We start from the raw sequence: 137,904 nt of genomic DNA, 5'->3' as shown, positions 1-137,904 counted from the left end.
TTTGGGCGTCACTGTAGGTCGAGGGGCTCAAATTGTCAACGGCTGTGTGAATAACCCTGTCGCCCTGATGTGTGAACAGGTAAGAATCTATGGCGCCACAATATTTGGCTATATATATTTTTTATTTCTAATATTTGTTGTAGATTGCCTTTTTAAGTGGGATCTAAAATGTATGCTCCTTTTCTTTCACTCTTCTATTGCAGATGGGCGTGAAGATGCACAAGCTGGGCGAGCGGTGTGACCTCTTTCAGGAGGGAGGACAGGTCACTGATCCGGCCATTGACAAGCGCATGGACTTCCACTTCAACGCCATCCTGGACGTGGTGTCCGAGTGGAGGAAAGACAAGTCGCAGAACCAGGACACGCCACTGGGAGGTGCTGAACCGCTAACACCAAACACATCATGAGTGTTTTACTATAATAGAAAAACTATGTCGGTGGAAATTAACTTAATTGTTATATGTAAGTCAGGAAATTAGGTCAGGGTGTAGAGAAATTTGTCATGTATTTGTGTTCATTTTATTATTCCCGCAGAAAAAGTCCAGGAGGTGAAGAAGAACTTTCTGCAGGAGTCTGGGATCCAGTTTAGTGAGTTGGAGGAGAAAGTGCTTCAGTTTCATCTCAGCAACCTGGAGTACGCCTGTGGAAGCACGTTAGACCAGGTCCGGAAAACTCTTCAACTTTAATATTTTGTCTGCCGAGTCAATCCTGTTGGTATAAACGGTATAAACACAGAAAGTCACCAGATTTATACATGTTTTGATGGACAGGAAGTTCAGGCAGGAAATTAGATTTGTGTTCCTCCGTGTTGTTTTTGAAATGTGAGGTTTTTTTTACTGGAAAATACATCAGTTTTGTTTCATTTGTTTGCTCGTCTGTGTGAAGGTATCGGCAAGATCCTGGGACCACAACGAGTTCTTTGCCCAATTCTCAGGAGACCACACTTTACTCACCAAGGGCTTCTCTGTTCTGCTACACAAATTGGCCGAAGGCCTCGACGTCCGCACAAAGTGTCCGGTTTGTTTCCCAAATTTAATTTTTATTAAATTCCACGCTTTTACTTTTCCTTTACCTACACTAATGAATATCACTGTGAAAAGATGTATGTACATTTTGTTAAAAAAAATTGTAATTTTAGGTTCAGGCCATTGATTACTCAGGTGACGTCGTCAGAGTTACCTCCTCCAACGGGTCCCAGTTGACGGCACAGAAGGTAAAAAAACCTGAGATTTTTTTATCCTAGATTTTAACCATTTAAAGAATGTTCAATCTTTTTTATTCTTATGTATTTAATTTTATTTTAACGTCCTTTCCTATTTTAGGTTCTCGTTACAGTCCCCTTGACTTTACTACAGAAGAACTTGATTCAGTTCAACCCTCCACTTCCTGAAAGGAAACTGAAAGCAATCCACAGTCTGGGAGCTGGTATCATAGAAAAGGTATAGAAAAAAACATTTTGCTAAATATATTCCTGCAAGTTTCCCTGCTGCTCTGTCGAAAGGTAAATATTAAAAAAACATCTGTATTTCGCTCTGCAGATTGCTCTCCAGTTCCCGTACAGATTCTGGGACAACAAAATCCAAGGGGCCGACTACTTTGGTCACATCCCACCAGGTCCGGACAAGAGAGGCATGTTCAGTGTTTTCTATGACATGGATCCACAGGTTGGTAAATCTCTCCCTTTCACTCACGAGACTGAGACACAAACAAAATTATTCCCTGCCGTAAGACTAGAAACATTATATTTATCATATTTATGTGTGATGATTATATTGAATAGGAGGAGATTTGCGTGCAAACAGCATCTTAGCAAGACACCGGCACATATAAAACACTTTTAAAGTTACACTTAGTAACTACTACTTACGCCATGTACTTTCAGGGGAAGCAGGCCGTCCTCATGTCAGTCATCTCTGGTGACGCCGTACCTGCTGTCCAGGACATGGACGACAAGGAGGTGGCCGACGAGTGCATGAAGGTTCTTCGCGAACTCTTCAAGGAACAGGTAATGTCGCATTATGCAGAGACCAGTCTCACGCTCACTGACACGTATGAGATGTTGCTGACACTTTAATTAAATTAGCTGATGAGTGCAACAATGCAGCTTGACAGAACTATATACATCTATATTCTTATTTTCCTCTTGTCATCCTTGATAGGACGTCCCAGAGCCACTGCATTTCTTCGTCACACATTGGAGCAAGGACGTGTGGTCCCAGATGTCTTACAGCTTTGTGAAGACGGGGGGCAGCGGAGAGGCCTACGACATCCTCGCCGAAGACGTACAGGGCAAAGTGTTCTTCGCTGGAGAGGTAACACAACTTTTCTCATTTTAAAGAAGTGTGATTGAATTTTCTGTTTGGATAAAGTGGAATTGTTCGGGTTTGACAACACTGTTGATGATGTACTGCTTGAGTTTCTCACAAAAAAGGTTACAATTTTTTTCCACTGTTCTAATGATGCCTGTCTGATGCCTCTTGTTTTTTTGTTGCTGCTCTTTGTCACCAGGCCACCAACAGACACTTCCCTCAGACTGTGACAGGAGCCTACCTCAGTGGGGTCCGAGAGGCCAGCAAGATGGCTGCCATGTAAAACTGTCGGTACCAGAGTGCTCAAAAAAAACAAAAAACACCAGCATGGACACACGGGTCACACTGAGACACAGACCGTTCATCAACTCAGTTACTCATGAAGTTCCACCACACTGTGATGTGTCTGATTTAAAAAGATGCTGTGAGTCACTGTCAGAAAGTGGAGCTTCTCCTGGACCTGGTTCCACATATTGAACACACTACAGTTTCAAAGTGAGTTTAATTTATATCACACACCAGCCGGTTTTAGTTTGCCGACAAGATGCAAAAAAACAAAACAAAAACATAATGGTGTTTGAAGGAAGAACGGTTTGTCCCTGTGTTGCTCCGGCCTCTTCCCCTGTGCTGGAAAACAGGATGATGTTGATCTTTGAGTTAGATGATGGATGTTCTTAGCACTTCTGTGATGAAATGGATGGGAATGTTTGGGGGGGGGGGTTTTGAGATTAGGCCGCATGAAACATTGGTTAACTCTCAGTTGTCTAATCATGAATACAAACAATAATATTCAATCTCTAGGGATCAAGTTTTAAGAGATGATATTTGAAAGTATCTTTTGAGAGTTCCATACCAATGTTTTATACAGCTTTGATGAATTTGCATTGTATTGCATGTGATGTTGGTACAGATGGTGTAGGGTAAGTTATGTACTATTAGCCCTTCTGCGATAGCACTTTTGATTTAGAGCAACTATTTGATTTAAAAAAAGAAAACACAAGTTGAATTGTTGTGGCTGAGAATGATCAGAAGACACCGGATCGTCCCCCTTACTCTCTCAGGGATGTGATCAGGATCAGGATTACACCACCACCATCACCTAGCAACTAATGACACAAGAAAATAATGTGATTGGACAATTTTTGAAGATCATGGTAAAAAAAAGAAAAAAAAAGAAGCTACACAACAAACCAAAGGAGAAACACAAAGAAAGTCTTCTTTATTCCTCCTTAGTTCTTGTGGTTTGGAAGCAACGTCCTCTCTTTTCTTTGATCAATGTTGACTAATTATTATGCTTTACATGTGGAGTCATATCTAAATGATCATGTCCTGTCTGTTTGACATCACAGTGCTCGAGTATTTATCTTATATATGTGTGTGTGTATGTGTGTGTGTGTGTGTGTGTAATAAACTGAGCTATCAACTGCCACTATATCAGCTGCTGATCGCTTTGACTTGTGGATGAACATGTGGATTATTTTCGGTTAATCAGATTAGAATTATCATATTTAAGGATAGGGAATTATGTCTCCCTAAAAGATGCAAACTATAATGGGCTTAACTTTCTGTGCCTAGGTACAGTTCTGTGATTTTTACTTGAGTATTTCAACTTTATATATCACACTTTAATGTTTCACAAGGAATTCATAATTATTCAGTGGTGGAATGTAATAATGTAAATTCCCTAAAGTACTGTACTTAAGTACAAATTATGCATACTTTTGTATATATTCATAGTTTATGAAATGTTTTAGCTGTTGTAAAAAACTGGGGGTTCGTTTATGTTTCTGTTTAAGATCAGTTGCTAGGTGGATTTCCCTCCTTCAATTTTGAACCAATGACGCTGCGAGGCGTCATCAACACTCGCCCGAGCGACTTCCTCCCAACCGAACGACACGGAAGTAAACAAACCAAACGTGAACTGGGACCGTATTAACTGCAGCAACTGGAGAAACTGGTTTTTCTTTTCTTTCTCTTTTAAACTTGTCGCAATGAGTCTCTGAGGCACCGTGACCGCATACGCAGGTTTGACAACAAACAGACAAGCCAGCGGGTAAAGCGCGAAGTTAGCTAACATTTACCCAGAAGAAGCTAACAACAGCAGGATCGTTTGGCGCCTTTTGGATGAAGAGCGTCGACAGCTTCAACTGATCGACAACAAAAAGAAAAGAAGAAAATGGATGTCAGCACGGACGACCTGCTGAGCTCCGCGGTCCACGACTCTCCAGGTAATGTTTGAATAAAAGATATATATATATTTTGGCTAAAGGAGGCGGACGTTCCTCCGCTGCTCTGCGTTGTAGCTAAGCTAAGTTAAATACATCAGTGATAATTGGGAGTTTGTCACTGATCGAAAACGAGTACATGTGAAAGGTGAATACGAGTTTTTAGCAGAGTTTAGGTGCAAAGTGGGTGATTGAATACAAACCACACCTGTAGTATCAGTTACAAACGGTGGAAAGTAGATTCGTGAATGCACATCAGATGGACGCATGTAGTGTGTTGATCCCAAACTGGCCAGTTCCGGTGTTACAGCTGCGCCTGCCACGATGATCACATTATCCACATGAATATGAACTCAATCAATTTTTAATTGACCTAGATAACAGCAATTGTGTCTTTGTGCGTGTTTGTTGACGTAAGAGTGAATGTCAACAACAGTCCAGCAAAGTCTCACTGCTTCTGTCCGCTCATCTGTTCTCGCCGTGTGATTAATAAATTACTGGTGTCTTCTATAAAATGTCAGCAAATATGGATTTCCTTGTATTATTTTTTTAAAGGCACCAAGTCTTTAAATTGCTTGTTTTGTCTCAACTTTGATGGAACACTTCTCTCAGCAGCAACGCAGCGACCAAGCTCACATGAGTCAGTATCAAATGACGATAATATTGTTTATCGCAATCATTTCTGAGACGATACATCGTGCAACGAATGTCGTCGTTATCGTGACAGGCCCCGTGACAGCAGCAGGTATCAGCCACACAACACACTTTACAAAATATACAAGAAATCCAAATGTGAAAATATAAAAGAATGAGGAATATAAATATAAAGAATCTACATGAATTAGTGCCAGTAAGTAAGAGCATGCTAACATTAATGTGCTCCACATGTATCTCAATTTTCAGTTTATTCCACTTTTATCTAATTTATTTTACTCATTAATCACGAGAGCAGCACTTTCCAGTGTTCGCTACAGGACGTGTGAGTGTTTGTGGAATGAGATATCACAGGTTTATACTCTCTCACCGTCATTAGAAAAGGGTCATAATTAGGGCTGCCACTAACAATCATTTTCAGTATCGATTAATCTGTTGATTATTGCAATTTGTTGTCTCGTCCTTGAAATGTCCTAAAATTGATCTTTTTCCAAACCCCCAAGATGATGTTTTGTTTTGTCCACACACCAAAGATATTTACTTTACTGTCACATTCACATTGAAGAAGCTAAAATCATAGAATTTTCATTTTCTTCATAAAAACTACTTGAACCGATTAATCGTTTATAAACATATTTGGCGTTTAACTTAGTAGTCGACTATTAATCGAATAATCGATAAACTGTAGCAGCTCTACATTTCACCAGCGCCAACTTGACATGTATTTATTAACATACTTCACATTGTATCTCTGACTGATCAGGAAACGGCAGCTCCAGCTCCGATGACTTTGTACCTCTTTCAAAACTCCTGTCAAGGCGACAAAGTGAGGAGAAACAGCTGAGCCAAACATAAGGAACACATTTTTTCAACTTGCATGTGAATGTTTATATGTTCTCCTGTTGTAGCCTCTGGGCACTCCTCCTCCTCCGACGACGACGAGCCGCTTGTCAAGAAGAAAACAAAGTCAGCGCCCGCCAAGAAACCAGGGAAAAAAGAAAACGCATCATCCAGATCTAATGGCACGAAGAAGAATGCAGGTGATCACATCTCACTTACTTACTTATTTAACTGTATTGCGGCTATTATCAGTTTGTGTGTTTGAAGTGAAGAGCTTCATTTTTTTTTGTGCTACTCACCGTTTTCAGATTTAAACACAGGCGGCAGCTCAGACGATGAGCCTCTGGTTAACATCGCTAAAGCTGCGAAGAAGCCTCCGAAAAGATCCATTGATACAAAGAAAAAAGGTGAGATCGTTTTCTCTACGTGCAACTGCATCAACATACGAAGAACAAGAAGTACTCTAAATACATCCCCGGCCTCCAGCAAACATTAAGAATGAGTCTTTCTTGAAAAGTTAATGTTACGTTTTTATTTCATTAACTTAAAAAAAAATTATGTTGACCTTTAAAAGTTTGGGAAAACCTGCAAAGTTGTTACTTGACAGCTTGCAAACACCTTTTTGTAGCAGCTAAGGGTCTTTTATGTTCTTGATTTATTTTCAGCCGTCTTCCTACACACAAAAATTTTCTATGTTCAGGTCAGGGGGTCTGTGAGAGGCCGCTTCGAAAAGCTTCAGCTTGTGTTTAATGAAGTAGTTGATGATTGATTATGTGGTCTGCTTTGGATCAGGCCAGCCTCTTATCTGTTTCACTTTTTTCTCTGACTACAGGACATTTACTTTGATATTTTTTTCAATTGGCTTTGTTTTCAGATTCAGGGGCTTGTTGAGTGAAACCACAAAGTTATCACCTCTTGAATTCTCCATCGCTAACAATTCCTTATGACAAGTAATCAACTTGACATTTTGTGGCCTTTTGAAAGTTAGGTTTGTATGTTTCTGTTGTAGCGTCTGATCACTCGTCCGACGACGAGCCGCTGATAAAGATGAAAACCTCCCTGAAATCTGCTAAGAAACCGGAGAAAAAAGAAAACTCTTCTTCCAGATCTAATTGCCCCAATAACAACAAGAACAAGAACAACAACAGCACAGGTGGTTACATCCCCACGTCACCACTAATTCAATTTTTCAGATTTGTAGTTTTTACATTTCTTTTTGCTCTATGTAACTGTTTTGAATGTTTGAACACAGACGACAGCTCCGACGATGAGCCTCTGATAAAGATCGCCAAAGTGTCAAAGAAGCAGTTCTCAGCGCCTCCAAAAAAACGTGTCAATACAAGGAAGAAAGGTGAGGTAGTTTTCTCTACGTGAAACTGCAGCGTCAATAGAAAACTGTTGTTCTCTGTAACGGACACTTGACACTTGATTTCACGTCATTACACAGATTCACCAGCTGACGATGACAGCGTGGACGACGAGCCTCTGAGTGAAATGGCGAAGAAACTTCGATCAAAACGTCAGACCAAATCTGTCAGAAAAGCGAGCCCACTTGTGAAATCCAAAAGGAATGCGGCGAGGATCGCGGGTGGGTGTTACAATGTGGAAGTCTGAAGATGTCTAAAATGCTTTATTCAAATTTTTTTTTCAGAGCATCTGAATTAAAAAGAAGTTTTATTTTGTCCCAGTGAAATATGCAGAGTCGTCCAGCGACAGCTCCGACGATGAACCACTGGCAACGATTAAGACAAAGGCTTCTGACGAGCGAAGGACTTCAGCGAACAACAAGAAGACAAAAACGAAACTTGCTGACAAATCACTGAAAGGTACGCAGCACTTTTATTAGACTGACCAGAATACATTTTTTTTTCTTTTTTTTTTTAATAAAAAAAACCTCTTCATCTTCAGACTGCAGCTCTGATGATGATGATGATGATGATGTTGATGATGATGATGATGATGATGACGATGAGCCCTTGGTGAACCTCGTTGCCAATAAAAAGAAGCCAGTGAAGAAAAACACAAAGAAGACAACCGAAGCACAAGGCGATGCGTCGAATAAGAGACGAGGTACAGTAGTAGTATTTATGACTAGACAAAAAAAAGGATGCTTTGCTAGTCATACATTGTATGTAAACATTATTAAATCATTTCTGCTGTGACTGTCGTTTGGCAGGACTGACGGACGAAAGCACAGACGACGAGCCCTTGATTCGCCTCGTGAAAAAGAACCACAAAGACAAACAAACCAAAACAAAGGCTTCGACTCTGAAAAAGAAGAACACAGCTCCCGAAAAGCCGAGGAAGAGGCTTGCGTCAGGCGAAGGTGACAAGAATTGACACACATTTACCTCTGTGCTTTTGGACAAACAAACTATGATACAACAACAACATCAGGGAGCGTCCCATTCTTGAGACAAACAAAGTTGTGTACATATTAACTTATGTGATTTTTTTTTTAATGTATTTCTACATCCACAACGTCACTCCACAAATTGAAATACTCTTGATGCGAGTTTAAGGTGTCCCGGAAAAACAGTTTCTTAGAAAAACTATTTTTTTGTTTGTGTTGTGTTCTGAAGAATTTGCATTACATCTTTGTTTAATTCATATGTTTTCTTCCAGGTTTGTCAAGTAACAGTTCTGACGACGAACTCTCAACCGAAGCAGCCAAACACCCACAGTTGACCAAAATCCTGAGAATAATCCTGGAGAGGTGTGACGGTGAAGACGACGCCGGGCCAACGGGGAGCCTTAACAAATCCACAACAGGTACAGCGATCACATGATGTAAGTGATTATTGATGCTGCAATAAAATCAGAAAAAACATTTTTTAAAGCAACATTATTTTCATTCTCCAAAGCAGAAAAAGTGGTGGCTGAAGAGCCCACGAAGAAAGAATCAGAGGCTTCAGAGAAATCATCATCAGAAGAAGAAGAATAAGCATAAATATCACCTAAAAAAAACCCATCAACCATAAATGTTCTACAGTATGAAGTTACTGTATGTTTTTTATATATAAATATGATTATATACATGTTAAATTAAGTGTTTTTACTCCAGATTTTTGGGGGTTTGGGACCAGCATTTGCCGGTTTCCTGAAAGATTAAATGCACAGTGTTTTAATGTTGTTTTACTATTCGTGCCTGTTGTTTTCACATTAGCTGTTTCCTCTGATTTTAATTTTTCTAAGAAAATTATTTGACACTCGTTTGATGTAAGGTACATTTCTGCTTTCACACTTAAGTGCACACTCGGCATGCGGCAGTGAAAAAAAAAAATCTGTTGTAGTTAATTAAAACCGTTTATCAGATGAGTCAAGTCTCTGTTTCAGTTTTCTTGCCAGCACACAGACAAAAAATATTTTTCCTCATCTGTTCATGTCAACTTAGTTCCTGTAGCATTGTGCGGTCAATCATCTCATTACATTATTTGTCTCGCAGGGATTTACAATGTTGCAACAGCAACAGTCCACTTCTGCCTTTTTTTTGGTTTTATAAAAATACATTTTCTCTTAAAAAAAAAATTGAAATTCTACTTTGGATCCAAAACTGAAACTTTCACAGGTTTTTTTTTAAAGTTTATCTTAAATCACAAGTATTCGTAATGAAGTTTGGTCGTCGCTTCTTTTCAGCGACATGGAACCTTAAGGAAGAAATGCTGATTTTTCAATGAAAATATTCATATAAAATAAAAAGACTCAGTAAAATCCAAGAAAAACAAATATGTCCTATGTGTACATGATAGTGCTTCAATTCGGTATGGGTTTGGGGACATTCAGTTACATGACATGGAAGCTATTGTAAAAAAGGCAGTTATCATCTTCCCATAAATTTATATGTTCATATTATGTCGTAATAATTTTTTTTTTAAATGTTATTTAAACGGAAATTTGTTGATGGTCCCTAAGTGTTCGAGGGCGGGAGCTCGGAGGTGAGCTACCCGCTCCCTGGCGCCTCTACACCGGGTGTAACTGGGAGGAAGCGCCGCTGGATGCGGAGCGGAACTAGAGTAATTTCACCGCGGTGCCACAGACAACTTCTTCCGGTCACAGCCGTCACAGCCCAGCTGCAACATCCAGTTCCCTCCCTCCTCCTGCAGCACACTCTACACACCAATGTTGATTATTTAGCGTCGTGTGAGAGAAAGTGCATCCCGGAGAAAAGAAGCTTCCGCCCGGCCCGTCATCGCCTCGCCTGCCCCGTCGGAGTGTTGGATGTGGGTTTAGTTAGACAGCTGCTTGTTAGCTTGTTAGCTAGCATGCTGCTGCCTCCGGGCTACTGCACATCACACAGCTGCTCTAAGGATTAGTTCAATCTCGTCATGGCTGAGTTCAAATGTCGCAAAGCGGAGACTGGAGGAGGAGGAGGAGCTGGAGGAGGAGGAGGAGGAGGAGAGGGGCGAGGAGCTGGAGGTGAAGGAGGAGGAGAGGGGCGAGGAGCTGGAGGAGGAGGAGGAGGAGGAGAGGGGCGAGGAGCTGGAGGAGGAGGAGGAGAGGGGCGAGGAGCTGGAGGTGAAGGAGGAGGAGGAGGAGGAGAGGGGCGAGGAGCTGGAGGTGAAGGAGGAGGAGAGGGGCGAGGAGCTGGAGGAGGAGGAGGAGGAGGAGAGGGGCGAGGAGCTGGAGGAGGAGGAGGAGAGGGGCGAGGAGCTGGAGGTGAAGGAGGAGGAGGAGGAGGAGAGGGGCGAGGAGCTGGAGGAGGAGGAGGAGGAGAGGGGCGAGGAGCTGGAGGTGAAGGAGGAGGAGGAGAGGGGCGAGGAGCTGGAGGTGAAGGAGGAGGAGGAGAGGGGCGAGGAGCTGGAGGAGGAGGAGGAGAGGGGCGAGGAGCTGGAGGAGGAGGAGGAGGAGGAGAGGGGCGAGGAGCTGGAGGAGGAGGAGGAGAGGGGCGAGGAGCTGGAGGTGAAGGAGGAGGAGGAGAGGGGCGAGGAGCTGGAGGTGAAGGAGGAGGAGGAGAGGGGCGAGGAGCTGGAGGAGGAGGAGGAGGAGGAGAGGGGCGAGGAGCTGGAGGTGAAGGTGAAGGAGGAGGAGGAGAGGGGCGAGGAGCTGGAGGAGGAGGAGGAGGAGGAGAGGGGCGAGGAGCTGGAGGAGGAGGAGGAGGAGAGGGGCGAGGAGCTGGAGGTGAAGGAGGAGGAGGAGAGGGGCGAGGAGCTGGAGGAGGAGGAGGAGGAGGAGAGGGGCGAGGAGCTGGAGGAGGAGGAGGAGGAGGAGAGGGGCGAGGAGCTGGAGGAGGAGGAGGAGGAGGAGGAGGAGGAGGAGAGGGGCGAGGAGCTGGAGGTGAAGGAGGAGGAGGAGAGGGGCGAGGAGCTGGAGGTGAAGGAGGAGGAGGAGAGGGGCGAGGAGCTGGAGGTGAAGGAGGAGGAGGAGGAGAGGGGCGAGGAGAGGGGCCAGGAGCTGGAGGAGGAGGAGGAGCTGGAGGAGGAGGAGGAGAGCCAGAGCTTGAGACTGAAGGTAAGTTTAAGCTAACTTAGCTTGTTGCTAACACCGGTTAGCTTCGTGTGTACACACATCCAGTGTGAGAGAGAGAGAGTGTGTGTGTGAGAGAGAGTGAGTGAGTGTGTGAGAGAGAGTGAGTGAGTGTGAGAGAGAGAGAGAGAGTTTGTGTGTGTGTGTGTGTGTGTGTGTGTGTGTCCTGATACTGTCACACAGCCCAGGTTGTCTGTCAGCAGATGCGAGTGTGTCCAGCGGTGCAGCAGGTGATGATGATGATGACCCGCAGCAGAAAGGTGATGGTGAAGATGATGATGATGATGATGGTGGTCGCCGAAAACAGGAGGACGGTGAACCAGGAGCATCTGTGAGAAGACCCAAGAGTTCTGCTACTTGTAAGTTTTTATTTTTCAACATTGTCAGTCAGTACATCTTTTATCACCACCACCACCACCAAATGTCACCTTCATAAAGCAATATCGATGTCAGTCAACTATAACTCCTGCTACTAAAGATATGGGGATATTTCTGTTGAGTCAAAAATAATCATTTTTAAGACACTTAAGATGCGTAGATTTCCTGAATTCAACACAGACATGCAAGTATCCCTGCAGGGAAGATACAGTTGTTTTACTCTATATTGGTTTCCATACTGTACATTAGAGCTTCAATAGTTAATCGATTAGTAATCGACTACTAAATGCATCGTCAACTATTTTTGAAATATTTTCAAGTAGTTTTTATGAAAAAAGTCAAAATTCCAGCTTCATAAATGTGTATATTTTCTGGTTTCTTTGCTCCTCTGTGACAGTAACATTTTTCACCATTTTATGACATTTTATTGACTAATAGATTATTGAAATAATCATTATGAAATAATGGTTAGGTGCAGCCCTACTGTACATTATGATGCACAAGTATTGTCTAAATTACAAAATTTAGGGTTTGTGAAGAAGTTGTAAATGCAGCTATAAATGTCAGCATTGGCCAACCAATATATCAATTGGGCTCTAGTTAAAACCTTTATTTGTCGGAGTCAGTTTCACGAAATCAAAAATTGCTGCTATTTATTAACAATTTTTGTAAAATAATAAAACAAAGAGGTTTTTTTTCTCTTCTTGAAAAACAGTCAACGTGTGTCTGAAGACACTTCATCATTACAACTTCCTATCAAAATGTTGCTGTGGTATGTGATGCTCTCTGTTGTGTTTCTGCCCCTCAGCGGCGTTTCTGCAGCGCGTGGTCAAAGTGTTCTTCGGGTGTGTGGCGGCAGTCGGCTGCGGCGTGCTCTACGCCGTGTATCTGTCCACGTACCACGACAGGACCTTCTGGTTTTCAACGAGACAGGTCGGTTGACTCACTTTGAGTTCGTTAACGAGGATTGCTTCCGTTACAATTTTGCCATATCTCATCAAATTTAAAATGTGTCTCAGGAGCTGGAGCGTGAAATCACCTTCCAAGCAGGAAGTGGCCTCTATTATTACTACTTTAAGCACATGCTGGCAGCCCCGTCCTTTGAAAGAGGTACTTTATGCTTTCTCATCGAGGGAAAGAGAATTATCACAAACTAATCATCGCTCTCTTCTCTTCTAATCAACTCTGTTCTTGTATTTTTCATTTCTTTTTGTTCTCCAGGCTTTTATGAGCTGATCATAGATAACAGGACGGTTTCAGGTCAAACCATCAACGCAGTGGAGCGTCTGTCTCTGTATCCAGAGCTCATCACAAGCTTCGTGTACAGAGTCACAGGGAGCCAGGTCAGTCATTTTTATTGTTTGATCAACTTGCTGAATTAAGTGACATATTATGCTCATTTTCTACACTTTACAATTTCAAAAGTCCGTGTGCTCGCACCACATCAAAGCAGATGTGTATTTCTGTATATGGAGTGAAACTGGAATTCTCTGGACAATGATTTAAAATGTTGCTCAAATATTTAGATTGATAATTAAGTTCTAATTCGATGATCTGATTGCTATTGATTAGTATAATTTGTATACAAGTATAACTGATTTAGTTTTGATTTGAAAAAAAAGAAAAGGGATTTATGTTATTCATATGAAAGGGGAAGGGGATATAAGATTTATCTTCTTCCTGCTCCTTTTTTTGTTCATTGTTTGTTTTGTAAAATTGTTTTAGTTTACACTGAAATGAATGAAATAAATTATTATGAAATCATTTTAATGTGGGTTTATCAATGCTAATGTCCGTGCGACGTCAGGATTTCGTGGAGCCGATCTACTTCTACGTCGGGGCGGTGTTCGGCCTCCAGGCGGTCTGCGTCACTGCTCTGTTTGTGTGCAGCTGGGTGATGAGCGGCACCTGGGTGGCTGGCATGTTGGCTGTGGCCTGGTACGTGATCAACAGGTAAGAGTCGCGCTGTTCCTCATACTCGAGTACGAGGTTTCTCGTCTTCACCCCCTTTTGCCTGCAGCTTCCCTGTGACTTGTCCACTGTACAACTCTCTCTCTCGCTGGTGTTTCCCACAGACCAGACACAACCAGGGTGGACCATGCCATCCCCCTGCGGGACAACTGGGCACTGCCTTACTTCTCCTGCCAGGTGGCAGCTTTGACCGGATTCCTGAGTAACAACATCTGCTCTGCCACCGAGGTAAGCCCCTCATAATTATACTTATAATACTTCTTTTTTATTTTTTAAATAATACAACCAGAACTCTGCATCTTCACACAGAAACACACGCACACTGATAAACTGTATCTCCCTGTAGATGTTCTGCTATCTCACCATGAGTGCCACCACCTTCACCTTCCTCCTGGTCTGGGAACACAGCCACTACGTGCTCTTCGTCCAAGGCCTCTGTCTCCTCCTGCTGGACTCGTTTGACCTGGTGCCATCGCGAAAGGTAACTCAGTCCTGAAATTTTTTATCAAGTCATTCAGTTTAGAGATCAATAAGTAAAATCTGTTTCTTTTCATTTATCATTCATTTATAAGTTATATTGTGCCTTGTTGGTCTGGAATGTCTGCTGGAATATAAAAAAAGAGTTCAGTGTTATATGAATATTTATAAATTGTAGAAAATCAAGACAAAAAAGGAAAAAGCACATTTAGGCTTTTTAATTGATGCAATGGTGAAAATAAATGAAAAACCAAAAAAAAGTAATAAATTCAAACGTCTCCAGTTTTTCATTATTTTCGGTTGCAGCCAACAAATTAAATTTTGGTGCATCCCTACATTTTACGCTGTAGTTTTGATGAAAATTAAACAATCTTGAGTAATGACTATGAGGTTCTGCTGGGGTGGTATTGGTTAGCGTAATTCTAAAAATGTTAAAGTATATCTTGGACCACAGGACAAGCGAGTGAATGACGTTTTTGTTTTTTAGCGTTTTTGTTTTCTATCTTTTGTTTGTTTCTCTTATCTCGCTGTCTTTCTTTTTCTCCATCATCCCCTTTGTCTCTGACGCCCACAGATGGCCGACATCCACAAAGTGTACCTCAGCTCCTTGTTCCTCGCCTACTTGTTCCAGTTTCAGAACCCGGCGCTGCTCAGCTCGCCGCTGCTCAGCCTCCTGATTGGCTCAGTGCTCGCGAGGTACTTCCAGGTAGAGTTAGCTGCTCCTCCCCCTCTCGCGCCAAGAGTCCACACACAACAAAAAAATTACAGGCATTTGTTGTGTGACTCTTCTTCGGTTACGCACCTTTCATATTTCAGTTCGTATATGTATCTAATTAAGAAATTCATGTTTCCTGCGTTTTCTATATCAGCAAAAGATGAAGATGGGTCCTCTCGTGGCCAGAGTGATGAAGCTCTTCCTACATTTCCACCTGGTCTTTACCACAGGGATCACCTTCAGTTATTTGGTCAAGGTGAAGTCACAAGAAGAAGAAGAAGAAGAAGTTAAGATGAATTCAATGGGAGCCTTCGAGGGTTTGGATTGTAACCAATGTTTTTCCATTTACAGAAACTTTTACCTGCAAGTGAAGGCGACTTCATACTGAAGTTCCTTGAAGTAAAATTTGGGCTCAACACAACGACGTGAGTCACAACATTGTCATTCAAAGTTACAGGCTGAACTTTGGACTTAAAATGATCAGTGGCATTGTCTTTTATCATTTGTGGTTTTGAACAGTATCCATTTTATTCAATACCCTGTTTTTAATCTAATAATGTAATCTAATAGCCACATATTTTTTTTTATTCCATTATGTCAGTGACTTTGTCACCAACCTCCTCCTGTGCCAAGAGAGTCTGCAGAGACCGAGTCAGGACCTATTTCTGCGGCTGACGCAGGCCTCGGTCCTTCCCTTCTACTTCCTGGTGCTCACCGTCTGCCTGCTGTCCACCCTGCAGACCATTTACAGAAGACTCAGGTCAGATGATGTCACAGTTACTATTTGGTGTAAATAATACTTGACGAACAACGTTCACTAAAGTTTCATCATGGCTGTGCCTTTGACTGTAGCCTTGTTGTCATTGTAATGGGGAAATAGCAAACATGTGCTTCTGGCTCCATAAGACTAATATGAAACGTTCCCTCTTAAACACATGAACAAGCAGGAAAGAACGTTCCCCAACAGTGATAACGCTGAAGTACTTTTCATCCCTTTTCAGTGGTCAGCCAATGAAAACCAACCTGCGACTGGAAGACGGACGAATAGGAGAGCAGCCTGAAGTCGTCTATCACGTTTTCCACACATTGCTTTTTGGAGGCCTGACTCTGCTCTTTGATGGGTAATAAAGTCCGTTGGCGTAAAAGTGAAAGAATTCAGATTTCAAACATGTTTTGATCTTTTTAGAAGTGGCACGTCTAGTAGTTCACTGTGCTCTGTCTTCACGCAGGATGAAGTATCTGTGGACGCCGTACGTCTGCATGTTCACAGCGTTCGGCGTGTGTTCTCCTGACCTGTGGATGACTGTGTTCAAGTGGCTCAGACTGAAGTCCATTCACCCTCTGGTGCTGGTGAGCGGCCTCTGACACTCTGAGAACAAACTCTGTGCTCTTTTTATCCTCGAAATATTACTGTCGTACTTTCTTCAGCTGTTAATTGTTCTTTTTTCCCCCTTTCTTTTTAAATCTGCAGTCTCTGGTCCTGAGCACAGCAATTCCCACCATCATTGGTTTCAGTTTATGGAGAGAGGTGAGATTTTCAGGTCTTTTTTTTATCTTTTAACAGTGAGACACCGAACAAGTCGTACATTTCATCTCCTGTCCGTCCCTCCCCTCTCTGCGTCGCAGTATTGCCCTCGTGTCTTGGCGGAGTTGTCCGATCTGCAGGAGTACTACAACCCAGACACCGTGGAGCTGATGAACTGGATCAGGTGAGGCATCACATTTGCTCAGATGTTCTCTTAAAGATGTGCAAAGATCTGTCGGGTTTTAAGCTGTTTGCGTCAAATGTCTTGTTACAGGTCGCAGGCTCCCTTGGCAGCGGTGTTCGCAGGAAGCCCTCAGCTCTTGGGAACGGTGAAGCTGTGTTCAGGCTCAGCTGTGACCAGTCTGCCGCTTTATTCCGACATCAACCTGCTGAGGAGGAGTGAAGACGTGAGTGACCGAAACGCAGCCAAGAAACTCGTGGCGACTGTGAAGAGAATGAGATTAATTTCAAAAAGACAGATCCCTCCTTCTTCTTTCCTTTTGACTAACATCTATTTCTTTTTGTAGACTTATCAGGTGTACGCAATGAGATCGGCAGAGGACATCTACAAGATCCTGACGTCTCAGAAGACGAACTATGTGATCATCGAGGAGTCAATTTGTACCGAGCTCAGTATTAATAAGGGCTGTCGCATTAAAGACCTGCTCGACATCGCCAATGGACACGTGAGTTCATTTGGCAATGTATGATCATGAGATGAGTTCAACGTCTTTGTCTTTAATCTTCTGTGTCCTCTTGTTCCGTTCAGGTCGTCTACGACAAAGGGGAGATATACTCCTTCTCCAAGCACGGGAGATTCTGCCACGAAATAAAGATGAACTACTCGCCGTACACAAACTACTTCACCAGAGTTTTCTGGAATCGCTCGTACCACGTGTACAAAGTGAACTCTGTCATCTCCTTTCAGTACTGACGGCAGCTGCTGAGACTCTCCTGAGCTGGAACTCCGCCCCTCCGACGGTGGTTTCACAATCACGTCCCACAGTCTAACACGGAGGACTTGAGCAGCTGTGCGCTCAGAACAAAACGTCTAATCACTGTTCGCAAATTCGGCCTGTGGACGGTGAAGGTGCACATTTGAACCAACGGGGGATCAGCTGTTGTTTGTTTTAAAGTCGACATTAATGGACTCTGTTGAAGTTTGAATCTGCCATTATTAAAGGGGCAGTAAGTGATTTTTGGAGAAAAGATTGTTTGTTGTAGACAGACGCGTTAACCACGAGGCCAAATCCCCAGAGTCGTAGAGTACATTGGATTAAAATCGCTTACTGCCCCTTTAATCACTGTTCCGTGGTCTTACAATTTCCCCATTACATACTGTTACTGATACTGCGATCGATTTGAACGAAGGTGGAAGTTTGTGTGTGTTGTTCACCTTGTATAGAGTCTGACAGCAGCTGTGGTTACTGAGATTTTTTTTTATCTAAGTGTGATGATGATGATGATTTATTATCTTGTTACAATAACTTTTTTATTTTTGAATCTTGTCTCAAATTTCTCAGATGATCATGTTCTGTCCAATCACTCATGAAGTTCATCTTGTTGCCTAAAAAAAAAAGGGTTGCAGCAAAATGGATCGACAGTACGCAAACTAATATTATTTACAACCACCTTTTTGTCATCGTGCAATAGCTGGATCTCAAATTATGTCGAACAGGTGAAGAACTAATTAAGATGTAAGTAAAATAACCGTCAATCTCCGCTGCTTTACGTCACTCTGCCTTTTGTTTCCTCTCAAAAAAAAAACAATACTCATGCTGGACATGTGTATATTCTGTGTCATTAACAGACGACTGCTTCTCATATCCTCAGTTTGGATAGGGAAGTTGTCTCCTTGTACGCTGGTTGTGGTTCGATGTGAGAGCAGATCTCCGCTGTCAGAGATTTCAGAGCTCATTATTCCTGGCATCTACTTTTCAGCCGGTGAATATATTTGAAATTAACGACCTCCATTAAAAGATGCAGAAAAGACCTGTAATATCAGCTCCATGCTAGTTACAACATTAATATCACATGGTGCCTGTTTGCGATGGGAGAGTTTTTATTTTCAAATATTGATTATTGTACTATAACCGGGACATTGGAAACATTATCTGGTTGTGAAGCTGCTCTACATGTTGATGCCTTATGTTCAGAGGCATGTTCCACTCTTAACACTGTTCCCACCTTCTTTGCTTTTAATTGATTGCTCTTTCAGCTTCGTCTGAGGCCGATCAGATCGTTTCCAACCCCCTGGTTGGTTGTTACTTGAAGTTTTCTGTTGAAGTTCCGCCTGTTGCTGTCATGCTAGTCTCACCAGTAACTGTCCCTTTTTCAGAAAGGCCATGTAGTGAATATTAGGTTTTATTGAATTGCTGATGGAAATTGTGTACGAGTTGATAAATACAAAATGTACCTGTCGAAAGCGTGGGCATTTTGTCTCCTGTTTGCATAAAAAAGGAGCCAACTGGAAAAAATCAATTGCAAAATGGAAATAATGGAAAATAAAAGAAAAGGATAACTTTGAATATTGCTGTTGCTGTTACCTTTATAATTTCAAATTGTATGGATATAAAACAAGTGAAAATGCAAATCTTAAACAAGTAACATTTCAAATTTTGTTTTTGACATGAGTTACAAAACATCAACATATTGTTAATGTATGCCTCATAGTATATTAAACTGACAGCCTAAGATATTAATTAATATGCTCATTTATAAAACAGCAGCACTGCCCACGAGGAGCATTTGTTATTGAAAATTAAGTGATGATGATTAGCTGATGGTGAGTTGGTGCTCATCATTTCCCCTGGAGCTTATTTCTAAGCACAATTCTGGATATGTGACATATATGATGGTATAAAAATAGTTCTACTCCATTAACTACATAATCCTCTGATGTCTTTTGAATTTCTTTTTCCAAATTTCCAATCCAACATGGAAAAAAAAGGAAAATTGGAAAAACGATTCCAAAATCTCAATGTACATTGATCTGACAAAAACAAAATTTGTCAATTTTTCCTTTTTTTGATATATAAAAACATTAACTGATGTGGAGTTGAGTTAAGAAGTGTTGGAATATTATTATTATTATGATTATTATTAATAATCATAATAATAATTAATTTTAATAAATTAAACCATAACTAGAAATCAAACTATATTTTCTCATTTTGAATGTGTTCATTTTAATTTAGTTTTTGAGGAAAACCATCCTCCATATAATCAAAGTGTCACGTTTGAATCGTATTATTTGATTTTAGTTTCCTCGAGTATAAATATGCGCAAATGCGGCGCAGTGTGTGTCTCCCTGGCGACGCGGAGGAACCGGAAGTGCGGCGCAGAGATGGCGAAGCGCCGAATGAATTATGTGAGAACCAAACAGTCCGCGTCGCTGTTCCAGCTCCTTACTTTGAGATTGTTTGTCGACATTTAGCACTTACACCCTCTGCTTGTTCATTTGGGCCTGTTCAGGTAAGATATTCCGTCCCTATGTGCGCGGGCCAGGCTACAGAGTTGCGCCAGTTAGCTAACAATTAGCCCTGAACTGTGTCAGCTTCAGACACAACAGAGAGTGAGTGGAGGGGTGCGCTTGTTTTCAAACACAAGGGCAGCCCGAACCGCCTTGAGTCAGTTATCTCCCCCCTGTTCTGTCGAGCAAAAACGGAATCCCCGCCCAGTCGGGAGGACACATAAATAACGTTAACTCTCCCCCAGGCCATAACAGAACATTAAACATCATTATGTCCCTAACGGATGTTTTCAATATCGATAAATCGTTCCACTGTGATACTGTGCGTGTACTAGTACTACTATGGTCTTTTTATTATACAATGCAGACATTTTTTGCATTTAGATAATTTTTATTATAATTTTTAAAGACTTATTTCAAGTTCTATATATTTGGTTTTATTTGTGTTTTCCTGTTTATAGTTAATTATGGTAAAGTTTATGGTTAAACCAAATTTCAAGCCTCTATTACATTACTTTGTCATAAAGGTTTCATAACGAAATCGAATTATTGACAGATCAAAGTATATGTGTGTGTATGTATATGTGTGTGTGTGTGTGTGTATATATATATATATATATATATATGTGTGTGTGTGTGTGTATATATATCGGCTGCCCATAATGAGTAAACTAACCTCCTGTTTAAATACATGTATTTTCCTTTGATTCACCTTTTTTTCCAGCAAGCTTATAATTCAAAGAGCTTCAATCTAGTCTAAATTCATCTTGAATCTGTATCCATTATCATGGAGATGTCTGTAAAAATAAAAACTAATTTTCACATCTTGTCTCATTGTTGACCAGGAGAGGATGAGTGCTGAAGCAGCAGACCGGGTGGCTGCTGTGACCAGCAGTCGGCCCGGCACGCCTCTCCAGACGTCCTGGTTTGAGTTCCTCCTGGATGGCAGTCTGCTGGAGCATCACCTGCAGAAGTCGAACCCAGGTCAGCTCACGCTTAACAGCACAATTGATAAATGTATGACTCTGAGGAAGAATCTTAGGTTGGATGTTGATCTATAATTGGCAAAGTAACTAGAGCGCATGGCCAAAAAGGGTTGTGTGCCTGTTTCTTCCTCTAACTAAGTAAATCTCTTTGCACAGACCCGTTACCGGTGCAGCTGATCATCCAGTTCCTGGAGCAGGCGTCCAAGCCCTCGGTGAACGAGCAGAACCAAGTGCAGCCTCCGGCAGACAACCGCAGGAATCGCACGCTGAAGCTGCTGGCTCTGAAAGTAGCCGCCCACATGAAGTGGGATCTGGAAGTACTCGAGAAAGGGTGAGTGTGTGTGTGGTGCAGTATATCATATCAATACAGTGTATCATATTAAAACTAGTGTTTATCAAAAAATGATCTTCTCCTTTTACTGCCAGTTTGACCATTCCAGTGTTGAATATGTTGCTGAACGAGCTCCTGTGTGTGAGCAAAGTGCCACCGGGGGTAAAACATGTGGACCTGGACCTCTCCACTCTGCCTCCCACCACCGCCATGGCTGTCATCATCTACAACCGCTGGTGAGTGGGAAGAGACGCCTCTGGGATCAGAGGCACCGGCCGAACTAATGAGCCCACTGTCACCTGAAATTCTTGCTGTTTTCTCATGTCCAAATATTTTTGAACCTGTTTCCAAAGGGCCATCAGAACCATTGTGTTGAGCAGCTTTCCAGAGAAACAGACCAAACCTGGACCTCATCAGATGAACATGCAAGTTCTGCTTCTTCCTCCTAATAAGTTGTAAAAAAACCCAAACCCAGGCTCTGTTACTGTTTACGCTCAACATGTCCGAATAGATTCTGCCTTGAAATTTTAAAGTTATATCAAGACATAAGTGACTTTTTTTTTCTTTCCTTCTGGTTTGTCCCAGGTTGAGTATTGTGCAGCAGGAGAAAGAAATGACCGAAAACATCCTCACTGTGGTGAGTTCAAACATTTTTTGGATGTATTCATTGCTGATATCAATACATGTTCACATTTTTAGACACATTTGAATAGTTTAGATTGTGTTTATCTGTTGTCTCTTCCCCACTGTTTAAGAAAGTCTTATACCGTTCTCGCCCTCAGCTGAAAGAGCAGGCGACCGACTCGATCAGCGTCCTGGAGGGAGCTCTGCGGCTGAAGAAAGACTTCTACGTTCACACCCTGCGGACTCTGGACCTGTTGGCCGCTGACGCTGCCGCCAACGGTGAGACGGAGTCCTCGACCGCCGGGCTTTGCATCAGCGCCGATGAGCTGCACTGTCAGGTTGGAGGAACCCGCAGGGTTTTGTCTTGCTGGAATATATTTTTTATGTGTCTGCATTAGAATTGAAAGCATACGTCATCTAGGATTTTGCGCCTTGGTTCCTCCAGTCTGGTGTAGCTTGTATTTTGTTTTTTCAGGTGCATTACGATCTTGGAGGTATTTTCTTCCAGCAAGGCTGCACAGACCAACCAGCCTTTGAGAAAGCCAGGGATCACTTCAGACAGACAAAGGAACTGTTAAAGAAGGTAGGTGTACTTGTTTTTTTGTGACATGATGGTTAGGAGACAAAATTCTGTCACGAGAACAACAAAGCAAAACTTTCTCAATCATGAAAGTGTGAAAACAGTTTGTAGATGTCAGTAAGGTATTTTATTTTTTTTTTCAGCTGGACTTGACTGTTCATGTTCACCTGGATGAGAAGCGTCTGGCGGGCTACTGGAACGCCTGCAAGGCTTTGACTGGAGACTGCGACCCCTCCGACTCCCACACCTCCCCCTACGATCAGATCAACAGCCTGATCAGGGCGCACAACTACCAGGTCAGAGCAGACTCGTGTCACGTCATGTCATCATGTATATTTTAACGGCGGCCAGTCAGTCAAGTGCTGGGCAGTGTTTGTAAACCTCACTCCCGGACACCTTAAGAGACCTGCTAGCTCCCATGGGTGTTGGCCTCCTTGCTAGAGCGTGCGTCTCCCATGTCGGAGGTCGGGGGATCGAGGCCTGTTCAGGACTGTTTATCATGTGTCGTTACTTCCTCTTCCACTGTCACAGGCCGTCATTGAAGCCTTCATCAGAGACAACGTGACGCGCAGTTTGCCAAACCACTTCAGACGCTCTGTTCTCCGGGAGTTCCTGTACAACGTCCAACAAGGGTGAGGAGCGAGACCAAAGTTCAACCCAAAATTAAAATACTTAAAACAGGTAGCAGATTCTGTAAATGTGGGATTGTCCGGATTGAAACAAGGAGCAGTGTACATTGTAGTCTTATGCTGTTTTCAGACACGAGTTTTCCGGACATTTTCCGTAGCTTGACTTTCACATAGGACGAACACAGCAGGAGATTGTCCGAGGCAGACACGTTCAGAACGGGAGAAAAATGTTGTGGAACATTCGGTGGTGTCTGCGTAGAGCAGCAGGAGGCGGGACATGGCGATAAGTCCGCCACAGAAAGCACTTGCTGTACTTTCACATTGGCTCACTCTGACATTATCTGGAAAATTTTACTTGCGAGCTCCCAGGGAAAAGTTCCAGACTCTCTCAGTACTTCTTTTCCCCCTGATGTCTATGATAAGAAAATATTATCTTTCTGAATTACAAAAATTCAGTTTATAATCCGTTAAGGGGTGAAATTTTGAGCCAAATATGTAAATAAGGGACAAAAAAAAACATGTAGGTGACTGAAGGTGTAATTAAAAGTACCCAAGCAGTTTGCAAACATTGTGCAACTGGTCCACTCGTTCTGAATTTTGAATATTTAAAATCTACAAACAAACTTCCACTCACAACTGTGCAGGGAGACTGGACTCGATGAAGTTTGCCACAAGCTTTGTGTGTGCAATGCTGTCCGAGACGCTCTGGAGGGAGAAGTCCTCGGGGTGCGTTTCCAGCAGCTGCTCCTCAAGCCCAGCAAGAGAATGGTGGACTTCATTTTAGAGGTAATCAAAAAACCCTTAAATAATATAAAGAAGTCTGGACTGTTTTTTATTTTCCCATCTTACATGTAATGAAGAACTGCATTAGGGGACGTTCAAAGCCTTTTTTATCGCAATAATACAATTATTACAACAGACATGCTCTGTAGAAAATACATTTCAAGTGGTATATGTTGTGTCGACGTTTTGAGCAAGTCAAACGTGTAACTGGGACCGACCTGATCTGTTCTTGTGGAGGTTGAAATCGGAAACTATTGAACATTTTAAATCCAGTTTTCTTCATCCTGCAGGTTTGCACACGTTCGCTGGAGAAGGACCGACCGTCCGAGACGTCCAGAAGAAACATGGCTGGTTTCATGAAGTGAGCGACGCACAAATTACCATCTTCTTTAATTAATATGAGACCCTTTTTTTAACGATTCCTTTCTAAAAACTAAACCCTTCCTGTTTGTGCAGGACTCTGTGCGAAAGCTTGGAGGAGCTGCCTCTGGTGTTCGTGGTGTCGTCCCACAAGCTCTTCATGGAGCTGCTGCGTGAGGACGAGAGGAAGGTCCTCGTGGAGCAGATGAGGAAGAGGTCGGCCACCATCAATCTCAGCGCCAAACCCCTGCCGTCCTTCTACGACATCCCAGGTTCTTCTGCACATCCAAATACACGTCCCTTTGTTTCCTGTCTTGTGTCTCGGCGATGTGATTTATTTTTATAATTTGGTTGGACAGCTTCGGCCAGCGTGAGCATCGGGCAGCTGGAGCAGCAGCTCATCCTCTGTCTGGAGCCGCGCAGGATTCGGCAAATTCTCATCGAACTCCACGGCATCGCTGAACGACCCTTCTGGAGGGTCAACAGCAAGGTCAGACGTCAAAATATATATAAAGATATTAAGGATTTTCTTTGTCTCTGAACAAAAAGAGAGAATGTATACAAACAATATGATAAAGAGCAATGTAAGGATTCCTGAAAACTATCTGTACTTTCAATCATCAAACTATGAAAAATAACTTATGTAATTAATAATAAAAAAAAATTGTGTGCGTGCAGTGGGAGGTTCCTCCAGACTACATCAACGTGATCCTCTGTATTAAAGACAACCTGACCAAGGACCTCTTGTACATCCTAATGGCCAAAGGACTCCACTGCATCTCAATAAAGGTGCGATTATGTCATCAGTGCCCAGAATTGTTAATGTTTTGTGATGTGATTTTTGGCTGAAGGAGATTTTGAAACAAAATCTAAGCAGCAAGTGTTTTCCCCGTGGTCTCAGGATTTCGCCCATGCGCGGCAGCTCTTCTCCGCCTGCCTGGAGCTGGTCACCGAGTTCTCCCCGAAGCTAAGGCAGGTGATGCTGAACGAGATGCTGCTGCTGGAGGTGAGAGCGCACGAGTCGCTGGCGGCCGAGGGCAGCAAGGAGCGACCGCCGCCTGACCTGGTCAGTAGGGTCAGAGGTTACCTGGAGATGAGGATTCACGGTGAGTGGATGATGTTTGACTCGTGACCTGATCTGTTCCTGCAACAGTCGATTAGAGGAACATTGACAGATGTACTATGTTCTTGTTTTTATCTCCAGATCTGCCTCTGCGTCAGGTAGTGGGCGAGGAGTGCGTCGCCTTCATGTTGAACTGGAGGGAGAACGACTACCTGACCCTGCAGGTGCCACCGTCTCTGGTCATGAACAACCCGTACATCAAGGTACAAAGTGTCCTCCTCACGACATTCACATCCACCGCTGCCTCTTCAGAGCAGTTAGATGAATGCCGAGAAGACAGTAAAATTCGTTGACCCTCGTTTCCCTTCCCGCTAGCTCGGCCAGCTCCTGGCATCCACGTGTAAAGAGCTCCCAGGTCCCAAAGAGAGTCGACGCACGGCCAAGGAGCTGTGGGACGTGGTAGTTCAGATCTGCAGTGTGTCCGTCCAGCACAAGAGGAACAGTGACGGCCGAGTGGGCCTCATCAAACAGAGGGAGTCGTCCATGGGCATCTTGCACAGGTACACACATGCTTACATATAACTGATTTACAGAGGGTTTAAAACAAAACATATGGCTGATTCTGGTCTGTTTACATTGTTTAGGAGCAAATTCATCACTTTCATCAAGAAGCTTCGAGTAAGTATTAAGATAAGACAAACTTTAACGGTGGAAATATCACATTTTAGTTGTGTGATTGCACAGGTAACGTGTTTTGTCTCATTTCACAGGAGCCGCTGGTTCTCACAACCCTCATTTCACTGTTCGTGAGGCTCCACAGCATCGTACGGGTACGAGAGATGATTGATTGTCTTCCTCACACTGCAGAATCTAAAATACGCTTTTCTCTTAACTCGTTTTTTCTTCCTCTTCAGGACGACATTGTGAACGAAGTGACAGCAGAACACCTCTCCATCTGGCCGTCCTCTCTTCCAAAGTAAGTCATTCATTTCTGTTTTCTTCCAATAAAATCCTCGCTGCACAAAAAAACGCTAATTAGGACGACTTGTGTGTTTGAACAGCATCCAGGCCGTGGACGTGGAGGCGGTGGCGGTGACGGTCAAAGAGCTGGTGTCCTACGCTCTCACCCTGAACCACAACAACCAGTCGTGGCTCATCACGCAGGCCGACATCTACTTCGGTGAGAAGAAGAAACGTGCTGCCGATGTCATAAATGAGAGATTTTAAATACAAGATCTAATCGTATATATTATATTTTTATCAGTTTAAGGAATTGGTTGGTTGTTAAGTTAAAGATAGTTTTTAAAAAGTCACCTTTTTGCTTTCACTTGTCCCTGTCTCCATAGTGACCAATCAATACTCTGCCGCGCTGAACATCTACCTCCAGACCGGAGCCGTGTGCTCCGACTTCTTCACCAAAGCTGTGCCCCCGGACGTCTACACGGACCAGGTACGTCGCTCGCCATTTATGTTAACGGATAAAACAATATTTCAACAGACATCAGTTCCCCGATTAACTCCCTGACGTTTCTCTGCAGGTTCTGAAGAGGATGATCAAGTGCTGCTCCATGATGAACTGTCACACACAGGTGGGAGGTCGACACAGACACTTCAGATCAGTTCAAAGTATCTGACAGTTGACCAGCATCAAGGTCACAATATCAAACTTTTTTTAATGTGCATTTTGAAGTATCGCATTAGAAAAAGATTGATGGAAACTGCAAAATTTAAAAAAACTTTTGCAAAAAGACTCAACATTTGCTTGAGGTGGATTTATATACAGTATATTATATATATCTGTACATGCCGCCCTCAGGTTGCCGTCCTGTGCCAGTTTCTGAGAGAGGTTGACTACATGACAGCGTTCAAAGCTCTCCAAGAACAGAACAGGTACGACACAGACACACACGTTAAAACACCGACAACCAGCAGAGCTCGTCTCCTAACGTCTGGAATGTTTCCTCGTATATCACCACAGTCACGACGCCATGGACTCATTCTACGACTACATCTGGGACGTCACCATCCTGGAATATCTCACGCGTATCCTTTTTTTGGTTATTGATGCAGTTTCCAGACAAAGAAAAGCAGTTAAGAGGTTCTGTACACATCATCTGCTGTTCACTATGGTTCTTCTCTTAACGTGCGTTCAGATATTCACCACAAGCGAGGCGAGGCGGAGAAGAGACAAATAGCGGTAAGTCGTTCAAACGATCAGTGAATAAAAAGATGTTGCTGGTGAGAAGTGTTTCATGTGCACACAAGTGTCTGAGCAGTTAAGTCCGTTCACGCTGTGTTTAGACTGATTTGTAAAGAGTATAAATATAGAATGTACATTTTTAATCAATGAGCTGTTTCCAAAACATCTTTGTAAAATCTTTAATGGGGAAACGAGACAGGGATTGGTTCAGAGACCAAATCAAAACAACAGCTTGAACGATGAAAGGACGTTTTATTTCTTCCTCTTTCCTCACACGAGCTGTTTTCAGACATGCACCGACGCCCGGACATTTTCTTGAACTTTGGACTTGGATGCAGTTTAACTGAACTGGGATGTATCCGAGGTTATCCCTGAGCCTTTTTGCTTTTCACCCTTAGATAAAAGCGATCGGCCAGACAGAGCTGAACACCAGTAACCCGGAGGAAGTGCTGCAGCTTGCTGCTCAGAAGAGGAAGAAGAGATTCCTGCAAGCGATGGCTAAACTGTACTTCTAGTAGACCACGGTGTGAACCAGGGTAAAAGGGAGGGAGGGATAGAATGTGTATTTTTTATTTTGTGGTAGAAAATAAATACAGTTCATTTTGTACACTTTAAAATGAATTATTTAAAAAAAAAAAAAGAGTTTCTGACTATCTAATGCCCTGAGTTATACAAAGCATGGTCAAAAATAACTATCTAGAACTCAACTGGTTCTAAACAGAATCGCACATTTAAAAACAGACCCTGAAGTTTTCTTTTTATAAAAGATTTTACCTTTTGGCTATGAACATATTTAATATGCTACAAAACAACAATTTCAACAATTGCACATTCAGTATTAAAATCTCATCATCTAGAAATGACACAACTTGCAGCAAACAACCCCTTTTTTAAAAAACCTGTTCCTGAATCAAAACAGCAAAAAGACCAGAAAAAAAAGCTTTGACCAAGATTCTGTCGCATGTCGTCCTGGATAAAGTTCACTGACAGATTTCATCATCCTCTGTATTCTGTTAAGTTTTTTTTTTTGATAATCACTTGCTACGTTAGGAGACATATGCAGGAAACGAGACTCTTGTGTTTGTTTGTTGGACATTAAACCTGCATCCTCTTTGTTTAAACTCACTTCAGAGTCTCTCTCTCTCGTCAGTTCAGTGTGCGTCGGTTTTCTCGGTGCTGCTGGGAGGAGTGGGGAACTGGCTGTCGGCCTCGTTTTTACAGGCGTCCTTCTGAAATTAAAAAAACGTTCAGAAAGGTCTGGTTAAACCTTGGCTTTGTTGTTTGGTGATTACAGTTTAGATTTAATCGGGAGTGTGCACATGCAAATTGTGCATCTCATAAATATCATAACCTATCTGTTTTCAGCAAGCTGAGAATCGTGGGACAGGCTCGTCTCAACTTTTTTTTTTTTTTTTTAAATATCGGAAGAAGAAGACTCACCAGCATGGTCATGTAGTCTGTGTGCGTCTGGATGTTGTGTCCGTCGTCTTTCACACTGGCAAAATCCCTCGTCGCCACTCGGCCGCACCGGCCCACTGATTCAACAAAGGGAGCCATCCAGTTGAGGCAGGGCTGGAGGACATCCTTCGACAGACCTGCATACAAGAAAAATTATAAAAACACTTGTTCACAGGTGGGATTGAACCGCCGACCTTCAGGTTAGTGGACGAGCGACTGTAATTACCAATTTAAAATTCCAACCAATAACAGTTCTTCAGCTGATGTTCATCCAGTCATTGGGCTCCAGATCTATGTTTTTACTATGGATGTAACTAATCCCCAATTTTTTTACCTGAGAGCTTTTCAACTGCTTCCTGCTGAAGGAAGTGGCAGAGCACCGACGCAGCCAACACTCGATACTGAAAGTCCAGGGAGTTTATGCTCAGGATACAAAGATCTAATAGCTGCAAGAGACACAGACACAAAGACGTGAAGCAGTGAAATACAGTCTGTCATTAGCTCCTGGAGCTGAGGGACATCAACAAGTTACGATTATTCCCAAATGGGAAAGACGGAGGAATCATGATGTCGGTCTTACAGCAGAACAGAAATTCAACATGATGCTTCTGTGTTCGATCACCTACCCGTGTCATTTGGATGTACGCGTCCTGAGGAAACTGCGGCTCCAGCAGGTCGGAGTCGACGCTCATCGACGCCATCTGGAAGTAAAGCTGCAGCCACGACACGGCTGTTTCTGGACAGAGGTTCCACCGCAGCGCCTGGGTAAAAAAAAAAAACATTCAAAAAACAGTACTATGATACAAATTAAAGCTCTGTTGATTATATGTAATAGTATTACTTTCAGAATGATTAACTCCATTTTAAGAATCTCTTCCTTGTAGTAGGTCCCTGCAGTGATGTACGCCATCTGCCAGAGCTTTGGAGGACATGCTTCCTACAGAGACAGAAAATACATTACTACTTTGTTTTTAAGTAGGATGTTATTTTGATTTCTAATAAACAACATATACTAGTCACATCAACAAAACAAAAACCCACAATCTTATTTGCAAGGGGGAAAAAAGACAACAAGAAAACAAAACAACAAAGCTATTTTTTCCTGAGCTGTTTTGGATGACGGTTGTTTGACGATGTTCAAAAAAAAAATTAGTCTCAAGATGCATTTTGAAAAAAAATAAACCCCAGCCCTGATCCCTCCCCCTGTTCTTCCTCACCTCCATCTTTGACGCTACAAACAGACAGGTGATCCCGATGAGCTGCAGCATGCTCTTCTCTACGTCGTTCTGGGTCGACATGAACCGGTCGAAGTAGTCCTGCGCCAGGTAGAACGTCTGCCGGTGCAGCGTGTACTCGTCACTCACCTGGTGAAACCAGCAAACACATTGGTTGGTGATCGCTGTCTTATGAATCATAATAATAATATTTAACTGCAGATCAAACTCTAAAACATTTGATTCGAGTTTTTATAAAGTAGATGAGGATGAATAATCTTGCCTCTATTAACCAGTCGAGGAGCATCGATCTCATTCTGGGTTGTAGCGTGGGGTGCTTCTGCATGAAGCTCTTGCTGTGTCTGTAACTCTGCTCCCTGCTGACCATCTTCACCCACACGTCATCAGAGGAGCCCCATCTGTAAACATGAAGAAAAAAAAATTTGATGACACTGTCCAGCGGGAGAAATCAGTCAATCCATGGCCACAATAGCGGGCAATGATTATTACCCAAGATGAGGCAGAGGGGAAGGCCGGACCAAAGAGCCTCCGTCGCCATCGATCCTGACTCCTTTCATCGGAGTATCCACGAGAACACACGGCCTGGTGATGCCTTCAAGTACCAGCTGGTTCTGAAATGGTAAAGAACAATTCACTGCTAGTTTGTGGCTACGCCTGTGCAAAACCAATAAAAATATATCTAAATATAAAATAAGGGTAAATACCTTCTCACAATGCAGCTTTGACAGGGGCTGAACCCTTTTCCTGTTGCTTTGCTGTAAAGAAAAGTTGTTAATATTTAGAAAACGTTTGTCTGTATAATCAACATTTAAAGATTATTATATACTTATTTTTTTATACTAACCTTTGCAACTTTGCTTTTCTGCCCTGGAGCGTTTTCAGATCTTTTGTGCAGGCGACCACTGTGAAGAGACATGAAAACTGAAAGTCAACATGGAGCTGGATATTTGACAAACATACAGTTGAGTAACAACCATAATAACGAGACCCCGAAAATATAACATTTTACACCGATTCTGATGCGGGTGCAGATTCCTACAACTTTTCGAGCACGTTTAGGCCGATTCATTGGAGAATAATAATAGATTACTCGCTGACTTTGTCAGTAGCTCGGGCCCTAATAATAATAATAAAAATAATTCATAAAGCAATAATAGGGAGTTGATTACCTTCGTCTAGTCATGGTTGCTTCTGTCTGGGGGAAAAAAAGAGGAAATAATTTAGAAGTTTAAAATGTCATAAAATGGTGAAAAATGCTGATTGTGTTTCCCAAAACCCCCAAGATGCCAACGATATTCAGTTTACTGTCACAGAGAAGCAAAGAAACCAGAACAAATCCACATTTAAGAAGCTGAAATCAGAGAATTTAGACTCTATTTTCCCCAGTAAAAACTACTTGAACCGATTCTCAAAATAGTTGGCGATTAATTTAGTCGTTGATTACTAATCAATGAATCGATTAACTGTTGCAGCTCTTATTATATCCTATATTTATTATTAAGCTACATTTATATAATAATGAATTAGTCAGTTACATGACTACAGCTTCAACGGTTAATTGATTCATCCATTAGTAATTTGCTTCCTCTATGACAGTAAATATAATAGTTGGTGATTAATTTAGTAATCGATTACTAATCAATGAACTGTGGCAGCTCTCGAACACACTCCTTTCCAGAGGAGCAGACGTCAACACAGAGGGACCAGGGGGAGGGAGGACATTTTGTCCTGAGTTACCTCGGTTTTTACTTGACCGCTTTGAATGTAACACCAACCTACTTCCGGGTGATCAAAACCAATTCCTCTCATATCGATTAATTGTCATTTCTGTGTCACGACAAGTGAGTTTACAAACAATTCATTCGAAACCAAACCAGCAGCAGCAGACTGCTGCGGGTCCAACCCGCAGAACAACCGCTTCCGCCTTTACCTCCTGAGTAACTTTATTAATACTAGCATTAAGCAACTTTAAGCTAATGTTAGCTAACGTCAACACAAGCCGAACGCGCCCGCCAGCTCGACAACAAACTCCCGAGTTCACCCGAGTCACCGCCGACCGCTACGAGCATCAGAGCCTCGCGCACATTATGTCAAATGTATTTATTTATAATTTACTGAGGTTAAAAAAAAAGAGACGATATAAAGTCTGATATATTAAAAACAACTTTACCCTCCGAGGTTCAGTCCCGAGTCAAACCTGCCTCCAAGTTGCCGCTGGCGCCAACAAGTGTTCGTCTGCGGCACAATGCGCATGTGTGTGTGTGTCTGTGTGTGCGTGTGTCTGTGTGTGTGCGTGTGTGTCTGTATGTGTCTGTGTTTGTGTGTGTGTGTGTTTGTGTTTGTGTGTGTGTCTGTGTGTGTAAAGATCGAATCTGCTGTGGATGCGATTACGTAACATTTTATTATTTTTTCATTAAATTCATAACCCTTCAGTTTCCACTGCCATAAGTATGACCTACTTACATCTTCTTATTGTATTTATAGCTTTCTTCTTCTTCTTCTTCTTCTTCTTCTTCTTCTTATTAATAATAATAATAATAATATATTGTTGTAATTACTACCATATAGCTCTATTTAATGTTTTATTTCCATTTTATTTTATTCCTCAATCTCATTTTCCCCAATTCTGAAACTCTAATCATGTGTTAACTACATACAACAGAAGAGCGGTGTTTCAAAAAGTGCTGCATGAATAGAATTTATTATTTTTAATATTATTATCAGCATCATCATTATTATTATTATTATTATTATTTTATTCACCACCCAAACTAGTAACTTAACATAGAAACTGGCGTTTTATGAAGGTGACATTGGTTTATTTAAGTTGTTTATTATTTCAATATTAAAAATATTTCGTTTTCGTTGTTAGAAAAAGTGTGTAAATATAATATAAACGTTACGGCAACTTAATCGTTTGGCAGCGGGCTTTTATTTTGTTGGATTCCGCGTGAGGGTGCTGGTGGGCGGGGGCTACGGTACGGGACAGCCAATGGGAGGGGGAGTTGAGCTGAGCGCGTGCTCCCGCAGCTGCATGTAAACAAAGCAGGAAGAGAGAGAGAGAGAAAGAGAGACACTCATAGAGAGAGAGAGAGATACACTCATAGTTAAATGTAAAACTCTCTTTTCATGTAAACGTAATAAAAATTGTATCATTTATAGTTATATTTATATACAGATCATATATTATTTATGTATAAAACGTGGTGTAAAAGACACAATATTTTTAAACAGTAGAATGCCATATACACGTACACATGTACACATGATATTCTGACCAAATTCAACTGCCCCAAGTCTTTAACTTTATATCCGTCTTATTGATTCCTTTAGTGGCAAATAAAACAAACTTTTAAACAATAGACAATTTCCTGAAACTATTTTGGTTAAAAGCTGCTACATGGGGTCAGGTCGCCCTCTGCTGGTTAATGGTAGAATCACTGATTCACATGTGTTAAGTTTCAATATGATTACAAACTCACATGACATCATGTGTTATGACAAAAATAAAACCCAAACCTTTTGCAATTATTAGATTTTACAATTAAGATAATTAATTCAACCAATTTAAAAACATTGCAATGCTTCACAGCATAAATTATTTCACAAACTGAATTAATACATTTACACTTTCAGTTTCTGAATTTAAAGTACTGATTAAAGGCAAAATGAGTTAAACAGTCAACACAGTCTCATTCTGAAATGAAAGGACGAATGATCTGAGTGGACGGTGACATGGTAACGAGGGAAGGTATCTGCATCATGGATGTTTGATTGTGTTCTGATGATTGTTTTTTATCATTGACAGAAGCCGCTAGGCTTCACTTCCTGTCCTGAAACATGCTGATGAATGGGAAGATGTGTCAGAAGAGGGGAGCAGAAGAGGAAGCCGCGGTTGTCAGAGGTTCAGGTCTGAGCAGAGACAATAGGGTCGAACTCTGACTCTCCCTGAGAACAGCAACATGAAGCCGGTGAAATATATTCTGATTGCTCAACTCTGCTGTCTCTGTCAAGGTAACGTGAACAGTATTATTATATTGTGTTTAACAGTATTAATGAATTAACAGTTATTCAGATAAACAGTCATAATATTTAGCTTTATTGATAAGGGGCCGTTAATGAGATATGTTATGTAATCATGTGATTACATGAAGTTTCTTATATATTTAAAATTTTTGCAAATGTATTATCACAATTAGTGGTTGTTACGTAAAATGAAGTCATGTAGTAGTGTTAGATTATGAATACTGGTATTGTCGTCTGTTTTCCTTTAAAAAAACACCTATTTAATTGCAAGAAAAGTAAGTAATAAAACAAACTTAACATTTGTTCACAAGAATTATTTTCTATGCAAAAAATTATGGCAATGTTTTTTTCAATAAATACATCAGTAGCTTCCTCAGGAAGTATCCTGTGGTTGAGTTCTAACGGCTCCTATTCTTCTTATTTTTTCTTCGGTTTTAAGTATAGTATATAAGTGAATCATTTTCATTTAGAAAATGTTGGAGCTTAAAAGTAATTTGATAGTTACGTTAACAGATTACCTGACATAGAAATTTAACCCTTTAACATGAATTCATAGTTTGAAATCTTGATCTATTGTCCTTTATATTGAATTTTTAATACTGGTCTTTCACCGCAACCTTATGGATGCAACCACACTGCATCTCACAAGTGGTGACAGATAAACTTTAAAATCCTTCTGAATAATTCTAATCCTTTGGTTGTGGGTGTTAAAGATTCATTCACATGGGGGAGGAAAATATATAAAGTTGGGTTTAAAGGCAGACGAGGAACAAACGTATGTGTTATTAAAATAACATGTGGTCTCTCATCACCCACATAACAAAATTAGATTTCAGGATTTCAAACTATGAATTTATGCTAAAGGGTTAAATTTCTATGTCAGGTCATCTGTTAACATAACTGTCATGTTAACCGTATAGACACAAAATGTGCTGGGAGAGAAAAAGCCAGAGAGAGAGAATTATGACAAGCAGGGATTTTGTTGTTTTTATGCCACCCTGAAATATTATAAATTGAGATTTCTGAAAATTTCATATAATCATTAATGACACAGGGGACAAAGACACACAAGGGAGTAAAACATGATCAATACAGCCACGGCCTAACACACAAAAACCAGACTGCAGGTCAAGATGTTACCCTTCAAAGGTCCTGCGGTACAGTCCAGCGGTTACATGTGGTGACGCTGGGGAGGAGCCTGCACCGGCCTCTTCAGGCCGACTGGCCCACATCGGCTTGACGCTGACACTGTAAATTGACATTATCCCCTTCTTCACTTCAGCTTTTCAAAACTCCTCCACGCCAACGGACCCAACTGACGTCCAAGTGCAAGCAGAGGGAAATGGCACAGAAGGAATACTGCCGGAGGAATTCAGCAGTAAGTTTATATACATATATATATACAAACACAATTTGATTTGTGTGTGTTTAGAACGCAGGATGAAAACTCTACGCAGAGGCGTGTGTGTGTATTCTTGCTCTTGCTGTGACAGGATGTGGGCTGAGATGACTTTGATACACATCTCGATGAATTCTGCAGCTGCAAATCGAACTTTTGAGGTGTTGCAGAGCGACTCTCCCACGTGCTCTGCAAACGACCTTGTTGATGGGGATGTTTGTTTCTGTGTTGCTTCACTGACTACATCCTCAACAACATGTCCCCCCCCCACCAATTCATTTAGGATCAGAGTTGTAGAAATGTGATTTCTTTTGCAAAAAGTAACAATAACACAGTTGGAGGTGATACAGTTAATCAGAGCAAAGAAATCTAAAGATTACAATAAAAATCAAGTTACCAAAAATATGGCAAAGATAGGAGTAGAATATTTTTTGTCATGTTAACTGTATAAAAATGTGCTGGGAGAGAAAAAGCGCGAGAGATATGACTAGCACGGATTTTTTTTGTTCTTATGCCATCCTGAAATATTATAAATGGAGATTTCTGAAAATGTCATATAATCATTTATGACACAGGGGATAAAGACTCACAAGTAATTACTTTTCAAGGGAGTAATACCTGATCAATACATGTGGTTAGATGTGTCCGATGCAGTGTGCAGAGTATATGCTATAAGTAGAACCCGCACAAATAAACAACAACATAGGAGATACAATAAACAATCACCACATGTATTCATCTTTAAAATGGCTTCAGAATGAGAGAAGTACACTCCCTCCATCCTCAGGTGACCCTTACGTCCACCTCCATGCTGGCGGATGCAAGTGGACCCTCAGGTTGCCCGGCAACAGGAGCAGCGACGAGGTGCCGCTCTCGTCCGACTCTGCGGACCCCCTGGCCCAACGGATCTGCCAGGGTCTCGGCTGCGGCGGCGTCTACCACGTGGACAAAACCGGCCCCGCGGCTCCCAACGCCACCTGCTTCCACGACTGCTCGTACAAAGACCACCGACTCCAGAACTGCTCGCGGACGGCGGGAAGCGACTGCACGGTGATCACTGAGGCGGTTTGCGGTGAGGTCGTCTCTTAAAGTGTCTGTTGTTTTTTGTGAAAAGCAAAGTGCAGCTGAACTTGGGAAGTTTGTACAGAATGGCAATGAGAAGAAACTGAGACGTTTAATCTTGATGACAGTGGACGAAGCGCTAACTCTAAACTGTTTCTCCCTAGTTAGATTTTTATTGAAACACAATTATAATTGAATCTTTTGTAAATGCCCTTCCAGTTTCGATATAGTTCGTTGTTATGGACGATTTTTAGTGCCTCTTTTTTGTTGTCCAATTAAATATCACCTAATAATTCAATATCTATAATTACAGTTTCACTAACAGGACCACACCTCCAACTTATGACTATTGAAGTTTATTGAGTATAGTGTATATTTCAATGATAAGAAAAATTGGAGGGTAGAGGGATGGAGGGACGAGGGGTCGAAGAGATGAAGGGACAAGGAGTCGAAAGGATGAAGTGATGAGGGGTATAAAGGATGAAGGGTGAAGGGGTGGAAGGGATGAAGGGACAAGGGGTATAAAGGATGAAGGGATGAGGGGTGGAAGGGATGAAGGGATGAGGGGTGGAAGGGACGAAGGGATGGAGGGATGAGGGATGAATGGATGAGGGGTCGAAGGGATGAAGGGATGGAGGGGTGAATGGATGAAGGGATGGAGGGATGAGGGATGAATGGATGAGAGGATGAGAGGATGGAGGGACGACTTCATATATAACTATCTATGGTGATGTTGTCCTCAGGCCACCAGGCTCTGCGGCTGGTCGGCGGGCCGGACCGCTGTGCCGGACGCGTGGAGTTGTGGAGAAATGGCATGTGGGGAACGGTGTGCGACGACCGGTGGGACCTGAGGGACGCGGGCGTGGCGTGCGCCCAGCTCGGCTGCGGCTACGCCCTCAGCGTGACGGGACAGGGGGACGGCTCCTTCGCCCCGGGCAGAGGTCCCGTCCACCTGGACGAGCTGAACTGCACGGGCCAGGAGGGGAACCTGTGGGCCTGTCCGGCTGCGCAGGAGGAGCCCGACTGCGGACACAAAGAGGACGCCGGGGTCATATGCTCAGGTCACAGTTACAGTTAATACGAAACATTATTCATAGTATTTCGTACAGAAAAAAACCCAATCATTCTTTTTTGACCAACAAAGTCAATTTACGAGATGTCTGGATTTGTTGACAGCTTGAGAAAAAGATAGCCAGTGGGCCATGTGTTGAGATTTGTAAAAGACAAAAACAAACGAACAAAACAAGCTTTATTTCCATGGAAATATTAGAAATACAAGGCAAAATCATAAGAAATATGATCAATTTTTACAGAAATGTGCCTATAAAATATACATCTAGTTATAAATATAATCTGCAAAAAACAAAAACACTCAAAAAATCCCCAAAGAAAAAAAAATAAATCGAGGACATGACCTCTGTGTCATCAAGGGTGATACAATAAACAACTTCTACAGTTTACTCGACATCACTTCATTGCAGAAAAACCTGGATTATGTTTCTCCCCTTCTTCCCACTGGGATCTTCACAGTTTGTACTGTCCTGTGTGTCTCTGTGCAGAGATGAGAGCCATCCGGCTGACTGGAGGTCTGGACCGCTGCTCCGGCAAACTGGAGGTCCACCGCAACGGCAGCTGGGGCACGGTGTGCGACAACTGCTGGAACGAAGGCCTGGCGTCCGTGGTGTGCTCCATGCTGCGCTGTGGTGCCACGCCGTTAAAGGTCAGCCAGTTTGTTCCCGCGCTCGCCCACAACGGCGGGACGCTGTGGTACTACCAGTGCGGCCCGGCGGAGCGGAGTCTGTGGCAGTGCAGGGAGTTCGCCAACAGGACGCACCTGTGCGCCCACTCGAAGGCGTCCGGCGTCATCTGCGGCGGTGAGATGTAGATTTTGTCCACCAGCGGTGGGTTATAGTGTCATGGTGCATGCGAGTAAAGCCCCATGGTGATTTTTTGTTTTTAAACAGAGGGAACAGCATGTGGATATTCCAGGTTCGGCTTAGATTGTATTTATTTAATTTAATTTTCATGAAATGACAGAAATCGAAGGTCGCTACAAACAAGTGATTTAATAGTTTGATTACAGTCAGATGTATTATGTATAAGCAGGCAGGTAGCTCTTTATAAAAGTATAAATTAATTGATCTCAAAGTATTTTCATACTTATGAATTAAACTGAATTAGATGAAACTTTCACTGACAAATGTTTTCATTTTCAAAGTGATATTGTTGCCTTTCCATAACCTGATTTTTGGATATTTGTATTCATGTCCTAAATGATTATGTAAAATTAGATTTTGCAGGAAGCTTTTTTAAAGACTAACTTCCTTTTAAAGTTTGAGATTATTGCAGTCAAGATTAGATAATTGTCAGAGAAACATTTCCTTCCATGCTTAGACAGCTTTTTTTTTTAAAGAAAAAAAACAATTCATGAGGATTTGAATAACTTAAATTACTTTATTTGCTCCCTCTGAAAGTTTCCATACTTTCCTACTTTTTGTTCTGCATTTACTAAATCAAAGAATTTAGGTACATGGATTTAACAAAGTTAATTCTGTTTATAACTCTACATTCGTCCGCTCCCATCATCTCTGTCATATATATATTTGAAGTATATATAAATACATTTTTAATCCTCCAGGTTCCCTCGGGTTCCTCACAGCCACCACCACAGCCAATGCAACGGTGATGACCAGTTGGACAACAGGTGAACATTAAAGGATTTATTTCATGCAATCTTTTTTTTTTGAGTGCATCCATTTGTTAATGTTATTTGGTCGATTTAAGAGCAAAACTGCTCAACAGAATATTCCCCACTTTGTTTTAGGAGTCACGGGAGAGTTCAAACAAACGCTCAGCAGCATAACCAACTTCCCGTCGGTCTTGAATCGAGTCTTACGAGAAGTACGAGTTGTTTCTTTGTGAACTGTGCGCCCCGGCAGGTACGACCACAGCTGCTGCTGCTGCTGCAGGCGTCTTCATCTCGGCGTCTCCGGAGCTTCTCAGCGCCGTCACCGTGTGTCTCCTGCTCCTCCTGCTGCTGATCATAAACACGGTGCTCTGCTGCCACTACAGGAGGAGACACGGTTCGTTCCACATCACCCTTTTTTTTTCTTCTTTTTTCGTTGTAATCCTCAGTTTTCTGATAAATTGTGCTGCTCCAGTTCTCATAGTCTGTGCACGTGAAGAACACAAATTATACCAGTAAAAAATGCTTTTTTAAATAAAGGTTTATTAATTCATTGCACATAATACTGCATGTAATTGTGTGTATTTTTATACACACATAATGAACAATTCCTGAAATGATTAATCTTCCAAACCCACGACAGTCAGATGGCGACGTGACCTGAAACTCCATGTTCTTTTCTACTGAAGAAGCTTTTTCCCCCTCTTCTCAGTCCTGACTTGGGGGAAACTGGAGGACAACATGAGAATGCAGACCATATTGATTTTGATTGAGACATTTCATTAAACAGTTTATATGAATCCTTTATATTTTCTTTCTATACGCTCCGCAGCTTTCCTATTCCAGCAGACCCGCAGCGGCCCTCGACCTCGCTCTGGCCATAGTGACAACGACTACCAGGGCGCCGTCGACCTCGTCAAGGTCACCGCCGCCGTCCAGCCGCAGACGGATGGTCAGTGGTCGTAACATTTCCGAGTATACGACGAATAAAAAAACTGAATCCATGTGATGAACTTATTGACTTTGATCCTACTATTAGACGGCTTTCTGTTTCCTCACACCCTACATATATTCAGCATATGTATATTTATACATGCACAGTGGTGGGAAAGTTGCAGCTTCTACAAGACTTGGAGAAATCTCATCACGTTGTTTTGTTTTTTTTCTCTGTGTTTGTCTCAGTGCCCCCCAATCCCAGGTATCTCTGGACCCAGCTTAGTAGTGTTGACAGCACCTCAGTAGATACAGACTATGAGCAGTTTGACCCGAGCAATGAACCGTCTGTCGCTTTATCGACCTTTCGGAGTGAGCCACTTTCTTTCATTCCCCCTCCTTCCATTTGTGTTGATCTGCGTGTGTTCCTTAATCGTTGTCCTCTGAAGATCTGAAACCGTCTTGCAGTGTTGTTATTTCCTTTTTTGCGGTTGAAGCTGCTCTGCCGTGTGTGTGTGTGTGGTGTGTGGTGTGTGTGTGCTCTGAATGTTTGCAGGGGGGCGTCGTGATTAAAATTGTGCGTGTCGTCGTGTGCGTCCTTCTGAATCCAGATTCTCAGCGGTACAGAACCGACACGAACCCTTTGACGAGGCCTTCGGCTCTCGACAGCCTCTGTGAGGAAGGTGAGTGTGTCGTGTTGGTTTGCAAAGAGATAAAGACACTGCTTACACTTCAACACACACACACACACACACACACACACACAAACACGCAGGATAATATTCTTTGTCATCTTCCAGTCCCTGAACCATCGAATAGAGAGACGGGGGCCTTTCCGGACCACAGCCGTGGCCCCCACGACGCTCAGTGCGCCAGAGTGTCGAAGATCTCGGTGGACTCGTTCGAAACCACCAGCACCTCATCCGGGGAATGCTACGAGAACATCAACAACAGCGGCCACATCATGGTCACTCCTGGTCAGTGGAATTCATTCACTCTACAGTCATGACATTTAAATTACAACCCACCATCTTAAATGTCTATGGCAGTAATATTATATTGGTTAAAGTATACGGTATATTATATTAGTTATATTATCTGGTGAAATGAGCTGCACTAACAGGTTTATAGAGAGATAGATGCACTTTATTGATCCCAAACTGGGAAATACCTTTGATATAATTGTAACCAATTGGGGGGGAACGTTCTTTCAAAATAATGCTGGGGATAGTCTGGTTAAAAAAAAGAAAAAAACATTGTATGATTCATTCCTGCTCAAACCTCAGTGGTATTTGTGCAGTCACTAAACCAAATCTGTGGGATGTTTGTGGCTAAGAGTCTGAAGAAAACACAACTGAAAGCCCCATGTTTCACTTTTTCAGGTTGGATTATGTGACAGATGAAAGCCAAGGTGCAAGTGTCTCAAAAATACTTTCATAAAGTTATACAAATCTTGAATTACAGATCCAGAACAGGGCCAGTCGTCTGCTGCCAATGGTGCTTTGGCTCCTTTGAGGCTTCTTGACAACAATAATCAACTTTACTACAGACAAACGACGGACCTGAGTTCAAGTGAGTGTCGCAGCAACAGATGTCAACATGAAAGGTTGGTAACACGTTTGCTGATCACTGCCATTGTCCGATCATTAGGTGATGACGATGACGGCCCCCTCTACTCCCCAGTGAGCCCTGACTGAGGGAGGAAGGGTTTGACCTTGGCGCACGGTGGGGGTCAAACGGGTTCAGTGACGAGAAGGGACTTTTGTTTTTGGTGGAAAACTGATCTTATGAGGGGGTTTTTGTTGAATATCCGGCATCTGATGATCAGATGCTTTGATCAAAAGCACTGCATTCATGATTTTAGTTGAGTCTGAAAATCCAACCATTTGCTTACTAAAGCAAATAAATAAAGGGACTAGAAAAACCCCCGAAAAGAAATGCATGGATTACGTATCTGTAAGTAAGTTTTAAGTCACTGCAAGTTATGATGAAGTTAAGTTAAGTCAAGGTATGTTTAGGTGTTCTGTGAATGTGGTAGGAGCAATTATGATTATGTTTAGATTCTTAATGTTTAGCTTATCGGTTTGCATAGCGGTTAACCATGTATGCACTTGTATGTCCCTGTGGATTCAAGTACAATCAGACTATTGCGTTGTTATTATTACAAAACAATAAAGAAACTACACTGTCAAAAGTGTGTGGACACGACCACACGTATGACTCAGCTTGCCAAAAAGATTTGGTTGCAGAGATCTGGGTGACGAATATGATATAAAACCAAAAAGTATATGTCCGCATATATTTGGCCACATATTGGACTCAAATCACGTTCTAGTATTTGCAATGCAGAACTATTCAGTTCGACCACAAGGTGGCACTACAAGCCTCTTAGTCACCAAAAGTACCTGACTGGAGTGAAAAAACTTTTTTATGTAAAGTTCAGAGAAAAGAAAAAACATAGCCCATCTGACGCCATAAGATGTGATGCCACCGCAGTGGTTCACAGGCGATAACACGTTGTCACTCATACTTGTGTGTGCTGAGCGAGGGAGAAGTCAACACCATGGCACCGTGAACATGTTTCAGACGGGGGAACTCTGGATCCTGATCGGGCGCCAACGTAAACCATCGGGCCTGAAACCAGACCTGGCACGACTCCCCCTGCTCCGTTACATCTGCAGCAGCTGCAGAGCATCAACACTCTCCTCCTGATCCGGAGTAATGCCCCGAATCAAAGTCACGTCTTGTTTTGTAGATGTAAATATGACGGAGTGCTTCAAAGCACCTATAAAACTTTTATATGGGGGGGGGTGAGTACACGGATAAACACGGATTATCTTCAGCCCAGTTAACATAAGAGGTGGGAGCGATGATGCATTGGACTGATAACCAGCAGAAGAGGGTGTTTTTTTTTATTTCTTTTGAATGGAAACCATTTGGCAAGGAAGAGGATAAGAGTGTGTGTGTGTGTGTGTGTGTGTGTGTGTGTCGGGTTGAGGCTGCAGAGAAAGAGAGGAGGTGGACGGAGAGGTCGGCAAAGATAAAACATGTCTGAGAGAATCATATATTACGCTCGAATTCAGTCCAGAGCTCTGCGTCGAGATAAACAGGCGAATTAACGACCAGATCTCCTTATGAAACTCAATCTCTTTCACATGCCAGGGAATTCAGCACACACACACACACACACACACACACACACACACACACACACACACACACACACACACACACCACTTAACAGAGATTCCATCTCAAAGTATGCGGCATGATATATCGCAGGTCCTCCTCGAACAGTTTCTCCGCCCTTTGTTTCATTCCGCTCGGAGAGATTGATAAGTCCGAATCTGGAGATCTGTGGACTCACGGTCCCGATCAACATCAAGGGGAGAAGCACTGCAGTACACCAGTATTTCAAGTAGCTTGTAGTATTTGAGGGATTAGAAGATCAAGCCTCTGTTTTCACTTTGTTCATTAAATCAGTTACACACGAAGGATTACGGCTCCATAAGTCCGTAAGTTGCTTAAAGCGTCCCGACAACAGACCCCGGCCTAGTTTAAACTTTTGAACTCTGGCACAGGAGGCCTGGAGACCACTGTACCCGCCTGCGAACGAGGCATCTAGAACACACTGGAACCTTGAGACAATAACCAACCAACAGCTATTTTGGCTTCTTTTTTTTATATAATCATCCAGTAAAGATATATGAAGAATAGGACGAGAAAGAGTTTGGCCAACTACTCTTTAGGCCTTTCAGCATGAGTAGAATGCAAAATACACTCAATGCTGTTGGAGTTGCTTCAGTATTGTATATATTGTATTGCATGTTCTTAAGTCCCTTTTACAGTCACGTGCACCATTTTCTGACTTTGCCTGTTGGTGATGAATAGTATAGTGATACATCGCTGAAAGCTCCGCATGTTGCATCTACAGGGCCTAAGGTTTTTTCTCAGGAAACCCCTAGGTACTCAAAATAAATGCCAATGTATCTTCACGTGTGCTGAATGTATCAATAGGCAGCAGTTTGTTTGTAACGTTTGCCATATGAATCACCTTGAAGCTGGAAATATGTCAGTGTTGTGCTTAGCTTGTTTTTGCTGCCCCCAAGTGGCCAAAAAGTCAGTTAATGCAGATTAAAGACAGTTTTTTAAAAACTTCTTTTCACTTCCAGCCACAGACAGAAAACAAAACATATATATATATATCACATTATTATGATACTGCACCTCACTAGCACCAAACAGACAGAGTTAGACATGAGATCTTGAAGAAAACAAGGAGCTGAAGGCAGATATCACCCCCGGATTTATTGGAGGCAAAATTAGACAGAAGAAAAAGATTAAAAAAATATTTGATTCCCAATCGTCACTGATTCTAAAACAAATATTGTGTCTGTCACTTAATTTTTTGTGTGAGGCTTACTTGGAGCAAAACTCACATTTTGAGAACGTGGCACTTTAAAGTATCTGTGTTTTTTTTTCATATCACGAAAGACATCTTTGCCCCCCCCCCCCAAAAAAGGGGGTCTCTCCATTGTGTAAGTTTTTGTCACAACCTTTCCCAACGTATGACTAATGTCTAATTAGTGCCTTACTTCACTGTGACCTTGACGTTCTTCACTCCGCCCTTGGTGCTGGCGATGCTCTTTGACACGTCGCTGGATGGACGGCAGCCAGGGAAATGCAGTGAGGTCATCAGTTTAGGTAGAGCCCCCCCCCCCCCGGATGATTAGAGACCTGCGCGAAAACCCCCCACTCCAGCTCATTAATCAAAGCCTTTTTTTCCTTTTCCTCTCCTCTGGTCAAAGCAAGCGGCAGAGAGTTATACTGACGCCGTTCAATTCCTCAGTTTTCCCCTCCCCAGAGCGATCCAGCCTGTGTTCTGCCTGCAGACGCCGCCGCGGCCTGACGCGGGTCAAGCCTGGGCGCGCTGGCGAGGCCCTGCAATAGTGTTGATTACTCGTCACTCATTAGGTCGCTCTCCCCGCCGCCGCTAAGCCCTCATCAGGAGGTTCTTTTGGCTGAGCGGCCGGGCAGGGGCCCTGATCCAATTCACCTTTAAAGTTCAGTGGAGCTGTCTGGTTGTCACGGGTCAGTGCGTCGCTCCGCATGCCGTGCAACTCCCAGAGAGGCCCCTCGTTACCTCATTTCCTGCCACTACTGTACCGGACGAGCGTTTGAATCTGTGCTCCGTGCAAAAGTTTAGGGGGGGGGGGGGGGGGGTCGTCGCAGATGGTGCGTCAAAGCTCTGGAGTAACACACTTGTTGAATTTTTATCTTTGGAAGGATCATGGGTGAATAATTAATGAATGGCATTTGTCTGTGGGGGCGCTGAGGTGCAAAACACGACAAAGTAGGAAAAAAAAAAACATAAACCAGGTCAGAAAAACCTTTTTTTTTGATAAAAAAACATGAACAAGTCAAAAAAAATGCAACAATCATATATATTCTTAAAAATCTTTTTGTCACAAAATAATTTAAGACTCAAAAAGGTTCATCTCGGCGTGATGGATTCTTCTTTTTTTTAATATCCTAAGTACATCTTGCAGATAATATCATATTTAGTTCTTACATAAGTATCATTTTTAATTGAATATGTTCACATTGTGGTTCTTTAAGTAACGGATCTGAAAACTTGCACCACTGAACGGAGCCCAGGTTGAAGCAGATTTCTTTCTGTGCACCATCACAGGGTCAAACCCAGATTTTCTCAGAAGCATTTTCGGTTTTGTTCATTTTTTTGTGTGCATGTTGTTGTGTGTTGCATCTTGGGGGGGGGGGGGGGGGGGACCGCATGTTCCACACAAGACACATTTATTAGTCTGTACAGAGAAATGAATCCCGACTTGAAAGCCGGCCCTGGCAGCGCGGCGTTTAGCTCATTAACCTTTTTCTTTTTTTCCCCTCTCCCCCTCCCTTCTTAGCACCTCGCCGCAGTTAACAGTCTGTGGCCTCTTCCCCACCAAGACACATTCATGTAGCTGCCAATCAGGTCAACGCCGCAATTAAGCTGCTTTAAACTTGTTCAGTGGTGCTTGGAGGCCGTAAAAATACTTCCGTTTGAGTGTCAATGGGAGCCCGCGGTGGTTAGCGCTGCATTCACGGGAGAATACATTGTGTCTAGTTAATGTAAGTAGTCTGGTCAGCGGGTCAAAAGGTCAGCGTCACTGAAGGACGCGAGGAGCCACAGTGGGTCCCAGTTATATGAGTCAAACAGCACCAGTGTGATCCTCCAGACTGGGATGACAACAGTGTGGGTTCTTTCTTTTTTAAATGTATTTCTTCACTTGCTCAGCTTTCTCAAGCGACTAAGAATTTATGGACACGTTTCCTTGTTTGCCTCCGACCAGATGGACGGAGGTTTATGAGTGTGTGTGTGGTGCATGTCGGACGGCGGCATTTCTCCAGCGAGGAACCAGTCAGTCAGGACAGGCGTCATCAATCTTGGTCTCCGGGTGAATGGCAGATTGGCTGCCATAAACCAGGCCTGATTGCAGTGTGCTGTTCCCAGCGGAAGAGGTTTTCGGTCCAAGGGAGGCATGGAAACAAAACCCTGCACGTACAAACAGTGTGTGTGTGTGTGTGTGTGTGTGTCTGTGTGTGGGAGGGACATTTTGAACTGTGCCACATTGTGAGATATGTATGCATGTTTGCCCCCCTGCATTGCACAGAAGAAAAAGATTTTTTTTAATTTTTAATTCTTGTCGTCCAATATGATGCCATAACCATTTGTGATGGACTTAACAATAACGCTTTAACACAGATGGATAAAGATAGAGAATAATCAAAGAAAAAAAAACCTGAAGTATATTCTATCTCTTTATCAGGGACATGGCTACGATTTAGGACACTGAGGACTCGTCCTCTGTATTTATTTGACAATTTTTAATTGGACCTCTGCATTTTCTAGCAGTGTGAAGAAAGTGCCTGAAATCTTAATGCAGGAAAATTGACATTACAGAAAGATATAACTGCATATTAACAGAATAAGCCGAATATGAAGATGATATTAATAAATGCAATGGAAGTATTTTGGATCTACGTTCATATTTATCCCATACAAAATGATGCAATGCATTTTTTTAAAACATATTATTTTTTAAGGATTAATATGAAACCCTCCGACCAGGAACTCTGGACATGGTCTCGTTGATGGTTTGCAGGTCGTCCTCCACGGCACCAGTTCCCTAATTAACAAGATTTAAACTTCTTTTTAAAAGCACTTGGATCCATTTGCCCGGGAAACAACGAGCTGATGTCATTTGTTACTGGATGAAAACCGCAGCGTCCCGTCCAAAAACTTCCTCGAGCGTGTAAACTGGAAACCAGAAGACTGTCAATTGGCCTAGTGCGGTTCCAGCTGAGAAATTAAAACACGGAGTAGACCTTCGTATCACACATCCACTACTCAGAACACCGAGCACTGATATTTTTGCTCTGAAAAACAATGAATTGACATCGTTTGAAACTTCCAATAAGCAAATAAAAGTTGTGCAGCGTCATAAACTACTACTAAAATACAGTTGAAAAATGTCCAACTTGAACATCCGAGCTACCACAGCTGAGCCTGCATTAACCTATCAGGTCAAAAAATGATATCCGGTATGGCTGCAACAAATGATTATTGCTGATTTATGCCTGATTTATTTTGTTAAGATTGCTTATTTTATCTGATTTACTGGCCGAGATTTAAAAAATGGTAAATAAACCAGCATCCTTTTGGCGTTCTTGCCCTAACCAGTCATTAAGGTATATTTGAAATTAATTGTCTTTCGTATGAATGATCACTAAATCAATAAATCGTCGCAGCTCTTGTATTTAGCCATGGAAGTCAGTGCATCTGTTTAATGTCCACGGTTACGGGTGGTGTTGTTTTTCCAGAATGACCAAACGAGAGGGAGCTGCAAGATTGAGAGCATGGCACTGCTGGTGACAGTGGGTGAGTGAGCTCAGACAGCTTCAGATCGAGCAACTGCGTGTGTGTGTGTGTGTGTGTGTGTGTGTGCGGTCAGCCGCTCCATGCCACCAGCTTAACCCCTGGATTCCCCACATTCCAGCCCAAAGTCAGGCACAAGTCTCGCCGCTCGTCTGTTTGGGGTGATTGACATTATTTGCTACCATTAGGCACTACTATGTAATTGACCTCTGACCCCTCACAAGCGACCCGTTGAAACAGCTTCAAACCAGATCGTCTAATCTCCATGGGAAAAGCCCTCAATCTAGACTTGAGGCTCTAAAAGCAATCAACACCTAAAGGTGAAAGAGGGGAGCCGGGGTCACTGCCGCCGGGTCGCTCCGGTCCAGTCCGCCTGCCACACAAACACACTTTATCAGAAAAACAGCCCAGCGCCCCGCGTCCGTCTCTGGGGTCAAAATACTTTGCTTGACCTTCATTTATTCGTGCCATCAAATATGATTCCGTCATATTTTGTGTGGGGCGTCTTATTTTTTGTATTTGAGAAATGTTTAAATTGACATTACAAGTTGTGTCCACTTCACCAAACGTCGTTGACGAATTTAATGTAAACTCAACAAGCGGACTCAAAAGTAAACATAACTTTTTTAACGGTGAGATTGTTGTTTGCAGCACGATGATTTTCAACAATGATATTCATGTTTCTCGATTTGTATTTCCTAAAGCAGGCAACTAAGCAAGTAAGATGAATATTACATATTTTGAACATGGACATATAACTATTCCCGACTACTATCTTTGTTTTTGATTTGGAAGAAAAGGTGCAGCGTGGGGAATAAGTAAAAACATTATTATTACAATATTAGTGTGCTGCCGAATCCAGCACAGAAAGAAGAAAAAAAAGTTACCGTGATGAAAATATATAAAATGATGAATTCATTTTGTTTTTGCTGAGTCTGTCTGTGTCAAAGCACCTGAGTGAAGTTGTGGATGACAGCGGTGGAAAAAGTGACTCGTTTTTTTCGCCTCATTGGTCCTCATGATGATTCATTCTTTTTCAACAACGAATGATCGAGTCCGACAACACGATACGAATGAGGTCATTCATTGGTTCCCCGCTTGCGCTTGGCGTATCGCCACGTCTCCTAGAATTCCAAAGATGGCCGACAACGACGTAGCACCTCACGTGTCAAAGAAAGGCTTCACCTGGCCAATAAGAAACACCTGTCAGTCTCAGTGGTCGTGCTGGCTGGACATTTAGAGGAGAACGTGAGGAAATACAAGGTGAAATTCTGAACTTTTGTCTCATATTCACAGTTTAATTTTGAATCAAAAACAAAGGACTTGGCCACGCTCTTCCAATAATCCAGCACATGGGGAAAAAATACCTCCAATATCACAGATTGCGCCCTAAGTCCATTCCACAATCTTCCACGAGAACAACTCTTGTTTGGAGAGAAAGCTAAGTCTCATTTCTTCCGGCGTTGGCACAGCCACGGTGAATATTTCCCAAACACCTCGGTGCGTCGCAGAAAATGTTTTTTGGGGCCGCGGAGCCTCAGCGTGTGACTCCAGGCCACCTCTCAACTCCAGCGCTCGGCCGACGTGATCCACACTGACAGCTTTGGGGCGGATTAGCGGAGGTTTGACAACAAGACATTGTTTCAAATGATACTGATCAAAGTTCACTTCAATCCTGTTAATTAAAGCAAAGAATAACACGGAGCAAACCCGCGACTTAAAAGCGAGGCTGGATGAAAGGACTTCATAAAAAAGGGATTTTTTTTGATCTTTGAGCTTTCTCTCCTAATGCTTTAATTTCTGATTCCCTGATCTGCCGTCAGAAACGCCGCCGCCGCTGGCTCGCCTGCCAGAAATGTGCCACGGGCTGACAACCTTACCGGGGCCCGGAGGGCGAAGGAACCCGAGCAAACCGCCTTTATTAGATGAATGCACGCATGGTGGGAGGTCCGTCGGACTCGGCGTTAGCGGCCCACAAATGTTGACCTCTCCCATGCCATGTGCCTCCCAAATCCACGTATGAAAAGTGGGCTTACACATCAAAATATGCTTTCATCGCGGCGCTCACAGAGACAGAGGCGAGAGCGAGGGGCGGGACGAAAAAGTCATTTCATCGGCGATCAGGGAAATCACCATCACAATGAGAATTGTGTAAACTACAGTCACCGGCGTACAGTGGCCGAGGAGAAGAAACCTCCCCCATTCACTTTGATGAGGTTTTTCTTTCTTTGCGCGGCAGTCTGCTGGTCATTGCACAAGGAGCAGATTAATTGCTTCATCAAAGACATATGAAAGTAAAATGTGAAGAATGAATTTTTCACCATACGACAAATTACATGTTTGGACGGAAGTAGGAAGAAACGTACATGGCTGCACGTAAGGAATGAGACTGTGGGCAAGTAGTGTAGTAGTAGTAGTGGTGACGTTATAAATGTATTTACCTGTAATTGTATTTTCTACTTATTCCGTTATTTGTTGGACAATTCATTTAGTTTCATCGAATTAATCAAAAATCACCTAATCATTAGGAGTATAAAATACTCACCCTGTTCAGGTATATAAGGTATAAATAAAATTGATAACGCTTATGAAAACCTGCAGATTTGGAGACAATATGTCAACACACATATGTAACACATGTACATGAACAGGATGTTCGACCGAGAATTTCCACTTCTTTTCCAAATAAGAACAAATTAAGTTTTTACCCCCCAATATTTGAAAAAGGAATTGTCAAAATCGAACAAAATCCAATATGGTAGATTTAAGAATTTAAGATTTTTACGTTAGGTTTTATGTTTTATGTTTTATGGTGCAGAGATGATTGTAACCTCAAAAAGAAAGAAAAAAACTTTAGCCGGTAAAATGGCTCAGTCGGGGAGTTGACAAATATAAGGTCAGTGTCTATATAAAACTCTCAGGTTTTTTAAATTTAACAGTAAGAAGGATCCACAGTTTTACCAAATTCAATGTCACAGGGACGATATGTGGACAAACAGGATATTTTAAAAGTAAAAAAAAAAATCCAACGAGAGATAGAAGATATATTTGTTATGTTGAAATCTTTTCTAGTGAATATTTTGAAGAAAGTCTATAACCTGTCTGCTCATTATATGTTTTATGTTTGTTATGTCTCGGTTGAGACTATGACCTTTGACCTGGCCACTGCCTTTGATGCTCACTTCTCAATGGATTTGTTAGATACGACAAACAAGTAACAATGACGGAGAAACAAGCAAACACTGATTTACTTTTTTTTTTTTTTACATATTCATCACATATAATTCAGCCTCTGCTTATTGTCCCGTCAACGCCTTCTCCACGTTCACAACCCCCCGCATTTTCACCGGCGTGTCTCACTGTGCGCGGATGAAACCCAGACACCCGACAGTTTACACACACGGCACAACGCTCCTCTATCACATCATGTAAAATAGTTCCTCTTCAAGTTACCACGCATTTCCCTCAAATAACTCCAACGCCTTAATTGGAACCAGGCAGGCGTTTGTGTTTGAGTCACAGTAGCCTGAAATATGTTTTAAACCTTTTATTGTGTTCCTCTCGGGCGGCGACGGGCATTTTAGACTCTAATCAAACTGCTCTGGGGGGAAGGAAGAAAAAAAAGCAACATTTGTTTGAATGTTGATTGCAGGGATCCGTCACTCGCTCCGCTCAGACTCCGAGCTCCGGCTTAAACCCAATGTTTGTGTGTGTGTTTCTCTTGAAGCAGGCACGGGACAGTGCCCCCGCTGCCAGGGAACGCTCCCTGTGAATAAACTCATGAATTTATGGCTGCGTGTGTGTGTGTGCGTGCGTGTGTGTGCGTGCGTGTGTGTGTGTGTGTGTGTGTGTGTGTGTGTGTGTGTGTGGCATAGCAGCAGGGCTTTTCCCTTCTTGTCAATGGAAAACATTAGTGTCATGGCCCCACACACCCACCCCGCCGCCCCCTCAGCCCCGTCTCCACCCCCCACCCCCCCCTTGTTTAATTCAGTCCATCAACACTTCCTCCTTTAGCCTGTTAGTGTCACACTGCATTTCCTCTCCGGCCTCAACCAGACCCGCTCGCCACAATCGGCCCGGTTTTGGGTTTCCCTCAAACGGCAGAGGGCTTCAAAGTCAATAACTGCTTTTTTGATTTTTATTGACCCATAGACCCCTCCCCTCTCTGCCCGAATCCCCCCCCAACATTTCTTTGAGGGGGAATAAATTACAGTAAGGAGGGGAGGGGATTTGGCCGAGGTCTGAAAGTGGCGTTGTCTGGCTGATTGCACCTGCAACTCATTTAACAAGGTGTACAGAAGAATGTCCAGCCTTCAGCACCTCCGGGGATCCGCGATCCTCACAGAGGAGGAAGGAGAGGAGGAGGAGGTGGATTCTCCAATTTTAATGGTTTGTTGAAAAAAATCAATATTTCTATAAATCACGTTTTTCATCAATGCAGCTACTCACAAAGAAAAGGAAGTAACAGAAGCTGCTACATCAACTGACGTTGGTGCATTTTTCTTTTTGAGATGCGGTATGTGAGGACGCAAACATCTGCAGATGTTGCTCGTGTTACGGAAATATGTCGGTGTGACTTGGACACATCTCCTGCTGCGTTCATCAGATGTGAAAGGCAAAGTCCGGACGCAGTTTCCCTATGTTGCTAGTCTTTGTGCTAAGCTAAGCTAACTGGCAGCTGTAGTGTGGTGTTTAACGGACGTATAGGAGAGCGTTATGAGTCTTTGCTCTTTTGCTTTAAAGCCCTGGTGTGTAATTTTTGTAATTTTTCTAGCGGCATCTGGTGGTAAAGTTGCAAACCGCAACCAACTGAGCACCCGACAGGGGACACTTTATGGGCGGCGCACCGCTGATTCCATCTCAAAATTTAACACGAATGCGAAGAATTCTGGACCGTTTTGTTTTGTTCAACCATATTCAACACGGCATAGCACCTCATGTAACTAGGGTATATTTAACTCATTCGGAGTTGATGATTATACATATATGAACACATAGTTATGGACAATACATTCAATTTCTTTGAATAAGTTTTCCTAAATATGACACACTGCAGCTTGAAGAGAATCTCGCGCAAATGTACGCGCAAATGAAAATCCTGAAATTACGACGTGCGGCCACAGGGTGCGCTGTTTCGGCAAAAGCGCCTCACTCTGGCCGAGACCGACACACAATAATATATGGGCCGAATGTGAGATGGGTTGATGCACCGGATCACATCGCTGCGCCGTCACATCGTTCACCTCCACAAAAATTTTATCACGGGGGGGGGGGGGGGTTGATTTTTGTAGAAATAAGATTATGTTTCAGTGTCTCATCCCCTGAGAAAGAGCAGACAATCTGTCGGTAATAAAGCGCCCAATGGCCGCCTGTGATCTTTTTTTGGGGGGGGGAATGGACTCACTAATGGCTCACCTTGTGTCCTGTGTCATTTCCTTTTGATGTGATCGGCGCGGTGATGATCAGTGATCTGGCTGCGTGTAGTAAAGAGCTCTCGGCAGGCACTTTTAATTACCGGGGGGACAGATTTTGGCCGCGGAGCCCGCCGCGTCTGGTTCTTATTTCCAAACTGCAGACTGACTGTAAAACAACACTACCAGCGCTGTCACCCAAAACCAGAGCGGCTCATGTACAAACGCGGCCCGGGCCCTGATTATCATTCTGTGTCAGGAATGTGAGCGACAGTTTCTCTGTTTTTACTTACACTCCCCCCCCACCACCTTCCCTCCCTCCCTCCCTCCCTCCCTTTCCTTTAAGTATCTTTCTGCACACATAAAAACCGATGTCAAGTGCACACGCTACATGCTCTATCTCAGACAAACCAGAGCCAGGTGTGTCCGGATGGGAGAGTTCATATTAGAGAGAGAGATATTGCAAACATCTGTGCGTTCTGCGTGTCCTCATCATTTAGATCCCCGTGTGACAGTAAAAAAAAAAAGAAAAGAAAAGAGGCTTGTGGAGAGGAGAGGAGGGGAACACCCGGTTTGTTCTGCTGCCAACAGGCCTGACAGACGGGGCACAGGGACACGTGTTCCGACCCGCCAACGGAGGGAAGTCGCACCACGACACAACGTGTGGACCACTGTTTCTTTGAAAGGAATGTGCAAAATACTAAACGGCTTTGGAAAAAGTATTTGCAACCCTGAAAGGTGTTTTCCCACCGAGGTGGGGACAACTGTCTGAGTTGAACAAACGGACACACGGACGCACACAAATGTTAATGTGTCATTTAATTTGTTAAACTTTAGCAGCACTTTGTTGTTTTCAAGAGTCATATTGCAAAAAGTGGAGTCAAAGTTAAGAAAGTTTGTAATTGATAACTGTATTTCATAGTGTATAGTGGATGTGGACTGGCTGTTTTAGTTCTTGTGTTTTGTGAGAGCAACATTTCTAACAAACACAATTTCACATTTGATGAGATTGTGCAAGTCGTGTCGTGTGTATTGATGCTGCCACCATCTTGTCGGCCACCATCTTGAATGCAAACTCCAGGAGATCAGCAACATTGACTGAAGCTGCCCTGCCGCCACATGATTGGTTGATTGGAAAAACGGCATTGCCCGACTCTTTTTTTCAGAAACAGAAGGCAAAATTTTTTTTAAAAAACCTGATATGTTTATTGGGTGTTGACTGTTGACGGACGCAATTATGACAGAAATGCATTTGTAGCGGGGGAGTGGGTCCATTCTCGCAGCTGATGCACGTTGACAACAAACAGAGGCTGCGAGCGGCTGCGGGGAAGTTTCCTCGGGGAAAAAAATTACATTTCTACTTGATGTTCGTGGAGTTTTTAATATTCCAAAATAAGGCGGGGATTTTCCAGCATCTGACTTTCACTGTGGTCCACTTGCACAACATGTGCTGAGATTTCCAGCCAAAAGAGAAGAAACAGCCAGGGTGGAGCTCTGTGTGCGCACCGTAGCTTGCACAGCGATGGAAAGGTGACCTGCGACACCACAACACAAGTCGTGTGCATTGGAATTGAAAGTCGTCAATTCATAAATTCATAAATTCAATCCTTGACTGGCCTTTTGTTGTCAGACACCATTTACCAGCCGCACTGACCCACAGAGAACACACGTGTCTACTCAGCATCCACCATCTTCTCCTCCTTCACCTCCTCCATGTCATCCCTCTCTTCCAAGTCTCTTATCAGTTCGCACACGACCGGACAGATGTTCGGTAAAAGTGAACGGAAGTAAAGAGGATTTTACTAAAAGTGCTGTATCCTTATTAATTTATTTGATGGAAAAATGTTTGGCACTGTGATTGAAAGCTTTCTCAATTCCGTGGACATCGGAGTGAGATGTCCCATCTTTACGCCTCTCATCAAACTCTCTCTCTGAGAAAGCGAGTGAGCACATTTTTCCCCAAACGTTGAACTATTTCCTCTTTTTTTTTGGATTATTGTTCCGAAACATTCCCCACTGAATTCGACGAATGACTTGTAAATATCTTAGTGGATCGTTGACAGCGAAGGGTTTCATCCGAGCTGTTGGATCCAAGGTCACCATCATGAACAGCAGATGTCTCTGCACTGTCCTTAATGTTTAATTCTGAATTTTGAATCGTTAAAAAAAAACTACCAGCTCAAAATTTGGCCCAACTTTGATTGGATTTATATTTTCTTCTAGTGCAAATTTCTGGCCTATTTTACATTCAAACCAGTGTTTCTATTACATTTTCCACCATGTTTATATCACTCATGATAGCAGGAATAACATAAACGACTTCATAATGCATTACAGTTACAATAGCACAGCAGATTACAGCCTCCAAAATTATCGTTAGGTTGAATTAGCACCTCTGGAAAAGCAGTTTTAACAATAACTGAACATTAAAACGGAGCAGTTCCGTCAGATTGCATCAGTTTTAGCTCGGTGTAACTAATAAACTACCACCTGAGCGTATTATTTACTTTTATTGTCCCGAGTGCAGAGCTTTAAAGTAGTTAATAAGTTCCACCCGAGCCTGCTACGACATAAAAATACTGCTTACGTGTTCAATGAGTATTGATTGAATGATTTGGGACGACATATTGTAAAGTCGGACCATATAATTATTGTTTCCATAGCATTTCAATGACTTTATTCAACCATGTGGCGAGGACCTACGTCGCGCTCCAACAAAGTCATTTAATCACTGTTGAAGTCACGATCGTATACAAAAGGTTTACGTTTTTTTAAACCATATTTTGCCAATTTTTAAACCGAGGGGAGGGATTCAAATGTGGAATGAGAGACAAGTTAGACTTGAAAAAGAGAAAACAACTCTGCAGCAAAGGGACGTTTACTTAACTAATCTTCCCTCATGTGTCCGGGGCGGCTCTGCTGTCACAGGGAGGGTTTCCCCTCTCTAGCCTCAGAGGTTGTGTTTTACCAGAGCAAACACAGGGGTCAAGATGACAGGACGCGGACACGTGTCTGGATTACATCGTGTAAGTACTTCGGGGGGAAAGTTTAATATTTATTTGACCTTTTTTTCTGTGCTCAAATTAATCAAATCTTAATTCTAGGTCCAAGTTGCCGCCATCGCTCCTCAACCCTGAACATCTAACGCAGAAAAACTGAGGCAGCGAGCTCCCAGTTAAACCCCCCCCCCCCCCCCCCCGACAAGATCTGCATCCAGCTCTGGATTTACACCCGTCTTTTGTTTCCCTGGCAAATACTTTTCCTCCACCTCGCAGCAAATCTGCCACGGTGCAGAAACGCCTCCGTGCGCCGCTATAGAGACATCACATTCCACTCCTTTGTCCTCGGCTGGCTGCTGCGAGCAGCTGCTCTCCGAGCCCGCCGCCCCTTTTTTATATCTCACCTTGTTGTTTGGGGAGCGAGAGCATCACACACACATTCCTTCCCCCCCCTCCCCTCTTGATTGCTGCCCCCTTTTTTCCTAAAAAAAAAAGGACGTGCACGTTGTTTAATGTCCACAGCCCCCGGAGACAATGGGCCACTTGGCCTTTGACCCCGGTGAGGAAAAGACAGGTTTAATCTGATGTTGGGATCCTTCTGCTGCCCATTGTCTGCGGAACAGGGGACCCAATGTGGCCCTAGACTAAAGAGACGGGACGGGACAGGGGGGGTTGTCAGTCACTACATCTGCCCACCAATTTGAGAAGCCGTGGCCCACCCAGGGAAGATGGCGCTCTTTCCCCCTTGTCTGCTGACCCTGTTCTCACCCTGCACACGGCCGCTCACCTCACTCACTCCTTTCAACGCCGCAGAGAAGAAACTAATGAGCCCATAACTTCCTGGCCACTTGTTTATATTGATCAGTAGCGAGTACAGTTCCGCCTCCCACCCAGTCTGCGCTGCGACAGTTGAGACGCACTGTACCTTTAAATAATTGTTATTCATAGGGATACATGGATTATTGACCATTAACCCTGGAACACTCAAAGCCAATTGCTAATTGCTACTACAACTACAATTTTATTGTACATTATATATCCAATATAAAACTGATTTATTGAAATGGCTTTTTTAAACTGTACTAAACAAAAGTGTAAAAACAGCGTCTCCAATTCTGCCGCTCACTCTGCTTTACGGGGCTCAATGGTGCTATATGTGTTTGCTATCGCTACATAGCCAACGTTAGCATTAACCACACTTTACTTACCAATCTAGAAGAAACATTGTGTTTACCATTCAAATAAATTTCAATCATTCATAGTCAATCACCATGTCAAGTTTTGTTTTATAACTGCCCAACGTGGTTTTTCGCCCACTGTGCGGCGCTAATTTATTGGGGCTAACTGGTTAGCATGCTAACTTCTAGAGATACTCATTCGCAGATGTCGTTATTTCTTCACACTGATGATAATTTTTGTCAAGTTTTGATTGTTTTAAACTAAAATACTCAAGTATAGCAACATCACTAGTGACTTTCAGCACATTGTTCTCAACTTTTTGGACCAAACGTTTACTTCTTTGGTAAAGATGCTAACTCTAACACAGTTAGCGTTATGGCTAAGGTTGCCTACTTGATTTGATTTTTACTTGATTTTAACGCTTATTGATTTATCGATATTGTGTGTTACTTTTCTTGCTCATCATCTTTCTTTACATCTAATTCCCCACATGGGACAATTAACCAAACTGAACAGAACTTTCCCCAAATTTCACCAAACTTATAAAAGATGGTAATACGTGACTGATAACTAAATGGCATGCAGGTAGGACCAAGCAATTCTATGTTACTATTATGACACTATGTTTATTATAAAATACACGAGGATAAAACTAAAAACAAATATCCCACAATATGCACTGTTGATTGAAAATGAATAAAACTAAATGCATCATCAGCAAATTTGACGCTGCAAGCAGCAAATATAGCTCGAGACATTTTTTAATATCATTATATATATATATCTTACAATTCATACAGTTTACAAGAATACATTATTTTGGTTAAACAATTTTTAAAAAAGGATAATTTTACTCTGTAAAAATGTTACTAATTCACTTTTCTGCTGTAAAAATTTGTTGCGGCGGTTTGACACTAGATAGCAAAGAGACGATCATATAAAATCTAAACACACTGGGGCGTAATTATTATTATTATTATTATTATTATTATTATCCGTCTTTCTGTATCAATCAGTATAATATATTATTTTCAGATTCCAGTAAATAATGCAAAACACACAAAAGAGGCTACAATGTGCTACTGATCTTTAAAACCAACAGCACAGCCTAAAAAAAAAAGGTTCACCAATCAAAAGCAATGTTTTTCTTTGGTGGTTAATTATTTCCTATATACACATACATCAAAAACACTGATAACACTTTAATATTTCACAGTCTGTGAGCAGAGCGCCGCTGTCACGTTTGGTTACAAAAACATTACCCATATGTGTTTATTTGAACCTGAACATCCAGATGTGTGACTCATGCCATCTGGAAGTTGTAACGGAACAAAAGCGGACAATAAAAAAGCAATAACTTATTCATAGAACATAAATTATTTTTTTTCTTCCATATCAAATATTTACACATGGTACCTTTTTGAACATCAGTGCATTTACAGACAAAATTATGTAGCTCCTCCAAAAACAAACAAAAAGGAATTAAACTGGTGAGAAACCTGCTGAGGTTGAGGAGGAAATGGCCCGATGGTGGTTTTAATCCAGGACGTTCCCTGAGTCATAGGCCACGTCAGGTGCGCGAAATCTGCTCTTAAATCTGGCCAGAGATGTCACTCAAGACGTCCATTGGGGGCCAATATTATGAATTATGAGTATTATTACGTTTATATAACAAATTTGGCTGCAAAAGTGTAATCGGTCAATTTGGTTTAGGAAAGGAGACGTCATATTTATAAGGTTTTAGATATATTGACTTTACATATTCTGCCACATACTGTGCCTAGATATTTTCAATCCCACGAGGCATGAAAATCATCTCCGGCACAACTGACGTCTAATTAATCTATTCATATATTGTGTGTTTTTCCTTGAAAGTTTAACAGTGCTAGTATCCCAAGTTTGAGTTTTTTTTTGCACTGCTAAAAATGCTTTTTCAAATAATTATTTAAAAGAAATACTTCCTTACTATTCCCGTCTTGCCATTAGTCAGATGAGAAGATTGATACCACTCACTGATCTGCATTGTGAATATCTGACCGTACATTTCTACCATGAGGTTGCAGCCCATCACTGCAGAGTTTGAGGCGACCACGTGAACTTCCCCAAGGCGGGAACATACGGGGGGGAAAAAGCAAGAAAAACAACAACACACGTTTGAGGTACTGAGCTTGACAATGGTTTTGAAATGCATCACGAGTCGGATTACATCGCTAAAGAAACCGAGCACGTTCTGCTTATTGCAGGTGCGGCCTCGCCACCACGCGGACCACGCGACGCCGTCTGATTCCCACCGAAGTGGAGAAGCGGACGGACGAGAAGGCGTCGGCCCCACTACCTGCAGCCACACGACTCCACCACCATGTCCTCGTACTGCTTGTACACCACGTTGTTTCCTGAGTCGATGTAGAGGATGCTGATGGGGCTGAGCTTGGACGGGGCGCAGCAGCTCGGCGGCATGTTGCTGGGGTTCATGGAATTCATCAGCGTCTGGATGATGGCGTGGTTGGTGGGCTCCAGGTGGGAGCGCAGCGGGAAGTCGCACACGCCCTCGCAGTGGTACGCCTCGTAATCCAGCGGGGCGATGATCCAGTCGTCCCAGCCCAGGTCTCTGAAGTTGACGTGCAGCGGCTTCTTGCTGCACCTGGACTTGGACTTTTTGCCGTGTCTCTTCCCGTGGCGCGTTTTGGATGCGGCCGTCCTCCGCCTCCGGCCGGCCTTGATGACGCCGGGGCCCCTCTCCGTGGCCTTCTTCCTCTCCAGGCCCAGCAGTGCCCTCCCCTCCCGCCTCTCGCTGAAGAGCGTCTGCCTCTTCTTGGACCTGGTGAAGACCACCAAGATGGCTTTCTTCTGTTGAGGCCTGCCGTGTCGGTGCAGGCCCAGCAGGTGCAGGTCCAGCTCCCTCTCGGGGTTGTCCAGCATGGCCCTGAGCTCCAGGCAGAAGGGCTTCCCCTGGCTCAGGTGCTGCCGCTCCTTGAAAATCTCCCACACGTCCAACACCTCCCACTTCGGCCGGTGGGAATCCTGCAGGTCCAGCGTTCTGGAGACGAGCAGCTGCTGGTCGTGGCAGGAGAGGAGCTGGACGTCGACGGGGTCCGTCTCGGATATCCTGAAATTCCCAGACACCTTGGTGTATATCCTGAGCTCGGCTCCGAGCACCTCCGCTTTCTCGGAGAGCGTTGAGACATCGAACAGATACCGCTGTCTCCTCAGAGGGGAGAGTGGGAGGTCATCTGTGGAAAGCATTAAAAACAAAAACGGCGGCGGGGTCAGATGCATTTCTCACGGAGATGATGTGCATACCGCAGAGATGTGGAATCTGACAGGAAAAGGGGGGGAAAAAAATCCCACTATTGTCTGCACTGAATTAATCTGGGAGGAAAACTGTGAGTCATGGGTGTTCAGTCTATCCTGCCAGCACGCGCGCACACACACACGTATATATATATATATATGTATATATATATATATATATGTACAGTAGAGCTCCACATACCTTGTCCACTGTCCACAAAACTTGCAATGGTGTTTGCAGCTTTTGAAGAGCGAAAGAAGCTGGCGTTGAGTCCCAGTCTCTCGGCCGTGGAGAAGGTCTTGTAGATGGACAACATGTAGTCGTGAGGCTCCACCGACTCTTTGGACGTCGCCTTGTTGTGTCTGTCGATGGATGGCGGCGGCGGCGGCGGCGGCGGCGCGTAAAACTCCTTGAAATACCTGGACGCCTCCTGTCCGTCGAAGATCTTCGCCACCTTGTTGCCCTTGGCGGCGGCCGCGGGGGAAATGGCCAGGGCCTGGAGGCCCGGGGGGTCCCAGGCGAGCACGACGACGAGGGCCCCGCAGAGAAGAGCGAAGTGGGGCAGCTCCATCCTCCGCTTCTCCTCTGTCCTGCAATCAGAGACCGGGGGCGGGCGGGCGGGACGGGGGGGGGGGGCCGGAGCTCAACTCTGCATCCAGGCTGCTGCGCAAAGTGCGCACAGCTCCGCGAGGACGGGCGGTGCAAAAGTTAAAGAAAAGAAAAAAAGAGAAAAAAGAAAGAAAAAGGGGGGCGAGAACACGCCCACATTGTCCTGTTATCGTAAGGGCTAAATGGAGGGACGCAAATTAAGGCTGTAAAACTAATTGTCCCTCTGTCACCTCCTCCTCCGCCTCCTCCTCCTCCTCCTGCGCGCAAAAGGGCAGATGCGCGTCCACTTGTTGTGCATTTTGCGTCCACTTGTCTTTTTCTGAATCTGAAACAAAACCTGCTTTTACGACAAAAACAAAAGGGTTCTTCGCCTTGGTCTTTTTTTTTTCAGACCCTGTGAGTTTGGACAAGTTCCTTCTCTGAGTTTGAAGAAAGTCACGTCGCACAACGCGCAGATGAGGGTTCGCGGCGGTGTCTGGCGCCCTCTGGTGGAACTAACACGCAGTGCGACAAGAGGTGAACGGACGCGCAGCCAATCAGCTTCCTTCAGCACCATGGACAGAGTCACCACTCGGCATTAAATATAATAATTTAAACTAATTGATCAAGAAAACACACGGAGGCAGCGAAAGGATGTGTTTAACAACGACAAAATAGAATTTATTTGAAAAGAGAGAAATAGTTTTCATATAGACTTCGTGGCTCTTCCTTCGGCTGGTTGGAGATTCAAGATCGGCACAGTTGCTGATATATATCTGATATGTAGTCATATTGAACAGACATTTACACATAATAAGAGGAAAGTCCACCATGAAAATATATTTTTAAAGGAAGTAGAGTTGTTACAGTATAAAAAAGAACAGAAGATGCCTTCATTTTAGTCCCCCCCTAATAAAAAAGTGAGTTTTTTATTAAACAAAAAACACCATTTTTTTATGGTGCTTGACTTGTAAAATATCTAGAGCTGCAACAGTTAATCGATGAGTAATCCACTACTCGAAATCAATCGCAAACTATTTTGTTAGTCGTTTAATCGGTTTACCTGGTTTTGATGAAAAAAAAAGAGTCAAGATCCTCTGATTTCAGCTTCTTAAAAGGATATTTAATTAGAATATCTTCTGGTTTCTTTGCTCCTCTATGACAGTAAACAAAATATCTTTGGTTGGTGGAAAAAAACAAAAACATCATCTCATGTTTTGGAAAACAAGATTTGACATTTTTCATCATTTTATGGACCAAACAACTCATCGATAATGAGAATAATCGTTAGTTGCAGCTCTAAAAAAACCATCACTCACTGATTTCCTATGTGGCCCATTACCTTTGTTTAAATCAAAAAAATCAAAAGCTGTCCAGACGTGTTAGTGTTAAAGTGAATAGAAGTTTAGGTATCCTTCATAAAAACCCTCCCAGCTGAGCAGCGGTCAGCGCCTCTAACAGATGGGCGTGCCCTCCGAGCAGCACGCCACGGCGTAGATCACGCTGACCAGACACAGGCTGCCGGCGGACACGGTGGTGCTGGAGCCGAAGATGCTGTCGTCGTCGGTGGTGGACGGCGGCGCGCTCGTGGTCCAGGGGGACGTGGCGTTGCCGCTGGTCGCAGGCGGCTCGGTGGTCGGGACGCTCCTCACGGAGAAGGTCCGAGACTGAGCACCCCACTCCTTCAGAGTGAAGACCATCGTCAGGTTCTCGCCTGCAGAGACGAGGAGCAGTAATCATGATGATGCATTGAAAGTTTGAAATTGTCATGACACAAGACGAGACTATGCAGAAAATACATTTGCTTTATCTACCCAAAAAATATTAGAGAACCTTAAATAGAACATAAAACTGGAGTAATGATCAGCTGCATATGTTCATAAATTATCTTTTCTGATTATTAAAGTTTAGATTTTCTTTGCTGTGTAAACGTGTAAAATATGCCTAAGAAGATTTTTACAATTTTCTTTCAACTAGATTTCTATAATCTGCCTGTTCTTTGCCAACAACTAAAAATAATTCTTTTATCACCGGCTAATCTCACCGATTTTGGACTATGAAATATTAAAAAGAAACGGTGAAAAAAAAGCTTATCACACTTCTTCACATTTGCTTGTTTTCCAAACCCAAAGACATTATAATTCAAAATGATGCGAAACTGAGATAAACAACAAATTGTCTGATAAAAATAGAGATATTTGACAGTTTTCTTAATATTCCAACTCGTTTTGCTCTAAAACCCGATTTCCTCAAAGGAAAGGATGAAGTTTATCTCAGGGGGCACTGCCTGTTTATGTATCTGAACTATTTATGCTGTTGCTAATGTAATAAATTGAATTTTTGTATTATTCCAAATGAGGATGTGAACGCACCACTGTTGAGAATGGCCAGGTTGGTGAAGTTGGCCCAGCAGGTGCTGAACAGGATGGTGGTGTTTCCTTGGAGTCCGCCGGCGGCGTCTCCACTCGCGTCCTTCAGGCTGGCCGTGACGGTGAGAGTCGTCACTCCCACAGAGATACAGTTCCCCTGCAGACAACAACAACAACAACAACACGGATCAGTGCTACAAAATATTCCACCTGAGGTCGGGGGCATCTGCTCGGTGGCCGGGCCGAAGTTGTCGCCCGCCCCAGTTCCTCACCTTCTCGTCCACGGCCATCAGACTGGGCTGCTGGTGCAGCGGACCCACGAACTCGCCGGCGATCGGCTCCCGGATCAGCAGCAGGCTGGACACGCTGGACACGTAACTGGTCTCGGGCTCTGCCCTCGTCGCTTCTTTGGCCTCCTGAGATTTAAAAGCAGGAATACGCCGTCGTTAAATCCCACAGAGATTCATTTCATTGCAGCTTCGGCCCTGAGCAGATTTGAATTGTGATGATGATTCGGCCTGGGGCCTTCACCTCTTTCCAGTCGGGGTCAGATGACGGGGGAGGAGGCGCGACGACGCCCATGGAGGAGACGTTAAAGCCGATGGAGCTACTGAGGTTTCCGGAAACTGCTGCCTGACCGAGATCATCGGCGATGTTCTTCAACAGCCTAAAGTCGTCATCATCTGAGAAGACACGAGGGCGCAGATATTCAGTTTTATTCGAGCGGTGGGTTCTGAATCTACAGCCACGTATTACACATTGTACACTCACTGGTGGTGTTGTTGGTGGTCTGCTGGACCGGGGGTTTCTTGATCTCCACCTCCACCTTCAGGCCCGCCGACCTCTTCCTGCGCCGCGAGCCTCCTCCGTCCTCTCGGATTATCTTTGTGATCCGGATCATATTCGCTGGGACCTTGAGGAACGTGGCCAGGTTCTGGACGAGGCTATCTCCGAAGAAGTCATCCTCGGTCATGAAGGGCAGCTCGAAGGAGAGGAAGAGGACCGGGGAGGTCCGGATCTCCGCCGGTTTGGAGCCTCTCAGGACGACCTTCAGCATCTTGTAGTCCTGGTCGAAGAAGTTGGAGCCCGCGGTGGCGTTCAGCGGCGGGACGTATTGACCTGAAGAGACCAAATACGGGAAAAACGTTTATATCTTGAAGTTTTCTACATGGATGATTAGATTATGCATGTGTACGAATTTTTTTTCAACGGTGAGGTTCATAAGCTGCGTGTGAACCGTTCGCACCGGCATAGATGGGCTTCTTCAGGGTGTAGTCGGAGTTGTCCGTGTTCCACTTGGCGTTAGTCGGAGCCACCAGCTCGTCGTCGACGTACACGTCCAACCGCTGGGGCTTGGAGAAGAAGACCGACACCATGATGCTCTGCGCAAATGAAAGAGCAAAAAGTCGGCTTTTGTTGTCACTGCTAAATTTAGTTCTTCAGAGTGGTACACTAAAGAGCAGCGCTGACCTCAGACGGGTCGGCGTCGAGCATCATGAGGCGGAGCTTCTGAGGGCTGACGCTGGAGAAGAAGACTTCAAAGCGGTGGCCGACGGCCACGATGCTGTGGAAGAGCGACACCCTCTTCTGGCACGTGTAGCCGGAGCACCAGCCCTGGTCCTGAGGGCCTGGACACACACACACACACACACACACAAAAAGAGACATTCTGGTTCCCGTTTCTATTTTCAACTGATTTCAGAAAAAAGCTGCGGGACCCGTGGTACCGTTGAGGAGATCCACGAAGCCGCCCGACAGCACGGCGACGGGGGACAGGCGCCTGGTCTCCGTGTCGGAGTCCAGACTCTCGATCGCCAACATCTTGTAGTTCAGCCCGAAGCACTTGTAGCTCTGCCAGGCACTCATGTACGTGCAGTTGTCCCTGATTACACCTGAGCACAAATGAGGCAACACAGCAATTTTGGAATCTTTGTTTATTCTCCGACATATTTTCTCGTCCGAGCCGCCGTCGAGTCCCCCCGTGTACCTTTGTGTGGAGCGATCTGGTCCACAGGGATGCGGCTGCCGTTGGGGAAAGTGAGCATGACCTTGGGGATGCGGTCGTCGCCCAGCCCTCTCCTGGGGTCGCCCCCCCACGCGTACTCAGACTGAGGCACCACAGCTCCCGCCGACCCCAGGAACGACCCGTCCAGGTCCGTCAGCATGGTCTTCTTCTTGGCGTCGCACTCCATGTCCACGCAGTCGGACGGGTTCACTTTACTGAGAGCGCAGACACACATTCTCTGTCGCACACTGTATATAAACAGGTCGCACACTTAAACGGGCTACACTAGTTGATTTTATTTGGAAGAACTTGAGTGCCCCCTAGTGGTTCCAGGTGGCACATTGGCGATAACAGAGCAGAAGACAGAAGTTTGTTCACTGAAGCTCCTACTTGGTGTTCTGGCTGCCAGCGTTAACTATCGGCAGCTTTAGCATCAAGGCTAACTCCAGCCTGGCTACTGTCCAAAGCAGAAAACAACTGTACAAATGCGAACAAATAACCTTGAGTTAAATGTCCGGTAGTTTTAATGAATAGAGGCGATTGTGTCACTTACTGATCTAGTAAAAAAGAGAACAAACTGCACGTCATTTTTGCAGCCTCTCAAATCTCCCTCCACTCTCGTTTTATCTCTTTTATTTTATCACTCTTCTTCCTCGCCTTCTTTTGTTCCTCTGCCATTTCCATCACTGGGGATAGAGAACGCTATCACATCCTTGTTTAGGCCACGCGATGGGTGACTCAGTTCCCAAAGTGTCCCTTTAAATCAAATACTCTTTTCTAAGATTCTCTGGAATCTTTTGCTGTTGTTGCTGTTATTTTAGATTAATTCAAATCCGCCTTTCTTGGCACATTGAAGCCTCATCGTCTGATTTTACAAGCCTGACATCTGGTCACGCACTTACCCGAGGTCAGCCCTGTGAATGAACACCTTAGCGCTCTCCGTGCTGTCAACCATCCGTAGGCCTGAAACCTGCACAGGATGCTGCAGGTCCTCGCTGAGCGGGTTGGTGATGAACATGATGTTCGCCTCGCTGGAGCAGACGTTCTTGAAATTGACAAACATCGTGTCTGGCAAACAACAGAGAAATGTGTCAGGGATGCGCAGGCAAGTTGACGGATGGGAAGAGATGGCACGACGCAGGACCCGCGCTCACCCTTGACTGTCATCAGCCCTTTGATGGCGTTGTAGTTGTTGTTCAGATGATGGGGCTTCACGGGAGCACTGTTGTGTCCAGATCCAAACGTTGGCCAGCAGATTCCAGATCTTCCACCTGTCCGGAGAGTTATCAGTTATCAGTTCACACGTGAAGTACAGCGAAGTCTAAGGCCTTGGATGATCAATGAAGGACCTTGTCTTTCTTCAAAAGCCGGTAGCAACCTTGCGTAAGATTGTTTTCCAGGCTAACACCAACATATTGTTAAATTAAAACATGGAAATCATCAAAATCTGTCTGCTGTATACAGTGAAGTGTGTTGGCAGTGTGAGGGTACCATTGAGAGGTCTGGGCCCCCGATGGGAAGCACTGTTGACAACGTTGTAGTCACTGCTGGGCAAAGTGTCTGAGCAGTTGAAGTTCGGGCTGCTGCCAACGATCAGCGCATTCTGGGGGGGAAAAGGAGGGAACATTTTAATTTTGTGACAACCCCCTTAAAGTGATGCTCAGGAAAACAAAATAAACCCCCCCCCCTCACCTGGATTTGTGCCTTTTTATCGGCGTACATGTGGGAGACAGAGGCAGGAGCGAAGATGAGCGGCATGACGCCCATCCCGTTGTCCACCAGCGTCACGTTGGAAATGACGACGTCCATGATGGTCTGTGAGGAAGAGGAGAGAGATGAGGATCAGATGAAATTTTCTTATTTACATATTCTACAGAGTTTCGGAATAATGTTACTTCACATATAGGTTTTCAACGATCACACACACACACACACACACACACACACACACACACACACACACACACACACACACACACACACACACACACACACACACACACACACACACACACACACACACACACACACACACACACACACACACACACACACACACACACATAGCCTAGTTGCTTCATTTGATTCAGATTCAGTTGTCAGAGAAGAATTAGTCATAAAGTTTTATGACAAACTAAACTAAAGTATATGAAAATGATTTAAATGGATAAATTAAAAATATTTCTCATGTAGCAAACTTTTCCAAAATAATCCCAATTTCATAGATTTAGCCTTTGATCGTCAACATTTTAACATCTGATATAAAAGCAGTAAATTAACAACTTAAAACAATTTTACAGTTGATCCATATCTCTCGTTAGATATAAGTAAAAGCACAGATTTAACTCCTTTACCTGTTTTACTTGTCACACACAACTCCACAATTTTCTCTTGATGCGGTGAACTTCAGTCAGAAAATGATAAGTCAAGTTTAAGTTTCAGATTTCAAAAACAAATTCAAACCTGGAAGTAGATGCCGTAGTCAAAGTTCCTCCAGACGAAGAAGCCCTGGATCAGGCTGCAGCCGGGCAGACCGTCTCTGTTCAGATAAACTCCGTACAGGCCGCCGTGAGCCTCGTTGTGAATCCACTTCTCGTTGTCGTTCAAATAACCTGCGCGGGCGGGGGAGAAAAACGTCAAGCGTGTCAGTTTCCGCGGCGTCTTCTCTTTCTTCTCACAAACTGCTGAGACACAAGCGGAAAACATCCGCGCGGCGTCACCTGCGCACGGTTCACCGTCGACGCGATAGGCCACGCGCTCGTAACCCGCCACGACGTTGTGCTGCAGCACCACATTCGTCCCCATGTTGACCTGGTGTTGCGGGTAAATAAAATCTGTGGTCAGAAAATCCATGATTTTGTTTCGAGCGTTTAAAAAATCGATATATTTTGAAAAGACGGACCTCGATGGCGGCGTTCCAGTCGTAGTTGAAGGGCTCCTCTCGGTCCTGGTACGATCCGGGCCACAGCGACATCGCCACCAGGTTCCTCCTCGCCGTTATCTTGTCGCCCCAGATTCTGATTCCTGCAAACACACACACACACACACACACACACACACACGTGTTAGAGCATGTTCCCCCTGGCGAGTGCTGAGGAAAGTTAGAAAAAAGCCAATCAGACGTTCACCTTCTCCGACGGTGCGATGGACGATGTTATCGTCAACGCTCAGCTCCTCTGTCCCAAAGACGCCGATGGCCGGAGAGAAGCCGTCGTGGAAGGCACAACCCTGAATGTACGTGTCTTTCCCCGAAACCTTTGAACGCGGAAAGAAACGATATGATTGGTTTTGCGTGAACTTGCTCTGTAGTTGACTTTACACTACTACTCTGTGTGTGTGTGTGTGTGTGTGTGTGTGTGTTGCTGTACCTTCCCCAGGTTGAGGAAGGCCACAGAGTAGCGGGGGTCGGAGTAGTCGGTCCAACCTTCCTGACCAGAGCGGAAAAACTCCACGTTCCTGATCTGAGCTTTGCCTTTAGAAGGGAAAATATCAATGATGTTAATATGCCGAAGAAAAATGCCCTGAACACACACACAGTCGTACGTTCTACCCACCTTTGTAGTCGATTCCATCCCAGGAGTAGGCGCCGACCAACAGCCGGGCGCCGAACGACTCCTTGGTCATGTGCGGGTACTCCTGACCGACGATCTTGATGTTTCTGGTCAGGAGGCCGACGTCCGCGGCCAGAGTGTAGGAGCGGGACGTTCCGGAGACCGAGTGAGTCTCACCTGGGCAGAGACGGAGGGACAGAGGTCAGTGTCTGGTGTTTGTTGTCCTGATTGAATTGTTAAGATATATTTGTTGGCAACTGCAAACGTGGATAAGTTGTTGATGTATTTTTTTTTAACATCCATTTGCGTAGCTGCTGGTGGAGAGAGATGCTGAGCTCACCGATGTGGGTGTGGGTCAAAGGCTGGTTCAGGGTCAGGACGCGGCCGTCTGTCGTCACGGCGCTGATCTCACGTTTCTCCGTCTCCCAGGCGCTGTAGCTGGTGGTGGAGATGAGGACTTCGCCTCCAACCTGCGCCCACGAAACGACAAAACACCCGTAAGGAAAATGGCTCTCGAGTAGAAATAATAGTGGAAAGTGAAATTAACCCTGCACGGACCTGCCAGTCGACGGACTGCGCCAGGGTCAGCGTGTTGGACCCGGCCGCAGCGGTGGCGGCGAGTTTGGTGTGGTAAACGTTGTGAGGTTGTCCGTACAGCTCCAGCGTACCAAACACACCTGTTGTAAGACAAGACAGAAAAAAAATGAACTGTCAGCTCTGAAACTAAGACACCATCAATCTCTCTCTTATCTATTGGATGGCATCATTATTTATAATTCATGTTAATTCTGGTGTAATAAAGAAAACACTATGCAACCAATAAACGTATAAAATTATCTAAAAATTGGGTACGGGTCCACGTATACGTAATATTATATCATATTATTATATTTGCAGCACAACAGAGCTCCACCAGAGAGTCTCTGTTACAGCGGACGAGAGCGTTCCCTCACCCAGGACTTTGGATCCCTGGTTGGGTCCGTTTGGCAGAGGCCAGTCCGGAGTGCGGTGGTTCCCCCTCAGTTTGATGTGCAGCTCGCCCCTGAACGGCTCGTCGTCCCGTCCAGCAATCAGCCTTCCTCCCTGCGGCGACAGCAAGACGTCACCTCACTGAACCATTCACTGATCATCTACTGACTTTGTTGGATTCTCTCTCGATGGCACTCGATCGATCGATCACACTGACCTGGATGGAGATGTACACGGCGTCTATCGCCACCGTACTGTACACCGGGGCGGACCGAGCCGCTCTGCTGGACGAGCTGTTCGCGTCGCCGGGGATCTCGAGAACCCCGACGACCGTCAGCTTGTTGAGCGGAGCGGTGTCGCTGTCCAGGACGACCCACTTGCCTGTGGCGGGGAGAGTCAGAGCGAATGATTTTTTATTTATATGAATTATTGCTGACATTTCCAAAGTCACTGGCTCTTCAAATAAACAAAATGTGATCTATTTTGTGATCAAGTTACATCCTCAGACAAGACTGAGAGATTGTTTTAAATGTCAATCATCCATCAAATGCACGTAATAAAAACAACACTGTCTTCTTACAGAAATATTTCTATATGAGGTTTCCCTCCGGATGTTACCTGACGGGATGACCACATCAGCGCCCTCTGCTGGCACAGTGAAGTTATTTTCAGCCGAACTCTTCCAGAAAGAGGCGTTAGACCAGCGACTGGAGGGAAACACACACACACACACACACACACACACACACACACACACACACACACACACACACACACACACACACACACACACACACACATGGGGACATTGTAGCACGAGGGAAACCGAAACCACAGTCAACATAATAACTGGTTTCATATTTGGAAAAATTAAATTATTCTGTTCTTCCAGTTACAGGGATTTTTTTGGCTGAAATTGAAACATTTTTAACCCCTTGAATCTGAAGGTTAGATCAAGGAAGTACTTAACTGCATCAAGGTAACTAGGCAACGAGGATACTTCATGACTGTCATGTATTCTTTTGTTGCGTGTGTGTCGAACATACATGAAGTCGGCAGGCCGGTCGGTGGGCAAAGGGGCCAGTGTGGCTGGAGGCGGCGGAGGCGGAGGGATGCAGTTGGGGAAGAAGCAGCGGTAGACAGCGAAGTTGACCGGGACATCGCGCATGGAGGGGTCGACGCTGGAACGCCGCCGGCGCTGGCTTGTCTTCCCGGACACTGAGGGAACAGAACGTCGTCAGTGAATCACTGAATGTGATATGTAAAATAATGGACAAACGTATAAACTCCAGTTATTTTGATCAACATGAGACATTTGGGGCCAATAACAATAACTATGACACTGCAAATTAAAAAATATGATAATATTACAGGTTAAATTGGAGTTAATGCTAGTTTCAAGTGTTTTATATTGCATGAGGTTGCAATCTACAAAATGTCAAAAGTTCAAATTTCAGATAGCGGAGGACGACTGCATGTTTTGCAGTAAAACCCCAAAATATAAAACTTCATATAAAAATGGCAATCGCTCACATTTGAGAAGCTGTTATGTAGTGAACGTTTGCCCAACGTCTTAAATGATTAATTCATCAGCAAAACTAGCACTGCAATCAATAGATCCACATGAGAAGTGTGTCTGACCGATGTAGTAGAGGTTGTTGGAGCCGTCGTCCAAGTACCAGTCTCCGTTGCTGTTATTGTTGAAGTTCAGCGGCGTCGATGAGCCGTTCCTCCGGTCGATTATGTGGAAGCTGTCCGGACTCTGGGTTAAGTTGTGGTTGATGATCACATATTGATCCGCCTGCAGGGAGAACACGTGAGAAGAAGAAACCTCAGTGTAAACCAGGAAATCAGATGTATGTTTACAGTGCTGTCACGTCATTTTACTTATATTATCACGGGAGAGGATGTTTCACTACCTTGAAGCCGTAGAACTTGGCGGTGTACGTGATGTTGGTGATGTGGTCCATATCTTTGAAGAACCAGTTGTACGTGTCTCCAGACGGCAGCACGGCCATCCAGCCAAACTTATGGGTCATTCTCTTCTTCAGATAGGGGACCGCACTGGTGCCTGAAAAAATTACAGTTTATTAATGCACAACATAAATTCTCCTATAAAGACATACATAATTATTACTACTATGTTTTGTCACAGAGTCATTCTTTATGTTTATACATTAATGTTTATCTACTGCATATAAATGCAAACCAGATGTGAAAGTCATTTTTAATAGGGGAACGAAAAGAAGAGAGGTGCATGAAGTTGATGTCGTTTTTATTTTGGTAAAAATGTACTTGACGGAATTTAAAAGCAGCCTGTGTGTTTTTAGTACCATGCGAGTTGGACAAGATGATATCCTTGGCCTTCAGGGAGGCCGGTGTGGGATTGTTGAGCGACAAGCGGTGGAAGTTGACGGTGTTGTCGCACACGAACCCGGGGAAGCCGGCGCTCCACTCGGCGCTCTGCGAGCAGTGAGCGGGGTCCAGCAGGAGGCTCTTAGGCACCACCTTGTAGTCGACGTTTCCTGTGCGCAACACAGAGTGTTTAGTCAAACTGCACTATTGAGAAAATATGAAATGGGCCTGAAACGACAGGTGCGTTACCTGTGAGGGAGCCGTCCGTGTCCACCAGCACCACCTCGTGCTCCCACCTGAAGCCGGCCTTGTTGGGCGAGTTGAAGTACTCGACGCCGCTGAACCTGACGGCCCAGCCACCGCACCGATCCCCACACGTCCCGTCGATTTTGGTCACCCCGATGGCTGCGCAGGAGCTGCGGTCAAAGTTCAGGAACTTGGTGTCGAGGACGCTCATGCCGTCGTCAAAGGGCGTGATGACACCCCGGTGCGTGCAGTAGCTGCTTCCCAGCGCGAGCTCGTCCACGTGGCCCACGATCGTGCCGTTGGTCACCGCCGCCCCCCCGTCCCTTCCGAACTCGGACACTCTGTTCGCGATGATTCGCTTGCCTTCAATGCCGGCTTTCTCGTTGTTGACCATGACGAAGCCCTCGAACTGCACGGCGCCCACGTTGACCCACTCCGCCCCTTTCTCACAGTTCCAGGTGGTGAGGGCGCGGAAGACGGCGGGTTCAGGGGTGCTCGAGCGGCAGCCTCCACTCTTCATGGGGAAGTAGTCCACGAAGATCCACAGGCCGAACCAGCCCTGCGAGTGCACGGTGTTGTTGAAGAACTCGCCGAGGGGAACCTTCTTCTGGCAGATGTTTGAGTCGTAGGACGGCCCGTCCGGATGCTCGTGCATGCGGTACCAGAAACCAAAGTGGGTGCCGCCCGCGGCGGCGTTGTGGCGGATGATGTTGTTGGGATTGGTGACCCAGTAGGCGGCGGGCGTGACGTCGTCGTTCAGCAGGCTGGTGCTCTGTTTGACAAACACAGCCAGGTTGTACTGCAGGATGTTCTCCGTCTCGATGCCGTCCTCGATGAAGAAGGCCCCGCCCATGATGTTGTAGATGACGTTGTGCTCCACCAGCAGCCGGTGGGTGTTGTGGATGGTTACGGCCCTGTTGAAGGTCTGATGGATGGCGCAGCCCCTCACGTACGACTTGTAGTCGACGTTTCCCATCAAGTGCCAGTGGATGGGATAACGTCCCAGCCTAAAGGCCTGTCCCGCGTGGAAGACCTGTGGCACGAGGGCATTAAGACTTTAAAGGTAATTCCAAGTACAAAAACAAAAGGAAGAGGAGTGACAGTTAGATGCCTGCCAGACGTTTCTGCTGAAAAAGATCTGAGCATTTCACCTCGACATATTCCAGTCTGCCAACCGCCAGGTTCTCATTCGGCCTGGGCGCGTGGAACATGATGCAGGCTCCAAACTGATCGCTGCCGACCTCCTCTCCAAACCTTCCGCTGAAACAGGTTTGGGTGGCAAATTCGCCTACCGGACAAAGAGAGGAAGGCTTAAATGCTATATACTTTCTACAATTTCACAGCTTAGGATCAATAAACTATCTATCTATCTCTCTATCTGTCTGTCTGTCTGTCTACCTATCATATCTATTAAGAACATGGTGTTGTACTTATTTTTTTTAAAGTAAAATGTAATATCTTTTCTGGTTCAATAATGATGATACAGTAATGAGTATGATAATCAATGAGGATGATAATAACCTAAAGACATGGTAGCAACACCATTCCAGGCTTTGTGACAAAAGAAAGTTTCCATGTTTTAAGGATCGAAATTAATCCAATAAAACTTTTTCTAAACCCTCTGGAGAGTATCCAGAATATATGCTGGTGAATCTGAAGTTGCTGAATTTTATTCGACAGCGAAAAATATCAGCATAGTACCGGTGTTGAAGCCTTCGGGGCATGCTTCGATCTTGTCGTCCCACTCCATGTGTTGGGCGCCTCGCACCACAATGTTCCTGGTGAGGAGACCCACCTCGGCCCGGCCCTCGAACCGCGTCCCGTCCGGCAGCCTGACGCTCACCCCGAGGTGGGTGTGGTCGAGCGGTTCGGTCAGGGTGAGGGTCTTTCCGTCGGCCGACACCGAGGCGATCGTCCTCACCTCATTCTCCCTCTGACTGTGCCTGAAAAAAAAATTAAATTAAATTAAATTAAAAAAAAAGAAAATAAGAAAATAAAAAATAAGAAAATAAAAAATAAGAAAAATAAATAAATAAATAAATAAATAAATGAATAAGAAAATTAAAAAATAAGAAAATTAAAAAATAAGAAAAAATAAGAAAAAATAAATAGATAAATATTTAAATAGATAAATAGTGCCGCAAATTTCAAAAGCAGCCCCCTAAACTTTTGGATAGCCCCGCCCAAAGCTAAAAAAAATGTATCCTTATAAATCATTAACCGTGAAAAGCCATCAATACACATTTAACCGGTGTGAGAGTTACATATTAATTTGACACCGTAAAGCAGTCGAATATGTGCAACATTAATTCTTCCCCACGAGATTTATTTAAACTTTGCAGGATTTAAAATAAATGACTAAGATGATAAGAGCATGAAATGCAAATACAGTAAAACAGATAAAAATAGTTCTGGTTGATGGGATAATTATAACTTTCATATGGAGTAAAATGTCAAACTGTCATATTTGTGTCTTAACTCTTTTGACCAAAAACATAATCAGTGCATTTTGGCTTTGTACGGCAGAAGTAATAACTGTATTTCTTTTAGTTGGAGACTCGACTCTACCTGTGGCCGGTTGAAGCGATGACGATCTCTCCTCCGGCTTTCCAGGTCACCGCCTTCATCAGGGTCAGCGTGGTGGAGCCGTTGGTCGCAGTCTGGGCCAAGTGGGTCCAGGGAACGGGAACAGGAATACCTGGAGAAACAGGTTGTCAACAATGACTTGAACCTGAGGGGGGTGGGCAGGTGAGGTGTCACCTAATAATAACAATCCCTGCAGGACACACGACTCCAGTTACTCAGACATCCTAACGTGACATGTATCCTTTATTTTCACCAGGAAGGCCCCATTGAGATACAATGTCCCTTCTTCCAGGGAGTTCTGAATGAAATGACATAGTGACATGTAATCTGGGGTTTTGAAACCACTGGGACACAACGGAGTTGTTGGTTATTATTCATTTGTGGATCTCCAGGAGACGGTGACTGTAATTGGAGGTAGTTGCAGTAGGATCATTATCACTGATGCATTGACTGAATGTGGAAGCAGACTTTTCGTTGTAGTAGGCTGACAACCATCATCATTTGGCAATCATCTAATCTAAAGTTCGAGCTGCATTATTTTTTCAATTTCAAACATTGAGCGTCTGAATACAAATGAGTTTGTTGTGTGTTCACACCGTGGAGGTCCAGCGTTCCCTCTCTGACAGCGAGCGTTTTGGCTCCGTAGACGGGAAGTTCCGGAGAGCGCAGGTTGCCGTGCAGCGTGATGATGGCTTTGTGCTGGAACGGCGCCCCCTCCTTTCCGATCTGGAGCAGGCCGCCGTCCGTGATCAGGATGTTCTCAGCCTGCAGCTCGATGTCGGCTTCATCAAACACCAACGTCCCTCCTGGCAACAAAGAAAGGGCACGTGAAAAATCTAGTTAATACTACGGGTTACTTAGTATTATGTGAAGTTTTGTGTTTTCAATACATTATCCCATGCCCCCCAAGAAATCAAATATAAAATGTATTTCATCACACAAAACAAGAAGAAGAGAAAAGAAGGAGAGAAAAGAAGAACAACAGTATAAGATAAAAAAAAACTTCTTTGTATTATTAATAGAAAACACAGTGTCTAACAGTATATAAAACCACAGAGTACCTTGAATAAGAAGCATTTTCAGCACAGGGGTGCTGGTGTCCAGGAGGATGGTCTGGCCTCGAGTGATGATGGCGAACGAGCCCTTCTCCGGTGGGGGCAGACCCGCCCACGTGAACCTGGACGACCACACGTCGACGTAGAAGAAATCAGCATTGTCCTGAAAAAAAGAGAGACAAAATTCGATGAAAAAATACCATTTTAAAATCAACATATAAAGGTGAAAGAGGCGTGACACGCCATGTCGTGTCCTGCCTCACCATCTTGGCGATGCCTCGGTCCCCGATGCTGACTCTGACTTTGGTCTCCTGCGACTGACTCTGGGCGTTTGTCACACAGACGATGTGCGTGTTGTTGGTGGACTGGACGTCGCACACCGACCCTGCGATCGTCACGTTGACCTCGTTCATGTTTGTGCTGTGAAAGTGTGATTAGAGATCAATATATCAACGGATTCATTGATGGGTCAATAGATATTTTGTGATGAAATATTATACTGTACTATACTATAATATATTGTATTGTATTATAATAAACATGTTCCAATAACATCATAATAACAATTTCGATATTTATAGCAACGGTCACAATGACACTAATAACAATAATATAATAGCACAGTAGTTAATATACTATTCTATATAATACCTCACAATATTTAACTGCAAAGTACCAATTTATCATTAAACCTTATATAACATAATATCGTTTAATATCTGCATATATATATATATAAATACATAAAACTGTACATTGTTTGTTTGTTATGTGTCCAATTATGTTAATAATTACTTTTATTTATTGTTCCAAGCTTGTACGCCTTAAATAATTACAGGTCCTCACATTAATCCCAATGAAAGGAAGACACCCATGTGAAGCAAGAGGAATTGCGTGATTGTGTAAATTGAGAAGTTAATTCTCGGACCATAATCTGGGTGTGTGCGTGTGTGCGTGTCTCTATTGTGTCGTCGTAGGTGCACCGCGGGGAACAGCTCCCCCCACCGCACCTGAAACCGGAGCCGGCGATTGTGAGCCGGGTGCCTCCGGCGGTGCCTCCCCTGCGAGGAGACACCTCGGCGATCACCGGAGTCAGCTGAGAGTTGTACGTGAAGCCACTCAACACGTTGGCGGCATCCAGCCGGTTGGCGACGGCGACCGCGCAGCTCAGCACCGACAGAGTGCCTGACAGGAGACGAGACGCCCACACGCAATCGGTCACAGGGCAGACACAACAAAAGCAGTTAAGCGATAACAACCCCGCCTGAGCCTCCTGTCACTGTCGTCAGCTGTGGTGAAACATTCCTGCGAGACACGATCTGTCTCCATCAGAGCACGCAGAGTTCAGCAGGAGGGAGTGTGTCATCACGAGTTGCATGGAAACCAAAAAATATCATAAACCAGAAGGAACACATTCTTTCTGAACCTGCCCAATGCAATACATTTTATCAGCAGATTACAGAGTGTATTACAATTAAGGGTATCGGATCACAGATGAATATGCAGGAATAGGGGCGTAATATTACAAGAGAAAAGTCATAATATTTTGAGAAAAAGTCAGAATAGACGCAGTTTCATGCACAATTTTTCAAAGCCTGAATACTTATGATACCGTGGTGCTAATGTGCCAAAAGATTATGTATTTTCGTTATCTTTACTCAAGCATAATTTTACAAGATGCTCCACATTCCTCATTTTAACACAAGGCGATATGATATTATCACTCAAATCTCTGATTTCATTTTTCCTTGACGTGGCACTAGTACTCCGATCATAGCAGACTGTACAAACTGTTTGATATGTTCAATTTACTGTTCGTCTTACTGTTTGTCTGTCTGTGTGAGTCTGATCATCTGGATGATATGAGGAAGACTGAACTCACTGTTGTTGGACGGAGACTGGCAGTACAGTCGGGTCGACGTGGACACGTCTCTGTGAACGTCACACTCCGCTCCGCAGATCGTCACGGTGGAGTTGCGCGGGTCAAAGCCTGAACCCTGGACGGTCAGAAGAGCTCCGCCGCCAAAGCTGCCTGAATCACGGATAAGAGGTTGGATTAGAGAAATTCATCAGTGTTTACAACCAACCCTCCGCAACAATATGGTTTCTGTTTCGTATTAAGAAAATATTATGTACAATTTTGGAAAATTCCCTTTGTAGTTTGTAACATTTGCGGCCCTGAAAAAAAGACCGAATGCAGCTGCTGGTTAAAAAAACAATATTGAAGGGATCTTCAATAGAGCAATACCGCTCACCCTGGTTGGGATTCACGCCGCTGAGACTCAGCTCGTACGTGAACATGACCTCCGACCGGGCGTGACCTCTGATCCGGTGATGCAGCACCACTCGGTACGCCCCCCCGGGGTTGTCTCCGGCGGTGCACTGAACCTGTGCGTCGGAGAGCGCGGACACGTTGCACGGCACGTTGTTCACGGTGACCGAGATGAGCCGGGAGTCGTTGCCAAATCCCGAACCCGTCAGTGTGACGACGGAGCCGCTCGGCCCTGTGGGGAATGAACAGAGTAGAGGAAGAGGGAAATGAGAGCAAGGCAGATGGATGTGCACAGGACGTACCGTACTGAATCGGAGAGACATAATTACCGGTGGTGGGGCTGATGGAGCTGATGTTGGGGGTGTGGGCTGCAGAGTAAGTGAAGTTGAGAGGAGGATACTCCACAGAGAAGACCTTGACCCTGACAGTGACCTCCCCCCCGCTGTGGGGAGGCGTCAGACAGCGAAGAAGACCCGGCGTCACCTCCTGAATCTTGCAGTGTTGGCCACCGACCAGCACGCTGGTGTTCCCCGGGGCGAAGCCGTTTCCGGTGAGCACGAGAGGGGTCCCCCCCGCCAGGCTGCCCGCACTGGGGCTCAGGGCGGCTTGGGCGCGGCTGCTCAGGGCGGCGGCGCCGGATGCGAGGCCTCTGCTCCTCACAATCACTGTGACCGGGTGGTCGCCTGCGGGCAGAGCGTCCACCCTGACAGAAATGTCGCCGTCGGCCACGGCGGCGACCTCCAGCGCGACGCTGCCGGCGAAAACTGCCACGTCGCCCGCGCTGCTGCCAAACCCGGAGCCAGAGATGGTGACAGTGGCGGCGTCATCGATGCCGTCGGGGGAAACGCCGGTGACGGCGGGAGTGACGGCGGAGGAGTACTCGAAGGAGCAGTTTGAGTGACAGGTGCTTTGGATCCTGCCCGCCTGGAAGACGACGTCGCCGGCGTGCGACAGAGAGGGAGATGTGTCGCAGACCACGCCGGTGTAATTGACTGACACGAGGGCGCAGGGCTCGCCCGCCGCAGTCACTTGTCCCGCAGAGAAGCCGGAGCCGCGGACGTGGAGTCTCGTGAGGCCCGTGGTGCTGCCGACAGCTGGCGAGACGGAGTCGACCACGGGCAGCACAACGAAGCGCCGGCCGAGCTCGCTCGGCACGGCCACGACGGCGCTGCCCAGGTTGTTGACTCTGACGGCCACGGGGTGGGCGACGCCGACGGAAAGGCCGCTGCCGGGGCCGAGCCGGCAGAAGATCTCCGAGTCGGAGCTGTTGGTCACCTGACACGGCTGATCTCCCACCGTCACCTAGGGGACACAGACGAGGGCGGAGTTGAGCCACGGCGACCTCTGCACGAGCATCACACGGGGGCGAACAGACTCCGGGCTGAGACCCGAAGTTTGACAGACAACCGGTCATTTTTTGGACGGCAGAAGAAAAAGTACAGTTTTCGCTGAGAAGAAAATTGAGCACATTGGACATCGTAAATGATGACAGAGGAAGTTGTGTAGGTGTGCTCGTGTGGTTTGATTACAAATACTTTAGATTTTTTTTTTCTCAGCATGAATGAAATATTTGAGCCTAAATATCCTGTAATTTTGTCAAGTAAGACTGTTAATCAGGCTATTTGATCAGTTTTCTTTCCTTTTTTTTAATAAGATTTACTTAAAAACGTACTCTTAATTAAAAACGTACTTTTTAAAACTGTTGCTGTTTATCGAAAAGATTATTTAAAAAAAAAATACTATCCACATTATTATTGTACAAACTGAAGAATCTTTGTTGTTTACAGATTGGAAATAAACATTTCAATCAATCAATCAAAGAAATCCATCAAGAATTGGTGTAAAAATCCTGTAAATATAAATTGACATCCTGAATCTATATTCATAGATAATCTCGCTCATGCTCTGACTCGATACCGACAAAACACCATTTGACATTTGGGTGCCATCAATACTTCATAACAGTCATACGTCGCTGCTGACCTCATTAGCACAGGCGGTGTCGCTGAAGCCTTTGCCCTGGATGTGGATGACCTGGTGGTACGTGCCCTGGTTGGGGGAGATGGAGTTGACCGTCGGGGTGGAGCAGGCGGAGGAGCTAAAAGACAGACCAGTCTTGTTGGTGTCCTGGCACCGCGGGGTGGCGACGCACTGCGGCGCTTCCCTGGCAGCTCGGCGGGAGCCTGAAGGGGGTGAGACGTTTCAGTCGTCAGTCGCAAAACTCGGAGTTGTTCGCCAGCTGTGAGAATTTCATCCACGTCCACACGTCTACCTCCTGTCACGCGTGCGGCTTCCATTCCCGCCACGCTGACGGAGACCTGGCCGCTCTTCTGCTGCCGGGCCTCGACCTTCACGACGCCCTGCAGCAGCTTGGCGCTGGCGTCGTCGATGTAGCCGCTGCTGTAGTAATAAGCCCCGGGCACGGTGAAGCGGTGGCCAAAATGCCCTGAGGGAAGCCCGAGAGAGAGAGAGAGAGAGACAGAGAAGGAGACTAATCATCTCACATCAAGTCATCGAGGCATGGTGTGAATTTGCACTCAAGAGTGAAAATCCACCTTGCGGTTAAGTAGTTTTATAACGAATGGACCTCGGCTCGGTATTCTACCTTTGCTGGTTTGGGTCTCTCCGCTGGTGAACGGTCCCCCTTCGTAATTGGTGCCACTTGGGCTGGAGACACTGAAGACCCGGTAGCCCACTTTCTGGAAGGCCGGCGCCTCCCAACGCCACGCCACCGTGTCTCCAACGGACACGGTCACTGAGGCAGGACTCCATGCATATCCCCGCCCATACTCTGGACGACCAAGACACACGTAACGTTACCGACAGACAGAATAACACCGATCTGAAGCAGCGTGTCATTTCAAATACTCGTAAGTCCTTCTCTGAAATGTGGCTAGTGACGGCAGAGCGGGCGTACTTTGGTGGGATCCCTGATTGGTGACGACGTGGGTTTTCTCCTCGGACTGCATGACACACTGCAGCTCGTTCACCGAGGCGGCGTCCACTTCGCACGCAGATCCTCCTGTCACACCACAAACCAGCACCGAAACACGCGTGAGCTTTTATACAAAACTCGATGCCACTCGTTTCCCCCGTCAAACAGAGCTCCGTTGTCTATCGGGGGATGATTCGCGCATTGTAAATTGCTCGAACCAGCGTTGCTCACCGACAGACACTTGGTTGTCGGAGGTGTCGCTGCTGAAGCCGGAGCCGGACACCGTCAGCCTGGTTCCGCCCATCAAGGAGCCAAACAGCGGGGAGACGCTGTGGACTTCCAGGACGTAGTCCACGGTGGCATTCACGCCGTCGCTGGGAAACAAAAAAAACAGACAAGAGACCGGTACAGACCATGTGTGTACAGTAAGTTGGAACATTTCAATATGAATAACTATCAGTGGACATTTTTCAATTCTAACTTGTCATATATACTTTTGTCTTATGGGGCATTTATCATACACTATAATTTCACAATACAATACTGTTTACATAACCTATATTACAGGGTAATATTGAATAAATGATATTACTATTATTACTATTATTATCTTTTACATTGTGGTATTGGCATGTTCACTAGGACTTCTTCCATCACTGGAGAAAGGCCAGTGATGGAAGGATTTGTTTGTATTAGATGTGCGTCATTGTTTTTTATTCTGGATTTGAAAAAAACCCTGGGACATTCTCAAAAATATCTCTCTGTATATTAACATTTCTGTCTCAGTAGCTTTACCTTATCTGGGAGTAGCCATTGTTTCCGACCTGTACGTTCACCTTGTGCCGACCCGGCGGCAGCGCGGGGAGACGACAGGTGATGTTTGTTGGCGTCCAGCGCGCGGTGACGCACTCCTTTCCGCCCACGTACACGGCGCTGCCATTACCTCGGCCTCCCAGGTTCGAACCCTGGATGGTGAGAACGCGGTGTCCTACAAAAAAGGTGTCGTAAAAGTCAACACAACAACACAAAGTGAGACGATTCTGTAACTCCAGTGGCAAGATAATTAGAGCTTGTCACTCGGCTAAATCTCCTCTTTATTCTTTAAAAAAATGTGCAAATCGTTGCCCTGCATGGAATCTTGTCGCCTGGAGGCATCTGTATTGTTTATCATAATTACATGCAGTGGCATGCTAAGTCTCCTTTGCTCAGATTCTCGAGGTTTAACGTGAGCCAGGGGACAAAAGACTGAGAGAACCTGCGAGTCAAAATTACACAACGCGAGAACAAAGGTGTGAGTTATGACAAAAGATTTTTGACACGTCGCTTCAAGATCCTGGTGACACGCAAACAGTTTTTCAGGTATAATATGTTCCTCAGCAACTAAAGAGGAATTTCACGTGCAGCCTAATCCCAAGTCCACATGTCTTTCAACTCAGTTACACTATTAGTTGGGAGTGTCCTTGATTTGACTTCTAGCAAAACAACAGGATCATTTCACAAATAAAAAAAATACTCTTTTTAACACTTTTATTTTGAACTATTAAATAATTACGGACAAACTTATTTACTTACCTATAGATATATAAAGACTGCGTGGTTTGTCTTTTCAAAAACAAAGTAGACAGATGGGATTTCCATTGCCCTTTAAGGACAAAACCCATTCTTCGCATTAAACTCGACCTTTCTTTTAAATGAATCAAAGGAGATCACCTCCCCTCTTCTGCGTGCACCCGTCCCATTTACTGTGCAATGATCCCCTAACTCGCTGGAAAGGTCACGCAAAGTTTGGCTGGTTTGAAAAAGAAGAAAAGAGAAGAAGGAGAGACCCACCGAACACCGTGGTGGTGGGAGGACTCAGGCCTGAGATCTGGGCCGTGAGGTTCGCAGCGTAGGTGAAGGAGCTGCTGACGGTCTCGCTCACGTTTCCCACCGTCACCGCCACTGCCTGTGATCCTGCAGCTCCCTGAAATAAGCAAAGTAAAAATGTATTCGTCATTTTAAAAAAGCGACCATAGTGTCTTTTGGTGCACTAGAGTCGGAAGTCGCAACTGGAACTGGACCTGCAGCCTTGACGTACGTACAATATAACATTTGCACATATTCGTGTTTCAGCAAGTGTCCTGTACTCTTGTCGCTCTTTGAGTCGTTGAGATGACGCAGGATTGCTAAGAGGCCAGTGGTTTGCAGTGTGCACACTTACCGCCGGCGTTCTGCATTTCAGCACAGTGTCGCTGGCGTGAACCACTGTGCACTCGCCACCGCCAACGGTGACTGTGCTGTTCTGGCCGAAGCCGAAGCCGTCCACTGTCAGCAGTGTGCCTCCTGAGGAAGAAAAGACATCAGTCACATTCAGTATTCAATTATTTAGAGTCACTATTTGCTAAGACTATGTGTTTTTCTCATTTCAACCAATCGGTAGAATAACGTTTAATAAAGACAGGGATTTAGCCTTTGACCTTTTAGTAAAATAAAAAGACAAATCGGATGATTTAGGTGTTTGTTTTTTTGGTTTTTTAACGTACCTGCCACACTTCCGGCCAGCGGGGAGAAAGACGACACAATGAGCCGGTAGGTGAAGAGGGTGATGTTGCCGTCGGCGTAGCGTGAATTGCCCAGAGAGGGGAAGCTGACCGACACAGGGTAGGCACCAGCGCCGGCACTGCCCAGCCTGCACACCTGAGAGGTTGCTGGGGGAAAAAAAAAAACAATCCACACAATCCCCCCATTCAATTCCTCATTTAAAAAACAACAGCCCACAGCGTTCGCCTCTCAAACACCTCTCTCACTGACCCGTGGTCTGCTCAACGTGGCACCTGGCCGGTCCCACCATGATGGAGGCGTTGTCACCGCTGAAGCCAGTTCCGGTCACAGTCAACAGAGTGCCCAGGCCGTTCGACCCTGGAACGTGGAGGTAGATTTGCACGATAACACACAGCGTGAACGGGAGGCCTAGAATATTTTTCTTTCTGGGCAGACGAAATTATTTCTCTTCAATGATTCAATATTCAAAAGTTGGCCATTTGGACAATTGAATTTTAATCCTGTCGAGAGCGATTGTTTGAATTACAGATGGAAAATGAGTTGCGTGTAGTGTATACCTTAAATGATCAACCGTTCCCCAATAATGCGTGATGCTGAATGAAACGACTACTATTTTAGAAGCTTCACCTTGCGATGGGCTGATTCCAGTCACGACCGGAGTGGTCTCCTCGGACCATTCGAATCCACAGTCACCAGAACAATGTGAGGGAATCTCATTGATGAAAACCACCACCTGCCAAGAACACGACAAGACGCCGCATTAAAAATAATCAGTGGCATGTGAAGCTGCTATTAGAGTCACGACATTTGCACAATGGAAGACTGCAGCTTGTCAGTCACTTCAACACAAAGACAAATGAATTTCTGCCTGGAGGCACAAAATAAAAACAACTGCACTGTACGGAGAGAAAAAGGAAAGAACCCATAGGACTTGCTCTGCAGGATTCAGAGGACGCAACCGCATGAAGGTGATCTGCACGGTTGACAGGTAAACAATGGTGAAACTACAATCCAAATGTGCCGGGGGCTTTGTGAATCATGGTTGTACCTGTGGTTTGGTTTCACAGACTCTGAAGAAATCTCCTCTCAGGCTCCGTATCAACAGTCCCCCCTTTTTCTTCTCATCGGCGACAACGTACGCATTTCTGCCCACAACCGATGAGCTGTTGACCTGTAACGAGAATAAGTCACAGTCAGGACTCTGGACCGAAGCTGTGGCTGAAGATTATCGTTCATTATGAGAGTGAGGACGGAAAGGAGAGTGAACCGGGATGGGGATGGACATTTCAAGAACAGATCATCGTATTTTACGCCGGAAAAGAAAAAGACGGATACACGATAGAAGTGGAGTCTGACCTGCATCAGAGTCTGGTCTCCAGGCTTTGTGAGGAACTCAACTCTCCACTTGGGCCGTCGGCAGCTTCCCTGCTTTGTGACGCTGACCTGTCCCATCCCCGAGATTCCCTCCAGAGCATACTTCAGGTCTCCCTCGCCGATGTCCACCGACAGCCCTGAGAACGAGCAGCGGTTGTGTTAAGACGCGTCCCTGTAGAAGCGGCTCTTACGCCGGTCGCACTGCATGAAGGTCTCTGGGGTGATACGCGTGACTTAGCATCTTTGCTGCGTCTGAAGTGCAAAGGTGATTCTCCAAAAATAGGCATTTTCTGGAGTTTGCCGTTCACAGAGACTGTCCAAGTCAAACGTGTTCCCGACAGTGGGACATAGTCCCAGAACATTCGGGTGAGGGCCGGCGATCAGGACATGTACAGTTGCCACAGAGCAAATACCGCCCATGGCCAGTGTCCCCAGTTACCTTCAGCTCTTCCTCCGAAGATCTCCACGTCGAAGGTGCCGTTCAGAGGCGGGGTGGCTCTGTGAGGGCGAGTGACGGTGACGGTGGCGGCTCCCTCCCTGAACTCGGCCACGTCCTCGCTGCTGTTGGACAGCTGTGAGGATTGGAAGTGGAGAAAGAAGAGAATTAGAAAAGACACTGCTACTAATTTTCTAATACTGTCACAAACAATTACAAACCCAAACTGTGTCTAGATTCCTCCCTCTTATCAGAGGATCAGGTGTACTTTGTGTATTTGTTTAAAGGCCTATTTAGGGATGGGCATTGGAAACTACTTTAGGATATCAAATCTGTGGAACGTGCTACTGGTTCTCACTTCTCGACACATTTCTTAATGAGGAAGAGAGCAGAATGCTTTTAAAACCATTACCAATACTGCCAGAATGATGTAATGATGATTTAGCTTCTGCTGTAATCTGTTGAGGAAATGATGACTGTATGGCATGTTGAAGCCTGACACACACACACACACACACACACACACACACACACAGGATCACTGTGGCGCCTCTCTTTACTGTAAGTTATATCACATGGCTGCGGGTTACTGAGCATTTGCCCTGTTTCTATGAGTCACGCTGCCGAGGCAACACTCTTCCTTCAAATCTGTTTTTTTTTACTTGTGCAGACGTCGTGGGCCGTTTCTAAGAATATCCGGTTAAAACTCAGCATATGCTCGCATTCTTCAACTTTTCGCAAAGATGATTTCAACGGAAAACAATCGATACTCTGGGTCGAACACACTCGGAGTTAAGTGACGCCGCAGGTTTTGATTCCTGACCCCCGGCCCGTCCTTTGTGTGGATTTCATTTCCCAAGACGCACAAAGCAGCAGGCGGATTAGAGACTTCACATTGTCGCCATCACCAAACTCCGACTGCACTGGAGGGAATGGAAAAGACCCATCTTCTCTCTCGTCTACTTGTACTTACACTTTCATATACTTTAAGAGATTTCAACAGCCAAAACACAATTTCAAATATTTATTGCATAGATATATAAAAAATATTGAGCCATAAGGAGGGGGCTTAATGTTTGAGGGAGCGTCTGATTGACTAACAGGCGGATTCCACGTGCTTGCGTAACTTCAGCTTCACCCTGGGCTTTCAGGCCTTCCACCAAATATGGGTTTCCTGGCCCTGAACCTAAACTAGACAGACACTCTGAATCTGTGTTTTCCTGCAGTCTACTGTACTGCACTATACCTCCATTTCGATATGACGCTGTTACGCTACATACAAAATCAATTAAGCAGTTACCTGCAGGAAGCCAACTTCCAGCATCGGGAACCCGAAGGCACATTCTACCGGTGTGGCTTCAATCTCGTAGCTGATCTGCGACGCAGAGGAGTCGCCTCTGGTCACAGAGATCACCTCGAAGGAACGGCCGGAGCCCTCGAAGGGCGGCGGCCTCCTCCTGAGGGGAACATCTGAAGGAGAGACAGCACCGATCCGTGAGAAATAGACCGTCGAAACATTTAGGTCTTGGCAGTAGTGAGAGACATGTGCGCTCAGTCCTACTTTTAGGCCAAAACAAAGATACTAAAAATAAAATGGCAGAAATTATGTGGGATTGTGCTGAATGATGCCAAATGCGTGTGAAGCTGGATCACTATTTTGTCTGTCGCATTGAGTAGATTAATTCAACAATGGTAAAAATGTTAATTTAAAAAAGTTATTTTGTTATGTTACTCGAGCTGCGTACCATTTTCATCCCTTGTGGTCGGACTCTTCCCAATGTGAACAGCGTCCACGTAGAAATCTCCACCAGAGGCGTCTTTGTGCAGGTACAACTCCAGCAGACTATATTTGCTTCCAAGGAACTGTGTCTGCACAGAACTCAGCAGGTCCATGCATTTATAACTCCACCTGTGAAGAAGAAGAGGGAGAAAAAATCACACTTGTTGTATATGCCACATATTTTGTTATATCAGTGTTTGCACATACTGTTTCTGACAAATCAAGTAAATCATTTGATGTTTTTCTTTTTGACTGACTTGTGGCCTTTAGCAAAGACTGTGTTGATCGTTGCAAACTCTGTCTCGGTTCGGCCTTCGCTGTTGCGGTAAGAAAATTTCATTCTGACGTCATCCTTCAACATTCCTTTGTAGGCAAAGCAAAGCTGGAAGGAGACGGAACACAATTCAATAACACAATTCAGTAGGGGCAACAATTCAGTTACAGACAGCGTTCAAACCAGCCGGGTTAAACCCACGCGTCGATAAACCAGATGTACGAATTCAACAGCAATAAATAAAGCTGTTGTGCATTTTACCGTGGAGTGTTGGTCCAGTGAAACCGGACCATAACTGCCACCGGACTCTTTGGTGAAGGTGTCCTTGAAAAGAACCTCGGCGTTCTTCAGTGACCACAGGCCACAGAAACCAGCGTTCTTCACACGAGCACTGTCAAACTGGTGAGGAAACAATAATCCCAAAAATCACATCCTGGTCCGGTCAAGCGCGTGTTTAAAAAAATAATAAAATGCTTTTATTTGTCAGTATTTAAAGGAATTTACACATACAAGTTTGTTCTCTCAGATTGCTCTGCACCGCACTGACCTGAGAGTTGTCACCTTCAAAATCTTTGAAGTATTTCACACTGGTGCCTTCAGTGGCCAGGATCTCCGCGGGACACTCGGCTTTCATCATGTCCTCCAGAGCCGACTGCACCTGTTCACAGTCACACAAAGGCGGCATTTAGCATTGTGTTTTCTGCAGCTTGCACACTGAATACACCGCATGTTCACCTGGGAAGTCCATATTTTAAATATTCACAGTTTATTAGAAAACTGTTTAAGTTTGAGGAGTTTGTTTGGACTGATTTTGGGGCAATCCTGAAATTCAGAATCTCAGAGGGACACTTTTCGACTACAGACCTGAACCTCAGTTGCGTTGAAGGCGATGGGCTTGGTGGGGACTCCCCCCCAGAGCAGAGTGAACGTTGCCATGTTGCTCCTGCCCTTGGTATCCTCCACAACAGTGATGTTGGTGTCAGAGCCAAACACCTCATAGTGAAGAGGTTTGAAATCACCTGCAGTCAAAAAGATGATCAATTGATTATTTGATAGTCAAACCAAATATAACAGTGACACCATAGTCTTCAACAGTCTGTAATGTCACACAACAAATCTCTGTAGAAAAATCTACACAAGGAAACTGCAATTCACATTTCATGGAAAATTAATTTGTAAGACTTTGAGGATGACGCCAAGTTGATACTCATCATTGTGTTTTTTTGTCTTTTTCTCACCTCTGTCAGAATTGAACGTGACCGTGTAGTGAGATCCTTGGCCGTCGTCGCGCTTGGCGACCTCGACTGTGTCGGGTTTGATGGACCAGAGGCCGTTCAAGGCTTTTTCCACAACATCTGCCGTGGCGCCGACTGGGATTGGTCCTGAAGAAGGCAAAGACAAGACTCACTGCGGTTTTATTGGATGAGGGCAAAACTCTAAGGGCTTTTCCCTCGTACAACTCGTACAACCAATGTATCCTTTCTTCCCGCTAACATTGTTTTATACAGTTAATCCAGTGCTTTCCACAATTACCCGTCTTGGCGTCTCCATAGCCCAGGTAGAAGAAGGTGCTCCCACAGAGATGGCTCGCACAGCTGCTGCTAACGCTCACAGTTTGGATCTCTTTGCCTCCAGAAGCAGTGGTGGGCCACAGGTCGAAGGTGACCACCTGGGTCACAGTGGAAATGAGCAGAGGTGAGACACAGCGGCGATGAAGAGGCGTACCGCGAGTCGTTTTACGTGGAGCTATACGCTGGGCCATATCTTAGTCAGGCTAACTATTTCCCCTCGGTTTCTGGTCATTATGCTAAGCTAAGCTAGTGATCCCATAGCTAACACCTGTAGCTTAACATTTAGCATAGGCTACAGATAATAGAGTGGTATAAAACCCCTCATCTAACTCTTTCTTTTCCATTTCCTAAAATCTCAAACGTTTTTTCTCTTCTTCCTGGAGGAGGTGAAATTATCTGTCATGTGCTTTAATCTTTATCGGGAGCCCTTTTTTTGGGGGGGGGGGCAGAATAAAGCAACAGGTTAGCACCAGGTCAGCCGCCACACACCTGTTTCTCATCCGACACGTCATAGACACCGTTGATATTCTGGACCTCGTTCACGGCATCGTTTGTCTGGTCTTCTGTGAAGGTGCTCTCTTTTTGGAACAGCCCGAGGTTGATGCTTGACGGGCCGCCATATTGTTGATGCAGGATTTCCATGTAGTAGCTGCAGAAACATTACAGACTTTGAGACATTTTCTTTTATATGTGAACAAAGATAAATGGCGCATTATGGAATTGATAGGATTTGTGGCGTTCGAGAGCTGAATTAGAGCCGCACTTACGGTTTTCCTTTCTCTAGAACCAGCTCTTCAGACTTCTGTGAGTCCAGTTTGGTGTGGTCGGAGACATATCTATGCTGGTGCGCTACTTTAACCTGAAGTGGAAGATGTAAAAAAACGGCATGAGATTGATATCAGCTCAGTTATATGAAAAGTTTGAACGAGACCCTCCGCTCATACTTTGTCTTCTGGGCGGCTGGAGTTGCTGAGGTAGAGTTCACATCGGTCATCACAGTGGAGGTACAGCCTGAAGCTGCCGCCGGCCGGGGGCACGAGGAAGCCCCTGGATCGCGTGGAGAAAGTGTGCATATCGGAAGGGAACGTGTGGCGCATGGAGTCGAACCACTGCGACCAGTATCCCGTCGTGTTCTCGTTGTAGTTCCAGATGTCCGTCAAGTAACGGGGCCTCGTGTCGTTCCACACTTCCATCTTCAGGCCTCGGCCACCTGGACCTGTGTGTGCGACCAAATGGAAATGAGTGGCGGAGGACCACAATTAGTGCTTGGAAGCAATTATGCCAATATTCAACAGAGAGTTAAATTGGAGGCAAACTGGTCAACGTATGAACACCCAATGACTGAGTGGTAAGTTCATGGGGATTTAAGATTCTTTGGCTTCACAACAAGTTCAATGCAAATTCAAATTTTTATTAAATCCTTTTCTTCTCGAGCCAAATGTTCCAAGGACAATTTCCGTGTTACACCAGTTTGTCGTTTGTCTCTTCCTTGCTTCAGACTTTGAAATGATGGGCCACTCAGCGAATGTGCTGTTCTTAATAACGAAGGATATACTGTGTATGCAAGGAATTGGTCTTGTTTTGTGTCAAGCGTCAAAGATGAGACAGAAATCTGCGGCCCCTATCTGCAGACGTCAGTACGCCCGGCAGTACTTTGTGTTTGATGCGTGATCAAAAAACGTGCTTATGTCACGGTCAGATGACGGATTGTCTGCGTAACAGCCCAAAGCAAATCAAAGCGTCCTGACACTCCATGAGATCGCCAGTCTTCAAGGGCGACGGATTTGTTTGACGGAATGCTTTAAATTCCTCCAGCGGCCGTTGACAACTGACGTTCGAGCATTGAACAGACAATGACACAGCACAAAACCAGGGGGACGACATGTTCTCACCCGGGTAGAGGCTCATTGTGTCGTGCATTGGGCGCCTGGCGGTCCTGCAGGTGATGCTGTCATCAGACACACTCTGGATTTCACACGGCAGGCCTGGAGGAAAAATGTCAAGTGAGTGAAAGTAACACAATGACTTTCCACTTTGCGCGGTTGAGTTTCAGCTGGGTATCGATTTACTGTAAATAGAAATTGCATTTCTTTCCTTCCGTTGCACAATTCATACCACTCCATACTTTTATTCCACTGCGTTCCAGGGATAAATACTTTACTCCACTAGAGTATGTTATCAGCTGCAGTTACTACACGTGAGGGATTTTTTCATAATCATGTTCACTGTTTTTTACTGTTAAATAAAATAAAACTTAACTTTACTTACTTTGCATTATGATATCGGTAATTTTAGTTAAGTGACAAGATCTAAATACTCAAGGTCAAGTTTAATATCCTCCCTTTTTTTCCTTTTGTTGTATTTTGTTTCTGAAAACACTAATTGTAATCGCGGGTTTATAGTGTATACGGTCCTAAGTAGATTTCATATCGGTGCTGGATTTTGATGATCATATCCGAATCTAAATAGTATTTTTATTTTTTTTTCCAATCTTTCTATCCTCTGTTTTCTGTATCTGGTTCATAATCAATTCATCACATTACATTTTCGGAGCTGCCGTGCCAGACTCGTATCAAAGGGCGCTGACTGACGAAGAATAACTTCCCTCACAAACGTGTCACATATCGACAGTTACTCAAAGTCAAAGACGTTGTCACGGTCTACTGTGTCTCAAAGCTTTCGGGAGATTCTCTCTTCTCTCTCTCCCGTGCAGGAACGCCGCAGTTGTCCTTTGTTGTAAGGTATGTGCACATTCTGTCTCGTTTGAAAACAATTGTAGCCGTGGCACGACTGTAGGCCACCGACAGTCTGTTGGCTTTTGTTTTGTGGAGACGCCCCGCCACATCCGTCGATCAGTGCGGAACACTTTGTCCCGCGTGAGGGACAATATCTGTGTTCTCACACTGACATTGTGATATGAGTTTTTGTTTTAAGCTCCCACTCCGGTTACCTCCGACGAGAACTCGCGCTGGGTGATCGGTTTGGTCGAAGAAGCGGCCGTGGACGGTCAGCAGGGTCCCGCCCAGGACACTCCCCATGGACGGAGAGACTCCCGTCACCTCTGATGGAAGTGAAGTAACAAATTATCACCGTGACACCAATAAATACTCCAGAGCAACTAGTTGCGAACATTGCCACAAATGTCCAACGTACCTGCAAACGTCTGCAACATGGACAGCTTGCCCACGGATGAAACCTTGTACAAACTCTTCGCTGGCAGACTCCTATAGAGTATGAAGGGAACATTATTACCGAAGTTCTTACAGTAAAATTGTTGTTGAGTGAAGTGTCAGTTTGGTCGCGTTCATCTATCTGTGCCCATCTTTTTATTACAATTTCTCAAACTGAAATATGAAAAACCGTCAAAATTGGAGTTGGTATGATGTTTCACCTTCCAAAGTCAGCATCCAGAATGTAACTCAAGTTGTGATGCCCTGTTGAGAATAAAACACAATTACTGAAGGACAGTTTTGGACAGTCTATACATTTACGTTTTTCAAAAACCCACACACACGTACATATATATAATCACAGCTATAACTGTGAAGCAAACCAGCTTACCAACATACGTTCCCGTCATTTTGCAGCTCATGTATCCCCAGGTAGAACCTTCTGAATCCAGTCGCAGGTTATATCTTGAGAAACATTTGAAAGACCTCGTTTGTATACATCATCAAACGATGCTCAGTATCATAATGTTTTTGGTTTGACATAGCTATGGAAAACATATCTGAGCTCTCATTGTGCTGCCTAGAGAAACCACTTACAGTTCATCCGACTCTGGTTTAAGCATCTCACACGGCATCGCACCCACGTAGGCTCTGCAAGAGAAACACGCCGTGACTGACGTCTCGATGAAGAATAACACTTCACAAAATGATTTGATGTCTATTTTTTATACCTCACAAATCGGACATTAAGTCCATTCGAGCTCTTTGCCGTGTTACTTCCGTACACATCTGAGAAGATCTGTCCTCGCATCGTCACCAGGAAGCCTGCAGGGTTTGTTTTTGTTGAAGTGGGTTTAATTTAAAGATCAAACTGGACTGATGGAGTGAATTGACCACATGCTGTACAGTAGAAGTGAGGACGGTACCTGGGAGACCACTGTCTTGAATCACATCTGTGATGGAAGGGGTGCGGTACCTGACGGCCTGAGGAGAGTTAAAAGTACAAATGGGAAAAGAAAGACGCGCGGAACGAGAGAGAAGAATCCAAACTCGACAGCGGGGAGGAACTGACGAATGAGTTCAAATGTAAACCAAGTGTCTGTGTCGCATTCGCTGCAAACTTACAAATATGCTGCAATGGTGGGGTTTGTAAGCGCCGCGGCATATTTTGCTGTCAGGGATGGGAACGCCATTCACATTCACATGGGCCACGTACTGACCATACGGCATGGGTCTGCGAAAAAAAAATACAAGTTTCGCTTATACATTTATATACTTTTGTTTTGTGTGTATAGAATAGGAAGTCCCCATGGCCCCATAGGCTGTACCTGGTGTAACACAAGATCTGGTTGCCGTGCGTGGAGTCTCTCTCCACATCACAGGGCACCGACCGGGTGTCTGACACCAGGGTCACACGGTTGCCAAAGGTGTCGTCCGCTGGATTTAGCTGGAACTGCTTCTCCTGAGCAAAACCTGAGAAATGAAAAGAACAGAAATGAAATGAAATGAAATGAACTGAACTGAAATGAAATGAAATTCAAGTCAAGTCAAGTCCAGTCAAGTCATGTCAAGTCAAGTCAAGTCAAGTCAAATAAAATAAAATAAAATAAAATAAAATAAAATAAAATAAAATAAAATAAAATAAAATAAAATAAAATAAAATAAAATAAAATAAAATAAAATAGATGAAATGAAATGAAATTATTCACCTTTAAAACGCCAAATGCAAAAATTTTGGATAAGGATTTGGGAGTTTCGTCCCACAAATAATCGCAATCTGCACATACTACAACCACTAGATTGTCTTTGATTAATTTTGGTCATTATGTTTTATTGATTTATGTGTCATAATCCGTTTCATCGCTGGATTTTAAAACAAGTACTCAGTTATTTCTTAAATACAGAATTAAAGGTCTGCGATAAGATTCAACCATTACAATTTTGGAGAAAACTTGAGGATTCGTTCAATCTCTTACCGAGTCCTGAGATGGTGAGTCGTGTTGCTCCATTGTAGCTTCCTCGACGTGGAGACACAAAGTTAATTTGTTGAGCACCTGAGGAGACAAGATGAGACGTGTTTTTTTCACCCAGCACTTTTAAAAACTTCATAGGCCTAAAGGTATTTTTTTTTTAACTATAAAAACCAGTGTTTGTTTGCTCGGGTTACTCACTGCAGCAGCACCAAAGTGCGAGCAGAAGAGCAGTCGGTTTCAACGCCGTCTCCATCCTGGAGAGTCTGCGCAGGGTGCCTCACCTGCTGCGGTCTGCAGCTCAGGTGCAGCTGCTGTGGGGACATGGGAAAAAAGAATTATGCTATTGCACAACGACGCCCTCTGATATTAAAGAGGATTTAGACAGATTTGAATGTTCAAAGTAAATAAAAATCTGTTAACCTGTCAGGTGTATCAGGTGTTCAGCCAGGGAGAGAGAGAGAGGGGAGATATTATCAGAGACAGACACTGGTTGTTCAACTCTTTATACAGGACGGCTGCTCCTTGTTCCACCCCTCAGCTGAAACTGGGAGGCGACAGGCAGCAGAGATCCAACCATCACCAGCAGTGTGATGATGCAGAATCTGCCTGTGAATCAGACTTAGAACAGATGAATCTGTGGATATGAAAACTACAGTTGGCAAAATACAACCTGAACCTTGTTGTACATAAGCTAAAATAGGGTATAGGTAATTCACCACAGGGATCACACCTCTTCCATTTGCTCTATATATTTAATGAGAGAGGCCATAATAATGACAAATAGTATCTTTAAAGCAGTCACCCTGCGGAACAGCTCCTTCACTGTGCCATTGTTGCCGTGGATGTTTGTCATGATTATTTCTTGATTAATAAATAATAAAGTTATATTGTATTGTGTTTTGATTAAACATTATTCCAGGGGCAGACAAAATGGCATGACCAAATGACTAGACGGTGGAAAAAACCCCCATCAGATTAAAACATCCTGGGTCAAAGACGGACAGATAAAACATCTGAATTGTGTCAGTAAATGAAAACTTGAGTGAATCTTTTTTAATACATGATAAGATATGTCAATTCTTGTGGCTGTTTTCTTGGTTTCACAACGTCCACTTCTTCTTTGTTGAAGTGTGGATCATCTTCAACAGTGACCTTTCATGTTACAGTTTTTCCCTCTGATACTCTGACATATGCAGGTGCTGAACTATGAGGGGGGAGGGGGCCCTCACATAAACGCAGTTACGACACCGCGGCGCAAGAATGTTCGCCGCCTTGTCATTACAACACAATATTTGGCAACAAACCCACCGGCACACCAGACCACTTCCCGTACCACACGGTGCATCGCTTTATTAATAGTCCACAATGATGACATGCTGAGCAGACAGAAATCAGACCATTACTGTATACCCACGAGTCATGTTACCCAATGTCCTCATTTTCTTCAACACTCTTGGAAAGAAAACAGGGAGGGAGACATCATTTCCTGTACATTAACAAAAGATAATCTTTTTGTGATTTGAGCTGCTGTGTGTGTGTAAAGCTTAGAAGTCGCTTAGGAATGGATAATTGCCCAAAGAAATGTTGTCAGGTGTTACATCCATGGTTACTGCAGCAGCGCTCAAAACGTCTTTACGATAATGGTATTTATGTCAACTTCCCCCCCCCCTTTATTGCTATTTTAAGCACAAAATGCTGTCTTGCATGATAAGATGAGGAATGAGAGGACGTGGGAGGAAAGACCTGCTTTAAAAGTTTTTCCACTCGTCACCTTACAAAAATAAATAGTTCTTTGAAAACAATTCATTAATTTTGGTTACTAAAAATGCAAAAAAATCTGAATGAAGAATGCGATAAGGAACTTTGACTGTACTGTAGGCGACACACAGGAGGGGATCAGGAGGGAGAGATATGTTGCTCATGCACTTAGAAAAAAGAACACTTTGTGATTAGAGGAGGCTAAAGCAACTCTTGGACAAAGTGGCAACGTCCTGCGTTTGTTTTCAGACATGATCGACCACTGTGGGTTGCGTTCACTGCAGCTTGGCCACAAGAGAGGAGACGTGGCAACCAACAACATGGGCAAGTATCACGGGATGAACAGCAAAACCTGGTAACTCAGGACTTTCGATGGTACAGCATCAAATTACAAAACATACACTATCTCAAGGCACTTTACAAAGTACCGTACAATAATAAAGAGAGAAACCCAACTGTTGTTTAACTGTTGCATTGTCATAATGACAATAGTATAATAAATGATTGGGAATTTATGATAATAATAATATTAATTATAATACTTGTGTAGTGGTGCCAGATCTGGATCCTCCAGCTCTGGAGTCAGAACCACGTCTTTCATTATTACAAGGAGAGTAAGATTAGATATTCACGGTCGGAAAATACACACACACAAGCTCGGGCTCTACCCACGCACCAAACAAAAAACACCCAACAACCTAAAAGTCTGTTACATGACACCTGTATGATCAATCGATGGGCCTTGAGTCACGAACAACAAGAGCTATGCCGCCGAGCAGGTTCAGGACAGTGATGCGTGAGCGTGTTGTCATCTGGCTCAACTTCCTCTGCACTAATACAGTGGGAAAAACAAAAAAAACGTGATTCCTGAAAAGGGAAACATTGCGTAATTGCCGCTCTGCGACGTGATGACTGACAAGTGTCCGAAACGTAGAGACGGATTTTATATTCTCTGAAGGAAACAGTTTCCTTTAAAGGACAGGACCACCAAATGACCAAAATAGGCAGGATTTTATTTTTTCCAAAATTGCGGCATAACAAACTAAAATCATTATGAAAAACACACGATACAAAATAAAAATAACACTTCATCAATGCTCACAATGAGAACAAACAGTCTGAATTGTGGATTTACAGTGAGTTTAAAAAAAAAAGAAAAAAGAAAAAAAAGAAGTGAAGACATCAGATCGGGATCCCGTTCACAAAGTTGCGTGTTGAGACAGAAAAGCTCGGATTCTCTGCAGGAGCTCTTTCTTCACACTGTCTGGTACGAGTGCTGCAGAGAGAATTATAACAGTAAAGTTTATCTCATATCATCTTCTTCTAAATGTCTTGTACATTATTCTGTTCACACGCATCCAAAATCCGACAGAGCCCCCAAGAGGGTCAACAGAGAATACACGTGTAAGTTTGTACTGTCGGTTTGCAAATCTGTTCTAATGGATGTGAGCGAGCAAGCATTTGTGCTTCGCGTGCACGACTGTGGTTTTGTGAGCACGGGACTGAGATGCAACTGCTCAACACCACCGGACAATCGCTCCCCCATCAAGTTGAAATTTGAGACTTTGGAGGCAGGACGATGGCTGATGCACCGCATTTGACTGTTTGCGTGACTCCTTGGCAACATGCCGCCAAACACATCAGCCACACTGCGGACGTGAGGTTGATGCTGGAGGTTGGAGCTTGGAGTATTTTGCTGTATTAAGCACTGAAAGTATTTAGTGTAACATTATTGTAGTTGTGTTACTAGGTTTGACTTGTTATGTAAATTTGTTAACAGTTCATTTCTATTTGTGTATTTAAATATACTTTAAACTGTTAACATTTAATATGTAAATTTTAAGTACCAATTTGCCTTGGCAATAACAAAAATCTTTTCTTATTGCGACTATCATTTTGAGCTGGCACCAATTAGGCACCAGTACAGTTCGGGAAGTATTGGTTCAGTACTGGTATGGGAAAAAACCCAAAAACGATGCCCAACCTTACTTATGCACAGTAATATTTATCTCTTTGTTACCTCTGCCTTTCGGTGTGACTTCTGTGACCAGGTCCTCCACTGTCACGTGCTCCAGGCCCTTTTCTCTGATCACATCTGGACACAGGAGGGAGAGGGAGCTTAGAGTCAGAGTTTCTCTCTCTCTCACTCACACACACGCACTAAATCATAATGCAATACCTTTGCAGTGAGCCTTCAGCTGATCCTTCCACCCACACTCCACCAGCTTGGCCCTGAGCAACTCTTTCAACCTGAGGACCACACATTTAATTGACATTACGTAAACACAGTGTGTGTGGACAGACTCTCAAACAATTCACAACCAAATGACTGCAGAGGGAGAGGGACAGGGAGAGGCTCACTTACCGCTCCCGTTCCCCCATTTCTATCAGCTTCTGGTTTATTGCAGCCCTCATTTGCGAGTCTTTGCTCATTGTCTGTGTGGGAAACAAATACAAAAATGGGGGATCGGTCAGTTTGGCAGCAAGAATGTGAGAAACATTTAATATATATATATATATATTTATATTGTTTTCTCTTGCTCGCGAACAGACAGACGTTACCTTTTGTCGGGGTGGATCAGCTGGGGAGCACGCGGTCCTTTCGCACAACCGTACCGTCTGAAACGTCGACGGTTCGAACGTTCCGCTTTGGCGGCGGTGAATTCAATTCGAACTGCAAAGCGACCTCATGTTTTTTTTAGTTTGTATAACAATGTACATTTTCTTGGATTATATTTTGGTTGTGAATATTAAAATAAGAATTCACGTTAAAACATACAGTGTTTTAAAGTAGAAAATACAACGAGAACTCAACTTCCCATGAGCGCCCGCGCACGGTCGTGTCCGCTGGTAAAATGGCTCCGTGTTGCACAAAGTAGGAAACGTGTTTATCTCCTTCTTCTGACTTTTTCATTCCGTCATCAAACTTTGTGAACGAGCCAGACATCATGGCCTCGTCCAACTACTCGTTGAAGGTCAACAGAGACCTGCTGGACCCCAACTTTGAGAGTTACCGGTTGTCTCTGGACGCCACGCCGACGTACAACGTAGAGCTGGATGCTGGTGAGAGAAAGCTCACAGAGCACAGTTAGCATGTGTGCTAGTAGCTTAGCACTGACACCAGATGGCACATATCTAATGAAATCATACTCATATTTACTGTTTGGTTATAACTGTAAACGTCCTGTGTTTGCTGTATGCTAAGTAGCACTGAAGCCTCTGTAGCTGTTAACCTGTGGTTCAAAGTGAGGTGTACTTACACCTGGAGGTGTAAGAAATGAAACACGATGACTTGTTTATGCACTGTAAATTAATCAGCAGTTATTTCTATTATAGGATATTTCTTCATTCATTTATTCATCAGGCAAAATGCCAAATAGTAAGTGCTTCCAGCTTCTTACTTGTGAAGATCAGATGCTCTGGTGTCTGAATATCTCCGGATTGTGGAACAAAATCTCACAATCTTCACATTTGATAAAAGTATAGACGTCGTGACAAGGATAGAAAATAAAGGTAAACAAAGAGGAGAAATACAAATAAAGGGTTCTGCTGGTATTATTATTATTCTTTTTTTAAGCTGATTTTAACATCTGTTTTATCCCATTAATGTTGGCCACCACAGATAAGATAGGATAATATATTGATCCCACACTGGGGAAATGTACTTGTAACAGCAGCAGCAGCAAGAGTCAACAGACCTCAGGGAAAGAGGTAGATCATAAAATATTGCAAAAATATACAATAAAAATAGAAAAGAACTATACAAAAGACTGTGGAAAACCTATATACATATATATAGAGAGATATATATATATCTCTCTCTCTATATATATATATATCTATATATATATGATAAGACTCTTACAAATATAGGTGTAAAAACATGTTTATCTTCAGACATGGACTTTCTCAAGGTCATAACATTAACACAATTATATTATTACTTATAAAACATATTGAGTGACATATAGGAATATCAGCCACAGAGATCAAAGTTGATTGCAGGGCCATTACAAAATGATGCTCATATTTGCATCCCCTGTATCCTATAAAAGCTGTTTCAGTGTTTGTTGGTTAAACTCACGCTGGCTGAAAACTTACTGGAAGTCATGTCTTCTTCTAACCTTTTGCCCTTTTCCCCTCCTTTGTGTTACAGCTGTGGAGGAAGTCAAGTTGAAGGACACCCAGTACACCCTGGAGCACATGCGTGCTTTCGGCATGTACAACTACCTGCACTTAGACCCTTGGTATGAAGACAGCGTCTTGTTTGTGGACTGCAAAGGACGAGTTCTCGGTCTCAGTGTCACTCTGGTAAGCTTTTTAAATCCTTTCTTGGAAAGTCCTTCTTGCTGGAGGCCACCTGAGATGTTTGTAGTGCATCAACATGTGGGTGTGCGTGTGTGTGCGTGCTTATTGTTAGTGAGTCGTCAAGATGTTCCTGTGGGTTTAATTGTTATCGTGAAAAAAAGAGAAGAAGTTATAATTCTGATGTTGTGACAGTGGGATTATTATCGATGCTTATCACGCACCAGCAGGTGGTGATCAAACGCTTGTGTAGCGCCAGTGTCAGCCCACAAATGCATCTCTGGTGGGTGTTGTTAGGAGAAAATGTTCTGCACAAACATGCCACAATAATTAATGATGGTCATTAGACTTTTCTTGATGTTCACTTGGAGACAGTCAGAGGGGACGAGAAAAAAACAGCACAACATTTTATTTTGCAATCTTTTGTCCGTCGTATGAATCAGCAGCACAGAAGATAAAGTCTTGGATGAGCCCTCGTGTGTCTGCGGTTATTCACTGGTGTGATTACTTGAGAGCCAGTAACCGAGACCCTTACCAGGGGAGCAAAATCAGACCGCTGACCCTTTTTTTCCAGCTCAGACTTCTTTTATGTCTAAGACATTATTGGCCATGATTAGAGATAATTTGTGTCTAATCTTTTATTTTCTTTAAATGTCTAAACTGGCCTGAATAACGGCCGTCAGACTAAAATCCTGCAAGACAGTTTTTCTTGCTTTCAGTGGCATCATTAAAATGACTCTTTATGGAAAATGTGTTATTAAAACCCTAATTACAATCATCACACGATAATTATCGTCCCTGGCGAAGGCCTTTTTGTGTACATTTGCACGTTGTACATGCGTTGTGGTTTCGCACTCTCTCTCTCTCTCTTCGGGACGCTGACGGCAACCGATGGTGGAGAAAACGATCTCAAAGGATGCATGAGAGACATTAGGTAGCGATATGATACACAGGGTCACGCGCCATGGCAACAACAAGGCAGCTGCTGTATAGTCTTTTTTACTTAATGCAATGAGTAATTGATGCTCGTGTTGTGCCATATCTGTATCTATCCATTACTAACAAGGCTCAGAGAGTCGTGAATCACCGCCAAGTCACATGGGGCGGTCCACATGAGAGTCGGTGGCTTCGTCCCTTTCTGTCATGAGCACCTGTTGTCCAGTTTGGATGCGGTAGGCATCTTCCCGCAGCCTCTCTTTTTTAAAAATAATAAGATGCATTGTGGTAATTATCTTCTACGTGTGTGTTATCTTCTATGCGTGTGTTTTTTCCACTTCAGATGCTAATCACGGAATTTTTCTTGTGGGATTACAGTGCCCCGTTCGATATGAAAGTATTGACCTTTCTCTGCGTCTGTAGTTCAAAGCCCTCTCTGATAAAGTGTCTCTATTCCAGTCTTGGTGAGTCATGACTGGACTGCGTAGAGAAGGTAATTTGATTGGTTGGCAGCAGTAAAAGCCACATAGATCACCCATTTTACAGTATTCTGAAATCTTTCACAGTTGAGTCAAAATCTATTTTGCTCCCTTCCTATGCTTTTCCTCACCGCGAGTGCCGAAACAACAGGAAACTTATTTGATTTACTTTTCAAGCGGAGAGCCAAACACTCTGTGGTTTCAGCTTCTCATTTATCTTTGGATTTTGAACAATAGATTATAGACGATATATCAGGCGATATGAGCCTTTCACAGACTTGTCGTTATCCGCGCTTAAGTATACTGATATGAATGCAATATTTGCGTTATTTGTTCTGTACAATAAAAGATTTCATGTTTATATTTTACGTGAAAGAAATATTGTTTATTTTCGAAATTCAAGTTCAATATATTTGGTTGTATTTGTGTTTTCTTTTTCTTTGTAGATATTTGTGATAAAGTTTATGGTTAAACTAAAATATCAAGCCTCAAAATTTTAGAAGATAGAAGAGTTTGATAATGACATTTTAGGAATCATTGACAGATTAAAAAAAAACTAAAAACATATATATATATATATATATATATATATATATATATATGGGCCGATGTATCGGTATCCGAAATGTTGTACTCCCTAATATCGATAAAAAACAAGCAGTGATGTCAACTTGGGTTTGAGAAGAGGGCACTGTCCCCCTGTATTTTTTGAAACTTCATAGACCAAATGAATAAACACTATCAATGAATCTAGAAAATAATTGTGGGCTTCATCCCCTTTTACCAACATTCTCAAATATGCTCCCTGCAAATCAAACGCACTGTGACTTAAACTCACATTACAGTTCCTCTTGTGTTTTTTCTGGATGCAGCACTGACATGATATGTGTGTGTGTGTGCGTGTTGTGAATTCCAGGACACTGCCCTCGGGAAGCCGCGAGAGGTCTACCGCATGGCCCCCGACTCCAGCCCGTGTGAGGATCGCCTCTGTGCCTCCCTCAGCCTGACCTCCGCGACCTGGGCTGCTCTCTCCGACGGCACCGGTCGACTGTACCTCCTCCGCACCGGCAAGAGAGGAGACGGCTCCCACGCGAAGTGGGAAGTAAGTGAAAGAGACTGACACAATTTCCGATTTAGTTTTGTGTGTTTTCATGAAGGAAAGTTTATCAGTTCTCATGTGATGTGGCAGTCACTGTGAAGAGGAAGGGGCTAGTGACTGATCCATGACCTTTTATCAACCTCTATTGGTGACTAAATGGAAGTGCAACAACACTGACTCTTACCTACACAAAGTAGTTTTGTCCAAAATCCAAAGGCCAGTAGCCTGATCAGAGATCCTGCATGAAACACGTCTCCATCTCACACTGTCATAACGGTGCTGCTTTGTCATCTGCTTCATCGACCTGACACCATCATTTATTAGCATTTTTTTACCAACACTTCCTGTAATGTCAATCATTTGCTCATTGCTCCTGTTCACAGCTGTTAAATTATCCCAGCATTCATCCAGGAAGTGTGTGTGTCGAAAGCCTCAGCAACTGTGCATATAATCATTGAGTTCCTTTATAACTATGTCATTTTTTATAATAATAATTATAAAACGTTATTGGTATAGTACTTTTCATAGCATTGAATACAAAACTCAACATTTTAAATCATATCTTCACGAGTACATAGCATTTTATAAAATATGTAGGCGGGCGTGCTCTTGTTTTCCAATATTTTTGTCCTCAGTGGGAGCCAATAAGATTTGAGCGAGTGCCACTCTAGAGAAGTCAGAAATTATCAAGAGACACTTTTTTGTTAAGTTCAGAGAATATTTCCTCACGGCCTGTTAGCTGTCGGTTCTGTGTGTGCATGGAATTTTTAAAATATTTTTTTAACTTAGCCCTGACCTGCAGTTTGTAAACATCACTCCCCGGAACGTTAAGGATGCTACGGCTCAGGGGTTTTGGCCTCGTGGTTAGCGCGTCCGTCTCCCGTACCCAGGGCTTTGGGTTCGAGCCCCGACCAGTGCAAACAAAAAGTGAACAACAAACAATCGCTTACTGCCCCTTTAATTGTTGCCTTGTCCTTTTCTGGTCTTAGATTCCAAACCAACCAATCAAGATTCTTATTTAGAAAACCAAGTTATAACTTACAGATGTGCTGTTGTTTTATAAAAATGTCCAATTACTCTTCACAGTATCTTTCTTTTGAAGTGTTATGCAAATTTTCATCTTCAGAACAAGTTCCTGTGTTTAAAAAAAAAAAAAAATCTTCACCAGCCCGTGGTAATTGGCTTGTTCTGGTGAGGAACAAAGTCTATTATAAGATGGGTCTTTGAGCACTTTATCCTGTTAACAAGTGTGCTTTTGGGATTGGCTACAAATGAGAGTTCACTCTGTGGACAAACACACTTGATGTGATTCTAAAAGTTCAAGACTGGAATTTGTAATGAAGATTTAAGCCACTCTGCTTTTTCCCCCCCTCCCTGTAGATCAACATTGTATTTTCATTTATGGAGATGGTCCTTATTATTAAAATATTGGCATTTAAAACTTCTATTACATGAACATTTATGGGTTAAGGTAAGAGCTTTTCTTTCCCCCTCTCTGCGCCTGTAGCCACTGTTCAGTGAAGACCTGGGCGAGCCGTTCACCCTCCTCCACAGCGTCTCACATGTGCAGGCTGGAGTCCACACCGTGGAGCTGCTGCTGCTCCGCATCCAGAAGGACCCGCAGGAAACCAAAGGAAGTGGTTACTCGGTGGCTCTTGAGTGGATCACAGTTGCCAACACTGCAGAGCAGGGTGGGTGGTGCACTGAACTCTCATAGTATTCATATCCAGGAGACGATAGAAAGCCTTATTAATAACAAAGTACAAGGAAGTTAGTGATAGTCTCCCTTTAGTGGACTTTAATAATAATGTCCCAGATGAGATTAATGTACTCTGATGCAAACACTGAACAGATGGATTTTCCATTGAAGTTCTTGAGAAAGACAGACACCCTGACTAATGAGTCAAAAAATCAGAAGCAGTCTTTTGGCTTTAAAGACGCAGCACTTGTTATGTGCGAGCGGCAGCTGCTGAATCTTTTGTTCTTCGTTTAGTGTCTCCAGCCTTGACTAAATCTGCATTTTGTTCATGTTAATCAGCTTTATCATCAGGAAATCATGCCTGGTCTTCACTTTTCATTTGGCTTCAGAATTTATCAGTCAGCACTGTTTGAATTTTCACTATCAGAGGAGATGCAAATCACTTCTGTTGTACAGTAATGTTTTAATGCAGCAAAACCCCTTTATTCTGCCTCATCATTTCAGCACATTTCATTTGTTGGACTTCAGATTAAGGAGAAATAAAATATGCGTAACAGAACATTATGTGAAACTTCTTTCTGCGGCAAATAAATTAAACTGTCCACTTTATTAAAATTCAACACAGCAAGACTTTTAAGCTTTACACATGAAAAACATCTGAAGTACAACTGAAATTAAATGCTGCTTTGTTGATTATTGAATGTGAAAGTAATTGCTATTTGGTGATCTTGATATTTTATTAAATTTAGTAGTTTTCAGGTACAAATAAACATTCTTTGGGGTGATCCAGCTTGATGACCTATAGGATTCTAATCTAATTTAAAAAAGTGAACATGATGGTGGTGAGAATGTGGAGTAAGAAGCATTAAAGGACAATTTTGGTTTTATAGCCAGCGGTCAAATGAACAGTTATCGAATGAAATATGAAAAACAATGAAAATAAATGAAATAAGGTTGACACTGTTCCAATTTCCACGTGGTCTCTGTCAGAGTTCAAAAGAAGACGAGATTACTTTCCACCCTCATCACTGTGTCCTTTGGTTTCCACGTGCAGGCCAGGAGAAGAAGTACGAGGTGAAGAAGAGTAGAGTCCTCCGGGGGAAGTCGGTGCCTCACTATGCAGCGGTGGTGCCACAGGGGAAGGGACTGATGGTGGCCTCGGAGAAGCCGTTCGCCTTCACGCACGTGGACGGTCATCCGGTGGAGCGGCAGCAACCGGAGCCCATGGAGGTGGAGAAGACAGGTGGGTTAGAGGGGCTGCTGGAAAAACAATCCTACGCCATGCAAAAATCAAATGCCTTAATCTAATTCCAGGACATTCAAGAGGATGGTTTAAAAGCTTTTAATAAATATGGGTTCCTACGTTATAAGAATACTCCCACGTGTACAGTCACACTTGACCTTCTCAGCTTGACACACAATGAACCCAAAGCAATCAGTTGTTCAATTTCACACAGTTGTTTCAAGAACGCTTGTACACAGTGTGTTGCACGTGCAAGTGCAAATAATTATACCTATATTTTTATTCATTTGCAAAGAACAAAAGTTCACCAGCAATTCTTTTTGGTCTTAACCTCTTTGCCACTATTTATTTTGGCTCTTTGTGCCAAGAGGGTTTGTGCAGTGAGTGTAGACGTAATTCAGAAAACAAGTTGTAATGCCTCATCAGGAGATCTGACAGCCTGAACTCATGCTTCAGACTTTGAGAAAACACAAAGAGGTCTGGTTTGGCATCGATCATATTTTTTTCTTGTTCAGCTCACAGTCTGAAACTGGGCAGAGAGCAAACAAGCCTGTTGGTGAAATGTAAACATCGAGAGAGATGTGAAATCACCAACACCTCTCATTTCTTGGCATCTCTGTAATGAGAGTAATCTCCGGTTGAATTTCAACCTCGCGGTTGCATCTGCATGTTTTCTCCGTTTGCTCGTTACCTGAAAGGCACAAACAGACCCTTTGGTTACAGTCACTGAGATCAGTGACGAAGACGCAAGCCTGATTGGGGGAAAATATTCTGCTGCCCACTCAGACTGGCGTCTCTGTCTGATCAGGTGATCTGTTTTTGTTTACATTGAGACGTTTCCAGGCCATTTACTCCCCTGGATAATGACACTATGATAAACGTTATCTGCTGTTTGTTCTGTCACTGGCAGGGCTGAAGTAAAAGCATTGTTCAGTTTATACCACTCTCATTTCCTTATGGTTGGTATGAAGGCAAAGTCATATAATGTATATAAAGATGGACGACGCGTCTCCACTCCCTCCTGTTGTACAAAAATGAAGTAAAACTATTCGGGATAACAACATTTGGAGCCAGATTCTGAAAAGTACTAGTGATCGTGGTGTGGAGGCATAGATGGAAGCGCTAGACTGGAAAAATGAACTCTTGAGCAAACATCTTCTACAGACACAATCTTTGGGCAATATTTATTTAACATGTACTCCGACTTTTTAGTTTGGTCGGTGTCCCAAACTGCTGTCAACGAGGGGGCGGGGTTTATAACCAATTTTGCAATCAGCCACGAGGGGGCGATGCAGATGATCTGGAATGGAAGGAAGCATTTGTCAGCCGCATTTGAAGGAGCCTTCAAAATCTGACCACCTAGTCACACCGCTGTGACGCGATCAGTCTTCAAATGCAGCCTTCAAAGGATGTGCCCCCTGGATTTGGGACACAGTCTATTGGTTGACTTGTATTTCAGATGCGCTAACTCTATAACCACATCACATCACAGAACCAGAACTTATCTTCACCAACAGTTCAGCAAATGTCTGCACAAAAACAAAACTGAACGTTCATATGCAGCAGTTTTTTTTCTTCTTCCCTATTTGCTTGCTAAAAAGAGCTACTCTCTTTTTCAAAATGTATATAAAAGAAACAGACAGAAGAAAAGACCCAGACGGGGCAACAAGAGTGTGTGTGTGTGTGTGTGTGTGTGTGTGTGTGTGTGTGTGTGTGTGTGTGTGTGTGTGTGTGTGTGTGTGTGTGTGTGTGTGTGTGTGTGTGTGTGTGTGTGTGTGTGTGTGTGTGTGTGTGTGTGTGTGTGTGTGTGTGTGTGTGTGTGTGTGTGTGTGTGTGTGTTGCTGGTGCAGAAGCAGAATAATGGCAGGTTTTTAGCCAATCCTTTTATCAGCGCTCTGCCTTTCTCCTTTTTAAAGAGGCAGAAATGGATTAGATGGCAAGAGAGGAGGCATCTTCAAAGAGACTTGGGGGTAATGAGAGAGAGGAAGTGCTCTGGACGTGGGAGAGACGAAGGTGACTTAGTACTGCGCTGCTGGAGGAGAAGTGCAGATATGCACTTGGTATACAGTATAGATCCAAATGAATGGTTGGAAGAGTCTCAGAATTTTAAATTGGGTTCATCCCAGAAAACTAAAACTGTCACTGTGGATCATTTATGTCAGGGGATCGTTTTAAAATGTGCAGTTCAAACTGACAAGTTTAAATAAGCGACGGGCGACACAGATGAACTCCGGAGAGGAGAGGGGAATAATGTTGGAAACGGAAGTGAAATGAAAGATTTTGGCAGCTCACCTCTCTCCTCCTCATTAGTTTCTTTTCTCAATTTCAGTCGACAACAAAAGGCGATGATGAACACGCCTCCGCTCATTACCTCGCTGCTGCCACGGAGCAGGTCTCTTGGTTTTGGAGAATCACCACTGGACCAGTTTCAGTGCTCGGGCTTTGCCAGTAATCACAGAGTGTGTTATACAACAGTGTGCAGACACACACTTTTCTCTAGGAGTGTTGTACATGTTGTAGGAATTGGCACCAAATTTGTATTTATATGAAGATTACGTTATCAGATCATTCGGCTCTGACTTATCTCTCTCGGCTACATTTGTATGCTTAATAGTTTTTCAATTCAATCACAGTTTGCTTTAACATCAGCCTGAATCAAAACAATCTTGATTTACGTGTTTCTGACTGTATGTTAACTCTTTTGTGAGGTACACACGTATTAATATTTGAAGGTCAGTGTTCTGTGTCTGTCCCATAGAACCCCCAAAATAATAAAAATCAGTGGGGGAAAAAGAATTCACATGCTACATTCAATCTAACACAACGTAAAGTCCCCTGTGACTGATATCACGTACAGTTGTAACATTAATTGATTAGTAATGCTGATAAGCTGGTTGAGCAGAAGTCAGTTTTCTATAAAGTAAATGGTTAACTACAGTTGTTGTGCGCGTACAATATTTCCCTCTGAATTGTGTAGTGGTAGTAAAACACCTACTGTAATAATACACTAAGTGTACTTAAGAAGTATCCGCTGCCTCTCATATCTTCTGTGACTCTGCTGTGAACCACATATAGCCGTGTAGAAAATATTAAGCCTTATTTATGAATTAAGTTTGGATTATTATTCAGTTTCCTGGTGAAATGAGGAGGACTGTTGAGCGATGGGGTCGCTGTGTCTTCCTCCTTCTCAAATGTCCATCAGCCTGCCGACTTTAATGGAAGGAGGAGGAAACCTTTCACCTGAGGGCAAGATCTCTGCAAACATCAACAAGCTGTAGCTTTAAAGAAAATGATGTATTAATTTCGCTTCAGATGAGGATGAAAAGGACTTTGTTGATGGAAGACGGTTTCAAAAGGGACTTGAATATATTTTAAAAATATATTTAACATTGAACAACCTCTGGCTCCTTGTTGAGGAGGTGAATTCAAACATGAGGTTTCCCGGTCAGATTCGTGACGGGATTGTTTGCTTCTTGGTTGAAACACACGCACACACGCACGCACGCACGCACGCACGCACGCGCACACACACACACACACACACATTGTGTATAGTTGTAACAGACATGATGAAAATTCAATTAAGAGCAGCAGCTCACGAGAAATCGCCCTGTTTACCGTCACAGTACCGAGTGAGTCAGCACCTGCATTGGATCCTCACCAGAAACAGCCTAATGTGTTCTTTGGCCCAAGGCCCAAAATGTGGCACTTCATTTGATCGAAAATTTGTTCAGTGGTGTCGGAGAGCTCGTTCTCACCAGCAGGAACAAAACACAGAGGAGCTTAGATTCAGAGGTGACCAAAAAAAAGAACAATGATTCATTGTATCTGATTTGAATTTAGATGCATAATTATTATTTTATTTCCAATTCAGTAGCTATTGTCACATTTACTGTTATTTAGAGTTAACTCCATGATTCGATTTCCAGTTTCCCTTCAAACGTAAATCATTTTAGATGCCATCACTGCTTGGATGTAGAATAGAAGGCCAGTGCTTCTCCTAGTTGGTGCCTAAAATAACTAAGTTAAAAAGAACACAATATCTATCACACAGTTAAAAACAATGTTAATAAAAAAAATAGGTATTATCCATTTTGTAAAGATACTCAGCATTTTAGTGGGTTTATGTTTGAACACCCAGAGGATTTGAATTGTTTCTTCTCTATGTACTGTATGTATCCACAGTTCAACTCCCGCCTGGCGTTTCATTCCTCTTGTCTCTGACCTCACTTCCTGTCCCTAAATAAATGTATCTAAATATCTAAATAAATGCAAAAATTCCCCCCCCCAAAAAAACCCGATCTAAACTAGAACTGGAACTAATGTTTATTTTCATTATCGATTAATCTTCAAACGTATTGTTCAGCTAATTGTTAATTCCATAAAATATCGGAAAATGGTAAAGAACACATCACAGCAAAGTGACGTCATCAAATACCTTTTTAGTCCAACCATCAGTCTGCATCGCAAAATTTTTTAATTTGGTGTCACGCCAAACACAAAAGCAGAAGATCTTGATTCTTGAGAAGCTGGAACCCAAACTCGTATCATCTCCTCTTGTTGTATAATAATCTATTTATTGTAATAGACTCACTGAATATTCAACTGTAATTCCCCTGGACTCCTTCTTCATGGCATTAGATGTTTTATGTATGACTCGGATACAGCCAGCAAAGAGACCGTGATTAACCGTAGCGCCGTACATTTCTCTCCCGATTTGAATTCAGATCCCATTTACTTCTGGCAGCAGACGGCGGACGACATCACGGTGTGCGTGCGCACGCCCGAGGGCGTCACCAAAGAGGAGGTGCAGTTCAGGCTGTCGGTGGACAACATCGCCATCGGAGTTCAGGGTTTCCCGCCTTTGCTGGAAGGTCAGATGTATGCATCCGTAGACCCCGAGGCCAGCGCCTGGATCATCAAGGACGACAAAAGGTTCGCAGCCTGGCATATCACATACTGTAAAATAACCTGCACCCAGTGTATTTTCAATTTCATTTCTAAGAGACATTTGAGATATGATTTTTTTTCATTTTTTGGCTTGAATCTGATTAGTTTAATTTACCATCTTGATGTACTGGAAGTGTTTTTGGTAATGAATTTAGTCATTTACAGGTTTTGAAAGTATTAGGAACAATGTAAAAAGTATTTAGGGAGTAATGTTGCCCCCTGTTGTTTCCTCTAAGAATTGCCACACTCATATTGTGTTTCCCTGTTACCCTCATTACAGTTTGGTCCGGGTCGGTAACTCATCGAAGGGTCTCTTCAAGGGAAATGGCTCACAGGCAGTGAGCCAGACTCAAAGTAATTCAATAGGCCTCATACATTAAATCAACACCTCTGGGCCAGCTGACCTTGACTGGGTACTATAGTTGGTCAATACGGGAGCTCTTTAAGAAACTTCTGAAGCCTTGAGTTTAGCGTTTTGAGCAGCATCATCTTGGGTTTTTTTTGCAACCAGGCGTAGGAGAGTGGGGCGAGAACTCGTCCAGTGCGCGCCCACCTTCACCTGCAACCAATGCGAACAATTGGATAGTACCAGCTGTCAATCACCCTGTATCCACTCTATTGCATATGTTGCTTTAACATCTATTTCACTCTAAATGGACCATAGCTTACAAAATGAACATCGCGTTGTACTGACGAAGACTTGAAACTATAGATTGAACCATAAATTCATCAGGAAAATGTTTAGTGACGTTATAAATCAAGTTCAAGTGATTTATAACAATCAAGTTATTTTCTCATAGACTTCTATAGAAACAGACTTATTTTTATAAAAATCGGCTGGCGATTCCAGAGAATACAGGTTTCAGACTTTCGCATTGTGGTGACGTCCATTTTTACATCCAGTCTCTGTTTATGACAAGCTCAGACTACACGACTTTCATAGATGTTGTATCGTGACCTCGTACTCTACAACTGACTGGCCACAGGAGATCTCTCACCAGGTGAACCCCCCCCAGACTACGCCATAGTCCAGTGCTCTGATTGAATGTAGCGGGCACCAGTTTGTCTATACATTTTACCTGCTGGAAATCTAGTGGAAGGAAGTGACGTGTCTGCGAGCCTCTCGAATTGCTACTTCGAGGAGTTCACACACAGCGCCCAGCGCCTGCTGATCGAACTCCGCTTTGGCTCCGGTCTGGGGCTTTTGTCGGCATCTTTTTTTATACAGTCACCAAAAGTGTTTTTTCGCAGTATACTGAAGAACAGTATTTGCGTGCGATTGTTGAGCACCAGGTTAAGGTGACTGGCTGTTTTTTTTGGTTTAAAAAAAAACATTCATTCACTGTGATTCATAGTGGCAAAACAATAAACCATTTTTTTTTATATGGATAGAGGGGGTTGAACAGTTTTCATAAGCAGTGAATCTACTAAGCCAGTCGTCAATATGAGTTGAGTCACATCCCCTCATTTTAGTCCTTTTGATCTGTGTCTCCATCAGCTCTCCATCTCTGCTAACTGTTCCTTCAGAGCGAGTCCTTCAATTCTCCATTCACGTAAAAACATGTTACATAGCCTGTTTGTCAGTTTTCTGATCATTCTTCATATGTCTGAAGGCCGACGTGTGTCTGAGGGAGAGAGAGGTCACCAGCATCTGTTAGAAAAATATCCAGTTCAGGAACTGGACTTTTTTTAGAGACCGTTAATATCGGTCGATATGAGCCTTTCACAGACATATCGATGTCGCCGCTTTTGTTTACCGAGATGAAATCTCTTGCTGTACAGAATAAACAATGCAGAATTTTTTTTGAAGTAATGTCTATATTTTACATAAAAGAAATTTTGTTTATTTTCTTAGATCAAATTCCGTATATTTGGTTGTATTGTATTTTTTTCTTTTTATTTATTAGTTTATTTATGATAAAGTTTATGTTTAAACTAAAATATCAAGACTGAATTACATTTCTTTGTCATGAAGGTTTCATAACAACATTTGAGTAATCATTGACGGATTCAATTTTTTAAATTCTTGTATTCCCTATATCGATATCGGCATCAACATTCCCCCAAAAATCCATATGGGTCAGCTCTATACATTTTAGTGGGTAATAATTCGAGCCTGTGACACTTCTTTGTATGCATATCTGCTGTTTAACTGCTGTATAAATAGAAAGATAGATAAAAAGAGCTTTATTCAACCCACACAGGGGAGATTTACTTTTTACAGCAGCAGAGTATCACAAAAAATAGAACAAATATACAATAAAAAAATACAGGAGAAAAGATATTTTTAAAAGGCTATATGCATTTGTATAGAGTGCAAAGTATTGGCTGTGTAATAAGGCTAAAATGTGCAGTGGATTGAAGTAAAAATAAAAATAAAGTAATATTTAAATATATGCTTATATATATATATATATGTTTGTGTGTGTATTGCACAGGATGACAGACATGGCCTAGGGTTGGTGGATGTAGATATGTATACATGTGTGTAAGACATGTATACATATCTACATGTCATTTTAAGTTGTGAATATTTCTTCCTTCTGGTTGTTGAAGGATCTCATGGTCGCCAAACGGAATGCAAACAAGACTTGTACGATTTGTTTGAGTAAATGTGCAAATTTTGATGGAAATCTATCCAGTACGTCTGTCTGCGTCTGTGTATAATACATGTAGACATGTAGCACCTGGACGTCCTCGTTACAATGTAAATCCCTGAGAAAACAAACCCCTCCCCTTGTGGCATCGAGCATGTTTTTCAATATCAATGAGTTATGCTCTTTATAGATCCCGTAGCCGAGGCACCATCCTGCCTTCCTTTTGTCCAGAGCTGAATTAACATGCTGCCCTTTGTGTCTCTTTTCATATCTTCTAATCCCACACACATGTGGAACTGTTTTCCTCCTGTACAGTAGAAGAGGATTGATTCTGGCTTCTGAGGGCTCATGTTCGCATTGTTAGATGTGTGCACTTGTTGAAAGCACAAGGCTGACTGTTTTTTTACGCCTGTAAAAACATCAGAATTCGAAGGAATATATTATTGGTTGAAAGGAAAGCTAATTATCCAGTATTACACTCATGTTATGAAAAACAAAAGAGCAAAAAATATCATTTTAACAGGGTTTGGAGTCCATTTTGGATCTGCTTTCCAGTTGGCAACAATATTCAGACTGGTTACATTTTGAAGGCAAATTATTTTATTAGCAAAGAGCAATGAAGAAAACTTTTAGGTTGCAGCCTTCCCATTTTAAACTCTTTCAACTTTTTGCTGTTGTTGATTAAAATGACAAATATTCCTATTTTAGCAATGAATTGATCTGGTTTAAGAAAATTTGAGATTTTTCATCGCTCTGGACAGAAAATGCATATCTGCAAATATATTTCTAACAAGCAAGATAATGCCATTGTAATTTTATTCTAATTTATTCTTATTTTTCCCCCCCGAATCCACAAAGGCTGATCTTCATTAGCATCATTTAATGAAACAATGACCAGGGTCACGTGTCTTTGTAATTCACGGCACGCGCATGGCACATCCTCACCAGTTAATTGTTTGATCTACACAACATTAATTTCAGAAAGTGGGGGAAAAAAAGGAACAATCTCACATTTAGAAACTGCGATGAAGTCTCTGATGTCGATTAATTGCATAATTGTTGCAGCTCTAATCAAACCCCAAATTTCAAGCGATGTGCCTCCTGTGACACTCACACTCGTCTTGTGCTGCATGATATTGGCAGATAATTGTGTTGCAGTAATAGTTTTGGTTCGACAAGGGGCCAGAAATATGTCTCGTTCCTTAACAAACAACATTTAAAGGCATGTGGCACTCCACCGCTTTTCAGGGCTTTAGTGATCAAGTTGGTGATATTGTGTTTTATTTATTCTGCTGCTCGACTTCAACCCTCTCATTTCCTGCTGTGGAAAGTATTTGTGTCCATGACGTAGCTCAGCCTCAGTTCTGTCTGTCTGCCACAACGACTCGCCGAGTCCTCCTCTGAGCCTTTCTCATCACCATCGCATTTTAGCCCACTAGACTGCTCCTGATTGGACGTTTACTGGTTGATTGCATTGTTCTCATTCGAAGTACATTGTGTGCTCCGTAGGAACCAGGAGTTTTTTTGGGGGGGTTATGGCAACTCGAAGCAATCTTGCAAATTGTGAAAGTTTAGAAAACCAGTGAATGAGCTCTCTTATTGTCTTGTATGCTATTTGCTTAAACGTTATAATTTACATATATATATATATATGATTCCTTGATCAGCAGCACTTTGACTGAGAAGGAACGTGTGAATGTGTCCTCAGCCTGGAGGTGACCCTGCAGAAACGCAGCGAGGGACCCATGTGGCCGGAGCTGGTGATGGGTGACAGGAGAGGCGAGTGCGTGATGAGCGACGAGCAGGCCGCCCTCATCCACGAAAGGCTGACCCACCTCACCTCCGAAGACATGGTGAGGCGGCCGACTCTCTAATGTGCACCACTTGTGTTGTCCGACCTCATCTGCCAACGTCTGGTCGAATCATTTCTCTGTTATGTCAGTGGCAGTATGCGTTTTGAAAGTATGACGCGACCTTGAAACTTTCATGCGCTTTCTTCTGTTTTGTCCTTTTGTTTTTTCTCAGGAGCTTTTCTCATGACCGTTCCACACATTTCTCATTCCCCACCCCTGTCACTCTCCCCTCCAGCTGCTCTGAGCCCTCTTCCTGCCGACGTCTTGTACACATCGTCACGCGTTGGTCTCCCGAGTCGCTCGCACTCTTAATGTGTCGGCATCATTTTTACCCGCTTCCTGTCTCGCCCTCATGCTCCATTAGTATCACCTGGGCCCACTTGAGGCCCCCGGTGCAAATCAAGCCTTTTACATGCTGATAAATGTAAAACGAGTGTAACTGTGGCCTCTGACTTGGTCTCCTGTTCCTCCTTTTTCTTTTTGGGTTTGGTCAGAACGGAAACCCTGACAAGGACAAGCCCCCTTGTAATTCTCAAGAGCTGGAGGACTGTGATGGGTTCCCAGAAGACAGCTCCAGCCTCACACACTTTGATGCAGAATCGCTCAAGCCCACTCAGGTGGTGAGTAACATCTCTCCCCCCCTTTCACTTGTACACACTTTGATTCTCCAATCCTTCAAGCATGAACACTCTAGTTTCATTTGAGTCATTGCCTGCTGTCGCCTCCTTCCATCTTTCATCCCCCTCAAGTGTGTTGTTGTCTACCTGATGCTCACGGCCTCTATCAGGCCAGCCCCTGGTGAGCGAGCCACTGCTGGCCTTGCCCTTTAACAAGCCACTTGACCGGAGAGCTCCACGAAAGCCCAGTGAAGAAGGAACAGGCACACACACCCCACATCATGCGCACCACTTGTCCTCATGACTCGAATAGTAAGAAGTTGCGCCATTGTAGCTGAGATCTATTCTCATCAATGCTCATGAGAGAATGTATTTTTGTCACTTTGTAGTTATCGAGTGGTCAGACCTGCAATCGAAAAAGCCACGGCGATCGGGTTGGGGTCAGAGTCAGAGTCAGAGTCAGGGTCCGGGTTCGTTGTTGTTGCAGACTAAAGTGAACATCAACCGACGAGGTTTTTATGTGTGAGGTTTGCAAACATTTAATATGAAATCCTACACAGTGAAATCTCAGCCTTGTTTTTTAAAGTGAATTTTGAGGTTTTGGGGGATTTTTTTTTGCTCAAAATGAGAAACGATTGAGGAAGGTGGAAGCTCGGCTTGTCACTGAATGGAGAATATGTGAGGAAAATAACTGCCACGCGTGTCCTTCTCTCGCCAATATTTGCCCGAAGGTTAAAACCATCACATGCTGCCGAGTCTCTTGAAGACGAGGTGATGCATTTTAATTTTTGTTCAGAAGGAAGGAAGTGAGGAACTGGCACTTACAACTTTCAACATTAACATGATAAGCTAAATTAAATTATATGACGCAAGTATTTCAAGAAGCACCTCTAACAACCTCTTGGTTTTGAAAATCCTGAATAATGAGCATAATTGAATACGGTTTTTTTATGTTCCCATACAGACGTATTGCAGCTCTATAGTCATTTGTTAACATTAGTGTTTGTCCGTCGCTGATGCTTCTCTTTTCAGTTTCTGTTTCATTTGCACATAATAATCTCCGTGCTTATGGTTAAAAAAAACTCTCAGTCTCAGTTAAAAAACAGATCCCTTTCACTCGGTAACCAAAGGCTAAAAAAGAGTATTGAATATAGGGTACAGTGTTTGTGATGAAGGACGTAATGTGTATAAAAGCCCTTTGTGTTCCTTCTTCCATTTACTCTGCAAAAACAAACAAGCAAGGCAAACTGCTGCAGTTAAATAAGGTGGATTGTTGTTGTTGTATATGTCAGCAATTTGAAGGACAGTTGGGTTCGTTTGTTTTATGTGTGTGTGTGTGTTTATCTGTATCTCATCCAGGAAGCCGTACCTTTCTTTTCTTCACTCCCCGCTTTAATGCTTCAGTCACTCGCCAGCCCGATGGGATATACGCTGACCCTTTTTTTTTATTTTCAGCTTAAAATTGTGGCACCTCCCATTAATGTGGCACCTTTGCGCTTCTTTTTTTGGTTTTGATCCGAGTTGAAAAGATGGAGAATGGGTTTTATGTGTCTCTCCCCAGAGGGAGGCTGTGATTCATATCTTCTGGCCATATCTGTAATAACTTTTTTTTTTACAAAGGAATCTGTCTGTGCACCAGGTAACTGTACTTACTGCAGGCTTTGGCTTTGGAGGCTATTCTTTGAAAAGAAGATTTTGAAAATCTTTGAAATCAATTCAAGTCTTAGTATATGTACTCCATCCATCCATCGATTACCTGTACCGCTTAATCCTTTTAAGGGGCATGGGGGAGGAGCTTCCCAGGGCCAATCCCAGTTTGTCATTACTCATAGCAAAAAATATTAACCAACGAAAGGATATTGTGATGAAAGGAAACGCAGATATTTAAAAGTAGTTTTCGATCTATAATTTTTAGGCCAAAATAATGATGAGTTTGGATTTAATAACGTACATACCTAACAGTGTCTTAACAGACTGTTGGAGGTGAAGGGCGATTTATTTCACCTGCTATTACGAAAGCTGACTAGGCTGTAGTTAAATCCATGTTGATTCTTTAAGTTGAGCAAACTGCTAAACAAGTTTATTTTGGCTGAATATGCTGTTTGCAGCAGGAATCTGTAATATTTACTCCGGGCCACAGACAGAGTCTTTTGAAAAACAAGTTACGTTAGAAACTTTGACGTTTTGGACTGTTAGTTTGGTCTCTTCTTGTTGTAACAAAAATAAATATGATAAATAAATGATCTAGGTGATCACCTCAGGTCTTTTTCAGACAGGTACAGTAGCTAACATCCAGCATCTGAAGCTGTTGACTGGAAAAGTGCATTTACTGTAGCAAACTAGTCCCACATTAGCAGTTTGTCATCATTATTATCAAAACTTGCCAATAAAAAATTATATAAATTCAACAGCACTTGTGAAATAGTCACGTTAAGAACACCATTATGTCATTTCTTCATGAATGTGGAAGACGTTAGTCGAATTGTGACATTTCTGCACCTCAAAATTTGAGGTTATTCGTTAAAAATGTATCTTTCCACGAACAGCGCAAGTGCAGGCCTTAAATCTGAAGAAACGTTTGAAACTTAAATCTCAATCCCAACATATATTTCTTTGCTCCCTGTGACGGCAGCACTGAGGGCGACGACGGAGAGTTGACCTTTCGGCTGTTAATACAGACATCTGGCCTCCGTGTGCAGGTTGCGTTGGCTTTTGATTTCCTAATGTCAGATTCCTCATTTCCTGTCGTCTGCCTATGAAAGCCCGTGAAAGCCCTTTGATGAGAAGAAAAAAGTATTCGCTAAAAGCTTTTTCAGACCGAGTCAGACGGGTACAATTTATTAATTCTCAGTGCTCGTCTCTGCTGAGTCTAATTGTGGTATTGATGTTGTGTACCACACCGACAACAAGACTTAATAGAATATTGTATAGTATAGGAAGTCTGTGGCGCTGAGATGTAGTTGAAAGCTTTAGAAACAAGTTGATCTTTTTTATTTTTTTCATAGCTGATGATTTTTAACAAAATATACAATTACAAGCCCAATGTCGCTGCATTTAGTTTACCTGCCTCACACAACATACCTGTTGTTAAAATGGAAAACTGTCTAGTGTTTTCACCCAAATTGAATTATCCTCCAATATATTATTATTATTTTTCCTGCTACTATTTCAAAAACCCAAAACAGAAATCGGCCTACGTGATTAATATCTATATTAATATCTCTTGGCATCGACCTCTTTGAGCTTGTTATCGAATACTTTGACTTTTTTATTGATTTATTGATCTTAAATAATACACTCATCAGTCACAACACTTACATTTGATTTGATATTTTCTACAACCAGATATAAAGAAAGCAAATGGCAACACATCTGTTTCTATAGATACATTCAACAGTTTTGCAGTATACTTTGTTGTTTACTTTGGCCATTGACGTACAACAGAGGAGCTTTCTGCTCTGTCCAACACATTGGCGATCTTTAATATGAAAAAAATATTACTTTTGAAAGAAACCTACTGGGACTGATCTTATCTTTGATATATTTTTTTGCTCATTCTTTGTTTTGAGTGACATGGGGTGGAGGGAGTCAGCAGGAATTTAATTTCCTGGATTCCAAGAGGTCAATCTGATGCACGGTTTTTATGCTGCTGGAAGTTTCAATCCTCTTCAATCCACTAAGGGTTTTGTTAAGAAAAACTAAAGGAGAATAGAAGAGATATTTTCTCTGCTGTTTATTATCTTGTTATTTTCCACTCTTGTTTGCGTTTGATTGCAGTGGCCTGTGAAGAAAGACGTGAGCCCTGGTGTCTGAGAGAGTGAATGGGCCATTGGAAAAGGTTGTGATGTGAAATAGTTGGATAAAAGCCTCATGGTTTGATTCTTACCTTTTTTCTGAATGGAGGAGGAAATGGTTTCCTTTTCGAAGACCCACGCAAGGCGTCTGTAGAGTCATTTATTAGTCATACAATAACCCTGCTTAGTCACTGACTTTGAAAAAAAAGGATGGAAAAGGCTCAGTGAAGGAAAAAATATATGCTTAGAGAGGAAACTGAAGTTGTGTGTGAGACAAAGTTTTAATAAACGTGGCACAGAGATGAGTTTGCTGCCACCAATTCCTGTTTCCACGTCTTTTATCGAACCCTAACAGGTTATATCACAGCCCCCGATCCCACTCGCACCCACCACGAGCTTCTGTGATTGAGGGCAAACTCTGTTATTACGTGTCAGGTATAAGATATTAAAAAAAAAAAAGAGAGTCGCGGGGGAAAAAACTCATTTCACTTTTTTTTTTGCATTTTCAGCGGACCACTGATTGATGAGGATTCCCTCAGTGCAGAGGAGGAACCAGGCATTAGAATCACTCGCTGTCGGCTTTGACTCTGATGAAACCTGGATGTTACCACAGGGGTCCGATGAAATAATGCCCACACTTCATTCTGTTGCTCTTTCCTCATTAGACACTGTGAAAACTACCAAGAAAATGGAGAGATACACATTTTAAAGCATCACTTCCTAAAGTCTCTCCAGCCAGTGTCAAACGATAAAACACATTAGCACAACAGAGAAGAATTTAAATGAAATGAAAACACTCATTGTCCATACAGAGTCCATCAACACCATTAAAACATACACAATATGAAGCAAAGATAAATATCATGTGCACCTACTTAGACCTCGAGCCGAATAACGTTTTTTTTTCTCCTCTGCGGACAATTGGCTGCGAACATTTTCCGTAGTATGTCTTTCACATACTGAAGAACGCAGCAGGAGATGGTCTGAGTAAGACGCCTTCACACGAATATGAACATTTCGGGACCCATAAAAAAACCTGACACTGTTACCTCTTCAATTTCTTATTTGTCACATTATTTTTAATCACTTTCTCACCTTTTAAATTGCTCTTTAAGTCTGTGTGAACTCAAATAACCACGAACTTGTGAAAAGAAACACGAGTGAAGCATCTCACCGTCACACTGTGCTACACACTACACTCTCATGCCCTCCACGAAAAAGAAACTCCCGGTCGAGTCATTCAATTGAGAGACCCTGGCAGAAACCGGGGTAGCTGTCGGACAACAGCTTCGACTCGAGCGCGGCGCGAGCGTCTGTCACTCGCTCCACGCCAAAACACAAGTGGCACGAGAACGAGTTTTGGAGTGGAGGAGTGAATGCTCTCTGAATGGCTTGTCATCCTGCGCAAAACCCATCAACCGCCAACATACTGGGGCTGGTTCATGCTGAATTTTTTCAATGCCTGTCAAGCGTGTGCGGAGTTGGGCGGGACTGCGCTGCCTGACAGACTCTGTGACACGCTGGCGGTGGGCCGACGCCGAGCGAGCGAGCGATCGGTGCGAGCAGCCAGATGTCGAGGAGGCGATTATGTCGCGGCAGTGGTCATCATTTGTCCCAAACACGAAGGGAGTCAGACGAGAATAGCAGCAAATGGCTCACACAGGCCGTTACGTCAAGCACATTCATCAGTGAGCAGACGACGGGGTCAAACAAATGGACTTTTATGGCTGTTGTCACCCCCTTTTTATCCCTAATGGATGCCATCGTCAATGTACTCGCTTTTTATATACGGAGTTGAATATTGTTTTAAAGGCACCGAGAGAGTTGTTCATGAATCCACTGCCGACCTCATCGTCTCCACCTCCTCTCCCAAATCTGAGAGTAAAACGTTAATTCCACGGGAGAGTAACTTTAATCCCCAACCATCCCTCCCGTCTGTCTCGCCAGGTGAACCTCGGCAGCCATCAGTACCTGTTCACCGTCGACGTGAACCCCTCTGAGATGCCGTGCCTCTGCCTCCGGCACGACGTGGACGCCCTGGTGTGGCAGCCGCGTCCCGACCAACCCGGCAACATGTGGGAGCACATCGCCACGTTCAACGCCTTGGGTAAGAGTGTCAACTGAAAACACCCACTCAGATGACTTCATTCAGGCAAATCTGCAGTAGGAAAAGGAAAAAAGAAACCCCACAGAAAAAAGCCATGAGACACAATGTGTGAGTCATAAGTGACGTGCAGTATGAGAGATGCAGTGAGAACAAGTTATAGCGATGCAAAATAAAACAAAAAAAACCCCAACCAAAATGAGGATTTTATAGATATTTTAGTTGCCGCATTGGCTGTAGATGAGATTGTGCTGGAACTAATGATGTCAGTCTTGTCCTAATGCTGAAATCAAAGGTACAATTTTTAGTCATTAAGTCTTTGCAGGCATTTGCTGTTGGATTCTGGAGTCTCACCAGATACAGCCATTTTGATTTGATTTTTTATATTTCAAACATGCATTTATGTGTCTGAGCTCTGTGCAGGTAAACTTAACTTATTCAGTGCATTATAACAAACCAAAAAATAGACAAGGTGACACCATCGGAGACCGCCTCTACTTCCACTTTCTTCTGTGGAGGCACTGAAGTCCGGACATTTTCCCGGAGGGGCTGTATGTGAGAAGGCAAATGTCCGGACATTTTCTGATTTGCTGATTGCTTCGTTTGTTATTATGTGAAAGGAAAACAAACTTTTTGGGGACATTTTCTGGAGTTCAGTTTGAAGAACAGCTTAAGTCACCGTCTCACGGGTAAAGACTTGTGTGCATCGCACCACATCTCATACCTCTTCATGGCCTTCATGTGCGTACTCATGAATGCATTGATCATCCAAAGAGGAGGATGTGCTCCTAAACTCCACAGGGCCCTTTAACGTGGCACCAGAGGACACATTAGTCCCAGTGTGTGTGGGAGGAGGGATTTGAAGTTGAAGTTTGTTCGAACGGCTCCGTTACTGATGAGTCGTGACAACTTAGGATGAATTATTCATTCTCACAGCTATTAACTCTGTTTACATCTGCCGTCCCGCTGCTGCAGTGGATGAGACGAGGCGACGTCTTAAACGGCTGCGGTGAAACTGCGGTTAATGACGAGAGGGACTATCAGTCACTCTGCTCGTAGCCTACACGGACACAAAGAGAAATCTGTGACAGCGGTTTGACAACGGGGTCGTTAACAGATCTCTCTCTCTGCACTGTGTGTAAACCGTTGTAATCGGTCTGGAGGATAAAACTCTGGGTGATTTTTATCTCAGCCGCCAACTGATGTTGTCGAATCTCGCATCACTCATCTCGAGAGCTGCGACTCTCTGCATCGGTTTTCATTTGATTAATCTACCCGTCCGCCTTTACTCAACAACAACATCTGCACGTTTTATTTAAATTTTCCACTTTTGACAGGTATGACACCTTCCCTTTTTTTTCTTTTTTATCACCGCAGAGTTTCGTCGTCTGTTTGGAATTCATCATTCAATTTGAGAGTGCAGATGGATTCCCACCAGCAATGTATTCAGAAATTATCTTGGGGGGCTTCCAAATGAGGCTCGGAAGGAAAATGCTCATCAACATCAAGCTTGTGAAAATGCAATAGAAGGAACTTGGTTATTATGATTAATAGTCTTCTCCTTTTCACATGAATGAGTGTCTGTTGAACCAGCCTTTAGTGGATCATTAAAAGTTTTCTAACGGGTATTCTGAATATTATAGCTCAGAAAAATGGGTGAAAAAATGTTTAGGACATATTGTAAAATACCATAATGGGTTTAGTGTTAAGCCGTAGCAGGCGAAGGTTCACCATGGTTTCGTGTGAAACGACGTCCATGAACCCTCCCGTTTGGTACAAAACCCCAGAATTGAAAAATTCTTCCATCTTGTGTTATTGGAGGGCTCCGGTGTCCGATGGGAAATCCCCGGACGCAGGAAGAAATCTGATCTTAAGATTTTGTTGAGCTCTTCAACAAAAAGCTAAACATGAGGCTGAAGGTCTTCAGTTCGTTGGTGTCAAACAGATTAAACGTGGGACATTTTTTCAAATCCGCTGCTGCTTGAACAAAAAAGTTGTGTCCGTGATTGTAGAGCTGCAGCTGAACTAACCATGTCATCTGTGTATTTCTCCATTGTGTATGACATGTTAAGAGATACGCCCTGTGACCACTTTATTAACTACAACTGGTCCATTTAATCCAACAGCTTTGCCACATTTCTCTTCATGAATCTTAATTTTGAGCTCTTTCCCATTGTTCTGTTACTCCACTCATCCCCTAGTTTTCCCACAGGCACATGTTTATCACTGAGATCGTAGTTAAAGGTGGTGTTATACTAGACAACACTATATTGAGGTGTTTCTATTTTTTTTGTCCTTCCCATTTACAATCCTTTAGGTTCTGCCTTTGTATTTATTCAGTGAAAAAAAAAAATACAAATACAAATCCTCATATTTGAGAAGGTGGAACCTGCAGATATTTGGCAACAGATCGTTCCTGTAATAGAGAGCCTGTATAAAAAAAATTAAAAATAATATAAAGGTCAAAGATGGTCTTTTCATGTCTCCGATTTTTTTTTTTTCCTTCTTTTTTTCCTAGGCTACGTCCAGGCGTCCAAACGGGACAAGAAGTTTGCGACCTGCGCGCCAAACTTTTCCTACGCGACGCTCTGTGAGTGTCTGCGCCGCGCATTCATCTACCGGCAGCCGTCGCCCGTGGAGACGGTGCTCTTCAACCGGAAGCAGGGCCGGCAGGTAGGAGAGGTTGCCAAGCAACAGGTTGCCAGTCTGGACTCCGACAAACCGATCCTGGGCTTCAGGGCCACCAACGAGAGACTGTACGTCCTGACCTCCAGCAACCTCTTTGTCCTGAAGGTCAATAACAATTAGATTTTGGGGATTTTCATCTCGTTAACCTCTGAACGTGCGACCATTCCAAACTGGAGATGCTTAAAATTTGTTGTCGAATACTCCTCATGTTTCACTTTTCAAGTCTTGTGTGTTTGGAAAATGTCTGAGTGTTGAATGAAATTCTTAAAGACAAATTGTGGCAATAAACATTCACATTTTATTAAATCATGTCAGTGATTAAATAACCAACACAGTGTTTTCTCATGATTCACATTTAGTGAAACTGGATATTTTATAAATATACATGACATACAAGTAGTGCCCAATTAAAAACTCACCGCATTATTACAAACGTTTGCAATTCAAAAAAATCTAGTGCAGAAATACTGTAACAATAATATTAGTTGAATACATATCTCTTGTGTTGCACTGAGACTCTGAGGAAATCCCTCTCCGTGGCTCATTCGACAATCATCACTGTGGAAATATGAAAGACGCAGAGAAAGATTCATTTTCCATTAATTTGCAGAAACATGTTTCACAAACCACACTGGCTCTTGTCGTATTAGACTCCATCTTGGACGGATCGGTCGGACTTGAGGCCTGAAATCCCAGGAGGTCTAAACATTCAATCAATCATGTGTTTTCCAAATGTTTTTCTTCTTTTCCTTATTTCTTCCCCCCCCCCCTGGTCGTTTAAATGGAAGCTCCTGGACTAGGTGTAAAGCTGCAGATAGCATCTGATGCACTTTTCCCTCAGAGCTATTAAAGTACATCTGCTGCTTAGAAACCTGGGATAGAGATAACAAAGCGAAGTTCGCGTTTTTAAACTTTTGCACTCTCCCTCCAGCACTCGGCATGGGCACGGCTGCAGCGTGTGTTATGTGTGACTCCTCACTCTTCACATCTTTGTGTCGAAGCCAAAAAAAAATCCCGCCCGTAAACAAACATTTTCTGCTTTGCTGGTTTCCTATTTTTTTCCATCTTTCTTAAGAAAAGCCTGAAGGAGCCCATTCATCCAGTCGACCTAATAGATTCGAAAAGATTCAAGAGAGACACTAATGGACTTTTTCCTTTTTTGATGTAAAAATAAAATGCATGCTTCACTTCCTCTAATTCATGTTTTATCCGATTGTAGCCCGTGAAGAGCAGAGGAGATACAGGGATCGATGTTCTTGCGGGATTCGTTTTTGGGTTTTTAAGGCAAAGAGAGGCTTAAACACAACATCGCCGTTAAAATCCGGAAAGAAACAGACTCATATCTTGTCATGTTCAATTGGAGGGAACGATAAACAGAAACCGGCCTTTTCGCTGATTGATATTCATAAAAAATTATAGGAAAACTGCCCAATTTGCCAGTGACGTTGGAGCTGGAACACAAAGGACCCCAGTGCACATTGTGTCGTCGTCTCCCCCCCCCCCGTTACAGACAGTTTACAATTCAATATTCTTCGGCAGGAATGGGCAATTTTGTCAAGACTGCAATTTGTGTCCTCAGTTCCCCAGAGTCCGGCCGCTTTCTGAGGAGAGTGCCCCCCCCCCCCCCCGCTGAGCCGCGCTACAGGCCCTGGGTAGTCAGCCTTATCTCTTTAACTCTGTCTTTGTTTTGTCCAGGGAAATCCAGTTTTACTCTCAGTTTCATCTAATTATTCATCCGCAAATTCAATTAGACGGCTCCGCTTCTTTTTATTAGCTGCACAAGCTTTACCTCAATTACTTGACGGGCACCTGTCAGAGCTGCTAATGTCTCCGAGGACGAGCTCCGGTTACAACAACATATCATCGAGCCATCGGATCACAGAGAATTGGATAGTTGCTGTTTCACCGTCTTGTGTTTTCCCCCAAAGCCCCCGCACCACTGCTCCAAAAAACTCACAGCATTAAAGGAGGATTTTTGTAAGATTGACAGCCTCGCTGTGTTCTTTTAAAAAAAAAAATGTCAATCCTCTGAATGAGTTCCATTGGCTGCAGGGTCAGGGCAACTCGATCCGGATCTAAATTAGAATCGGGTTTCCTGGGACAACAACCACATACCAGCTTGGCTCATGTGTCACTACCAGTGTTTGTGTTTTCAATCACACTGATGCGATAAAGGTGAAGATTCAGGTCAAAATCAAACCAGCAACAAACTCGAGTCACGGGACATTTAATATGCTGCTTTGATGAAGTTGATTCGATTTGATTCATTTACTTTTATGAATTGGTTGAATGTGATTCATTTAAAAGCCCAAATTAACGGAGATGTCCCGTTATATCCGTGATCTAATATCAGATATCATGTTATGTCCTCTGCTTATTGCTGGAATAAGTACCCAAGGTAATGTACAGCAGAAACAATGTCATATTCAAGAAGTTTGCTGAGCACATTCCAGCTTCTATAATCTATAATTGGCAGGGGCTGATTCATCAGTATTGGTGTGGATTCTTAATTACAAGCATCGCTTGTTTAATGAGACAGAGCCACCGAATATATATATATATATATATATATATATATATATATATATTTTTTTTTTTTTTACGTTTTTGTCAATGTCATACACCCTTAGCTGTTTAGACAAAAAAAAAAGTTGGATTGATTCCTGCCAAATAGAAATTGGGATATTTTTGCATGTAAAAAGACTGTCAAGTGTGAGTCGGTGTGTGGGTGTGTCTTGTGTAGCACTTTGTCAGTAAAATAATAATGTAAGAATATACATTTATTATTATTTAATTGACCTCACCTGCATGCAGAAACCCTGTGCACGGGAGAGAACATGCAAACTCCAGTCAGAGTGGCCCAGGCCGGTCTTCAGGTTCAAAACCCAGGGCAGGTTCTTGCTGTGAGGAGAGACGCTGCACCAGCAGCGTAAAAGTTGGAACATCCTGTGTCCTCCTAACCGTGAGTACAACTGAGTCACCTTGGAAAAGAAAGAAAAGAACCTGTGGTCTGTGATTAAAGCTCTGCTCCTCCTCGTGATTGAGGCTGCTCCTCCCCGCCCCTGCAATCGCCACCTTGAAAACCACAGAACAATTAAAGTAAACAAAGGCACACATTCCCCCAGTCGGGAGAACGGCACAGGCCAATCACAACCCAGCTGATTGCGCATTTGTTCGGTGACGAACGGCGCTCCCATCGGTGTGATCGCTGGATCGAAGGGAAGTAATTAAATGTTATATTGGATGTCATCGTACCTGCGCGGCCATCTCTCCGCACATGGCGGCGGAGGTCACTGCACTGTGGGAAGCTGGCAACGTCTTGAATGGAGGCAGATTATGCGGCAGAAGAAGGTGAAAATAGAAGGTTATTATAATAAAGATTTTCAACAAGGGGCTTTCAAATGTTTCCAGAAAAAGCGCGGTCGTCTTCCATCTTCTGCGAGGTGTGTAATAGGACACTGTCGAGTTTTTAAGATTGATATCATCACTTTGGAAAAATAAGCTAGGCACATAAGTTCCCCCATAAATATTGCATCTTTCGAATTAAATTCAGTCAATTCCTTCATTGTTAACGTGAAGATATTTATTAGAGCACCATTAAAGTATAAGGCTAATGATGATAATGGTCCTTTTTTGCATTCAAAGTCCATGAAAAGACCAAAACCTGGCTGTTCTTTTGGCGCCGTTGTCACGCTGCCTGGTGAATTTGGGTCTGATCAGATTCCTCACCACCATTGCGTGATGGATGGATTTACCTCAACACTTGGTTACGATACCCAATAGGTGAAAACCTTTTTTTTTACATAGGTCACAGTTTGATTTAGTTTTTTAAAGCCATGTCGTCGGACCCCCGGATTTGCTGGGGACTATTTCGGCTGTGGATTAATACCCATTCAAGGCTCTAGTGAGCTCTGCTGGCAGCAAACCTTGGTTTGACCGAAACCGCTTGGCCATTTTCTTTACAATAAAGGATCTTTCCGCCCAATGCAACTGTCATTCGTGTGCTATGCATCAGTGTAACAGTGAAGCCTATATCAGCCTTTGGAAACACAAAATATTGGGTCGTATCATCAATTAATTCCTGATTTTGCTTCGCCTCTACAGCTCTTGGCTTCATTAATTTAACCGTATGATATTAAAACAAATTCTCCTATTGGAATAGCCCCCTGATGCAGTTTGTTTTTCTTCCCTGGGTAATTATTCATAAAGGCTGAGGCGGCTCCCTTGTTGCAGGCGAGCTGTAATTACCCCACCCCTTGTCTTTTGTTGCCGTCCCTGTCCGTGGTGTCGTAAGGAACATTACGGTCCCATTATAACAGAACAAGCTCTTTTTTATTGTGCTCAAAGAAACACATTGATTTCAGAGCTAATGAGCCGGAACGTGTCTTATCTCTCCACCTCTGACTCCACCTGAATAATGGTCCCCTGCCTCTGCTCGTCCCCCCTCATGTTCCTCTTCTCCGATTGAACCACGCCCCCCTCTCTCTCTCTCTCTCTCTCTCTCTCTCTCTCTCTCTCTCTCTCTGTCTCTCTCTCAACTTCGTCCTTTCCTTTGCGCCTCGTCTGTTTTGACACTTGATTAAGATAAATTCAGACAAGTTCATATTATAGCCTGGATGCGCTGTTATTTAACAGCACTAATTCAAGGCCTGCATCCGGCAGACAGGCTCTTAATTATATCCTTTCGTACAGGAGCAGAATTTGAAGTAGTAATCTACAGTGGGGTTTTTTTTGTGTGTCGTGCTTGTCACTAATGCATGATTGCTTTGTGGTTTCCTCTCCACAATGCCTAGAAATCACCTGTCAATCACACAGTGTTGTCAGCAGTATAGTTTCTCTTTTTAAAATGGATTTTTGTGTTGATTGAATTTTGAGTTGCCTACTTAAATATGAATAGTTTGAACAACACGTATTAAGGTTTCTCAAGGTTGAATTAGCTGACACAATCAAATAATCTTTTCTTTTTCCATTATTGGTCACAACTTCCTTCCCTTCTTGTGATGAGTGTCAGTTATTTTACAAGAATAAATGTAAAGGTCTTCACAACTAGATTATTTTTACATTTTTACCTGTAAGTTATAGCTAATATTAAAACTATTAATACTCATTAGTAGTTCACAAGTTTAGCCTTGAAGCTACATCCATGCGAATCCTTTAACCATGTCATTTAAAACAATCTCCGTCCAAACGAACGTTTAAGCCCCACATCCGTCATAATCTCCGTCCACACCAACACACCTGATAGCGCACATCACGTGACAATTAAAGTCCTAGGAACACGAAACAACAATGGTGAAAAATAGGAGCAGGGATTTCTTTTTCTTGGACCGACAAAGCGGTGGAACTCTTACTGGCAGTAAGTTTTAGCAACGCTTTGCATTCATCGTCGATTGCTGGCGAGAGCCGAGTTCCAGGAAAAACCAAGGAACAGGAAAGGTTTTTGTTTTTCTTATTACTGGAGGTCAAACCAAACACACCACCTCACCGGATGCCAGTATTCAAAGTGCAGCTGACGTTTGCAGATGCTCTGGTCGTGCTGTTTCTCTCTAAAAAGGCTGCGCTCTGCCGCGTGTTATGCTGCGGCCTTGAACTGCTCCCCAACAAAGGGGCCAGTTCCTATCAGAGTTCTCGAGAGCCTCCTTTGTGGACCGGATCACCAGTAACCACGGCAACGGCACCTTCTCTCGGGGGAAAAACGCCGCTCGTTCAGACCGTCGTCGCTGCAGTGGCGCGCGTTCAGGTCCGGGCCCAAACGTCTCGGGAGCCCGAAAAAAGGATCGTGGAGTGATTCCTCTGACTCTGGTTCTCGTAGTCGTTGCCGCCGTCACTCAGTTCTTTTGCCGGCTATTTTGGCTTTTGAGGCAAACATACAAATAAATCCTCATTATTCTCTGCCTCACGCTGTGTTTATAGGGGAACGTTGGCTGTTTGGTAATGTACAGAGATCGGAGGTTCGGAGGTGTCTCTTTAAGTACAACCTGGAACTACCGGCCTGCCTGGCTAGATACTAATAAGGGTAGATTCATTCATTCATTGTCAGTTGGCAGTCGTATCCTTCCTCAAAGCCACTTAGCAGATAGTATAAGTGAACGGAGGTGGACCGGGGGTGAGCAAACGGAAACCTCCACCATTTTACCTTCATGGTTGGTATGACGGGTCTACACCAGGGAACTGGCTAAAGGTCAATGTCTCCCTGTGGACCGCCCGTCTTCTTTCTCGAGTGTTTTGCAGCCATTTGTCACAGCGGAGTCTGGGGTCGACGGCAAATCAACATCTGCGCGATAGCGCGGGCGGTGGGGGCTTCGCGTCAGAACCGTATAATAACGCTCCAGGGAAAATTGCACGGGGCCTTTTGAAATTCCAATCACGCAGTGTTTTAGTCCTGCGACGGCTGTAAATTAGCAGTTAACTGAAACGGCTCTCAGACAGTTTGTACGTGGCGTCGCTCGATAGATATGACGTCTCCATTCTTTATCCCGTGTAGGGTTGTTGGTGCTGTGGGGGAGCTGTGGTTTGACACATTTATATCTATATATATATATATATGAGGTTTTTTTCAGGGGGCGGGGGGGGGGTCTTGTCACTTTTACGAGATATATATTTTTAGTTCGTTAAACCTTCCAGTTTGGTTTATGAGCAGGATGGCACTTTTTGGCTGCCGGGACAAACATTTGGTTTCAGGCAATTTGACTTTGTCCTTTTTAAATCATCATCATGGGGATCATCATTAGATGAGTAGAATTTGAACTGATAACATGAGCTTCGAAGACAACAAAAAAAAGGTTGACACCTCCAAATGTGAAATGGACATAAAAAAGAGAAGAAGAAGAAATAAAGATTCTTATTCCCGAAACAACTTTATTTGGAACATGAAGAGAAAATCCACAAAGTATTTCTTGACAACCAGCCACATATTCACGGTATCACACTAAATCTTAGCAGCGAGACTCAAGCGGCATCTTCCCGAATAGCACATCATAAAAATAATGTTTAATGTCTTAAAGGGGGCAATAGTGAACGTCGGGGGCGGCATTAAAACCATACAGGTAACTTCTCTTTTCAGCTTGACAAAACAAAAGTTACCATGAATAACGATCACTTAAAGCACACACAGGGAACATCTACCGACACTCGAGAGCATGTACAGTACTGGTACAATCATGGAACAAAAGCTACAGCTGCTATTTGATATGTTCCACACACACTGAAGAATGAATCCCCCCCCCCAGTTTCTGCTGCTGCTGCAGCCGCCCAGTTAATTTCCCCCCTGTCTGTGGCAGATTGTGCTCGGAAACATTCATGAGCCGCCTCTGATCCGGCCCAAAGCGCAGACATCAGCGAGGCGTCCACGCAGCCACGTTCACCAGCTCGCCGAAGGTTCACAGTTCACACGGTACGAAAACAAAACACCGACGATCACGGGGAGCTTATAGAGCTGAACGCCATGGACATAATTCATATGTTACACTTATACCTCTGTAACACTATATACAGTCTTTCCCACTGTGACATAACCGCTGCAACTGCTCAAACTAAAGTGAGAAACTTAGATAGAGAAGATATTCAGAGATGCCAGTGTGTAATAGGGCATATTTTTGAAAGGGTTTATAAGTTGCAACCAGTGCTGTGGGTTATATGTTTGTTAACATTAATGAGATTATGTAGTAGTAAGTTATGACTTTCTTAATTATAGAAATAAGGCTAATCAGATCTGCATGTATGAGCTGTTCATTTATAGATTCATATGTTTTATACAGGTTATGGAGGCGACTTTCAGAGGTTTTAACTTCTCGTCCTGATGCAGCGGCGTGGACGTGTACTTCCAGGTGCGTTGGTGACATCACCAGTGGGCGTGGCCACAGGTGCAACACACTTGAAACCTCCGACAGGACAGTACAGGTATTAAGTTACTCTTCATAGGTTTGTTCTGTGAAGTCTGAAGTAGTTAACGTTAATATTTAGTTATAAAAAAAATAGATTTTTGATGTGATACTGATCAAACTACTTCATGTTCATTTCCAGTTTTGTATCAGGGATTATTTTTTGCCTGTTTGTCTTTCAGTTAAATTAGTGTTTGCTATAAACAGCTACAAAAAATTGATATATACATGGACTTTGTTAGTTTGAATCACTTATGCTGACCTATAAGGTGAAATATAATGCGTTTTCCATAAATAGAGTCATGATTGACAACTTATAAACCCTTTCTAAAGTATGCCAGAGAAAAAGATTCATGGTAGCCACAGCAGCAAATATCAAACTTAATTTTTTTATGGCACTTTTTTTTTTTTTTTTTGAATTGGAGTAACGCATTTCTAAATTTCATTCACTCTTGTCCCCAGACCGTGTACAAACTGAGCCTCCAGAGCACGAGTCTGCCTTCACAACGTGCTCAAGGCCGGTTCACGCGACCTTCGCCATCGAGCGCTTTTGTGAATGAAGGATCAGGTGCGACAACACACTCCAATGAACCGTCTGCCCTGAAGACATTTGAATCTTTTCTTCTCAGAACAAAAACGGAAAAAGTGGTACAAGCATTCTACAGTTCGGTCAATTCACTCGCTTCCGAACCGGACGCGTGGGCATCGATCTGTTCGGGGTGCCGCCGCTGTTGTGGGGTTTTTTGGTATCCTTTGGCATTAAGGCGTCGCCGTGTGGCCCGCGTTAATGTGCCGAGGGGCACATTCACTGACGTCACGTCACAAGACTCCCCGGCGTTGAAGTCCACGTGGTGTCGTGTGCAGCCTCTTTACGAATCAGCGGTGAGTCTGTGCTCATCTGAACTTTGACGCGAGAGAACGATGCTTTTGTTCTTCCGTGTTGTTTGGTTGCCTCATTTACAGTCCTTTTTTTTTTTTTTTACGAGGGGCAGGTCCCGGATGAGATGACAGCAGTGCAATGAAAAAGCACTTATCTCTGGATGTTTGTGACTTTACAGCGTCCGGGGTCGCTCCTCGACGAAGAGCGTGTTTGGCTTCGTTGTCAGCCGCGTCTGTAATATGAGTGCACGTCTCTAGCTACAGCAGCAGCCCGCCCTCCACAAAGGTCAGCCGGCACTCACCAACCAATACTCCCACTTAGCGGACTCCATTAAAGCAACATTTCTCAACAAGTCTTGAATTTTTAAGTCTAGCCTCACATTCGCCTCCGTGGCCTCGGAAATCGACGCCAGGCCTCGAGTGCAAACCTCAGGGGTCGCTGAAGTCCACCTTCCCGTACGAGCAGGGGTTCGGAAACATCATTTTCTGGTCGGACAGCAGGTCGTCCGTGACGGTGAGCTCCTCCAGCTCCGTGGTGTAGTGGTCCGTGCTCTCCACCATCGACGTGTCCTTGACGGCGCTGTACGTGAGCGCCATGCCGTAGGCGGCCGGCTTGTCCGGGCCCTTCCTGCGGCAGCGGCAGATCTTGCGGAAGGCGGCGCGGAACTTCTGCGACATGGCGTTGTAGATGACCGGGTTGATGGCGCTGTTGAGGTAGATGCAGCTGCGGCAGAAGAGCAGGAACCAGTTGTCCAGGTAGGCCCGGTCCAGGAAGGAGTTGACCACCACCAGGGTGCGGTACGGCATCCAGAGCGCGGCGAAGAGGACCACCACCACGGCGAGCATCTTGGTCACCTGTCGGCGGGCAACAGCGGGAAATATGAGGACTACTTTATAAGAATATAAAAACTCCGAGGAGAACCTGAGAAACCAGCTGTTGAGCTATGAACAAACAACAGCAATAACAGATACTGAAGAAGGACCAAGTTAACATTTTCTAACATATTCACTTCTTGCTCTTTCAGTTCATTAACATCTTTTTATTGTCTTTAGTTGAGGATGAAGAGGGTTTGTCTCTTTGGAATCCCAACTCTTAAAGGGACAGTCCCTGATTTCTGCTGGTGTCCACCCATAGAGGTAGTCTCAGTTTTAATTTGTACAAGTTTGGGAGCTGAAATGAAAACTGACTGGTTGGGTAAATAAAACTAAATGTCACGTTATATTGTAAATCAATCTGTAACAACCAATTAATTTATTGCTTATCAAATGCAACCACATCTTTATCTCCAAGAACCTCTTGAAGATTATTTTCTTTTCTTAGAACTTCTCCCATATCCTCACACCTAACAGGTCTAACTAGGACTATGATAATATTTTTCTTTTAAAGGAAAATAAATATCCTCCGTTTTTTTTGTGTTGGTCATACAAAACAAGACCTTTGGATATGTAAACTTCAGCTTTTAGGGAAAATATTTTTGATGATAATAAGGAAATAGACTGATTAGTAGTTAAGGGAAAAAATATGCATTCATTATTTCCCCGTCAGATATGAAGATATGAGTTCACCATAAGATTTTGTGATTTTGTACTAAATATGTAAATGTACTGGGGAGAAAACCCCAACAAATATAAGAGTTAAGAGACACAACAGTACGATATTCATTCAAACAGACTCATTGTTAAATCCGGGGCAAATATTTTCTCCAATTCATTCATCTTTTTCAACAACATTTATTTAGTCAATTGGTTAATTATTTTCTTAATTTTTTCCCCTTTTCATTGGAGGAAAAAGCAACTGGACCCTTAACATCCACTAAGAATGTAAAAAGAAAAAACTCAATTTGTAAAAAACTTGTATGTATGTGTGTATATATATACACACATATACATTCATATATATATATATATATACACACATATACATATACATATATATATATATATACATGTGTGTAATGCATTTTACCAAATTGTAGCTGGTGGAAGTGGAGCTTTGGGTGATTTATGAAATATTAAATATTCAACATGTGTTTTATATGTGAAATCCTGACGTTTATTATAACTGTTTATTTTTACATGTTAAGTATTATAGAATATAATATTTTTTGTATATTATATTATTATTATCTCAGTGACGTATCATTAGTTATATATATATATATATATATATATATATATATATATATATATATATATATTTTTTTTTTTATATATATATATATGGTGGAGTTTTGGGTGATTTATGAAATCATAAAAGCTCAACATTTTTATACCTATTCTAACTAGTTTATTTTTTTATTTTATTTTTACATTTATAGTACTATAGAATATAGGTGCTCAATTACACCATCAGCAGTTTGTATGGAGTCCGCGTCCTGACGCACCTGTCTGCGGGAGGTCGCGGTGGAGCTCGAGTGCCGGGAGTTCTTGCAGCTGTTGTGTCCGTTGTTGTTCTTCTTCTTGTGCGCCTTGTTGTTGTTGTCCTTGTGGTCGGAGGGCAGCGGGTTGAGGAAGAGGATGCGCGCGATGAGCCCGTACAGCACCGCGGAGAGCAGCAGCGGCAGCACGAAGAACACGCCGAAGTCGAAGAAGTAGATGGGCAGGTAGAAGTGCCTGGGCACGCGGTAGCCGCAGGCGGTGACGGTGACGTTGTCGTACACCAGCTCCTGGATGTCGGACAGGTAGAACCACATGACGCAGTACAGGGACGTCAGGGTCCAGACGATCACGATGATCTTCTTGGCCCGGGACAGCGTGCAGAGGAACTGCGCCTTGATGGGGTGACAGATGGCGATGTACCGCTCGATGGTGAAGGCGGTGATGGAGCAGGAGGACGCGTTGATGCCCAGGTACTGGAAGTAGGTGATGCACAGGCAGCCGTAGTGGCCGAACACCCACGAGCCGAACGCGCTGTCCGCGATGGTGGGCAGGCCGGCCGCCGTCAGCACCATGAGGTCGGCCACGGCCAGGCTCACCAGGTAGCAGTTGGTGGGGGTCCGCATGTGCTTGGTGGTGAGCACCACCAGCACCACCATGACGTTGCCCACGATGCCGAGGAGGCAGATGACGAGCAGCAGCGCGCTGCTCGTCACCTTGTACTGGAGGCTGTAGTCCGTCCACATCCCCAGCGTCTGGTTGGTCTGCGGCGATGCCGTGAAGTTGCCCATCGGTCACTTTTTTTTCAGCGCAATTGTCTAGAAGAAGAAAGAAGAAGAAGAAAAAAAAAGGAGCCTCCCGCGCGCAACGGGTTTGGTTTTACGCGCGGCCGGAGCGAGCGAACCACCGACTCCGGAGCGTCTGGAGGAAAAGTGTGCGTCCACACCTCAGGTATATTTATGTCCGGGAAGTGGATGCAGCTTCCCGTGGTAATCGGACAAAGAGCAGCTCGGGACTCCTCTCGTCAGAACCAACTGTGTCTGTGGAACGAGGCAGATGGCGCTCTGCTTTTGAGTCTTGCGTTTTTGGCACATGCCCGCTTTACGCATGCGGAGGAGGGGGGATTAGACCATTATTACATTTCACAGCAGACCTCCCCCAGTCCTCAGAACCAGCTGGTCACACACACACACAACATATTCATGTCTCCCTGTTTTTTTTCTGTTATTATTTTAATTTTAATGGAAATAGGATGAAGAGACCAGTATCTCTTCTGCTTATAGATATGATGCATATAAAGATGCAGGTGACTGTTATTCTGTCACTGTTTTTCTGCATCTGAGTTTAACCTCTGCTCAGCTCAGCAGGCTGCCACTTTGACTCATAACAGAATGAA

The 137,904-nt window shown here is 43.6% G+C and overlaps 12 protein-coding genes and 1 long non-coding RNA gene across 23 annotated transcripts in view; 8 read left to right on the top strand and 5 right to left on the bottom strand.

Annotated features, from left to right (window-relative positions):
- The window catches only part of LOC118291839 (lysine-specific histone demethylase 1B), a 7,407-nt gene extending 3,638 nt beyond the window's left edge, over positions 1 to 3,769 (top strand). Inside the window, exons 12-21 of the mRNA XM_035620278.2 lie at positions 1 to 79; positions 204 to 375; positions 535 to 662; positions 886 to 1,017; positions 1,139 to 1,213; positions 1,323 to 1,439; positions 1,539 to 1,664; positions 1,883 to 2,005; positions 2,160 to 2,312; positions 2,509 to 3,769. The exon at positions 1 to 79 is cut by the window's left edge and continues 56 nt beyond it. Of these exons, the coding sequence (XP_035476171.1) occupies positions 1 to 79; positions 204 to 375; positions 535 to 662; positions 886 to 1,017; positions 1,139 to 1,213; positions 1,323 to 1,439; positions 1,539 to 1,664; positions 1,883 to 2,005; positions 2,160 to 2,312; positions 2,509 to 2,592 (1,189 nt within the window). The 3' untranslated portion in view covers positions 2,593 to 3,769. The remainder of the gene's footprint in view (positions 80 to 203; positions 376 to 534; positions 663 to 885; positions 1,018 to 1,138; positions 1,214 to 1,322; positions 1,440 to 1,538; positions 1,665 to 1,882; positions 2,006 to 2,159; positions 2,313 to 2,508) is intronic.
- A 407-nt stretch (positions 3,770 to 4,176) lies between these two features.
- Positions 4,177 to 9,346, top strand: LOC118292321 (nucleolar protein dao-5). 6 transcript variants are annotated; one of them, XM_035621192.2, is made up of 13 exons: positions 4,177 to 4,537; positions 5,150 to 5,279; positions 5,952 to 6,014; positions 6,097 to 6,228; positions 6,337 to 6,435; positions 7,038 to 7,181; positions 7,281 to 7,379; positions 7,476 to 7,616; positions 7,717 to 7,854; positions 7,937 to 8,098; positions 8,205 to 8,354; positions 8,654 to 8,800; positions 8,896 to 9,346. In XM_035621192.2, exons 2-13 carry the CDS (start codon positions 5,171 to 5,173, stop codon positions 8,970 to 8,972), a joined length of 1,461 nt encoding a protein of 486 aa, XP_035477085.2. In that variant the 5' UTR covers positions 4,177 to 4,537; positions 5,150 to 5,170; the 3' UTR covers positions 8,973 to 9,346. The 6 variants fall into 6 exon arrangements, with proteins under 6 accessions (XP_035477085.2, XP_035477083.2, XP_035477084.2 ...); XM_035621190.2 differs by having other exon boundaries at positions 8,893 to 9,346; XM_035621191.2 differs by having other exon boundaries at positions 5,147 to 5,279; positions 8,893 to 9,346.
- A 424-nt stretch (positions 9,347 to 9,770) lies between these two features.
- LOC124849805 (cilia- and flagella-associated protein 251-like) lies at positions 9,771 to 11,257 on the top strand (the record flags this gene model as incomplete). The annotated part of the gene is made up of 3 exons (XM_047330409.1): positions 9,771 to 9,789; positions 10,290 to 10,444; positions 10,559 to 11,257. Coding segments are annotated over exons 1-3 (873 nt in total), but the record flags the coding sequence as incomplete, so codon positions are not given.
- Positions 11,258 to 11,376: 119 nt separating this feature from the next.
- LOC118291740 (probable C-mannosyltransferase DPY19L4) lies at positions 11,377 to 19,085 on the top strand (the record flags this gene model as incomplete). Its single annotated transcript, XM_047330150.1, has 19 exons — positions 11,377 to 11,476; positions 11,680 to 11,850; positions 12,678 to 12,802; positions 12,889 to 12,979; positions 13,091 to 13,212; positions 13,677 to 13,822; positions 13,945 to 14,068; positions 14,187 to 14,321; positions 14,892 to 15,023; positions 15,187 to 15,288; positions 15,384 to 15,457; positions 15,634 to 15,792; positions 16,034 to 16,153; positions 16,262 to 16,382; positions 16,504 to 16,560; positions 16,659 to 16,741; positions 16,832 to 16,964; positions 17,085 to 17,243; positions 17,327 to 19,085. Coding segments are annotated over 19 exons (2,319 nt in total), but the record flags the coding sequence as incomplete, so codon positions are not given.
- A 791-nt stretch (positions 19,086 to 19,876) lies between these two features.
- On the top strand, positions 19,877 to 28,710 carry ints8 (integrator complex subunit 8). 2 transcript variants are annotated; one of them, XM_047330146.1, is made up of 28 exons: positions 19,877 to 19,927; positions 20,875 to 21,013; positions 21,172 to 21,346; positions 21,442 to 21,582; positions 21,700 to 21,771; positions 21,932 to 21,983; positions 22,129 to 22,308; positions 22,446 to 22,553; positions 22,694 to 22,846; positions 23,082 to 23,182; positions 23,824 to 23,965; positions 24,253 to 24,323; positions 24,419 to 24,594; positions 24,682 to 24,812; positions 25,001 to 25,111; positions 25,224 to 25,428; positions 25,527 to 25,648; positions 25,761 to 25,945; positions 26,030 to 26,063; positions 26,156 to 26,215; positions 26,300 to 26,361; positions 26,447 to 26,565; positions 26,732 to 26,835; positions 26,924 to 26,974; positions 27,202 to 27,275; positions 27,364 to 27,428; positions 27,539 to 27,582; positions 27,984 to 28,710. In XM_047330146.1, the coding sequence occupies exons 1-28, from the start codon at positions 19,904 to 19,906 to the stop codon at positions 28,098 to 28,100; spliced, it is 3,018 nt and encodes a 1,005-aa protein (XP_047186102.1). In that variant the 5' UTR covers positions 19,877 to 19,903; the 3' UTR covers positions 28,101 to 28,710. The 2 variants fall into 2 exon arrangements, with proteins under 2 accessions (XP_047186102.1, XP_047186103.1); XM_047330147.1 differs by having other exon boundaries at positions 19,877 to 20,031.
- Positions 28,140 to 32,753, bottom strand: LOC118291742 (G1/S-specific cyclin-E2). Of its 3 annotated transcripts, none has more exons than XM_035620115.2 (12): positions 32,449 to 32,753; positions 31,448 to 31,469; positions 31,123 to 31,180; positions 30,983 to 31,033; positions 30,768 to 30,889; positions 30,541 to 30,676; positions 30,261 to 30,407; positions 29,885 to 29,980; positions 29,670 to 29,804; positions 29,378 to 29,489; positions 29,026 to 29,180; positions 28,140 to 28,814 (listed from the first exon to the last, which is right to left on the bottom strand). In XM_035620115.2, exons 2-12 carry the CDS (start codon positions 31,459 to 31,461, stop codon positions 28,737 to 28,739), a joined length of 1,104 nt encoding a protein of 367 aa, XP_035476008.2. In that variant the 5' UTR covers positions 31,462 to 31,469; positions 32,449 to 32,753; the 3' UTR covers positions 28,140 to 28,736. The 3 variants fall into 3 exon arrangements, with proteins under 3 accessions (XP_035476008.2, XP_035476007.2, XP_035476009.2); XM_035620114.2 differs by having other exon boundaries at positions 31,448 to 31,473; positions 32,449 to 32,752; XM_035620116.2 differs by lacking the exons at positions 31,448 to 31,469; positions 32,449 to 32,753 and having other exon boundaries at positions 31,123 to 31,194.
- On the top strand, positions 30,755 to 42,578 carry LOC118291739 (deleted in malignant brain tumors 1 protein-like). 3 transcript variants are annotated; one of them, XM_035620111.2, is made up of 15 exons: positions 30,756 to 30,897; positions 31,152 to 31,239; positions 34,087 to 34,292; positions 35,587 to 35,682; positions 36,491 to 36,775; positions 37,509 to 37,826; positions 38,325 to 38,639; positions 39,404 to 39,469; positions 39,705 to 39,848; positions 40,284 to 40,403; positions 40,634 to 40,756; positions 40,996 to 41,067; positions 41,185 to 41,361; positions 41,849 to 41,956; positions 42,035 to 42,578. In XM_035620111.2, exons 3-15 carry the CDS (start codon positions 34,241 to 34,243, stop codon positions 42,079 to 42,081), a joined length of 1,923 nt encoding a protein of 640 aa, XP_035476004.2. In that variant the 5' UTR covers positions 30,756 to 30,897; positions 31,152 to 31,239; positions 34,087 to 34,240; the 3' UTR covers positions 42,082 to 42,578. The 3 variants fall into 3 exon arrangements, with proteins under 3 accessions (XP_047186105.1, XP_035476004.2, XP_047186104.1); XM_047330149.1 differs by lacking the exon at positions 40,634 to 40,756 and having other exon boundaries at positions 30,755 to 30,897; XM_047330148.1 differs by lacking the exons at positions 30,756 to 30,897; positions 31,152 to 31,239 and having other exon boundaries at positions 34,038 to 34,292.
- Positions 42,579 to 60,062: 17,484 nt separating this feature from the next.
- On the bottom strand, positions 60,063 to 61,799 carry gdf6b (growth differentiation factor 6b). Its single transcript, XM_035620113.2, has 2 exons — positions 61,403 to 61,799; positions 60,063 to 61,139 (listed from the first exon to the last, which is right to left on the bottom strand). The coding sequence occupies exons 1-2, from the start codon at positions 61,770 to 61,772 to the stop codon at positions 60,241 to 60,243; spliced, it is 1,269 nt and encodes a 422-aa protein (XP_035476006.2). The 5' UTR covers positions 61,773 to 61,799; the 3' UTR covers positions 60,063 to 60,240.
- Positions 61,800 to 62,444: 645 nt separating this feature from the next.
- Positions 62,445 to 95,721, bottom strand: LOC118292229 (fibrocystin-L-like). The gene is made up of 77 exons (XM_035620984.2): positions 95,672 to 95,721; positions 95,450 to 95,562; positions 95,255 to 95,332; positions 94,607 to 94,751; positions 94,404 to 94,512; positions 94,205 to 94,262; positions 94,010 to 94,103; positions 93,876 to 93,929; positions 93,670 to 93,743; positions 93,500 to 93,542; positions 93,262 to 93,332; positions 93,059 to 93,169; positions 92,001 to 92,093; positions 91,053 to 91,324; positions 90,876 to 90,967; positions 90,598 to 90,757; positions 90,071 to 90,206; positions 89,776 to 89,919; positions 89,402 to 89,556; positions 89,085 to 89,195; positions 88,799 to 88,936; positions 88,521 to 88,645; positions 88,229 to 88,392; positions 87,784 to 87,953; positions 86,487 to 86,619; positions 86,030 to 86,184; positions 85,722 to 85,844; positions 85,301 to 85,406; positions 84,923 to 85,030; positions 84,655 to 84,819; positions 84,333 to 84,454; positions 83,963 to 84,095; positions 82,928 to 83,120; positions 82,364 to 82,506; positions 82,115 to 82,219; positions 81,803 to 81,988; positions 81,470 to 81,643; positions 81,181 to 81,380; positions 79,527 to 80,499; positions 79,181 to 79,429; positions 78,808 to 78,957; positions 77,936 to 78,110; positions 77,189 to 77,345; positions 76,932 to 77,088; positions 76,467 to 76,676; positions 75,853 to 75,982; positions 74,986 to 75,227; positions 74,436 to 74,572; positions 73,288 to 74,317; positions 73,017 to 73,208; positions 72,603 to 72,754; positions 72,325 to 72,484; positions 71,730 to 71,901; positions 71,302 to 71,390; positions 70,901 to 71,064; positions 70,668 to 70,797; positions 70,273 to 70,391; positions 70,055 to 70,184; positions 69,718 to 69,891; positions 69,532 to 69,635; positions 69,292 to 69,418; positions 69,066 to 69,187; positions 68,884 to 68,974; positions 68,627 to 68,775; positions 67,856 to 67,978; positions 67,655 to 67,766; positions 67,318 to 67,434; positions 67,066 to 67,231; positions 66,146 to 66,378; positions 65,886 to 66,050; positions 65,629 to 65,786; positions 65,405 to 65,540; positions 64,930 to 65,277; positions 64,690 to 64,841; positions 64,431 to 64,574; positions 64,162 to 64,315; positions 62,445 to 63,503 (listed from the first exon to the last, which is right to left on the bottom strand). The coding sequence occupies exons 2-77, from the start codon at positions 95,502 to 95,504 to the stop codon at positions 63,244 to 63,246; spliced, it is 12,651 nt and encodes a 4,216-aa protein (XP_035476877.2). The 5' UTR covers positions 95,505 to 95,562; positions 95,672 to 95,721; the 3' UTR covers positions 62,445 to 63,243.
- Positions 69,777 to 70,980, top strand: LOC118292230. The gene is made up of 3 exons (XR_004786860.2): positions 69,777 to 69,915; positions 70,026 to 70,211; positions 70,612 to 70,980. It is a non-coding gene; the product is annotated as an uncharacterized LOC118292230 (long non-coding RNA).
- Positions 95,722 to 98,001: 2,280 nt separating the features above from the next.
- Positions 98,002 to 99,689, bottom strand: LOC118292167 (transcription and mRNA export factor ENY2-2). The gene is made up of 5 exons (XM_035620881.2): positions 99,572 to 99,689; positions 99,375 to 99,445; positions 99,189 to 99,259; positions 99,030 to 99,104; positions 98,002 to 98,285 (listed from the first exon to the last, which is right to left on the bottom strand). The coding sequence occupies exons 2-5, from the start codon at positions 99,440 to 99,442 to the stop codon at positions 98,209 to 98,211; spliced, it is 291 nt and encodes a 96-aa protein (XP_035476774.1). The 5' UTR covers positions 99,443 to 99,445; positions 99,572 to 99,689; the 3' UTR covers positions 98,002 to 98,208.
- A 158-nt stretch (positions 99,690 to 99,847) lies between these two features.
- nudcd1 (NudC domain containing 1) lies at positions 99,848 to 125,703 on the top strand. The gene is made up of 10 exons (XM_035620880.2): positions 99,848 to 100,072; positions 101,166 to 101,320; positions 103,646 to 103,831; positions 105,336 to 105,519; positions 106,582 to 106,770; positions 111,498 to 111,705; positions 116,026 to 116,170; positions 116,665 to 116,790; positions 122,529 to 122,688; positions 125,204 to 125,703. Exons 1-10 carry the CDS (start codon positions 99,958 to 99,960, stop codon positions 125,491 to 125,493), a joined length of 1,758 nt encoding a protein of 585 aa, XP_035476773.1. The 5' UTR covers positions 99,848 to 99,957; the 3' UTR covers positions 125,494 to 125,703.
- Positions 125,704 to 132,211: 6,508 nt separating this feature from the next.
- trhrb (thyrotropin-releasing hormone receptor b) lies at positions 132,212 to 137,558 on the bottom strand. The gene is made up of 2 exons (XM_035621393.2): positions 136,517 to 137,558; positions 132,212 to 134,987 (listed from the first exon to the last, which is right to left on the bottom strand). Exons 1-2 carry the CDS (start codon positions 137,297 to 137,299, stop codon positions 134,562 to 134,564), a joined length of 1,209 nt encoding a protein of 402 aa, XP_035477286.2. The 5' UTR covers positions 137,300 to 137,558; the 3' UTR covers positions 132,212 to 134,561.
- Between the last annotated feature and the right edge of the window lie 346 nt (positions 137,559 to 137,904).

Source organism: Scophthalmus maximus, chromosome 22, assembly GCF_022379125.1.
Source record: "Scophthalmus maximus strain ysfricsl-2021 chromosome 22, ASM2237912v1, whole genome shotgun sequence".
NCBI classification, from domain to species: Eukaryota; Metazoa; Chordata; class Actinopteri; order Pleuronectiformes; family Scophthalmidae; genus Scophthalmus; species Scophthalmus maximus.
Note: the sequence above shows the minus strand (reverse complement) of the source record. Positions and strands in the feature narration are given on the sequence as shown.

Coding starts and splice junctions, on each gene's coding strand:
- LOC118292321 (XM_035621190.2), top strand. CDS start 5,171: ATGAGTCAGTATCAAATGACGATAATATTGTTTATCGCAATCATTTCT. Junction 6,436..7,037: donor CATTGATACAAAGAAAAAAG/GTGAGATCGTTT, acceptor TTTCTGTTGTAG/CGTCTGATCACTCGTCCGAC. Junction 8,099..8,204: donor TGCGTCGAATAAGAGACGAG/GTACAGTAGTAG, acceptor GTCGTTTGGCAG/GACTGACGGACGAAAGCACA.
- ints8 (XM_047330146.1), top strand. CDS start 19,904: ATGGCGAAGCGCCGAATGAATTAT. Junction 26,064..26,155: donor CTTTCATCAAGAAGCTTCGA/GTAAGTATTAAG, acceptor CTCATTTCACAG/GAGCCGCTGGTTCTCACAAC. Junction 26,836..26,923: donor CGGACGTCTACACGGACCAG/GTACGTCGCTCG, acceptor GTTTCTCTGCAG/GTTCTGAAGAGGATGATCAA.
- LOC118291742 (XM_035620115.2), bottom strand. Junction 31,034..31,122: donor AGAAAAGCAAAGTTGCAAAG/GTTAGTATAAAA, acceptor TTTTCTTTACAG/CAAAGCAACAGGAAAAGGGT. Junction 29,181..29,377: donor AGCAGTTGAAAAGCTCTCAG/GTAAAAAAATTG, acceptor TCTTGTATGCAG/GTCTGTCGAAGGATGTCCTC.
- LOC118291739 (XM_035620111.2), top strand. CDS start 34,241: ATGAAGCCGGTGAAATATATTCTGATTGCTCAACTCTGCTGTCTCTGT. Junction 35,683..36,490: donor ACTGCCGGAGGAATTCAGCA/GTAAGTTTATAT, acceptor CTCCATCCTCAG/GTGACCCTTACGTCCACCTC. Junction 36,776..37,508: donor GATCACTGAGGCGGTTTGCG/GTGAGGTCGTCT, acceptor TGTTGTCCTCAG/GCCACCAGGCTCTGCGGCTG.
- gdf6b (XM_035620113.2), bottom strand. CDS start 61,772: ATGGAGCTGCCCCACTTCGCTCTTCTCTGCGGGGCCCTCGTCGTCGTG. Junction 61,140..61,402: donor TTTTGTGGACAGTGGACAAG/GTATGTGGAGCT, acceptor TGCTTTCCACAG/ATGACCTCCCACTCTCCCCT.
- LOC118292229 (XM_035620984.2), bottom strand. CDS start 95,504: ATGGAGACGGCGTTGAAACCGACTGCTCTTCTGCTCGCACTTTGGTGC. Junction 91,325..92,000: donor CACAATGAGCCTCTACCCGG/GTGAGAACATGT, acceptor TCGCACACACAG/GTCCAGGTGGCCGAGGCCTG. Junction 72,485..72,602: donor CCAAGTTCTACGGCTTCAAG/GTAGTGAAACAT, acceptor TTCTCCCTGCAG/GCGGATCAATATGTGATCAT.
- LOC118292167 (XM_035620881.2), bottom strand. CDS start 99,442: ATGAGCAAAGACTCGCAAATGAGGGCTGCAATAAACCAGAAGCTGATA. Junction 99,260..99,374: donor GAAATGGGGGAACGGGAGCG/GTAAGTGAGCCT, acceptor TGTGGTCCTCAG/GTTGAAAGAGTTGCTCAGGG. Junction 99,105..99,188: donor GCTGAAGGCTCACTGCAAAG/GTATTGCATTAT, acceptor TCCTGTGTCCAG/ATGTGATCAGAGAAAAGGGC.
- nudcd1 (XM_035620880.2), top strand. CDS start 99,958: ATGGCCTCGTCCAACTACTCGTTGAAGGTCAACAGAGACCTGCTGGAC. Junction 101,321..103,645: donor TCGGTCTCAGTGTCACTCTG/GTAAGCTTTTTA, acceptor TGTGAATTCCAG/GACACTGCCCTCGGGAAGCC. Junction 116,791..122,528: donor CGCTCAAGCCCACTCAGGTG/GTGAGTAACATC, acceptor CTGTCTCGCCAG/GTGAACCTCGGCAGCCATCA.
- trhrb (XM_035621393.2), bottom strand. CDS start 137,299: ATGGGCAACTTCACGGCATCGCCGCAGACCAACCAGACGCTGGGGATG. Junction 134,988..136,516: donor CCGCGACCTCCCGCAGACAG/GTGCGTCAGGAC, acceptor GCCCGCCGACAG/GTGACCAAGATGCTCGCCGT.